Raw genomic sequence first — 127,616 nt, 5'->3', positions numbered from 1 at the left:
CTGATCATTTATGTATACATTTGTCTATATCTATCTCGATTCGTTTTGGCTGTTACAAACAACCGTTATGTGAACAAAATTAATATACCCTTGTGCACAAGTGCGCTCGGGTATAAAAATCGTTCACAGCTGCTGCACTCTAACTTTTAGCATATCCGTTATTTAACAAAACTAAAATATGAAAGTAAAAATCAACAAGTTAACTGAAAGACATTCATCGCCATTTTGACATTTGGCGTAAGATTTGCATAAATATGTATGTTTGTATGTAGTATCTAAAAGTAATAATAAGCGTTGACGATTTGCTAATTACTGAAATCCTTAAGATGCTGCATTTTGTGATTATCTGCAGAGTACTTTCACTCGTTTATATTTATTTTGAAAATTTTCATTACTTTCGTATGTAAGTATACGCAGTCAAATTAGTGAGTTCGTGTAACCTTATGGCTTGCATATTTTAAGGCGATTCTGCTGGCTACAAATAAGATTAAGTTCGTTGCTGGCGCTGCAGCTGCACAGTTCATAAAGGAAGTCATTAAATGAAAGTTTTCATTAACTTTGAAAGTGTTCATAATACGCGAATTCCGGTAACGGTAACAGCGAAGAAGGGTTGAGTGCTTGGAGCAAAGTGCAGCGGAAGCAGCAATTTTACGAAAAATTGTGAAAAATTAATTACTGACATACATACATAAAAATATATAACCACTCTCTTAACGAACGCTGAAATTGAGTTTCTTTTCAGGTAGATTTCTTTAAAAAAAATCGTACTTTCTAAATGTTGACGAAGACAAACTTTCTTTTGAACTAAAGAAAATTTTGTAATTTAGAAAGCCTCCGAAAATACAAAAATTGTGCTTGGCTTGTTTGAAACAAAAAATTTGGGTATTGTAGTAAAATATATACAGTAGCGTAGTTGAATTTTTTTGTTGAATTCATAAACGCCACCTCAAAAAACTAATTGTATTTTTTTATTTTGCAAACAAATTTTTTTTAGAGGTCGCGCTGATCGTTCTTTTATAAAAACGCTGATGTTCTCAATTTTTTTATTTTCGTGACATGTTAAAATGCAGCAAAAAATATTGTATATACATATAATTACTCTGGTATTAGTGGGGAGCATTCCCTTAATTACATACCTGTGTTCGGTAGTTAGAATGGGCCTAGCGCCCGAAAATATGCTTTCGAAAAGAGACTATTAAAATTAAAACGTTGACAGTGGGTTTCTGGGGTTGCTGATTACGAATCTGAAGTCAGTTTTTCAAAATTCAAAATGGCGGATCCAAAATGTCGATGAATAAAAAAAAAAATGATTGGAGTTTGAAAATCTGACATCAGATTCGTAATCAGCAACCGCAGAAACCTACTGGTAACGAGTTTCAACTCAAACAACAAAAAATTTGGTATTTTAAAAACTAAGTATAAGTAGAAAACAGATTTGAAAAAATCTAGCAACCCTGTTTGAAAACGAGTTTTTTTTTCTAACAGCTCATTGAGCCAACTACGCTCTTCTAAGATTCCTTCCCCCCTAGATCTTAGCTTTTATCATCCTAACGGACCACCTTAACGTCGGTAAATTAAAGCTAAAAAAATCATTAAACTTTCGCTAATGAAGTATTTCGATTAATGCAGTAGGACTATTTCAACAAAATGCAGTAGTATTTCAAAAAATTTTAATGCTGAGTGTAGGTGTCAACGAAAAATGCAAAAAGGCGGCTAGAATTTTTTTCGAAATTGCCTCCAAAAAATACTTTACGTTGCGGGGTGTATGGGGAACGTTTTTGTTTATATAAAATGAGTCGTAGTTGTAACCGCCATCTTAATCGTAATTGTAATCGCAATAATTACGACAATCGTAGTCGTAATGGTAATCGTAATCGTAACTTAATTATAACAGTAATTCTAACCGTTATGGTAACCTCAATCATAATCCTCGTCCTAATCGCAGTCGTAATAATTATCATTATCTTAGTCGTAATAGTAAACGTAATCCTAGTCGGAATCGTAATCATAGTCGAATAGTAATATTTGTCGTAATAGCAATCAGAATCGTTAATCGCAATTGTATTTGTATTAGTAGTGGTAATAGTGTTCATACCCGTAATCGTTGTCAAAAGTCACTAACTAGCAGCCAAAAATGAGGACTTGTAAATATATTTGATCATTCAACTCGCATATTCACCTTCAATAAAACGGCCACCAAGTAAATAAAAAAGCACTAAGTTCAGTTAGACCACACAATTTGCAAACCATTTAATTCACACACAATTGCTTTTAATTGTTGCAAATTCAATGACCCTTGCATCAACACTCCATTTCAGGTTTATCGCTCCCTCAATTGCTAGATGCCCGTAAGCAGCGCTGCTGAGCGCGGTTACAGATGAAGGGCGTAAAAAGGAGGCAAAACTAGTGCTCAGCCTCGCGGCAATTTGGCATTCCACTTGTCGAGCCGCTTCCGTTTGGAGAAGGTAACGGCAACTTTGTTACATAAATGCAACAAAGCGCCATTGTTGTGCTTTGCACCCGCCGCAGTTATTGTTGCCACGTTGTTGTTATTGTTATCACGAGGGAAGTGTTTGTTTGTACAAAGTGGTTATTGTTGTTTACACACAAACAAAAATGTAAACATACAAGTGCTGCATACAAATATCTACTGGAGAAGCAATAATATTGCCATTCGGCGGCCTGCTGCATTCGTGTTGACTTATGAAGGCGTTAAATGCTGTTGTGGCAACAATTTCGCTATTGCAGGCCATTGCACACAATTGCCGGCAAACATAAAAGTACAAACTCATACACTCGAGTAAATATGCACGAGTGTTGGAGCTTGTGGACCAGCATTGACACACCGACACTTCATAATTTATATAATATGTATGTACAATATTTGTGAACGCACATAAATATACGAATATATTTTTATTTGTTCATTGCTATCCCTGCAGAAAATCTGAGTAGCTTAGAATTAGCGTAGAACTAGACCTTTTGCCGGCAGTACTAGTTCTAGCCCAATACCAAAGCAATGCTTTCATGTGTCCAGTTTTACACGGCGATGTCATTGGCGGTGGCAATTGTCGCCCAGTGCATTACTTTGCAACTAGTTTTTAACCGGTTCCGTTTTGGACAGTGTTTTTTTTATAAGAAAACGTTTTGAAGATTCCATTTTCGGATATTTTTTTAGTTTTTTCTTTTCTTTTACAGTTTCCATTTTGTTACATATTTTATTAAAGAGAAAAAATTGTTGTAAGCTGCAGGCAACAATTTAAATTCATTTAATTTGAAAACTCACAACTGCCTCCACCGCGATTTGAACTCGCGAGGCCTTCTCGTTGAGCTACTTTCGTATTGTTCGAGTAGTGAGCATTTGCACATTTACACCAAAAGTTTCAATTGTCCCGCTCTGTATCCGTTTTGCACTAGTTCAGAGATGGTTCTGATATACATATCGAGCCCTAACCGCCAAAATAACGTAAGCGACATTTTTTTCAAAATTTTATTTTTGATGCAGAAATATTCCTAGAGCATCTAGATGCATTTCTGCATCAAAAAGAAAATTGTGAAAAAAATGTCGCTTACGTTATTTTGGCGGTTAGGGCTCGATATGTATTACGGAACAAACGCTTTGTCGGACTGTCTCTAAATTTTACTGCAGGGATGCCACTGTTGCTCCAACAAGAAAAAGGCGCGGAGCTGCCACAGCGACTTTTGCTGCCTTTAGAGAGGGCAAATGAAAAATTTCTTTTGCTTTGTTTGCGCTAATGCAAGCGGGACCGAAAGCAGCAACAATCGTTTTATAAAAACAAAAATTTATAGTGGCTCATTTTTCGTTTCTCAGGGAATTTCATTGCAGTTTTGATTGCCTTCGTTGTGGCCAATTGCACAAAATACGTGATTTCTTTTTACTATGTAGGAAATGTGCCTGAGACTTGATGTTGTCACGCAAAGGAGAGGAACCTACAGTTTTACGCCTACCCCCAACGGCGATTGTATTTTTATGAGAAGCTCTTTTTCATGGAAATATACACTCGAATGTTTGCCATTGCCTGCCGAGGGGCGGCTGCTTTTAGAAAACAACCATTTTTTTGTTTGGAAAAAAGGACCCAAGGAGCTTGAACCTTAAGCTCGTAGAGGCAGTGTATCAGAGCAGCTGTGGTTGAAATGACTTCACCTCATAATCCAGCATGCAGGACAAATATAGAGATAGTTAAATTTTTACTGGCGAGTGGAAGTTGGACGGTAGATTTTCGGGAGAACTGGTTTTTGCAGCAAGCGGTAGTCAGACCTTTGCTATAGCTCACGGCACGATCGCTGCTGGTCGGAAATGCTTAATCTCTCGCCCGATTGCCTCGATGATTTGGTTCGCCAAGCAAAGAGAAATTGTAAGAAGTTGCATGGCTGTTGTATTAACCTGTGAACTGCTCTGGCCAGTAACCGACCATGGATAGTCTGCAGCTGGCTAAGCGCCAAGGAGGTAGTATCAGCACATTATTTCCTTCAAGGGTACCCCGCTTTCTGAAGACAAAGGTTTGAACATTGTCCCGTATTTCATTAAAACGTACGAATAACTCTCTAGAGTGGACTGCGATTCTGCTAATAATTTTATGTGGATAATTGATACTGTGGAAAGAAATTTATTAAGTGGTAACACATTGGACAACATAAATAATGTCTAAGTAAACCTCGCTTGAAGAAGCCACCTAACCAAACCTTACCTAACCCTTCTAACTTACAATCCACTTTACTTTAAGAGGGCTTTCAGTTGATAATATTTTTGTGGAAAGTTGCCACCTGTTTGAACATTTTAATTTAGTTTTGTTGATTAGAAAAATTAAATATTCCAAAATGGGTATCATGACTATAGAGGCTTGCGAAACTTTACTGCCGAACAAACATTTTTTGAAACATTTTATTTAATTAAATTGATAAAATAAATGAAATATTACAATACATGTATCAAACTAAGAAGGATTAAGAAAGTTTACTATCGAAAGTATTTTTGGAGCGGGTTACCACATATTTGAAAAATTTAATTCAGCTGAATCGACAAAATAAGCTAAATATTACAATACGGATATCAAACGAAATTATTTGGGAAATCTTTAATTTCTAAATATCTCAACTAGCAAATACCCTGTGTGATTCGCGTCGCCTCCAAAGTGCTTTTGTTTTATTACTCAATTCCACAGTAGACAGATTTTTCAAATTAAAAAACGAATGAATCTAAAATGAGTCTTTCTTCCGTTATAAATATGCTTCTGAGATCGGTTAACCAAACTGACTCATTTCGGACTCTTTTGTTCTCATAAATTCTGTTTTGAGCAAAAGTAACAAAGTTGAGGTAGAAGTAAAAGTTTATTAATAATCAGAATTATTAAGAATATTTGTTTTTAGAACTCGGAAAAGCGTCATTTCAGACTCCAATACGACTCATAACTTGGACTCAGATTGGCGTGCGCGCTAAGAAGGGAAATATGTTCTTTTGACTCTTTTTTGAGCTCATAAAGAGGATTACAGCTCAGAATTCTGAGAATTTTTTGACTCTCAATTGAATAAGAATGTTTATAGGGATGCTTCATAAATCAAAAATTTTTTTGAAAATCTCACTTCTGCTCAAACTTCGTGCCGCAGCATAAACGATATATGTGGCATGCTTTGTGCGTTTTCATACATTTCATCTTATCTGCCAAAGCAAATACGTAACGCAAAGCGAAGCAAGCGTTTTATCTGGCATCAGCTTAAGAGAGAGAGATGCAGCGAAGAATGCCGAGTATTTGCCAATACGTACATATGTACATTAGGGTCTTTTTTTTGCGGCTATTAAGGGTTAAAATTTTCAGGAAGTTTTTTTTAGGTGTTTTCCACAAAATTTCGAAGTAAGAGTGAAAAAAACAATGGTCGCAAAAATAAAAACACCCTAATGTTCATACATATATTATTATGAAAAAATATAGCTATAGTAAAATCGATTAATACGCACGAATCTGTGTATTAAAAGCATGGAAAATGAGATTTTTTTCTCACAGTTTAATATGAAACCATTAAAGCCCAGCGCAAGTTCGACAACGGCGATATTTGTAATCAATCGGTTTGAGAGGGGTGAAATTTCCACGTCAGTTGTAGTAAAAGAACTATGACATGGCTGTCGCGGTAGTGCCTCTGTCAATTACTACACACTGAATTTAATGAACTTAACTCCACGGTTAATTAGTAAAATCCTTACTCAAATCGAACGTGGTTGGCGGAAAATTACAGCAACTCATTTCGCAATGCAGGACAGCAACGGAGTATGACAGAATGACAGTGTCTGCTATTTACACATATTTAACCAATTTATTTACATATTTCAACCGCATTAAAAAATTATAATAAAAAAAATTAAAAATGGCGCTTATATCCAGTGCTAGACATTTGTCTGAAATTATAGTCTTTAAATAGAGGAGGCACACAGGTGTTTTATGATGTCTCCGAACGTTCTTCTTCTTGACAGAATGACTTCTTTTATGGCAAACTTACATCCGCTTTACAGAAGCGTAAAATCTTTAAAATTGTTGCTACAAGAGCAGCCTTAAACGCCTTCGACAATAACAAAATTGATGGCAATGTCAACGAAAGCAGCTTCTCCCCAGATGATTTTGTGTGTGCTATGTCTAAGGCAGCTACGAGCAGCAAAAGAGAAAATAGGTATGGGACATAAAGATTTAAGGTGTGAAAGTGCAACGTCAAAGGTAAAAAAAATAACATCCCACAAGGTCTGAATGAAGAATGGCGAGATATAAGAGCAATGCGCGCTTCCTAAAAAGACAATTTACGCGCAAAGTTGCTGGTCTTTCATGGCGTTGTGAATGAATAAAATTCTTTCTTAAAAGTTTTACGAAAGTATGAATACAAAAAAAAAAAGTTGTGTGTGTCAGTGAAAGTTTATGCGTTCACACCTTCACCGCGTTAAGTAGTGAGGATGTCACTCTTGTATTAGTTATAAAGCCGTATTCCATTGATTAAATATTTGGTGTTGAGAAATTGTGGAAAATTGCAATTGGCAGTCGACGTAGGGACATGGCTGGTATATTTGGTACATACATACATATTTTAATTTGTAAGCGTTATAGACGTATGTATGTTTTTATATGATTTGAATATACATAAGAAAAGTTTAGTTCTGTAGTGGTAGGACCTCTTTAACTCCTTTAGTACAATAAATGAATAAGTCGCGAGAAACCATTTTGTATTACAATATAGTTGTTTTGGTTTAACGAAGTTATGATTGTTAGTTTTTAGAATCTCATACTGATGGCATATATAGAAAAAAATTTCGGTTGTCTTGATTTTGACTTGTGCAAAAAATGTGGACCAAAGCACACTCTTTGACCACTGACAAAAGTATTTACAGCACAAATGATAAATATTTCGTGGTGTTCACGACTTGTATTCATCCATAATTTCCCAACCTTTTTTTATAAATTTTGTTATAGGGTTTCAGTGAAACGATTTTTATACCTTTCATGAGCATGAAATGGTATTACAACTTTGGTCCGATGTTTGTAAGTACCAGAACAAAAAGAGATAGACCCATGAAAATGTATACTTATATGATCAGAACGTCGAGCTGAGTTGATTTAGCCATGTCCGTCTGTCCGTCTGTCCGTCTGTTTGTATGCAATCTAGTCTCTCAGTTTTCGAGATATCCGGATCAAATTTGGTAGGTGGGTGTATTTTTATAATGTATTAATCATTTGTCGGAACCGGAAGAATCGGACCACTATAACATATAGCTCCCATACAACTGATTGTTCAGATATGAGATTTTTCATTATAACTTCTCCATTTATGCAGCTACGAACATGAAATTTTGCAATACTTGCACCCATTATCAACAGAATACTTACAGTGAAAATTACAAAGATCGGGTCACTATAACCTATAGCTCCCATACAACTGATTGTTCAGATATACAATTTTGCGTTATAACTACTCCATTTATATAGCTAGGAACATGAAATTCCGCACTGTTTTCAATAATTATCAACAGAAAACTTACAGTGAAAATTAAAAAGATCGGGTAACTATAACCTATAGCTCCCATACAACTGATTGTTCAGATATGAGATTTTTCGTTATAATTCATCCATTTATGTAGCTAGAACCATGAAATTTCGCGCTGTTTTCACTCATTATCAACAGAAGACTTACAGCGAAAATAACAAAGATCGCGTCACTATAACCTGCAGCCCCCATACAACTGATTGTTCAGATATGAGGTCTTTTATCATAACTCCTCCATTTATGCAGCTAGGAACATGAAATTTCGCACCATTTTCCCTCATTATTAACAGAATACTTACAGTGAAAATAACAAGGATCGGATGACTACAACATATATCTTCCATACATCTGATTGTTCAGATATGGGATTTTACTGTAAAACTCCTTTATTTGAACAGCTAAAACCGATAAATTTCGTAAGATATTTTATAAATAATAATACAAAGTCTACTGAGAAAATCGTCAAAATCTATGCTGTATAAGCTTTATCTCCTATACCACTGATTGTTCAGATACCAGTTTTTGCGATATATCTCCTTTATGTACGAAACTAAACCCAATAAATTTTGTTACCGGTTTACATACCGATCACATAGCGGTGAAAATCACTTAGATTGGTGTCATATAAAGTATATCTTCCATACCTCTGATTGTTTAGATGCGATTTTTTATATAAGTATGTAACTCCTCTATCGATGTATGCAGATGTATTCAAAAGCAGTAATCTGTCAAAGTAAAATTTGCAGATGTTCATGAAAGGTATGAAGCCTTCGGCATAGCCGAAGACAGCGCTGCTCTTACTTGTTTCTATTAATTTTTGTATCATCATCTCTGGCAAACAGAATTCTCATGTTAGTTCGAAGGCTTCATGAAATTTTATAGTTCTAAGAATTGTTTGAGAGTAATATAAGCTTTTTTTACGTCCGGAAAAAAATCGTATTAGAGAGAAATTTGTTATAGAGGAGTTCGTTGTAGGGATGTCGCAGTGTATTTAAAAACAAAAAAAGATTTAATTCAGAAATACTCCATGTCCTTCAATAGCACGCCTAAAACTTTAAATGACTAAGGATACCACGCCTTGCCCAAAAACCTCTTAGAAGTCATCCTTAATCTATTTTTCAACGTGCAATAAACTAATGATGAAACCGCATACACTTTCATTTTAAAACTGCTAAATTTTTTTTTTAAGTGTAAGAACTTTTTGAGCGCGTAATAAGCCCACTCATTTAGTTGCCGCACAGCCTTTGACGTAAATTAGGTGAATTTGAATTCGTAGTGCAGCTAAAATGGATCGCATTACCTTTATCAGTAAGAGTGCCTACATATATACATATATTTAACATACATATGTACATACATACTTACGTACACATATGATTCGAGAGCACGAATACTTCTATGATTGCATGTATATGAACTATTTACTCACGTACCCAGTGGGAAAATTTAATGCATGCCGTTTTCATAACCGAAAATGAATTTTTTTCCTAGGGCGATATCCTAAGAAAAATATAGCATTAAATTTTGCATTACCTAGTATCGAGGAATGTATGTCATTTAATATGAATTTTTTAGAACATTTTGGATGCATTGGAATGCTGATTACATATTAAACAGAAATAAAATCTATAACTCACAAGAAATACATTACATTATTTATTTCCCGCTGGGCACGTACTATGAACATATGGACGTTACTTTGGAAAAACCTCGTATCTCAGAACTCACTACTACACTTCTTATCTCGTAAAATTGTTTCGAAAATAGGCCTTAAAATACTACGGTTCACTATATAATATCAATTAACTAAAGAGTATTCAATTTTTAATATTCAGTAAAAGATTTACTAAAAATGATTTTCTGTTATTAGTAGAGAGTTTTTTTTGTTAGAAAGTGTTGTTTGACAGTATTTTGAGATACGCCAATTTGCCAAAGTACCGCCGATATGTGAATATTTTGGGTGCGGGGATGATTTGTCAAAACAGGCCGTTAAAGCCTTGACAAGCACAACACAACCAGAATTGGGTTGAGCCGCATTCGAGTGTTCTTTGCCAGCGAAAACAAATGCAAATAGCGCACTAATTCGGTTAATGGCTTTCAAAACAAGCGATTGACTAACTTTGTTGTTATGAGGACTACACTTTTCAATTATGTGGAGCGCAAAATACAGAGGAAAACTTTTTAAGAACTTTTTTTTTTTTGGTTTAATTCATGAATTTGTTGCAATTTAATTTTTGCGGTTGTCATACTAACAACAACACGCTAGCTATGCAGTTATATATCAACATAAATACTACTTAAGAATAGTGAAGAAGGGCATTCAAAACACTTGTAAAAAAAAGACATATTTATAAATGAAAAGAATGTGAATGAACGAAAGATGTCAAAAGAGAACTCGCCAAGAGTTAAAGTTGCAGCAAAGAATGAGCTATCATGTCCTTTACAAGTTGTTTGCTAACAAAATATACAAGCTCCCATGCATACTTGCATGCAACTTTTCGCAATCTACTACACAATTTACAATCAAAAAAATACTCACATACATACACATACACTTGTTAGCCGAATATTGCTGCAAAAATCATGGAACCATGTGGTCCATTTGTGCGATATTGGAGTACTTACAAAATGTTTCTCGGCAATGCATATGGGAACCAGGTTGTGTCACTTCCTCGGACGTCGCAATGTTAAATGGATCACATTTTTATACCAATAAATTTTCGGAACCGGATAAATCCGACCACTATAACATAAAGCTCCCCTACCACTGATTGTTCAGATATAATTTTTTTTATATAACTCCTCTATCTATATATACAGCGAATATAAAAATTACGCTTAGCTCCCAACAACTAATTTCAAATGCAGAAAGCTTCGGCATAGCCCTAGACCGCGCACTTCCCTTACTTGTTTAAATGCATTTCGGTTAATCTTGGAGTACTCCTTGGCCCTAAGGGAGTACTCTTTACGCGCGTACATGGAGTGGTTGTGATTTTTGCAGGGATGCTCGTTTTCCTTCAGTTGCAATCACAATACATAAGTGTATGTTTGTTTGTTTGAATATAGCTGTTGAGAAATTGGATAGAATTGGCTCAAAGCGAACGCAGAATTGCTAGTGAAAGTTTCTGTGAAAAGCAAAAGACAAATCTTTGCAAAGTGCCGAAGTTTAGATAAAATTCACTTTCATGGCAGCAGTGCGTGTCACTAACATATTTACAGTTCATTCTATCAATTTTATTGCCAGCATTGTATTTCAACTTGATAAATGTCCGAGTGTCTAACTGCACGTACAATCACAAGCATTAACTTATGCAAATGGAAGAAAAATGCATTTTCGAGGATGTTAGTTCGAAGCCTCGAAGCCACTCGTGTACAATGCCACTTATAAATATTTAATTGGCTGTGTTGGAGAATTTTTTTGTCTTAATTTCATAGATAAAATTTTTGTATTCAAGGCACGAATAAACTTTTCGAGTATAAAAAATGCAAGGAATATTTAAAGAAATACAAAGTTTTGATATCACTTTGCATGTGGCACCGTAGTTATACAAATTTGTTTACCTAAATGCATGCAATGGCAAAGTTTGTCTGGTATTTTATTGAGCCGAAAATAATCGCTAATTATTGCGTTTTATTGATCAAGAGTTCATTAAAATCTTCGTTGCCTCATTGGACCTGCGCTACTTTCGCACCACTCCGTTCTGGACGTCATTGCTGGTTAAACTCTCACTTATTCAGAATCCTATGTTAGCGGCCGCCGTGGCCACACTACAAATTGGAGGAGAAATACAAAGCCTGAGTCAAATGTGTAAGCGCCAGATATGCTTCTTTAAGTCCAACATATGAAGTTGCTTTTCTACAACTCTTCTTACCCTTCTCTTCCTTTAGTCAACTCGGGCTGAAACCGCTCCTTTGAAAGAACTTTTTCGTAAGAATAAAAGCTTTTTTTTTGGCAAATTTTAGAAACCATATTTGACATTTCACTTATTGTAAATAATATACACAAATGGCAAATCTATTCAAAAATATTTTTTACCTAAAATTTTTTTCACACGTTAAGAAATTAGTAACATCAATATTTTAATAGGTGGTAACAATATAATTTTTGTATATTTTTAAATAAGTATACACAAATATTCATATTTTCATGACAACCTCTTTAAACAGAATAAAATAAATAAAAAAACAAACACCAAAAAATACACAACTAATATTCCAACGTAACTAGGGGTCAAATATATAATAAGACGTTTTGAGGTTATCTCTCTGACGTCAGAATTTGAAATTTCAACGATATAATAAATAAAAAACAAAAGTATTTCAAAAATTCTGTGAAATGTTGGATACTGTTATAGGTGTTAAATAAAAGAGAAAATTCTCTAGAATTGAAAAAGATTAAATTTTTGGCGCATAAGGCCAAGTCTTTAACAAATAATAAAAAAAAGAAAATTTGCAAATCTTCAAAAATATTTAAGGATAACTTTTTAAAGAAGACATTTTACATAAATATGCGCCTCTATACATTAAAAGATTTAATCTTTTTTAGTGCCACACAATTTTTATTTTTATTTTTTAGAAACCAATGATGTTATTAAAAAATGTTATTTTTAAATTTTTTGTATTAATCATATCATTGAAAGCTCAAAATCCTTTTAAAAAATTCTGACACCTTTTTTCGCGGGTATATTGAGTTTATTGTGTGTGAAATTAACTGCTGCACGCGGTCATACATTTTTAACCAACATAGCAATTAATTTAAAAATTTTTAGATGACACTCTATTCATAGTTAGTCAATATAATAACTTTTCTGAACCTCTGAACTTCTTTGCGCATTTAATTTTTTTAAGTTGCCTCACTATCCTGAAACAAAAGTGTATTTAAAATAGCAATTTGCTATTAAAATAATTATTAAAATTTTAAACATTCAAATTTTTAAAGAACAATGACAAAAAACAAAAATATGGCATATCCCCTGGCGATAACACTTTTTAGTTGATCTTAAATAAGAATAAGTTTCACATTCGTCGTTTGAGTAGATTTCCTTAAAGCACATAGTTACAACGAAATTATTGCGCGCCAAAAAATTTTGCACACGTGTGAATATGTAGTTGTGTGGCCATTAACGAGACATATATGAAATAAAACCGTCACGTGGAAAGGACACCGGTAAACTGTTTGCAAAGTTGCATTTCATTTGCCGGTTGCCTCTCTGAGTTGGATTGTGTTCGCTTGCAACAAGTTCGATGAGGACATAAGTGCGCTGACGTTATTTCTACATACATATGCACATACGTATGTATGCATTTCGGAACTTTTTCATTCCTCGTATAACACCCTACGTCCCTAAACGCTTAAATTACACAAAAAACGCCGAGACAAGTAAACTTAATTTTGGGTCTTAGATTACGGATCTATTTGCCACTTTTCTAGATCATGTAGTTTTTCCAAGATATTTTCATTTAAAAATTTGCATGGCGAATGAATGAATTAAAACTTTAACATGGAAAATGTTACTCATACGCTACGCAGATCTAGTAATAAGTAGCGTGTGCGTACTATTATTTCCTGCTCCTAATTCATCGGAAAAATTATTGCACATTTTAATTTGACCATTCAAAACCAGGGATGGAAAATTAATCATTATTTTTTACATTTCAACTAAAAAAAAAATCAACAAGTTGTAATCGTCGTAAAATAATTTTAACTATACTCACCTATTTGTAGTCGTACGTCCTACTGTAATTTACAATGACTTTTAATTTTCGAGTGTAATCAATAAAGATTAAAATAATAATTAATATTTGTGTGTTATTTTTTCGTAATTATTATTACTTGATTTTTATTTTCTCACTTAATGATAATTCCAAAAAATCAAAAGCTAAACCAGCTCGATTTCCGACGTATCCTTTTCAGAGGAAGTGATACCCTAATATAAGGAATAAGTCCCAAACTTTTCAGGCCAAACATTTCAGTAGGTTGCGTCTGTATTGCCTTTTAAATATTATAAATAATCATTATTTTTGAGTGAAAAAATAAAACTTAAAAGTAATGATTATCTCTGAGCGAAAAAAATCATAAAATAATCATTATTTGTGATGGAAAAAATAAAAATCAATAATAATTATTATTTTTAAGCGAAAAAAAGTAAAACTCATAAAATAATGATTAAATGCTGATTTAAATTATTTTACTCATTATCATTACCGTCCCTGTTCAAAAAATGTTTATTTATGCATAAATTTGAAATGTTTTAAATTTTTTACTTATTAAAATTTGATTTTTTTCCATAAAAATTAAAATATCTTTGAGCAAATCACCTGATATGGAAAAACGGTATACATACATATCCATAATGTACAGTAAACTACTAATTAAATTTCTGCTAATATTAAAATCATAAAGAAAATGACTTGAACGGAATATTTGACTTATCATTAAGCTTTTGCTGCATTCAGGAGGTAAATGATACTGTTGTGCCTGTGCCTCTTTTTTTAACTTCAAAGTTACTTTTGTTGCTAGCCTTTAAAAATCTCACAACGGCTTAAGGAAACGCTCATTTATAAGCTATGGTTAACAAGGAATAAAAAACAAAATAACAATACTACTGAACTACTACATATGCAGTTGTGTGAAATAAACTTGCACGTAAGCAAACGAGCGCCTTATGCCATTACATAATTACGAGCAAATTAATTAAATTTTCGTATTACCCCTTTTAATTGAAAATGCTGTACAATGCAACACTAAGATGAAAAATGTAATTGTAATTTAAGTAGCAAATAATAAATCAATGAGCATTTGCAGCATAGCAATTCCTTTGTTGTTGTTGTTGTTGGATGGCACAAGGTGGAATGCTGCGAAAGATGGAAAATGCACTTGACCGTGACTCTGGGCTTCCACCAATGCTTTAGCCAATGCAGAGAAGATAGCAGTGCCATAAATTATTCAAGAGTGAAACGATATTGCTGATCAGCGATGCCAGGAGATGCCAGGCCACTGGAAGCATGAAAATGATTTAGTTAGGAAGGAGTCAGTACACAAAATATACATAGGTTTGCAATTGTATGCATACGTTTTTTTTTTTGTATGTGTGTAGCAATGCAAGGAAATGTTTATATAAACGATACATCCAGGCACTGTACACATGCACATTCATATACATACATCGTACATATGTATGTCTACGAGCATACTTAAACACATTTAAGAGCAAAGTTTGCACTCGAGAAAATAGCACTGGCTAAGAAAGTGAAGTACAAATAAGTAGCTACTCGATGTTGCAAACTGTGTACTAAATTGTAGATATTGTAGTTGTGTTGTGTTGGCAATAACATTCAGGCGAAGAGTGCCTACGGACAGGCGCGATGGATGCAAACGTACACACGATGAATTCGAACCCCAGCCCTGTTGGAAAAATTTCCCAAAATTATTTTTTCAAATTTTCTAATTTTCTTCAAAATCTAAATTCATAAAAAACAAAATAGAATTTGAATCTTTTATACGCTATTGCATACCCAGCGGAGAAGCTGTATTTTAACCTGCCTCACTATGTCTATACATATCGTTGTAAAGTTCATACAACTCATCGTTCCATCGTCTGCAGTGTTCCGTCCGTAGTTCCTCCTCAGTATCTTTCCATCGAAAACTCCCAGAGCCGCCTCATCAGATGTTGTGATTGTCCATTCTTCTACGCCATATATTTACGTAGCAGTAATTCTCCATTGGGTTATCTGTGTTAAGTATACAGTACGTGAGTGGTACATTTGGCGGGATCGTTTTTCTTGCAGATAGGGAAGGGTACATTAAATTCCACTCGTCGGGCATGCGTTTATATAACCATATTCTTCGGCGTGTTGATCCAAGCATATTTTCAACTTTTTACCTTTTAAAAAATTATATTCAAATTATTAAAAAAAATAAATCAACAGCTACAAAATGGATATCAATCGAAATGGTTTTGAAAAGCTTTGTTTCTTAGCTAAACTATAGGAGGATTGCCAGCTGTTTAAAAAATTATATTAGGTAAGAAAAATATATATCACCATATGGGTACCAAATGAAAAGGGTTTCAGAAAGTAGTACTTTGAATACATTTTGAAGATGGTTGCCACCTGCTTGAAATTTTGAATTTAGGTTACTTATACACAAGTTATATGAAACATCAAAATAAAGATGTCAAACGAAGGAAATCTTTAGTTTGAACGCTAAGAATATTTTTGAGATGTTGAAAGAGGGTTGCCGCCTATTAAATTCAAATTATTTAACAAGTATAATGAATTATTAAAATATGGGTATCAGTTTGAAAAACTTTTATTTCTGAACCGTACTTAGCGGGGTTGCCACATGTTAAAAAAATCAAATTCCACTTAATTCAACAATTAATTAAAATATGTATCGCAATGTCAGGCGAAGGAGAGTTAACGAGGATTAAGCTTGAAAATACTTTTGAAAAGGGCTGCCACCTGTTTGAAAGGTCTAACTCAATTAACTAATACAAAAAATATAAAAATACTGTAGTCAAAGGAAAGAATGTTAAAAAAGCTTTAGTTTGACCATTTGGAATGTTTAAAGAGGGTTGCCACGTGTTTAAAAAGCCACATTCAAACTATACAGTAAGTTGGATAAATTATTAAAAGAAATTTTTTCATAGGTATAGGGTGATTTGAAATTAGATGAAAATAAAAACATGCACTATGCGAGACTGCTCTTTATTCAGAAACGGCTGCACGATTTTCATGAAATATGGCACTCAGATCTCCTATAAATCTGACTAACATTTGGAATATTTTTTTAATTTTTGAAATTAAATTTTGGACGTTTTAACGCTATGCGGGTTCACTGGTATCTTTTTATTAAGAGGAATACTTGCCAAATGTGACCCTTTACATTAATAAAAATTATATATAGAAGAAAACGGGTTGGACTTTAGTCAGTTCATATTCAGATTTCGCCTTTTCAATACACTTAGAACCTCTGGGCGATCACATTGATGTTCGAGACCTGAGAATGAAACTTGCTCGAAACATTCAATCCACACTTGGTTTATTTTTTCTCTGGTGAAGCTTATTTTTCTTTTTGCTGGGACACTTTGTCTCTGCGCGGAAACAGAAATTCAACACATGTATATATACATATATATAGTTGTAAATATGTATAAAGCAGCGAAATGAAATAAATTTGTGTAGTGTAATGCACTTTTGATAGTTACCACCAGAACTACATTATTCATGCCCAATGAATAATTGTACGTATGCATTTGAATGTATGCGAGATTTAGGAATAAATCATTGAAATTGAGAAACTTGATTCAAGTCTGATGGAATGCATTGAATATTGGTAAAATATACAGCAGTGCTAAGAGAATGAAAGAGCAACAGAAATGAAGTGAGAAGGCAATTGCTCAAAACAGAATGAAATCGAATTAACAACTGTTTCCATATACTTACATAAATACATAAAAATGATGGATAAGCTCAGCACTGGGGAGGGCGGTGTTAAAAAAGAAATTGATAGGACCAAGGAAAATTTGCAACGACCGCTTAGAGTCTCTCTCGTCATCAATGTGACAATATTACGTGCGGTAGTTGCTTAAAATCATATTTTGCCAAATACTTATATATATGTATGTATGTTTTTATAGCTGCAATGCCTACGTGGATATGTAAATACATAAATGCTTTTTAGGTATAGCAAAGGTAAATAAAAGAACAGCAAACATCCCTTTGCTGTTATTGTAGTGAAAACAAGGAAGATCAATGTGAGAACGTTTTTTCTGTTTAGCCTGCAGCTAGTTGAAATGTTGCTGCAATGAAAGTAACAATAGGGAGAATAGTAAAAATGCACTTATGTTTGTTTGTTTGTATTCTTACACATCCCCTTAGCTAACATTGTTTTTGGGACATTGGTAAAAGAAACTCAGTTCAGCTTATATTTTTGTTACGAGAATGATTTTGTTGTCCATTTCGTCTCAATATATTCCTTTAAACTATCTGCAACTACATATTTAATACATACATATCTACATTAGGCTGGGTAAATTTTGTATGGGGGAAAATAAAATGCATTTGATCCTACTGTAATGGTAATATTATGTTGTCTTAGGTGTCAGCCAGTAGCGGACCCAAGGGGGTTGTTTCAATACATAGACGCCATATCATACATACATATGCGCCATATTTAAACGCCCCCCGTGGGCCCGCCACTGACTGACACGTAGTTTAACCCCCAAAACCCCCCCAGCTGGATCCGCCACTGGTCTCAGCCAATAATAATTGACCGCGAATCGAAATAAATTCAGTCATAAAATTTAACGAAATTTATCGAATCATCAAGTTTATAGTTATCGAAATTTATTGAGTTATCCGTGCTTATTGAGTTATCGTAACGTATCGAATTATTCAATATGAGCAATGTTTATTCAGTTGTCGAAATTTATAGACACAGAGACGGATAGTAATCGAGCTATAAAAATTTATGGGATTTTTGAAATTTGTCAAGTTAAAGAAATTTATCAAGTTATCGATATTTATTGAATTATCATTATTTTTAAACTTAACAAAATTTATCGGGTTATCGTAATGCATCGAGTGCTTTCGACTTACAGAGTTATCGATAATTATTGATATACTGAAATTCGTCAATTTATCGAATCGAAGTTTATGGAATTTTCAAAATATATCGTTTTATCGAAATTTCTAGGTTATATAAGTTTATCGAGTTATCACCGATTATCGAATTTTATCGTGCTAACAGAGTGTAACGAAGGATCGAAATTTGTCGATAGCATTTTGAAAAATATAGAGCTGTCAAAATTAAAAATTTATTAAGGTATTCAAAGTTTATCGAGTTATCGATTTATATCGCGATATATACACTTTTGAGTTATCGAAATTTATCGAGCCCTCGAATTTCACAGCTATTGAAATTAGTCGCGTTATCGAATTTCATTGAGTTATCGGATTTTAGTGCTTTTGAAATTCATCTATATAACTGGAATGTATCGGCACAATTCCAAGTCCCGCCGAAGTTCTCCTAAGACTTTCAAAGATATAAAAAATTGTAGTCGCGGTTTAGTTCCAAAGCACAGGATTTTCCGGTTCCATTTAAGCTTAGCTACGTTCTAAGTTAGAATACCTCCCCAAGGCTCTTAAAAACTAGAAAAACGGTCGAGTTTCGACAGTAACTGGTACTCTAGTGATATAGCAAGAAGCGTTCACATAAAAAAAAAATATTTAAAAAGAACAAAAATGTTTAGTATTTTACTCTGACGTCATTTTTTTTAAGGACTTTGAAATTTTAAAGATATAGAATAACTATATAGGTACTAATGTAGAATCAAAAGCAAGTTTTTTGGGTTTCAAGGACGAATAGGTATTGAAAATGTGCTTTAATATATTGTATCTTTTTAAGTTAATAAAGTTTAAAAAAAAAATGTTGTAAATTTTCAAGGACAAAATTTGTAAAAGACATTTTCCATACCCATTCGTCCTTATGCATGAAAAATTTACTCTGTTATAATTCTACAAAATTGTTATCCTACATTGCACTCAATTTTTTACATAGTTTTTTGAAATAATGCTATTTTTTAAATATCAAAGTACTTTAAAAAAATCCTGACGTCAGAGAGAAAAACTAAGTATGCAGTTGTACTATAATTTACCCATAGTTTCGCGAATGTATTAATTTTTGTGTGTAAAATATACTATCGCACGGTGTTATAGCTTTCGAAATGGTTCCCAAATTTCCAAAAATTCGGAAAGAATAGCTAATATGAAAAGCAGATTAGTATATTTGGAACCAGCGACCTAAATTGCTGAACCATACAATATATTTTCACCATTACCAAAGGATTTGAGAAAAAATAAATTTTCGACCAGCCCTAATGTACACGCAATCAAATAAACAGAAAAAATTATGTAACCTGTAGAAGTTCGTTCTAATTTTAGGTCTACAAAATGACGCTTAACGGCCAAACACCCGTTTGGGGCGAGCTGAAGTGAGAAGGAGAAGAAGCTCGGGTGCGCTGGGGTCCCGCCTCTTTAAAACCCCACACAAGAAAAAAATAAATATGCCTCGGATGAGACCGCTTTCTTTTGACGACAAATCCGACAAAGAATAAAGGACCATAATTTGAGGGTATGCACCGTGAATATCCGGATCCTTAATGAGAAGGTGCCTCTGCCCGGCTGGTTGACGTCCTCGCGAAGACAAAGGCTGACATCATCGTCATCCAAGAAATGCTATGGACGGGCCAAGAAAAGGTAAGCGTGGAGCCTAGCGAAGGTCTAGTCACACTCCGCATCAAAGCGATACTCTTCAACATCTTGTTCATCTGCGTCCCATTTTGCTACGAAAGAGAAGGACGAAGTGTCCAGGGATCTCTTCTATGAGCGCTTGCAGTGAATATACAAAATCGTGCTTGGTTATTTCAATGCCAGGGTGGGCTAGAAAGGAATGTGCGCCCAACAATTCAAGGAAGGCTCAACGTTGAAACGCTGCAATCACAACAGACGGCCAAAGTATTCGCCACTAGACTCTCGCACCTGCTCACCGAGACATTTGCGAGCAGAAAAGCCACATTACCCACTAATTACATACCGCCTCCAAAAAAGTACATAGTAGGATTTCATCGAGCCAGAAAGAACAATTGATTCGATGGGGAGTTTCAAGAAGCTGGTACGAAAAAAGGTGCCGCCTACAGGGCCATGCTGCGATCGGGCGAAATGCGAGCTCATAGGGAACTGAAGAGGCAAGCGAGACATACATTCCCCAATAAGAAGAGAGAGACTGAAATACGTGGGTGCGAAGAGCTTGAAATGCTGGCCAACAGGAAAAACGTCCGAAAACTTTACCAGAGATTTAGGCAACCTATGGAAGTTTTCAAGACCAGGACGAACTCCTGTATCAACAACATTGGCGACCTAGTGTCCGATGCCTAGAACGTTCTTAAATTAGACTGTAGGGAATTCCTAGGTTTTGAAATGGCACAAAAAATGCAGAAACACGCGGACCTAATATTTGGTTGTAGATTATGGATATGTATACCGTTTTTTAGATCAGGTAATTTTCTCTAAATAGTTTAATTTTCATGAAAAAATTTAAAATTAATTTTAGTAACAATAATTAAATAATTTTTAAGTAAAAAACAAAACCGACATCAATTCTCATATACAAATTTAAGAGTACCGTTAATTTGTTCATGATCTAGTGATCGGATCTAAAGCAAATTAGTATGGGACCAACAAAAAAAATATTTGGACCAATTGGACCTCTTTTTAAGTCGGTTGAAAAATTAAAAATCTTTTGTAATTTTGTTTGATTTGTTTTAAGGCCTGTACTTTTGCCAATGAAAATCAGTGCATAAATAAACATTTTTGAATAGTCAACTGAAAATGCGCAATAATTGTTGGGTTTGAAATGCGAGCAGGAAATAATATTACTCATACACCGTTTTGCAAGTACTCGTATGAGTAACATTTTTCATGTTAAAGTTAGTTGGTTTTTAATTTTTATTGTGAAGGCAAAAAATTAGGCAAGCTAATACGTTCAAAAAGATTTCAAAAATTCCATGAACAAATTCCAAGGACAATTTAAAATTTATCTGCCTTCTAAAAACACATTTTTTTGCTCTAAAATGTATTATAAAACAAAAATTTACGCACAACTCTTAGGAGTAGATGTGTTAGTAAGGGAAGACTTTCCAAAAGCCTTTGCTAGCTTTAAGCTTTAGTTATACCAAGTTTTTCGAAGCTTAATGGTAATGGTGCACTTTCCGTTTTCCGTTTCCTTACAAGCAACAAAGCTTACAGTTACATTTCGCGAAATTCGCAAAAGATGTCGCTGAGCGGAATTGCTGCCTAAGTTATTTGTTGAACCGCCTGCCATTTATTAGCTGCCATTTTCAAGAAAAAAGAAATTATGTTAAAAAAGCTCAGTTGCGTCCTGGGACCTTTTGCCGCATAACCAAAAAAAAAAAATTAAATAAAGGCAACATTTACACATACAGCCACACAAAATGCGAACAAAAACAAGGAAGCTAAATACAATGAAAGAGAAAAACTAAAAGCTTTGGTTTGTACTCCTTTCCGTTGGCCACAGCTGTGACGGTTGCATCGCGCTTCTAAATCACGTGCGGTTCGCATTTTTTTGTAGCAACCACAATTTCTGAGTTTTATACAACAATTCGTGTGTGTGTTAATCTCATTTTTATACTTCGTCTATATGAATAAAAGTCAACTTTGAAGCTTAGCTAATATCAATTTTGTTCACTACTCGATTTCCTGCCTCGCATATTTCTCTCGCTTTATGCTATGAATCTTTTTCTTTTGTCTGTGTTGTCGGTTTCTTTGCCGGCATTGTCCCTTTGGCGCGTAATTAGTTCAGTGGGGCATGCTCTACACACACACACGCACACATAGCATACACATTAGCACGTACGCACAACTGCATGCTTTAACATGCATACGTATGAATATTGCACATTCCGCCATTTGCCAATTCTGCATTCCGCAGTCACACTGGAAGGCGCGCAGGCAGGAAGTCAATGCGGATTTCCATGCCGCTGCACGTGCCACACAAGCGCTGAGCTTTTCTTATTGCGCTCGACTTTGCCGCCGTCGTTGCTGTTGTTGCTTTTGCTGTGCTCGCGCATTACTGCGTCACACACACATGCCTTCGCGAGTTGTTGCCGCGAGTTTTTGTCACAGCGATTTCCTACGCTAACAATTTAAATGAATCTAAGTGATTTACGACTTGCGAGTCATTTTGCTACTTTTCTTCTTCTGCTGCTTTTGCATTTTATTTCACCCATTTTTACTGGTGGCTTATGCCCTATATTTTCACAATTTTTTTCTCACTCAGTTTCATCAAATAGTAATTTTCCAACTGCCTTCATTTGCAGCTGTGGTCTCCGCGGTGCTGCGGCTGAATCAGCTGCTCCCGTTCCCGCTGCGCTTTGGGGGAATTGCCTGGTTATTTAGCCTAGTTAACTCGCGCCCAACTTCATTCAACTATTCAACTTCACTTTTCCCCTTACTTTAACGAAATTTCTTTTGGCGCGCGAGGGAGTACCCTCCCTGCCGTTGCGGTTATTAGTTGGCCACCAATTGTTACGCCTCCACAGCGAGTTCTTAACCTGCGACCTACTAACCCGCTGTTCATTTTACTTTCGCTTTCACAATTGTTGCTGTAACAACTCTGAAAAACTTCATGACTGCCTTGTAATGCGTTGTTTTTGTACAACTTTTGCATTTTTAGTTTATGAAAGTCATGCCAAGCCAGTAATCAGCCACTCAGTGGTGTGCGAAGTAATCATTTCTTCCTGAGCGGCCCATGGCGTATACGTAACACAGAAAATGGGGGGGAAACATATGTACATACATACCAAGTATGTAGGTATGTATGTATGTCTCCACATTGATCACTTAATTGGCTTTGCAGCAATTAGTTTTCAAAGGAATTTAATTATGCGAATTGTAATATTTTAGCTTTAGTGTCACACACAGTGGATATTTATGCTGCTTCTCTTAATCCCCGCTATTTCTGATGCCTATCTGGCGAGAATTTATTTGCTGTTCCAAATTATTCTTATTCCTATGCGAGCTTTTATTTTTAATCGAACTGTATTGCAATAAATTCGATAGTTGTTGTCAGTGGCATTGCTGGCCACAAATTTGCCATCATCACTGATAAACGTTTTATAACTTTATTTGTCTGCTTTGTTTGTCAGCTGAATCAATTATTCGCATACGCACAACAGCTAATACTTGTGGATGTATGTAAATAAGTATACACACATACATATGTAAGTATTGGAATGCATACAATGATACATACCCTGCAGAAAAAATTATCACTTGATAAAAAATAACCCACTTGTAGTTAGCATTTTTGCGGGATTTATATAAAATATATAACCTGTAGTTAGTTTCAAAAAGCTAACTTGAAACTAGTTGACAAGTAATGGAGGAGTAACGAAGGAGATTTTTTTTCTTTAAACGCGTTTCTATTTAAATATCATGCACTTCGCACAAACTTTTTCGAATTGAGGACAAATAAAAGGAAGATCGAAGTTTCATATTATCATTTTGAAGTTATGCCTGATGGAGTTGGAATATGGGACCATCTACAGCAGAATATGTAAACAAATATGAAGTGGAATTAAATAAATAAAGTAAACAAAAATAAAAAATAAAAAAAGTAAAATAAATTTTTTTTTTTATTCATATTTTATGTCCAAAAGTGTTTAATTACAAGTTAGTTACATCAAATGCAGAGGTAATCGCCCTTGATTATTTCGCGGCCATCGCCATAGAAATATAGTCAGCCCTCGTCAAAGAAAATATACGGATAATAAGTGACTTTTAGCTCCTTCCTAATCAAGTTAAAGTTAGCTTATAGTTAGATCCATTTCCTACAGGGTATGTATGTATATATACATATGTATGTGAGTGAGTGTTCTATGCAGCATTTGATCAGTCATGCATATTTGATTTTGTATTTAGTTCAATATTTACTCAATAAATACTGAAACGAAATTGTGGCCTTTGATAGTTTCTCGGTTCTTAGGCTAATAATTTCGATAGTATTATTTATTGTATTGTCAGTGGACAAAATGTGAAAGTGTTTTTAGATAGAAATATTATTATTTGTAAATATATTAATAAAACAAGTTTCTAAACTTTAGTTTTATGTAATATTTTTGTCTAATACAAAATTAAGCGGCAAAATTTAAACTAATTTAAAATCTAATTAAATAGATAGATAAATTCCATGGAATAACTTCAAAACGTAAGAGATTTCAATAAAATGAATTCGCGATCCTTTGTTTACACCCGAAAGGCGCAAAAAGGCCATGCTTGTCTTCCGAAAAATTCTTAAATAAAGCAGAGCGTCTCGTATATGGGCATATCCGTGAAGTAGTCAACCAAAAACGAAAGAAATGCATTCAATTCAAATTCTCTCATCTTTGTATCAAAATTGGCATGGTAAAATATTTATTAATTTCATACTTTTTTTTACACTAATTTAAAAAAATCTTTATTGTCCCTTTTACTTCGTGAAATAAGGCTCTAAATAGCCTTACTATAAGACGAGGTCGGCCCCGTTTTTTTTTTTGGTTACATTCGACCAAATTTTATTGAACTGTGTTAATATTTGACAGCTCTTGAGATATGCGTACCGCAATTTAAACTTAAAAAAATATTGCTATGGTTCCAGCGATGAAGATCCCAATGTTATTCGTCGACCTAAACGAACGTTTATAAACAATTCCATGATAGCCTTGCGCAAACCTTTTTAAATACCGAAACCAGAGCCCTATTGCACCAACGATTTATATTAGCATTTTAGCAAATTATCAAACTTGCGCAAAGTTTTGTGTTTCACCAACACGATAAGGAAAAGTCACACAAATGAGTATTGATAAGTAAAAAAATCCCTCAAATTCATAGATAAGCGTTGCACCAAAATTTGAAATGCTTAGCGAAAAGATTTTAGCGGATAAGTCATAAGTTATGCAAATTATTAAAATTTATTAGCATTTCATTGCACCAAAAATTTGTATTTATCACTTGTAATTTTTCATTTTGCTAACTTTGGCATTATTTTGCTAAAAATAATTTTACCTATCATACCAGTGCAAGTAATAAAAGGCGTGTCATAAAAAAAAGCAAATCAGCTACAGTTTATTTATATATTGGTGCAGTAGAAAAATTGCGGCTATCTCGTAGCCAAATTGAAAAAATTTTATTAAAAATTGGAGTGAACCTATAATATATATAGTGAGCGAAATAATGGCATGGTTGAATACATGGGGTCCACAAATTAGCGCCATGTAGAGTAATCCATCGAAAGGCAAATGCTTGGATAAACAAATTGATGGCTGAAACTACTTGTTGGCCGGAATTGCCAATATGAAATTAATTTCATTTACATTATAGCACGTTACCGAATACTTTTCCAGCGCTGCTCCATCTTTGTTTAAGAGTGTTTTGAATGGAAGTAATTACTTAATTTACGTATTTTATTTGAGCGCTCATAGTGCCCCTCAAGAACCCTTACTATAGACATTTTTTCTAATCGTTCAACCAAATCAGGACTATGCATGCCTGATCCAGTATGGGCACGAGTAAATAAAACCATTGCCGAAATACCTTAACCAGCATCGGAGGTGGTCATTTAAATAAGGTTGGCCCAATTATAGTAGAAAATATTCGTATCGTGATCGGATCGTGATCGGTCTTTGAATCGCAGTGCTTTGTAATACGATTTGTGTAATGTGTGTTGCGGTTTCTTTAAACAATTGATTTTCTAAATAATAATAAAATGGTCCGGAATGAAGCTACACGTATTATTAGAAAGGCGAAACATTTGTACTTCAATAACAAATTAAATCATTCGCTACCCTCGAAAGATCTAAGACGCAATACGAAAAACCGTAATGTATAGGAAAAATTTTACCTTAGTGTACTATTGATCCTGAAACACTAAATAATTTCTATGACGGATTTTAATCTGGGGCATTCTTGTGTCGAAAAGGAATTTTAGTTTAAAGGTGTTAGTGAATTGAATGTGGTGAATGTTTCAGAAATTTATCATGATTGCATTACCATATAGTTATTATAAGTACCTTTACCCACATCATTCGTTTTAGTTTCCCATGTGCATCATTTCCCTCTAGATGGAAAAAGCTATTTACTATACCTGTTGCTAAAAAAACAATTGCACTTGATACCAGGGGCGCACCCAGGAATATATTTTAGGGGGGGTTTTATATTTCTGAAGATATATCACCGGAAAATACTGAAAATTTTCTTCAGATAATACGCTCTTTAAAATACATTTATGCAAGTTTTATGTACAGTATGTAATAAATAAATAAACGTTTTAAAATTCATAAACTGCACTTTATTTACAGATTAACAGAACTCAAATGCTTTTAACCGACTTCAAAAAAAGGGAGGTTATCATCTCGCCGGAATACATAACTTTGGACCACGTGAACCGTTTTCAATAATCCTTTTTTTATTAGAAAGATGGTACCTCAAGGTTCGTCCCGTAATTTGTTTTAGAGATCCGATGATTGGATCATGAAGAAATTAACGGTACCCCTAAATTTGAATATGAGAATTGAAGTCGGTTGTGTTCTTTCCTTAAAAACTACTTGTTTAATAAAAAGTTCTATAAACTCAAGATGCGCTCAACTTTCAAAAGTACCTAATAAAAAATTTTAAAAAAGAGTCAGTAAAAATAAATTTATTGATTCCATGAATTTTTGCACTTCTATGTTCATTTTTTCGATTTCTGGTTTTCGATAGAGATGGTGATTTTTCACGATTGCTAAATTTTTTTAATATTTCAAATACCGAAAAAATTAACTGAACTCTCAAGAAAAACGAAAAATTCATATAAAACGACGGACGAGAAATGGAAAAGAAATTTTCTTCTACCAAAATTTCTTAAATCAGTTTGCAGCTCTCAAGAAAAAAAATGCTCGTATATTTATTCCCTCATGAAAATTTACAGCAAAAGCAAAGCGCTTTTTCAAGCAACAGAAATTATAATAAATATTTCTTATAATTTCCTTGAGAGCTGGATTCTTAGCTTTAAGATACAGATTGTATTTGAGGTTATTAGCTTTAGGGGGGGTTTGAACCCCAAAACCCACCCCTTGTGTGCGCTAATGCTTGATACCAGTGATTACAGGCCAATCAGCACATTGCCTGCCTTTTGCAGGTGTCTGGAGCTATTATGGCAGCACAGATCTCAGCTTATGTTCAACAAAATAATTTACTATCCGCACGGCATCTGGTCTTCGAGTCCAACACAGCTGTTGCACTGCAATGTTAAACATACTCAATGATACCAGAGTACAGCGTGATCAAGGAAACAAAACTCGTATCTTCATTTTGGACTTCTGCATGTCTTTTGACATGGTAAACCATGATCTTCTGTTTCAGCTATCTTAAAGGGAGAACTCAAAGGGTAAACTCTCAGTGCAAAACAGTTATCTTAGGTGTTCCGCAAATGTCTACCGGAGCTCCACTCTTGTTTAGTCTTTCCGTTAACGATGTGTTTCTGTATGCCTGTATATGAATGTTCATGCGTACGCCGACGACATCAACTGTACTTGTTAAGTCGTATTTATTAGTCTAATCGAAGTCATGTGCTTTAAAATTGATTCTGATCTGTTCGCCATTTCTGTCTTGGTCACTGTTTACATTTAAATACCTCTTAATCGTATGTTTTACCGAGATAAGTAGTAATGTTGTACATGGCGAGGATATTCCGAGGCTTTGGATTGGTAACAAAGCTATTTTGTTTACTGATAAAATGAAAAATTTAGGCTTTCTTGTTAATTCCAGATTAAGCGGCGTCTTTGCTACTTTACGTAGATTGAAAATTTCTGCCCCATAATTGGACGTGAGCTATCAATTCAGCTTATTGAGCGTCAGCACATAAAATCGAGATGGCTTTTAATAGAGTTACACGCTACGTCACTCCACACAGCACAGCAATAAGATTCTGGCTGTTTATATACAAGTTGCTTGAGTGGAATGCATCTAAATACCTTTGTGACAAACTGATCCGGCCACAATATAGGTGCCAAACGAAAACGAATTTTATAGAGCTTAATTTCGAAGATATTTTTGAAGGCGATTGTCACCTGTTTGTAAATGAAATTGTGCATACAGATGGTTTATTTGGCACACACTCTACGGATTTCCCAAGAATGGTCTTAGACTGAAAATAATTCCAATAAATCAAGAGGGCGTGGCGCCTTGCATACAGATTTGAATTTCCATAATGCATAGATATGTATGTCTGGAAGTATTTGTGTAGGAGAATACTGGAACTTGGTATAGAGATATGTATGTGAAATCAAATTCATACTTACGGAGAAAAATGGGCGTTGTTGGAAAAGGGCGGTGGGACCTCCCATACTAACTGAAACCTTCAAATTGCATATCTCTTCAAGTGTTTGGGTTAGAGTACTCAAGCTTGAATGGAGATATGTACGTATGTGTGTGAAATCAATCTCATGGACATAGTTGAGCGTCATTGGACAAGGGGGAGTGGCAACTTCCATGTAAATTGATATTTTTAAGCTTCATATCTCTGGAGATGTTTATTGTAGGCAAGGCACATTAAACAGGTAGTATCAGTAGAGCAAAAACAACATTTGCGTGTATTTTGTTGTTGCTTCTGGTATCGAAAGTGTCAAAAACTGTTCTGAATTTTTTCTTCTAAATCAAAGCGTGCCATGTGAAATACAAAAAATTATAAAAAATAAAAAATTGAAATTGGAAAAAATAAAAATTGTTGCAACTTTCTTTCCTAGTAAATTTGTTTGCTTCTCGAAGCATTGATCCATCCTTTACAAGGGCCAGTAATCAGCGGTTGTGCTGCTGAGTTGGGCGAACGTTCCAAAAGCTGCTATTCAATCGCTTGTTTTGTATGGAAAAAGGTTTCACATGCAAATGGATTTTAACAATTCAGAATTTTTTTGAAAAAAAAATTAAAAATATTTGACATTTTCGAGACCAAATAATTTGAAAATAAATCAAATCAGCTGCTCTACTGATACTACCTGTTCAATGTACCTTGATTGTAGGGGATTGAAACTTGGCAACGAGATGTGTATACAAAATTAATACGAAAAAATTTAATTTAGAAATTAATGGAAAAAATTGGGCTACCTCCCGTATAAATTTACTAGTTTGTACTGCTATCTCTAGAAGTATTCCTGGTAGAGTACTAGGACTTGGAATTGGTATATATAAAATCATCTTCTTCCATATAAAGTTTGTTCGAAACCTTTTTATGTGCAGGTAAGGGCATAAAATGTATATAAATACACAAAACTTGTAAAACGTACCAATAGCGGATGCTCTGAGTTCACAATCTGAAATAGTAATGTGCAATATTCCTGCTGGAGTTGTAAAACTATCGATGGTATATATCACCATCGATAGATTTTAATAGTTTTGAAAAAACATCGATGGACTTCGATACTCACCAAAACAAATAAACTATCGATACTATCCACAACCAATTGGTTATTTCCATAAAAAAAGACAAGTATTTAAATTTACTTACTTACGTGTGTGTACTTACTTTTCCGAAAAATCATTTCAATCATCCTGTGTAAAAAATAATTGAGTCAATTAAATCCAGTACTTTTGTATCAGTATCATATAATTTCGTTTATTTATTTATTTGATTCCAGCTATTTATATTCCAAACACATTTCACAGTTATTCTGTTTTCTGTTTTCTATTTGTATATTTTCTTTTATATCGAATGTATTAAAATCAAAAATTATTATTTAGTCAACTTTAGAAATTAATTTGTTCTCTAAAGTAAACCGTGTATACTTTTTTCTATATATACATTTCTATAAACTAATTGATTGATAAAATTATTGTATGCATTCTTTGTTTTGCTTTGTTCTGCGTTTTGCGAGTAATTTCAGCAAATTTCAAACAAATATTGCTTTCGATAAAAAACCATTTCATTTACCAACAACATTACCCTTTTGACATTTTTTAGTTTTTATTCCATTTATGCATTTGTTACATATTTATGTATGTAAGTATATAACTACTTGTCGTTAATAGATAACTCCATAAAGACAAAGTTTCGCCACTTTATTAGTTTTTTCGTGTGCAAGTGATAATTTCGTACGTGCAATCACAATATGCCAAAAATTTTGATTTTCATTTTATTTTATAATATGCTTTGTAGACGCTAAAATCAGTTTACTGCTTCGGCATTGCAATGTTCTCGCTCACTGCGTTATTAGCTTACTACACTACAAAGTCTCACAAAGAAAAAAGTAAGATTATATTGTCCGGGAAAAGGGTGTAATAAAATATTTGATTTTTGTAATAAAATAAAAATGTCAATTAAATTAAAATCTCTTTGCATTTAACCATAGTAATTCTGGTTCATTGGCGGCTGAGTGGGATAGCTTTTAGCGCCGGACGAACTGGAGGATGATCCAGAAGAGCCCGCAGACGGATTCTCACTGAAAAGTCCGCCGAAGTTACGAGATCCCAAAATTTCACTGATAGGACTGCTGCCGCCACCGCCACCACCCCGGTTTGCGTTGCTGCCGCCTCCACTAAGCAAGCTGCCCAGAAAGTTGCTGGCACTGCTACCACCCGAACCACCACCACTTCCGCCACTGCTGCCGCCACCACTGAGCAAACTGCCGAGGAAGTTACTTGCACTGCTGCTGCCACTACCACCACCGCTAGCGGCGCCGCCGCCGCCTCCCAACACACTGCCCAGCAGACCGCCGAGAATGTTGCTACCCGATGAGCCACTACCTGAGCTGCCGCCGCCGCCATAACCACCGCTTGGCGCATAGCCGCCGCTTGGTTGGTAGCCACCCGCAGCGCCACCACCAGCTCCACCACCGCCACCACCGCTGCCGCCTCCTTGCAAGGTTTTGGCGATTTGACCTGCAATAATACCAGATACAGCTTGACTCACCGCTGGACTAGAGAAGAAATTGGAGAAGAAGCCACCGCCTTCCTTGTCTTTGGGTTTCTGCGGCGTACTACCACCACCATATCCGGGTGCATTTGGCACATAACCACCACCGCCGGCATTGGGATTGTAGCCGCCGCCAGGTTGGTAGCCACCAGGTTGATAACCACCTGGCTGATAGCCACCTGGCTGGTAGCCTCCAGCTGGTGGTTGGTATCCGCCGGGTTGTGGTTGGTAGCCGCCATAAGGATTGTAACCACCCGCAGGCGGGCTATTTGGTAGTGTGGGATAAAGACTATGACCACCAGAGCCACCGCCACCAAAACCACCACCAGCGTTGCCGCCGCTGCTGCCACCGACATTGTTGCCATCACTGAGATCCGGTATCGGAGCGCTTGGATTGTACGAGTTGTGCGTTGTGCCGGTGCTCACTATGCGCAAGCGCATTTTCAATTGTTTATTTACACACATTCATACATACATATATGTGGGTTTTGGTGAATGTGGAGATGTATGTAGGTGTGTGTGTGTAAGCGGTGGTGAATTCAAAGTGTTTCGTAAGATTCAATTCAATTTGTACATTTAAAAGTCGTTTAAGATAAGCGATTATAATTTTGTTTAAGCGGTTTTAACACAAAATATTCGCAGCAGCAGAGCGTAGTAGAGTTGAGTACAGATTTAGCCAAAAAAGCATTTGAACAGAAAAGAAAAACAAAACGAAGATTAGATACAAATAAGCACATAAAAGTAAACGAAAGTACAACACAAATATTAATATTATAAAACTAAGCATATACTACTTAATGAAATCTATTCAGAAAATGCGATGAGATTTGGAACAGAAAAAAATGTGGCTGATGTATAATTTTGTACGTTTGTGCACAATGCGCGAAAACAATTAACTTAATTCTAAATGCTGATCCATAGACAAGCGAAACATAAATGCGAAAAGTTTTATAAGAGTTTTATAAAGGTTTGCTGGCGCAAAACTGAAGAGCAAGTACTCTACCCACGATAACAGACTGAGACTGATTGAATTCGCCGGGGCCCGAAACATGGTAGGATGCTGTACTAGGTTCATATGGTTCAGAATCGAAAAACAAGAAACCAAATCGGACATGTTTTTATAGACGGAAGGCTCAATTCTAGTGTTTTAGACATACCTTCACTACGAGGGCCAAACATCGACTCGAACCATTATCCTGTGGCAGCCAAGATACGCACCCGCATCTCTGCAGCAAAAAATTTGCGCCTAACATTACAAGGAAAGCTCAACGTTGAAAATCTGCATTTAGAGTAGACGACCAATTTATGCGCCACTCGATCCTCATACTTGAAACGTATTTTCCGCAATAAGAAAACAGAGACCGAAATACGTGAGCAGAGAACTAGGCCACTTTCGGAAGGTTTTAAGACCCGGGCGAACACCTTAAGAACAACCATGGCGACCTAGTGACCCTACTCCAGAACGTGCCTAAATTATGAAATAAACACTTTTCCGCCCTATTAAACGGTTGAAGCGCTGAAAGTTGTGGAAAAGATAAATCCGAGCCCCCAGTCGATGAAAGCGAATTCGATTCAGATTAACACTTTCCTGACATCTGGAATGTAAGTGTGCTCTGCCCAATCCAGAAGAAAGGCGACCCGCGCCAACTACCGCGGGATCAGCTATCTAAGCATAGAAGCCTTAACAGTGTGGCTTTAGGCCTGCCAAATCCATACATAGTTGGTGTATTTGTCGATTCAAATCCGCTTGCGACAGCACTAAAAGGAGTTGCCTATATGCCGCGGCATCTGAATTTGGCATTCCCGCGAAACTACTACGGCTGTGTGAAATGACATTTAGCAATACCGCCAGCTTCATCAGAATTGGGAAAACTCTCTCCGAGCCGTTTGATACCAAACGAGGTTTCAGGCAAGGCGGCTCCGTTTCGTGTGATTTCTTGAATCTAATGTGGGAGAAAACAATGAGAGCTACAGAACTGAACCGCTCAGGAATAGTTTACTACAAGAGCATATAATTACTGGCGTTTTCCAATGGCACCGACACTATCGGTAACAGAAACCGCGAAGTCTGTTGATGATCTAAGACCACTGGCTTTGAACGCCGCAGTTGCTGTTTTAAGTCCCAGTGAACTCGATGAAGTAATCTGATGAGGAGTGAACTCCGAAATAGCAGTCTTTCCTCAACATTTTTCATAAAAAATGGTTTCAAGAAGTTGTTCTAAAAGTGCTACCGCGCTAATAAAAAAGTATCGTAAAAAACAATCATAGCTCTAGGTTCCCTATGTTTTTTTTTTCAAAACACTTTATACAGATTTTCCAAACCTCATCCCATTTTAGTTACAATTAAGTACTTTCTAACACAATTGACGAAAATAACTTTTAAAATTAAAAAAAATATATATATATGTATTCAATAAAGTGAACTTGTAACTCTTAAACGCAGTTTATTACAGTTTCTTCACATACACAAATGCATGCTTGCGTGTATGTTGTTTTATTTACTAATTAAAGCCTTTACGCTAATAAATCATACACTCTCCGTTAAATTACGATATATCTAAGTATAATTTCGTTGAATTTTCCTTAAACTATTCAATTCTTTTAATTGTTTTTTTTTAATTGTTGCAAATTCTAAATGCTAAACAACTCTGCAAGTTCACTAAATTTTATAAGTCTTTAGTTTGTGTATTTAATGCCTCAAATACAAGTTCTTTAACAACTAAATACTTTGAACAGAATGCGCATATTTACAATTATTTTTGTTATTATTTTTTTTTTTAGTAGTCCATTTTTGTTAGTATTTGTTATTGACAACAATTTTTGTTTGTTTGTTTTTGTTTTAGTATTAGAGTGAACACAATATTATGAATGGCATTAAATGCTAAATTCAATACTAAATGCCCATTGTTATTAGTTTTTTAGTTAAAATAATTGAATTATTTATATACTTGCTTACATATAATTGTGTCAATATATGCATGTGTGTGTGTGTGTGTGTGTAATTAGTAGCTCTGTTAGTTTTGAATTCGAATGGTCATGCGTAAAAAATGTTAGTAGCGTTTATGAAAATTATTTAATTAATTTGCTAATTAATTTGATTGCATTGGTTTTGAATAGTTGGCAGCTTTTGCTTCAGTTTCCCTTTCCGCTTCCGTTTTTTAATATTTAATTTTTTTTTGATTTTCTCCCTTAGAATTGAATGTGGTTTGTATGTTTGTATGTGAATGCGTATGCAAATAATTAACAACGGACGGAACTGTACAAATAAATTTAATGTTTCACTTAAACGGCTTTTGTTGAATGAAAACGAAAAAAATGTGCCTTGCGGGTGAAAAATATAAAATAAAATTTTATTTTAACTTGGATTACAAAAATATTTGAGATAAACATAACTACACAACAGAAGTATATTGTACTTATTAAGTAGCGTTTATGTATTTGATTTTATGCGTTTTTCATAGGCATGTTTATACATGTTTATATGTACGCATTTTACGGATATTTGCGTTCATTTTCTAAAATCGTACGAGATAAGTTTTTAAATGCTAGCCTTTTGCAAGGAAATGCTTTCTTTCCTTTGTCGAATATCTAATAATAGATGGATATTTATTTATGTACAAAGATATTTGTGTGTTTTTTTCTTTAATTTTTGATTTAGCTAGTTTTTGATTACAATTTTTTCGCGTTTTCAAAGAAATTTTTGGGACAGGTTTATTATTTTTGTTTTACTCAACTGCTGCTTGTTTTCATGCGTATACACTTTTTTTTTTTAGATTTTCGTCGAATTTCGTTGCTAAGCATCTGAAATAATTATCTCGGCTTTTTCGTATGCTACTCAATAATTTTTTTAAGCACATTCACGTACGCCAAAAAATATGCAAACTATGCGAAAGTAGTAAAAACTTTCAAGTGAAATTTGATAGATTTTGAAAAAAAACTTTCTAGTAAAGTAAAATTTAAATTTTTTATTTAAATTTTAAAAATTTGAAAAAACATAAATGTATATAAAGCGAATTTTTCACATTGCATATTTTTAGGCATACTTTCATTAAAAGTTTTTTTTTAGATATTTTTTTTTTAATTTTTAAATTTTTATTATTAATTTTTTTTAATACATACACACATTTGTGGCTATCCTTTTTAAACATCTTAACATTTTATGTAGCTTGATATCTTACATTGGTTCAACGTTTCTAGTGGGTCATCTGTGTTTTTTTTTCGTTTCTCTTGCATGCAATGCTTTGTAATTTTTTTCGGTAATTAATATCTCCTCATAATTTTTGGAATCTGGTTTTAAAAAATTGCTTCCGTTTTTTGATATTTTACACATTTGGCATATTTTTAATTCATTATTAGGTGTTGCTTTAAAGTTAACTGTACAAACTAGCTTATTATTGATTTCTTGTATTCTTTTATGTTTTTTTTTTAATTTATGCTTACAAAATTTTTTTTGTAGGTTTGTTTATTGAAAAAAAATTTTTACTTACTAGCGCATAGTTCGTTGTGCTGACAAAGTTTTAAGAAAAATCCATTAAATGAGCAATAATGTATGAATTTATTTCTGCAGGGTACACGGAAGGCTTCGTCAAAAAATAAATCACTTTTAAGATTTAATTTATAAACGTCTGTACTCAGTAATTATAACAGTTTTCAAACTATTTACATAAGTTTTGAAACTAAATTTTTATGAAACGTTTGCAAATCCACTTCTAAGAAACCTAATTTCGATTTAGAAATATCAACTTCTGTGCAAAATATACAAATGGCTGCAAAGTTTTCAAAATCAAGTTCTTATATCTTGATTACAGTTAATAAGGAAAGCTTATATACACATATACGTTTCGTAAGTTAATTTTGTGGCGATAACATATTTTTGATTGCGCAATGTAGGTTTTGGGATTCTTAGTTTACTGACCCAAGCAAGTAAAGCGCATAACTACAGTGGAGTTTTTATTGCGTTGTATAGCTTTTGGCGCTGGAAATTTCCATAGTGTTTCTGCACTTTTATTAAGTTAAATGAAAGTTTCAGAAAATAAGGATAAGTGTAACAAATTCAATTAAAAGTAGCAGGGAAACAAATATCACCAAAGCAACCCATTTAGTTTAATATATCGAGGAAGCTTTTCGGGAGTATTTGCCGCCCTACTCTTGGTCGAGTCATCATCATGCTTGGTGAACGCGATATACTAACTTCATTCGAAAGTTGATCGTGAATATGCCCAGTTTTCTCGTTAGTTTAGGTTCCTTGCCGTGTTCTATCTCTTAATAAGACTATATCGTCGATGTTTTTGCAAATCCGCCCATCGCCATCTTACGGCACTCAAATTTTATAGGAGAGCGATAAAACGGTTTATTCCTTGAAGGCATTGCCTCGATAGGCGGTATTTTCTCTAGCTAATATGTTACATAACTGTTGTTTTAACAACGATTTAACGATTTGTATGCATAAACCTCGATGCCTAGAGTTCAGGGTTACCAAATCTCATTTTTGCCACAACGGCGATTTAGGCGGTTTTGCAGCTGGTCGATGGGCGGTTTTGCTAAAACATCGACGATATACATTTTGGCTGGTATGTATACGAATATTCAGTAGTATTATCTCAGACATTAGAAGTGTGGTGTCGAATAGGTGTAGCAATCAGACTATTGGCTTCTTAGCCACACAATGTTATTTAAGGTGGCTCTTTCGCGTAATCGTCCGTCTTATGCTTCGCTATTTGGTGGCAAACCCAATGTAAAAAACTCAAAAAGTTGGTCTTTTCCTCGGTCACAGGGTTAGTGGGAACCTCAAGGTTCGAGTCTTTTACATATGTATGACTTTTTGACTTGTAAACAACATAGTCGAGAGATTTTTCAATTCCGCCATTATAAATCTTGAAAAAGTTTTGAATAATCGGTTTATAGATAGAAAAGGAAAGGATTCTCAGGGAGGCAATGTGTTAGTCAGACATATTTAATAGTACGATGACGTTGAGCACCGTTCTGGGCTGCAGGATTGGAGACTACCAAGTGCCGACTAGCAGGCGAGAGATGAATCTTAAGCCGTCATTGTGAGATTGGCAGTATTCTGTTTGAGTTTGAGAAATTTAATTTCTGAATGAAGATGTATATAATTTACGTAAAAATGGCATCAGGTCATAAAGATTTTTCTTTATATTTGTTGTTAGCTATCCGTTTTTCTGCCTCGTGCCAAATCTATTGACTACTGAGTCGCGTAGTATTTAGCACGATGGTCTTCTGCAATAATGACACAACTCAAAATGTCGTGCTTTTAACTCAAAAAGGGCCAAAATGATACAAATGTAACTAAAACACCAACATTGATACGAATGAAACCACTTTTGGGCATATTTATCATTTGAGGATTCAGAATGCAGTTAATTCTTGAAATAAATTTGTCCACCTAAAAATAAACGACTTTTATGGCAAGGAGAATTGTTCATAGAGAATTGAGGATGTATGAATGGCATTCTAACTGCCACTATCGATTTTAAAATTATTTTTATGAATTTTATTTATGCTATTCACTGCGGGTAATTGACGCTCCACTTTTCATCGACTCCTGCCGTAGAAAGCTATTTTTTCTTCCATTCCTTTTTATTCTCAATTTTTTTTTTCAAATCACCCTAGATTTTGAATAATTTGCCATGGATTTATCAAATCGTTTAGCCAACCTGCTGACGATTGTATCAGTGGTTAATGTAATAAATAATTTATTTGACCTTTGACCTACTTATGGTTGGCATAGCGCAAATTTAAGTATTATTAAGGCCACTGTAATCATTGTAATTGCCGGCGTACAGTAAGTGATCATTTAAACTATAAATGTAAGGGAAAGAGGCATAGCTGGTTCTGACTAGTCTTGCTACCTTAATTAGTGAAATTGTATTCATAATCGATGGAAAAATTACTGGCTTGGATAGAGCGTTCTATAATCACAAATCAATGCTGTGATGAAGGTGTGGCACATTGAAGTGATGCAAGAATCACATACGCCATTTTGATAAAATCAATTAAATTTAGTCAACTAAAAAATTGCGGAAACAACAACGAAAAAGATGGTTAAATTTTGATCTAAAAAAATTTTAATACTTAGTTTTGGAATCTCCATTGCAGTTATTGGCTTATTGCTTTAAACAAATCTAAATTTTTGATTTTTAACTTTTGCGTACAAATTCTTTACACAAAAAAAAAACTGAAATTTCAATTTTTCTTAAAACAAAGCGCTAACTGAATTTGATCAAAATTAAAATACAGCTATTTTCAAACCCATTAAACACTAAATAAACGTTGACCGTTACCAACAACACTACACGAACACTTCTGCCACATCGACGTCATGCAACATTACGTGCTGCGTTCGCAAGCCAAACGCTGCGATACCAGCGCCGTCAACAAAGCGTAACCGCATGCAACCAAAGTAAGCGTCTGCCAACTAACAGCTCCTCCTCGATGCGCTGCGCCCGACGGGTGCGGCTGTGTCTGGCGATTGTAGGGATTCTGGTTCTGATATTGCGGTGGTGGTTTGTTGTACATATTCGCATTTTGATAGCCTACATTGCTGTTGCCATAGTAGCCGCTAGGTGGCGCCAAACCGCCGCCGCTGCCGCCCAATATGCCATTACTGCCTCCCGGTGGGCCACCAGTGCCGCCTGGCATCGAATAGTACGGCTGTTGGCCGAATACGAAGCTCGGACTGTAGGGGTTCACCGGCTGCAGACTGCCTGGATAGCCGGGGTTCAGCACACTACCTGGATGATTAGGTTGGGGAAATTGTTGAAATGAGGGTGCTTGTGTGGGTGAGTTATAGGGGAAAATGGGCAGATTGGGCAGGACTGGCACCGACTGGGGCGCACCGAACACATAATGGGGATCAATGCCGCCGGTGCCGCCGCCGTTCGGTCGTAGCTTTTGCGCGCTGCCGGGCGAGTCATTGCCGCCATCATCGCGACCATTGTTGCCATAATTTGAATTCACATTGTTGCTATTTTTATTCGCATAGCCGTTAATGTTGTTAATACCGCCACCGGGTGATGAGTTGCTGCCAGTGGCGGACGATGATGAGCCGCCGCCATTGCTGCTGTAGTATGTGTGCGTGTTAAGCGTTGGATTGGATGAGGCGGATGAGAAGATGGCGTGCTCGGGACCAGGCTTGTAACTGGATCCTGAGCCGAGTGAAAGTGGAGTGTAGATGGTTAGAGGATGCAGAAGTTAGATGATTTTTTTATTTTTTTATTGACATTTTTGATGCGTTTGTTATGCCGACAGCCAAAGTGTTAGAAAGAGGAAGAGAATTAAGAAATATGCATTTGTTATTTCAGAGCAGTGGGAGAGAAAACGAGTAGGTTATATGTTGATAATTGTTAATTGATCTACATTAGATACCAACAAGAGAGTATATTTAAAACATGCGTGGATTTCAATTTTCATACTACGGTTTACGTACAAATAACAACAAGAAATGCAGTGCACAATTAAGGGTCTGTCAGCTACCACGACGACTTTTAGTTTACGTTTCAAGCTTAATGATTAATGATTTAAATGATTGGGTAGTGACTGAAGCAAACAATAATTAGCAAAACCAAAAGAGAACAAGGATGATTATAAATACGAGTATCTTTTTCAACAAAGCAACATAAAAAAGTTAAATTAAATTTGAATTTTTATTGCGAATGGTTTTGTTATTTAGACTGTGAATTGGAATTTGCGTCGTTATCATGATTTTCATGTATTTTGATGTGTGTGTGATGTATTTCCCATTTTTGCGATGTTATTTGCAAGCGTTGTGAGGCCAATTCGTGAACTTATTCAATTCTATTCACTTCAAGCGACAGTTTTGATCTTACTTGTGAGTGTTTTGCAAGAACTTTGTCGAAATCCTACTAAATTGCTAGTCAAGCTTATAATTTTAACGTAAAAATATAAATAAATAAATTTTGATTGATGCATTTTTTTGGGAATTAGAATTGTAATGTTCTATGCTCAAACACAAATTTAAATTTGTTCTCATAAGAGCTGTGGAGTCAATGTCAAAGAGTCTTAAAGACCTCCAAACTGTTGTATGCTTTTCTCAAAATATCTTTGAAAAATATAACCTACACTGGAGCATTTGGCAATAATTTACTACGTTGATTATATGGGTGGCTAAATGACGGAGGCTTGCTTCAGTGGGTTTAATCGTTGATGGGTGAAGAATGTATACACAAAGTTGCAGCGTTTAATTTTCAATAAACATTTTCAGATTAGTCAATAATTCTGTTCAATTTGGATGGTAAGCTTTAACTTGATTCCGCGTAGGCTGTTTTGGATCCTTTTTGCGCGCATCACACGTTTATTTATTTATTGCCGATGTCCTGCTAAAGAGATTTAGGGTTTCGTTGACAGTTCCCCCAGTTTGGTAATTCCCTTTCAGAGCGCTTCCTTTATCGTCCCGGGGTAGGTCCTACTCAAAGAAAGGGCTCAGGTCTTATTAGAATCGAGGCAGCAGCCATTCTAACTAGTTGATCGGCTTCTTATTTTCCTTCGACTCTTATGTTCCCATATAAGTTGGATAGCATTGTCCTCAGAAAAGGAAGTTAAGATTCCCTAGCCGACCCAGGGCCAATGAGGACTAGACCTCGAAGTATGAGAGAGCCACAAGTGCCGTCTGACTCTCATTTAGTATACGGATATTATCTCTTCGATAATTTTCTACAAAGGTTAATCTCTGCTCACAGGCTAATGAGATTAACTTCATCTTGAAAGATGCTTGGGAGGTACCCAAGGGAACTGGAGGCTTCAGTTTACGATCACATACGCCTGCTCCATAATAAATTTACGGGCTACAAGGTGCCAAGGCAGGATTTTGGCATAGATGTATGTACATGTGTGGCTTCCATCTTGGTATCTACTTAACGGGTCCAGGATGGTTTGATTACACTATTCAAAGGTAAGAATCCAACAATATTATCCAATACTATCTAACTATTAAAAAAGCTTTAGTAGTACTAAATCGAAAATCATTCACCGAACTCCATGTTGGAGTGACACCGCTAAGCCTTCAGGAAAGGGTTTCCTGTCTGTAATTCTTCGAATTTAAATTGTTTATATGACATTTGGGTTCGGCCAGAAACGATTAGAGTGGTGGCTGTGAGTGAGTGCCCTATAATGCCTCCCTCTAAATTATCACCTCTTTAAGAAACTCATTCAATACGAAGGTTAACTTTTGCATTGAGTTTTTCTAATTCCCAAAAAAATTAAACACCAATAATAGTCGAAACTAAATAGGTCTTACTGTTGCCTTACGAGTACTAAAACTAAAGTTTTAATCAAAAAAAAAAACGAAATCAAATTAAATTAAAAAATATAATCACCTGACGGATTAACTGGCGCCGACGACGACGAGCTGGAGCCAGATTTCCTCTGACATTTCGGATAGTTGCCGCAGTCCTTGCCTTCGCGCTGAGTGTAGCTGCACGAATCGCTGGTGATGACACACTCCTCGCTGGGCAGACAGCCAATGTCGTTGCAGCCACGTCCATATTCTGCAGTGGCGCAAATGGCGCAAATGGCGCGACGACAATGCGGACGGGGAGGCGTGCGTTTTTCGTTGTTGTTGTTGTTGTTGTTGTAGTGATTGTTGATTTGATAATGTTTTTGTAGGACAAAAAATAAAAATTCATACAATAAAGAAGTATAGAAAAGTAAATAAGTAAAAGCAAGAATACAATAGTAGGAGAACATAAGAATGGAGTAGGGGAAAAAAAACAACAAAAACAAAAGAGATAAGTATTTGAGTGTAAACGAAAGGAATGACGAATGAAATGGAATGAAAGACATTCATATTTGTGTGCCCGTGTTTACTGTTTGTGGCTTGGTGTGGGGGGTGGCGGGTGGGTGCTGTGTGAATGGGCTGATAATAAATAATGTTATGACATGTTGACAACACTGGCACGCGTGAAAATTACTCAAATATTTACAAAATGTTGCGGAAATTGATGAAAAAGTGAAAATGCGTGAAATATGCGCTCGCCATTGGTATGGGTGTGTACATGTGTGTCAGTGTGTGGTGTGTGCTTGGAGAATATGAATTGGTATTGTATTCGTGTGCGCGTGACCGGAAGTGTAATGGAAAATATGCTCGAGTGCTGAGTGAGGGGTTTGGTGTGAATTTTCCACTTGAATGTTTACATAAAGTAGAAAAGGTTTTGGGATTTCAGTCAGAAGTCGAAAGTTGTTGGTGATTTGAACATTTAAGTGAAGATGATGCTGGTGAGTTATGCAAAACTGTAAACTCCTTAAACGGTCATATGTAAAATTCGTTACTTTTTTTGTGGTTGGTGAAAGAGAACATAGAAACATTCCGGAACGAAGGAATGCAACGCGGAGGCAAGAAGCAAACAAACTCGTTTATGGAAATTTAAAAATTTAAAATGTCATGATTTTTTTTATTTATTTTATTTTATTTATCACTAATGCAATTTAAGTTGACATTACTTTGGACACTCTTAATTTTTTTTAATTAAAAAAAATTTGCTTAGATACCATTACCATATTTTTTCAGAACCGATTTCAAATAAGTGTGTGAAATTCAGAAACGATGTTTTGTTTTTTTTATTATACAACAATCTCTCAACACTTGATTTCTGCTTCTCTCTCTCGCGCTGCATTCAACAAAAACAAAAATCTCTTTGAAATTTGACGAAATCCAGTTAGACGGAAAAAAGTTTCAAATAACTGTGATGTAATGAAATAAGTAGTTACTCAACAATACTGAACTGAAACGAACACTTAGCGACTCATAAATAATTGTTCTTGTACATACTTGAAAAGGAGTTAACACTGCTGAAGATGCACAGCAGCAATATGGCGCTGGCAGCACTACCAGCGGTGCCCATACTCGGCCACATGCTCGCCTACGTATCCTCCAAGTCGTCGTCCTTTACTTCCTATTGCTGGCTGGTTTCGCCTCCGCTCTTCAAATGCTCGACCGCTTAACGCTCTGCTGCTTTTGTGCTGTCTTTGACTTATTACTGTGGCTTCAATATATTTTATAAGAAAAAAAAACACCGCTTGGCTGCTCCTTGCCTTCAGAAGAAACAATATTTGTTTTACACACTATCGAAACACACAAGAAAGCAATATTGCCGGCTTTTAGGCGTTAGAGATGCGGGAATTCTGCAAAAGAGAGAGAGAGATATAAGCACATTTGTGTAAAATTAGACGCAATGAAATATGAGCATCAACCAACAAAGAAATTGAAAAAAAAAAAAAACTATTTGAATGAAATTGTCTAAAGTTCTATAAAATATGTATGTATGTGGCAGTGTGTGGGGCAAAAAGCATTTCGGCAAATATAATGAAACTCTTGTCTGCGTTATTTGTTTGCCAAAACTACAGTTCTTTTTGTTGTTGGTGCATATGTCTCCAGTTTGATAAATATTTGTTGATGTCGAATGCGGATGATTTTCTTTGCTTGCTCATATTGGTATGACACTTTGATACGCTTTATTTACGATTGCGGCATTGCGACAGAGTAAATGAAAAAATAAAAAAAAAAACGGTGTTCATTCTCAAATTTCGAAAGCCTCTTTTTACAAGTTGTATTAATGCAGCAAATTTCAAATTGGACTTTGGTTGATTGCGTTTCAGCTTTGGTGGAAGGACGCAAATATTTAATATTGTATTTATAGCATTTACTTATATACATGCATTAGGGCGATTTTTTTTGCGATTATTGTTTTTTTTCACTCCTACCTCAAAATTTTGTGGAAAAAATGATGATGCGTTTCCTTTAGAATTGAATGCTCTATAAAAGTATCCATTGCGGGGTAATCCTAACTCCCACCGGCGAGGCAGTACTGGTCACTAAACCCAATTTTTGATGAAATTCTCGTTTTTTGTCCCTATCTCGAAAATAACAAGAGCTATAGCAAAAATATGAACGGCAAAAAATGTCATCGCAATGACACAGAGTTTAAACCATTAATTACTTTGCAACAATTTGATTTTAAGAGAAGTCTATTTTAATTTTATAAATTTACAGTTCGAAATGTGCTCGTGATAAATTGTGAATTAAATATTGTATATGTATATTTCTGTATATACATATATATGCGAGAAATATACAAATTTTATAAATGTTATACAATTTTATTTATAAAATTTGAAGTTACATATAGTGACAAACAAAAGTATTGGCACAGAGAATTTTTCGCAATGTATGCAAAGTTTTTTTGTTCTTATTTCTTTTCGCTATTTTTTTTTATAGAACCTAGTTCATACCTGCAATAAAACACATAAAAATAAAACCTCTAAACTTAGTTCAAAACCCAGGAAAATTGAACAACTTTGCATACTAATTTGGAACTTTCTCATCAGATTTTTTTAGAAAATTTCTAAGTATGTAATTTTATATCCAATTTTATTTTTGAAGAACTTAGTAGAAGTTTGAAGTTACTAAAACACCGCGCTGATTTTCGGACTCTGTTATTATTTTCTTCTATGCAAAAAAAAAAAACAAATTTTGAACGTACATACATACTTTGTATGAAAGTAACTGAGCGCAAAAATAGTCAAAAGCTAACGCGATTTTTAGCAACTTTAAACTTGCATTTAAATGGGCTATAAAAACTGCATACTCAGCATTTTTCTAAAAAAAATCTGATTAGAAATTTGCAAATTAGTAAGAAAATTTTTTGAAATTTTCTGACTTTAGCACAAAGTTAAGAGATTTTATTTTTATATTTTTTTTTGTTGTAGTGTGAACTATATCTTTGTAAGAAATTAGCGAAAAGGAATTAAAAGAAAAAACCTCTGCGTATATTGCGAATAATTCTCTGTGCCAATACTTTTGTTCGTCTCTGTATACATTACCGAAACTGGAGCATAAATGCTGCACTAAAATGCAATGATTTTTTTTTATAAAAAAAAAATTAAAATCCGCAATATATCCCATCATTTTACGGACATGTTTTTATATTACAAGAAAAACAAATTACTCGTATGATGCTTTTGTTTGTTGATAAGTGATTTTTTGCACTGAAATTCATTGCGTATTTGGTATTTTGTATCACTTGCCAAAAAAACCTAACGCTTTAAGTATCCCAGCGATGTTAATTATGCGTGAAAATAGTAGTAGTTAATTAAATTTGTCACAATGTCAGCATATATATGAAATTAAAATTTTACGCTAATACAATTTCATCAGCAATTTAAAGAGTAGTAGAGGCAGCAATTTGAAAAGCTTACAAATTACAAAGATTACAAACGCCTGAAGTTCAAAAAATTGTTCAAGAAAGTTGAAGAAATTAAGGAGATATAACTGAAAAACAACGGTTTCTAGTAAAAACGAAGCAAAATACATATAGCTCAATATCTACGTCAAATCGACCAATGATCGGAGTCGACCATTTCTTGATTTGGATAAATTATGGTCATAACTTTTTTTATTATCACATAACAAAGTTCTACCAAAGTGAAAAAATAAAATTTTCCAACGTTGAAAATTTAACAATTTCCTGAATAATGCAAGTTTATTTTTTGCATATCCAACAACTTACGGTTAAAAAAATGGTGCTGGGCTTGTTTGATGTTTGGAAATATGTGATAAAAAGAGTATATTTTATTCGAAATGAAAAAAAATACAAAACTTGAAAATTAAAAAAAATAATTAATTAAGTACAATTTTTTTAACATAAAAAAAAAGTTTTTCATAGTCCTTCACATTAAAAAATAAACACTTTGAAAATTTAAGCATCTTTTCAGATTTGGTATTGTACAAAAAAATAATTATAGCTTTCATCATATAATCTTTAAAAAAGGAATATAACTATTTTTGTAAGATTTTCAAAAAAATAAACTTGCAAAATCCGGGAAGTTGTTAAATTTAGTATTTTGCATAACTTTGGAAAATAAGTGCTGGCTTTTCCCTTTGGCAGAGCTTAGTTATATGATAAAGTAAAAGTTCTGACCAAAATTCATGGAAATCAAAAATGGTCGACTCCAACCATTGGTCGATTTGGCATGGATTGACCCATATCTAAATTTCTATTTGTATTAGTATTTCCTAGAATTATTCCAAATTGTTTGTCCCAGCCAGCACCGGGCGGATGGGCTTAATCGTTTGGAGGTTTAAACCTAGCATAGTTATTTGTTTCTACTTGCTCATAAAATTAAATACAGAAATATGAAGCTATGAATTAGAGCTCATCTTCCGTCGACAATCCCGGCTGGTTTTATTTCCCACAACTGTGAGAAAAAAATGTTAGCTCACACATTTCTTTGCCAGTTAGAAAAAATGGTTAGACAACAGCAGCTGTGCAACTGAATATACCCTGAAGACCCAAACGAGATTTGAGGCAATTTTCTTGGCTTATTTGCGACACACATTCGTCGTCGGCGTAGTTGCTGTTGCTACTTTAGCTGCTGCTGACAGAAAGCGGATGCAAACTCTTCTACAATTTCACTTAAATGTCATTTCGCCTTCAAGGCTTTTGAATTTTTTGGAGAATGTGTTTAGATATTTACTAGTTTTGTCTTTGTTTCCCGCAACGCCTCGCTGGGCTTGGCACTAACATAACAAATTTGTGGTTGCCAAAAAATGCGAACGGTACTGGAAGTATTTTGCTACTAAAGCAGTTAAATGTGGGATGCGAATTTGCATTTTGTTTATTTTTGGCTTGCATTTTTAGTGCAAATGCAACGCTTTCGTAGGAGTAGGCAAACTAGCGACATGAATTCTGTGGGTTCTTTCAATGGTCTAACTTGAACCACCATTGACTGTATCTGTGCATCTGTGCATCAAATGTTGTTTTTAAAGTTCAAAACTTCTGCAATAGGAAATCTGTAAAACTTTCTATCAAAGTGTGAAATTCGCACTCTCACCAAAGTAATTTCAAAATAACTTTACTATGCAGTGGAAATACTTTCTACAAATTAGCAGCATTACAAAAGCGAATTGGAACGATTTGTCAGTCGAGCAGAATTGAGCTACGGCAAACTCTTCAAGATACGAGCACTTAATTAAAAACATTGCGACATTTCTCTGCCGCTGTCCTTTCGCTTCCTTTCTTCGCTCGGTTAACAACGAAATTTTCGTTCCCCATTCAAGCGAGAGCAGTAAAAGAGTTACGAGTATTTGTCAGCGGCTCCCAGTAGCTACTCTCGACAATGACGAATACTCAACAAAAGCTGGGAATAATAGTTTTGTTTCGCCTCACACCTTACTTGCTAGCTCGCTTTGTTATTGCAGCTGCATTTCTAGTTGTCGTTCCTGGCTGCACTTTGATAACTTTAAAATTTGTCTTCAGTTTGGGCTATTTATCTTTGCCAAGTTTTTTTCATAACGACTTTTACTTCAGTACTAGCATGAGGTAGTAGGTAGAGATGCGAAGTGTTCGCTGTGCCACGGAAGTTCGAAGCAAGCAGTGTTCGTTACGATACTTATTTATGTATGTACGTGCTACTGGTGTAACGGGAGATACGAGTAATTTTGAAAGCTAAATCGAAAGGAGTTAGCTTTTTTGGACAAACGTGATTTGCAGATTATTGTTACATTAACCATGACTCTCAAACGAGTGCCTCGAAACTGACTGATAAAGCAAATTCGAATTTATGTAAATTGGTCCAAGGACGACGAGAGTACATTCCAGCCCTAGTTCGGATGAGGCATATGTGCTTTGGAGATAAACCCAACAGATCTCCTTGTTTCACAAAAGCGACGCTCCACCTGGATAAGCTTCAGAGACTCTACTAAGCGACGATGAATCATCGAAAGATCGTATGAAGCAGTGGTCAGTTTTTGGAAGATGATATGGTATGGCAGTAGAAGACGCAACGGCGATTGCTGATGATTTTCATATAAAAAGTTAGTGTAAAGTGAATCCCTTTATTCATATACGGCAAGTAGCCGTCCAAATTAGTTGATGCATTTTCCCCAAGGCTCTGTATTTTAATAAACAGTTCATGGTAGACTCTATAAAGTCCTAATGACTTATGTACAAGAAGTTTAGAGAAACGACCGACTGCATTAACTTTAAATATGAATTTTTGGCTTTTTGAGGGTAGGTGGAAAATATAGTAAACATAAGCCGTTTGCGCTGAAACTTGATATGTGCTCTAAGGAAATATGGCAGCAATGGGCTCTATGCCACGCCCTCCACCGTACGAAAATATCGAATTATATACTCTTACACAGCATGCAATTTTCTAAGACATGCGTCGAATTAGAAGACCTGACGAACGTGCACTCATATTTTTTTACTAAAAATCTTAGGAATGTACATATCCAAGTCAATTTTGTGATAAAAAAAAATACAAAAATAATCATAAATACTTTCGCGTTCAAAATTCAGCACACTTAAGGCATGGATTCGAGTTAAAAAAATAGTTGCTTTTATAGGTTCACAGCCAAAATCAACCAAACTGGTTAGCCGATATCGAGCTAATTCTGTTGGTTCTTTGGAAATTTATGTTTCGTTGAGAGAGGGGTGAGCAACTTTTACTTTTCCCTTTGTAAGCTAATAAGGTTTTTCCTATCAACTGTCACCATGACTAGGTCGATGAGAAGAACTAATGATCCGGTTATGCAACTGCAAATTAGATCGAAACTATTCTCTTAATTCCATTAAATCGCTATTTAGAATTTAGGGATATCTGCTTAAGTGTAATCTGAGGTTCTTACGCCTCACCTTAAGCATATCCTTTGTATATTCAGCGTGAGATTCAAAATGAGAATCTCCCGGATCCAATAGTGATCTGCTTAATCCAACACTCTACTTATAAAAAGATACCATTTTGTAGTCGAGAAAACGATAGTGTCTTCTCAAAAGTTTAGGTTTTTTTTTGTGATATATATAATGGATTTTTTTTAAGGACGTACAAACAAATTAAATAAGAGCAGCATATAAGAAATTTAAGCAGGATACGATAAAAGTTATGCTCTTCACATCTTACCTCCTTTCAACTTTAAATCTTTTATTCGATTACTCACTCAACCAAATGTTTCTTCTACGCAACTTAACATTCTATTTTCGTTATTTATCCTGCAAAGTAAAATTGAAATACAATAAATTGAACAAAGGTGACAAGGTGAATGCTAAAACTTCACATTTCATTGCACTCAATAAAAGTTTGCTGCAAGTAAATCAAGAGAATAATATGACCAAAAATATAAATTCATTGCAAAAATTTTGATATATTTATGTACAGTTTCGAAAATGTAAATAGGAACCCGACATTTGACAAATATCATGTAAGTCCGAGTTTCAAACTTTGTACAAAGATTAGGAATATTCGAAAAAATTTCACCAAAATATCGAGCTTTTTAATGAAACTTCTTAGAAACATTTTGATTGAAGTACCCAGGACTTACTGCTGATACATTTTTTTTGTTGAAGGTGTTGGTCTTTATCGCCATATAAAAAAAATTGTCGAACATACTTCGTAAAAATGCGTAACACCGCCAACAAAACAAAAAAAAAAAATGCCCAAAGTCAATGGTATTTTGCAGCCACTTAAAATTTGAGTTTTTTCCAAAAGTTCTGATTAAAAATTTCAACCTTTTTGATGTAATTTTGTTGAAATTGTCGAACTTTTTGTTGGATAGTGAGCTATGCTTTCCTAAACAAATTATACACTTTAAATAAACAAAAGAAAACGAAAACTTGTGAGAATGTCGCGTACCTATTTGTTTGCCCGCCACTGTACATATGGATGTACCTTATGAAATGTGGTCACCTGCTGTACTGCTATTGTGAACGTTAGCTCAATAAGTAGATATGTATGTATGTATTTGGTCATATGTAGTTGGTCATGTGAGCATTTTATTTCACATTTTACCGAAATTTATGATCTTCGTTGTACAAATCAATGTTTACATGAATACACGCATACACTAGCCCTAGTGTGCAAGATGTACATACATAATACAAATGTAAAACAGGTTCATTTGCATTTATACATACATATGTATGTATGTATGTATGCTTAACCGATGAAATATGCCAAGCTAAGAATTTTCCTGATTTCGTGCGAGTCTGCTTTTTGGTAAAATGGATATTGGAAGCAATTAAACACGAAAGAATGTTCAGCATGCATCATTGACACACATTCTTAGATATTCCAGAATGTAGGTATGTATGTAGGTGTACATTTCAAAATCAAAAGGGGACTTTTATGCCATCGGTGGGGGGGAGGCGAGTATGAAGCGCAAATCTATGGCATGTAGTAGCTTACCGGGAGAGAATTTGTCACATTTTCTGAAGGTGTTCATGCTAAAGTGCTTATAATGGCTGCCAATGGTGTCTTCACATACCTACACTACACTCCCTCCCATATAAATACATACCCACCAAACAATTTGTGTTGCCGGTAATAAGAAAACGTGTCGCCCTCGGAAACAAATTTATTGCCGGTAATATTGCCATCGAATCGATTTCCTATTACCGGTCGCTCTAAAACGTCCGCCGAAGGCAACTCGCCTGGGCGAGTCGTTTTCTTATTACCTGAAGGAGTCCCTTTCTTATCGCTTCAGGCGATATTTGGAATAATTTTATTCTTTTTAATACCTCATTTATTTTTTTGTATACCAAATTGCAACTTACAATCGGAATTAATTGATTTTCTCGCTGTGAGACTTCCTATTTTTTCAATCTTGTCCTTGGGCATAATTTAGACGCTTTTGGCCAATACTATTGACGCCATATTCATAAGTTTCGGAATTTTTGAGAACTTTTTTATTCAAAATTGACATGAACGAAGTGATGTTGCCGATTTGTCACCACAGCAATAAATCGGTGAGTCGCCAATTTGTTGCCATTGACGATTGTTGCCTATTTCTCATGTTTTGCATGGTGGGTACGTGCATATTTCTCAGCCTGCATGTGTATGTGTGTGTAGCTGTCCCAGCTATTCTACATATTTCAGCAGCGACTGCTTAATTGTGGCTGTTGTGTGCTACACCTGGTTACCGGTATGTCAATAAATTCGAAGTAATTAAAATATTTTCCTCGTATATCAAATTAAAATTGAGGGCGAATGGCAATAAATGAGGAAAATTCCTGCTGCTGTGCTTGACTGAGCAAGAGAGAGGCAATAAACCGAAAATACGAGCAAGGAGTGCTTGTCAGGAGGTGGAACGGTAAATGGTCAGCAGTAGCTGGTGGACTAATAACATTTTGGAATTCCGTAGCTGGTAGCTGAAGCGCTGAAAGTATTTGAATAGCAGCCCAATTTTTAGGGCGTAATGTGAAGTTAACAGACCGAAATATTCGCCTTTTGTAGCTTTAATACTTCTTAAGTTTCAGTTTTCAGTGATTAAGTTTCTGTTTACTTTCTGTAATTTGAAATTAAGCACTTTTCTTTAATCGTAAAAAATCGTTCATTCACAAAATTGCAAATATAGCCCCGCAACTGAACCAAAGTTCTGCTGCCAAATTACCATTGAAATCAAAGTCAAAATCATAAGTTCCGTCCTCTTGCGCATTAACACCGGCAATCAGGCAAAAATGGCACCCCAAACTTTATTCATTTTCTGCTGCTTTTATGCCAGCAGGAAGGAAGAAATTGCGCGTGCATAAAACTTTATTGCAATGCTCGAACTCGAACTGAAACTGGCAATTATTTGCCATGCAGCTAAAATGCTAAGGAAAACTTTCACATAGTGCGAATGAAATCATTTGTGCATTTGCATACAATTTTGGTCGAGGATGTGGTGAAAGCAATCAAATTGGTGACAATTTTGCTGAGGTGGTTTTGTAGAAATTCTTCACTGCTTTGGGATAATTTGAAATTTTGTGTAACTTTTAAGATTGCTTAAGCAAAATAGTTTTAAGTCGGCGAGTGTCTTTGACCTGGAAATTGCTTTCACAGGGAGTATTTTGGTATCAGGGTTTTGAGCATTAGAATAACTTAGATTATATATCAGGTTTCGGCCTGAAAGAAGCTATTACCGCATACTTCTCCAATATTCTTTTCTTTAGCTTGAATTCAGAATTTATTAAGCTATGAACCCAAACAAAATACTACCTAGAAGGGGAGGGCAATAAGCATAGAAGATTTTAGGGTTTGGTTGTCCAACATTCGCTGCATAGACTAAGGAGGCGCTTTTTTGGGTTAAGTGCAATGAGAGTTCATGATTTGGCCGTTAAAAGCTTTCTAAAGTTTACTAAACCATACTTCTTGTCTTAGCTCTCAAAATATAATGTGTGTCTTTGTCAGAAAGCTTTAGTTTCCATTGGTGTTAAGAAAAAGAAGTTGCTTATTTGGTAAAAAAATTTAAGTGACTTTAGAGAGTTTTACTTAGATTAAAAAGTATTAAGGCATCCTACAAAAATTGTGTATTATTATTGATAAAGCATCTTAAACTTATGCCTAGTCCAAAGTTAAAATATTGTTGAAGAATACAATAAAATTCTTTTTTCAAGCGAAAATGACCTAATTCGGGATAATTTTTTTTTTATTAAATGCCACAGAAATAAGTTTTTCTCGTTTCATTCATCCAAACTCATTACTAAAAAGTTAAGTCAACTAATATTTTTCCATTACACGCTCATACATTTCATACATCGTACATGCTTTGTGTGTACCTACATTGAATAACTTTTATTCACAGAAGCAAATTTTTCATTAAATTGCACTATTCTGCGCTTGCAATGTGTCCGGTTTGGGCTTATTGCTGCCTTTTTGCTTTACATTTGGCATCGACAACTAACGCATCGAAATTGCCAATCATCAAGTAATGAATGGTCAAGAGCAAATGGGTCCAAATTGCAATTTTGATTTTGAATGGCAACAAGAAAGCTGCCAACTTTTGTATGAATCCCCGTTAGCCGTTTTAGACTGACAGCTGTTGGCAATGGCAGCAGTAGATGATAAACGGATGACAACATGACAGCAGCGAAGTGACAAACAATTGCCAGCATTTGTAATAGAATAGCAGCTAATGCATAGCGTTTGTGAGTGAAATGTGTTATAAAGCAAGCGCAGGATATGAATTGGAATGGCTTTGATTACAAATTTTTTTGAACTTTCAATAGCTGCCACAATTTGGAAAATCATTCAGTGTGACAAACGTGTGCATGTACATATGTGTAAGGATTTGTGCCCAAAAGTGAAGTACAACAGCAATGGCAGCCAGAAATTGAATGATAGCAGCAGCGACGCGAGTCAATGTCATCCAAGCTAAAGTGAAAAAAAAATCGACTATGAACCAGTTGAGAAGTATTGTAGTCTCCTTTACTTCTACGCCTGCAAACGCATACATATGCATTAGGACTTTGTGACTTACGATTTTTTGCATGCATCAAGCTTTTTACAAACATTCTTCCTCATTGCAACTTCTTTCATTATTTTCACTGACTTGCGCAAACTACAATAAATAAACACGAAATTCCAACAAAACGGATTTGCATATCGGAGACGTTAACTTGGACGAAAAATGTGAAAGAAAAAAATGTATAAACCAAAGCAAAATGTAAGCCAAAATAAACGTTAACAAAGCCGATTTGGCAGCGGAGTGTGGCGAAGGCGAATGCGAATGCGCAAAGGCGAAGTGCAGCGCCAAACATGGCAGGGAGAAAAAAGTCTCGTAAAATACTCAAAGTACAAAGCGAAAAGCGGACATGGAGAACAATGTCAACGACATCGGCTTCAACGTCGACGGACAATAAGTGCACTGACATACATCAAACAGATGACAAAAATGTTGAACAATGGCCAGACAGGCGCTGCCATCTACACAAGTATTATAAATATATATATTTAATATAGATATACATACATACACACATACATACATATGTGCATATTTGTACATATCTTCTTTTTAATGTATGTAAATGCAGTAGGCATATGACTTATCTCTTCTAAAATCAAATATGTCTTTGGAGGAGAGGATGATGATAAACCAACATCAATAGCGTTTTTGTCAAAACTTGATGTAAAAAGTTAGGAGAAAAAATTTTTATTATCTATATAATTATGACCGCGATCAAAAATTACTTTCTAAAAAATTTTAATTTTCCATACAAATTATTTTGTTTTTTTTATATTAAAAAAAGGCCACATATGAAAATTTCATGTACATATGTACAGTGGCGCTCATCTAAATAGCACACTTTTATTTTTTTGCAATATTCACAATGTTTTACCTGACACATGTTTTCGTTAATGTTTTATAAAGATATAGCAGATTCTATAACATAAACCTTATATGTATGCTAAAGTTTAAAACTTTATATACACTGCAGGAAAATGTAGCAAATTTCTAACAAATTTCATCAAAATTTTAAACTTTTTTGTTTAGTTTTTGGAAACTTATTGGGTATTAAACTTTGTGTTTTATTCGATTTCAGTTTAAAACTTTATGTACACTGCAGGAAAATTTAGCAAGTTTCAAAAAAATGTCATCAAAATTTTAAATTTTTTTTTTTAGTTTTTGGAAACTTATTGCGTATTAAGCTTTGTGTTTTTTTTCGATTTTAGGTTTTCCGCCATTCCTCAATCTCTCATCGTAGGTATATTTAATTTTAGAAGTCATATGCCTAATGTACCTACATACATATGTATGTGTGAAAGCTCTGGTTACCGCGAAAATACTTCAAGCTCAAATATATATTGCAAGGAACAAGTGAGTAGAGTCTGTGGAAATAGCAAAAAAAAATAAATAAAAATTTAAGGTCTACTTTGAGGCGTATGATCGAGAACTGCTGGTCTTGTCAAACATTTGGAGCATGAAGTATTAAGATTAAAAGAAAATACAATGATTTACACCTACCAACGTGAAAAAAACAAGAAAAATAGTGCTCATATTTTTATTTAATGACAATTCCAATACTATACAAATATATGTACATATATACAGTCGCTTGAAAGAAAATTGGGACGCGAAACTTTAACAAGTTTTTTTTTTTGATTTTTCCTTTGTTTATTTAATGTCTATTTTCTCTTTTTCAAGAAATTACAGCTCAATGTCTAACAAATACCTTGTGCATATGTAAGTCTGAATTCCAAACTTTGTAGAGAAAATGCAAAAATTCGGTAAAGTTTCATCAAAACTTCAAACTTTTAAATAAGACTTTTCCAAAAAATTTTGGTATGCAGGTTTGTAGGCAAATAAATTTTAGTAGCTAGGAGGGTGTCATCAATATGTTAAAAAAATTTTTTTATATGAAGAAAAATGCACAATACCGTCAGCAAAAAAAAAAATCAAAAATCACCGTGTAACGAAGCACTTTGCTGCCCCGGTGCCTCTACTCTAGTGCTGGGGTATACTCGCCGTATCCAGGGCTCCATTACAATAAATGTAAATTGTTGGGCCTATTTTTTAACTAGTTTTTTAATTTTTTAACAGTTTTTAATTTTTTCTTTCTTTTCTACCTCTACTATACGTTTTAAACAGATACTAATTGAAGAAACACCAACCCTGGGAAAACATGTGGTAGTGAGTGAAGGAAGTGTAAATGAACTCCTCCAACAGACCGACATCCGCGTGTCAGACTTTTTAACAGTTTCTGGCCGCTTTTGTTTTTCTTTTGCACAACTTTGCTGCAATTTTTATAATCCCCAGCCGCCTACTTGTTTAAACAAGAACCCCTGTCGCCACCAAAATGTCACTGCCCTCTACTTGCACATATCAAGTAAAACCGAATAGCCAAGAGTATGGAGCTGGAAATGTTGAAAGAAAAACAGACAAAATACATATGTTTGTAGTAGTTACGAGCGAAGAGTAACATGGGTAACAATTTTTTGTATGTTATTATTAAGCTCATTGAAGTGGCATAAATTTGTAGCACCCGCAGCTCAACAATCCAGAATTTACTATTCTTATTCTTATGTACATAGATATATATTTGTACATATGTGTGCCCACTTGCCCGCTTATAGTTACAAGCCTATTTACATACATACATACATACATACATGCACAAATACTAACTAATATGTCTGACAACTGACTGGTGGTGGTACGTGGCATATGCCTTCGGAAAATTCCCAACAAGAATTCAAAATAACAATAAGCATACTTATGTACATACATACATACATGCAAACATACATACATTCACAGAGTAAAGCAGAGTCAAATTGAAAAATATGTGGTGGTGGCCACTCGAAGCACAGCGACTGAAGTGCGGCGCTGGCGCTGGCGCCTAAAAACGTGCTTGTAAGTATATATTTTTATGTTTGTGGGAAGTGCTCTTGCAGGTACACTCGTAAGTAGGTGCGCGTTCGCAAATAAACAAGCGGAATAACAAAAGAGTAATGTATGGAATGAATATGTTGAAAGCGAAGAAGGGGAAACAAGCGAACAAAAAAAAAAAAAGAAACAGAAGACAGGAACTCTGAAAGGCTTAACCGGAAGCTGTTGAATTTACGAGGAGGCGCACAGCAATGACATCTAATTTTTCACTCTGGTAAATCCTAAACACACAGGAGTCTACGAGAAAAGATTTAAAGTGAAAGAAGGATAGCAGAGCTTAAAGGCGAAAAATTGTTGGATGGAAATGCTGATTTAGTGTAAGTAGTTAAATTTGAAAAAAAAAAATGATCACACGTTTCCACTAAGTTATAGGCATTGGCTAAAGTTCCTTTCAATATATCGCACACCGTCTTCAAATATACACAGCGCTTTGGTTTACCTTTCAGCAAAGGTTTGTGCAAATTTTTGTTAGAATTTGTTAAAAAAAACCTAAGGTAAAGTCCCCCTTACCCATATGATTATCATGTGCTACGAAATAGTTTTTCATATTTTATGACAAACGTGTAATTTTGAGTTGTGCCCCTTTTGAAGATGATGTGCGAAATGTACGTAAAAGGTTGGTTAATTAATAATTATGACCCTGCAAAAAAATAACCGAATTAAAAATTAGAAATTAAGAAGTATGGAAAACTACCACTTATATCCCGACTCTCGAATTTGATTAAACTGACAAGGAAGCATCTCTGGGCATCAGCTTCTTCCGCCAAAGAATGTTTGGTGTTTCGGGCGTCATTTATGTTGAAAATAAAGTTTGTTGCACTTTAATGCAGAAAATTTGCTTTCAATTATGAAGAATATGAAAATCGTTAACCTCAGTTAATAAACTTGATCACAAAAATAAAATAATTATTTTTTCTGAAAAAGGCTTTTTAACTAATTAAAATTTCTGAACTCACCATACAAGAATCTTGCCGGATGCTAGCGGTATCCGGCCATATAGTCGGATAACCAAAAAATAGCAAGATAAGCCGTAATCTGGATATTCACCGGATACCCGGCACGCCCCTTAAAGAAAAAAATATTTGTGAAGAGCTGATGAGGGACAGCTATAAAAAATGAACCGAATGATTTACTACACTCCGACGAAGAAGAGTTGTTCTCGAGTCGAAATGTATGTAAAACAAAGTTGACAACAAAGATATGGAACTAGACGTCAAGAAATTTATTGCGATAGGTTCCGATGAATGTATTTTCCTGTTAAGGAGCCGCGGGGCCACCAAGAAAACGCTGCGGACGCGGGCTGCTTATCTCATAAATTGAATAACAGCATTTAAAAACTGGCTTAAACTGCATCAATGAAAAAAATAAATAAACCATATTTTATATTTGTTTTCAACTTTTAAGACTTTTGGAAAAAAATGATGCAGCTTCTTGAGAGACGATAGGTACCATACCATGATGCAAGGCTTAAGGTTGCCAAAGCAAGTGGAATCAATCGTCTATCTCATAATTGTATATAGTACCTACTCCAAAGTGTCTGCATATTCCACAGATGTCCTGAAAAGATTTAATCTTAGTAGGCTGTAGCCTGAGCTCAACATACCCTAGGAAGCAATAGTGAACAACAACAGCAAAAGAGCAAAAGCGAAGCTGGGGGCGGCACTAGCGCTTTGACAACAACAATGGAAACTGTAAATTGAGTCATAGGCTCAGATGCCATCAGCCAACGAAAAACTCAGACATTGTGACGAAGATATGTATACGTATATTCGACTAGAAATATTTCGTTAGCACTGAAAGGTCGAATAAAAACTTGTCGACTGGGTTTATTCCGCGTTGTAATTCTTGTCCTCCGAGAGGGCTTGACTGGTTTTTTTTTAATGAGTATGAGCTTTAATTACAGTCTAATTTGTTCACAGACTGTAATACACAGAAGCCACAAAAATGTTTGACTGATATTCGTAACAGATCATTTTTGCTTCTAGGTTTTTGAGAACTGAAAAAAAAATGTTGAGTTTCGGGATTCTTCAAGAGTATCAAGATGCTTTTGTTGGGCCGTTCATGATTTTTCGGAGATTTTTGGGACTTCGTTATAATATTTCAAAGTGAAAAGGTTGAAATTTAGCTATAATTGAAAATCTTTTTTTAACAGTTCCAGCTGCGGAGCCACGGAGTCAGTGTAGCGTGCTCTGTGTAAAATAACTTTCAACCAGTTTTTACAACATGCGAGTTAAGTTTTTTTTATTTCTTAACATTTCCCCATTCACTGCTAATCGCTTTCATTTTATATGTGTGTCACTTTTGCTGAAGTTTCCAGTTTTTGGAAAACTTTAAGAATACCCGGTAGTTTTTCGCCAAGCCAGTATAATTTGCTGCAAACTCAACCAACTTTCGAAAGTTTTGTTGTTTATTTTTTCGCTGCTTCAACTCTTGAACGCTAACAAGCGACTAACAAATATAAAACAACAACAAAGCATTGTTAGTGGCGGCAGTTGCAGTTGTAGTAAATGTTGCACGAACAAGTACATATAAGTCGAGTGTCAGAACAGCGAAAAGAAAATATGCAACTTAACAGGCAGTTAGAAGTGACAAAGCGGCATAGCACAGCGGCAGAAAATTGTAAGAACGAAGGAAACGAAGAAGAAGTGGCAGCGTTCAACGTCTCCTGATATTGCGGGTACTACGGGTCGTATGAGTATTCAGAATTAAGAAGACGAGGAACTGCTACATATTATTTTTTGCATTATTCGAAAAGGAATTGTAAAACGTGTTGCGGCAACGGTTTTTTAAGCACTCAGCGGTGATGTAAAAAAATTGCAAGTGCAATTACAAGTTGAAAAAGTACACATGCGTTTGTATTAATGTATATACCTACATACGAAGGCAAAGGTGTATGTGAGGGCGTTGTCTGCAGAAAGAGAAAACAAAAAAATTAAAAAATTTAAAGTGCAAAGCCTGTACTTATTTAGTGCTGGGAAAATACATACATGCTGTAAATGTAAAAATGATGTTCGACTAAAATTTGATAAGAAGTACAAATCAAAGAAACTAAGGCATAATGCCCGCCGATTTCGTGAGGGTAGAAAGTTCTAAATGCATTTTGTACTATCACCGACATTAGCATTTCAAGTTTTTTTTTTTACTTGGCTTACATTGCTTTGGAACACACACCATCTTATCTGCGAAGATTTTATAATAAAGCTTTCAAGGAAAATGTTTTATTAAAAAAAAATCCAAGTATTTATCATAAAGCGCTACTGGGCATACGTACGTGTAGCAGAGAATGTCACAGAAGAGGCACAGCTTCCGAAAACTTTTGCCCATACAATAACAACAAAAATGATAAGCGACAACTTCAGCAACCAAAAGGGTTCAGTTAGTCTAAACTTAATTTACGTTCCAGCAAAACACGGAGCTACCACAATACCCGATGGCCCCGAAACATACACAAAAGAGGTCATAGCAAGTCACGGGCAAAAAATACTACAGACACTGGATTCCCTCCGGTTTATCTGTTCACCACCTGAAGCTTCAAAAAAGCTCAGAGATGTTTATTCTGAGAGAGTTTTTTTTGGAATGAAGCTATTCGTTGCGGTTTTCTATAATTTATGACTGCCTAAACATTTCAGGAAGTCATGAAAGCATCATTAAATAATTTAAATTATTAAAGTACGCTAAATTAAAATTCTTATCTCTCTAAAATACCACTTACTATCGTTTTTGTCTCTAAAATCCATACTCCATGAATTCTTACAACTTTTTTTGTTTTGTTTTATTTGGTAAGGACCGGATTCCTTTCTCGAGATTTTAAAAATACTGATGAAAATCGAGATAACAGATGATGCTTGATCACCAGTATCGCTTCACTTCTTTTGTACCAGAGCATCAAAACTCACACTAATTAATACTTTGTCTTGTGATGTGGCTAATAGTTTACCCACATATTTTATTTAAATTTTTTTTTTTGCAACTGTAGCCATTGAATAGTCTCTCTGTAAAAAATTTAGTTAAACTTTAAAGCGAATTTTGTTTTTTGTTACTATGAACACTACCAGCAAAGCCACGACATGCAAGTGCATTACTCACTAAGAGGTCATTACAAGGCAAAGACCTTTAAGTGCCAAAAGCTATTTTTAATTCAAAATTTCTATATTTTACTCTTACATATTTACAACTAAAATAGACATGTGTACATATGTATAAGTGGATATCCTCTGTGTATGGACTCCCAATGAATGTTATTCTGCCTACTTTAATTTATTGTATCAACTGTACTCCCAATGTCAACACAATGGAGCAGCGCATGGCAAATGCAACATGGAGTCGTCGCCTTGTCTTCATTCCAAGTATTTAATGCGAACGAAGTTTAAAAGTTGAAGACAACAACAAATGGAAAAATAGAGTTTTAAAACGACCACAACAGTAACCAATGACGACAGCAATGCATGTGCGTATGTGTGTATGTTTGAACATTGCAATGCATTACGAAATTGCTGCACGGCACATGAATGTACTGGCGAACATTAATGTAAATTCAACCGAACTACGATTTCCCTTTTTTTCAGCGCATAGTTGTATACAATTGGCTGCACCGTTGAATTGATCCAATCTTCTTGATTGTCTTTCTTTCGAAAAATTTTGGAAAATTGCTTTCGGAATCGCTTTGGTATAACTAGGTTAGAAATAAATAGATTGAAGTACGGATGAAATGTAGCTTAATTGGTTGTAAGCTTACATACAAACACCGGCGATCAAAAATTGGTGCATGGTGATTTTTGTTAAATATTTTCAATATTTTTCAGATTAAAATTTATTTGTAATTTTTTTTTTAATATGGTTTATGCTTTATTAGCCAAAACCACATAAGTCAAGCTTTCAAACTTTATACAGAATTTAGAAAAATTTAACAAATTAATGCACCCATATTTGTAAAATTAAAAGAAATCGTTAAGATAACATAATTTTCACTTTGTATGCGTATTTACGTACTCGTAATTTTGTTTTCGCTATTTTTAAGAAAACACGCTGACCTAATTTCCATTTGCCATTAAATTTCTTTGAGTTATTTGGGATAAAGGGATTTCACTTTGACAGGCAATATTAAGGAAGCAGGAGTGGAAGGCACCGCGTATATTCTATTGAAGAAAGACAACATAGTAATGCGGGTTTCTGAAGTAGCAATAAAACCAGCGTCAACCGACTCGGCCGCCATCGCCGATGAAATGGAGCAAAAAACGTCAGCAAAGCGGGCGAAACAAAGTGGCTTTGTAAACTGTGAAAAGAAATAAAGGCTAAAGTGGTTGCTGAACGAGCCAAAAGTGGGATTGAAATGAGACTGAAGTGTGGTAAATAAGGGCTGTTAAGCAGTAGCATAAGTAGAAGCTTCAGTTTCGGCGTGCTACGTTTTCGCAACTGATAAGGTTGGCTTCATGAAAGTAAATTGAATTAAAATTACATAAATTAAATTTTTGCTGGAAAATGGCTTAGCTGATAAAAGATTTATCGAAATTACTCAAAGAAATCGAATTCATAAAATTCAAAGAATCCCATGATTTGACGATTGAGCATATATACTAGGGTGGTCCTTAAAAATATTAACACATAAATTGTGTATGGAATGCTCATTTATTTTGTTCTATGTCAAAAAATAAAATCTTAGACGAAAAGTTCAAAATTTTACAAAACTTGGTAGCGACCTTGGTTTGAAAAATTTTAATCTGATAAATTTTACATATTATTAAAAATTACTCATTTAAATTCATAGTCAGCGCCAAATGGATTCATCATACGATACTCAGCTCCATAGTAGTATATTCATTAGGGTGGCTCTTAAAAAATATCATTATATAAATTTTGTTTTGGGTACATTGTTTTACGTGTAAAATGAAGTCATAGTCAAAATTTCAAAATTTTACATAACAGTGGGAGCGATCTGAAAAATTTAAATCTGATAAATTTTATATATTATTGAAATTTATTCATATAAATTCATACAAAGGTGCCGCAAAATGGATTCATCATGCAATAGATACTAAGCTCCTAAGACGATCTTTTATGTAAGATTTTTCGGATTGATAAAATCTATGCAAATAATTAAATTGAAAAATTCTGAGAAATTCATACATAGACAAGAGTTGGTATTAGCTTTCTGAGCTCAAAACGGATTTTTTTTTAATTTTTTCTATACGTATATTAATTGTTTTGATAGCACCAAACTCGCTGAGTCGAATTTGCGCGATTTTTTATTTAAATTTTTTGAAACCCTGGTAGTGAACCCTGGCAGCAAACCCTAAGAGTTATCTTAACAATTTTCGTAGATGTCTTTAATTTTTACCTAAACAATTAATTACCTAAACAAAATAAAGGAGTGCCACAAAAAATATGTATAAGTAGGTTTACATTTTAAGTACCACCCTTATATGTACATTGTATAATCGTACAACTTATGCGGGTACGTATGCCTTTACGGTTTTTAATAAAATTTCTTTGTGTGTAACGAAACCAAAAATTCAATTACGTCCTCTGACGGAATACACTAAATGCAATATCTGGAATGAAAATAGATTCAATGATCAAAACGCAAAATATTTATGCTCGTATATACATATAAGCTCTGAGTCAAATAAGTATTAAAAAAATATTTAACTTTGTATGTACGTGGCGTTACGAGTGATTACATTTTTATGTTGCCCTTTTCCTCGCCCTTTAATTTCCGCTGAAATACCTACTCGTTTTTGATTTTTCTTGCTTCACATTTTTTTTTGTTTGTTTGCGGCAATAAATTTTTTTAATATTGCGTACAATCTTAGCAGCAACCAAGCGTACAAGCAAAATAACATTTATAATGAAAATTCCGTGCGCAGAGCAGAGAAAGTAAAATGTGCGGAGAGACAATGCAAAGAGCAACGCACCAGAAATATTAAGAAATTTTATTACATTAAAAATTGCTTTTAGTCCATGGAGAACATCGTGTTTGTTGTGATTTAATGTTTTGCAAAAAGAAAATTCATTCAACTTTTGTTTTAGGCAAATGTATCCTTGGTAGGCAAACTGCGAGAAAGAGGGCCATTAAAAAAAGCTATAAAACATAATTTTGGTTTATAATTTTTGTGCGAAAGCCAATACTTGACTGAAATGAATTATGGGTATTTTTTGGGGAAACAAAAGATTAAAACGGCTGGGGGATGGGGGTCCGTTTTTTATGCCGTGCCAGCAAATATTTTCAACGCTATCCCTGATGCAATGGTCCTGCAGTGTCTCTTTTGCTTTAAAGCTGTAGAGGAATTTTTAAAATATATTTGTAACAAGTAATTTAAAAACAAAAGTTTTAAAGACAATATTTTATTAGTGTTTAGCAAGAAGAAAACTCGATCACCGCAACACCTAACGACTAAATATATTGCGGAATTATTTCATTCCATTTAAGTAATACATGTTGTATATATCAAATAAATCGGACTGTAAATGCGGATTTTTCAAATACATATCTCGACTTCTGAGCCACCTATAGGAGCAAAATTTTCGTGGAGTTTTTCCCTTTCATGTAAATATTATACGTTCTAAATATGAACCCTATCATAACATAAATACGGATTTTTCAATTATCTCGACACATGCGCCACCTATTGTTGATAAGAATAACTTGCGGCAATATTATTCGTGACACTTATGTCGAACAAATAGTCAAACGTTATCTCGATGGTACCGAATGGGAGCCATCAACCCCCTGTCTTATAGCTTAGACCTTGCACCATCCGACTACCATTTGGTCCCGTGCAAGCAGAAAGCATTTAAAACTGGAAAAAGTCATAGCTACCGAAGGGCAATACTTTCAATAAAATAAATTATTCAGATTTTGCACAATAGGTTTCATACCCATATTTTTAGGTGGTGGATTTTGTCTTATAAGATTGAGGCAGGGTTTTTGCCAGTCCATCAGCCCTGTCGTTTCCATCTCCTCCGTTTTGCCCTGACACCAGCAGTTTGTTACAGGCCATTACGGAACACAGAAACGTCCAGTACCTCAATCATTTTAGTTCCATCTGTAAGATACACATAAATGTGCTTCGATTGAATTGAAGTGCTTTCTTTTAATGGACCTTCGAGTATTTCTCTTATCGAGTTAAAACATCTTCTCTAAATGATGACGGTTGAGGGCCAATAAATAAATTAAAGTGAGGTACATAATCTGGCCAACGAAAAAATATACAAACACACAAAAATGGATAAACAAATATTGCAGCGTACTTTTGGGTGCACTATTTACTAACTGAGCAGACCCTTCTTTCACTTCTAAGGTGAATTACTTTTTAAATTGATTGTGATTCTACGTTGTTGTTTTGTTTGGCTTAATATAAAACAATTTTTTTAAGAGGAGTTAGTTTCTTTGAGTATCCTATTACAGCCCGCTTCACACTTATAAAGGAACAACATATTTATTCAGGCAGGTTCTGCAGTTAACTTCCTAGTGAATTTCAACCCCACTCAATGTGAATTGAATTTGGTTGAAATTCACTCGGAGTGAATTGTAGAACTTGCCTGATAGACAAGTTTTACCAAATTTTCTTTTTGCCACTTTATTTTAGTTATTTTTTGAGCAACATCTTCAATAAAAAAAAATAAATTGCTAAAAATCAACGGTATATAGTAGTATATATTCTGATTTTCAAAGTCCAACCAATAATATTTACATACTCATATAAAATCGACTTAAAAAATTAAATATTTTTTGCTTTGGTATTATTGAACTCGATTCAATGGAATGTGGGTGAACGCTGTGCCTTGTATTTTTTATTATTTCCTTGGCATAGACTTCATATTTAAGAAGCAAGCATGAACAAATAAAATCTTAATTAAGCTGCTTGAATTGAAATCAGTTCGAGCAAAGACAACAGCAATACAGGGAGAGCGATAGCTGTGGGAGACGAAATCGGCAGGCGGATGAGATTGCTGACAGAGTCAAGCTGTGCAAATCTGCCTTGCTGTTTTATTGCAAATAAAGCTAATTATGATTGCTAAAAATACAATGCTACATAAAATACGTTCCACTAAACCAATACAAGCTTGAAGAAGGCTGCAGCGACTGCAATTAAAATGGCAAAAATAAAAGCGAAAAGTAAAGCAGCTTAGACAGTGAAGGGAAGAACTGTATATATGCAAACAAAAAAATTGTGCTGGTGTAAATTACTGCGACTAGAGAATGGGTAGATTTTCTCTGAACACTTATCACAATTTGCTTTATGTTTATGCAGTGCGCGTGATTCTGAAGCATTAGCTAACGCAAAGAATTTTTGCAAACTCGCTGTAATTCCCTCAGTTACATAATTAATTTTTCCTTTTTTATTTCTAAAAACTTACGAAAACATTTTTTTAATTTTCTCTTAGTCGTAAATATCATAAAATGAAAATCACTGCACTGCGCCATAACGCACGCATGTAAACATTCTCACACATACCAACATACGGAACGGAGTTGTTCTGCGAGCGATTTATTTACGCGCCAAAATCGTGCGTTGCAAACAATTTTTTTTTTGTCTGCCATAGAAGCTCGTTTGTTTCACATTGCTACCGAAGTACTCTTCCAACAGTGTTTTTTTATATATATACATATACAGGCTGCAGACTGCTGTGTGTATGCCATTGCGGCAATGGTGTTCGTGAGCTTGTACAAGTATTTTAATGAATTTTAAATAAGTTTGGCAGCACAGCTGTTGGCACACCACACCACTGCGAGCTACGAGAAAGCTTCAGTTCTGTTTATTGTTTTTTTTTGGTGAGGGCTGATGGGGAGCAACATTGAGCCAATTCTTTTCCGCAAGCTGGCGATTAGTTGTGCCAATTTATGGTACTTCATTGTGTGGGTGCTATAAAAGCTTTCGAGATTTATTGCCACATATGTACATTTTTGAGAATTAATTTTTCAAAAATCAGCGCACAGTATACATACATATACTCGAGCAATTGTTCCTTGCAAATTGGTTACTCATACGCCATGGATGCTGGAGTTTGCGTTAATTTCTAGGCTGTGATCAAAGGTACAAACAAAATAAAGAAAACAAGAATATTCGTGTGCCAAATGCTCAAAATAGATCGCCCGTTGATCAATAGAATGTTGGAGTTAAGTATGCATGAGTTGACGCTTTCCAATAATTGTGCGATATTTATTTATATCGAGCTCAACTTTATGAGAATTAAAGGATGAGTCTTCGATGCTAGCACACAAGTAGACCCGGCGAACTTCGTCCAAAATAAATTTTTTGTATAGACAAATTTTTGATACTTTTTCATCAACAATTCACTTTCACGATTTCCAATGGCACATTTATCTGCTAAGATTATGGTTTCTGGTCGTCTGAAGGCATATTTCCGTTGCCGTATTATATAATCTAACAAAAGCGTTAGGTCTGTGAAGAAGTTCTTGAAAGTTTCCAATGATATGGCATTTCATAGCACGGTTAATCGCAAATAAACTTGAAGAACTGTATCCTCTTCACTCCCTGACGGCAATAATGACGCCGATCGATGGGAAATCTATTCCTGAATCTATATAGTATATTTGGTGACAATTTCAAATTGGTTGCATATTGTTAGTTCACAGAGATCCAATGTATATAGACCTATTTCAGACGAAATACCTTAAGTGTCTTATCAAGGAGCGTAATGGTTCTGTTGATTGATTTAATGGTGGTAATTTGAGTTTGGCCCCTGGACAACTCAATCGTCCTCTCTGCGTATGAAACTTTAATGCATAGTAATATTGGCCGAGGGCTTTCTAAAAATATTATTTTGGACCATTTAGGCGATAAACAATTCAGAGTTATACTTAGGTGTCCTTTTATAGGTCCCCAATGAAAAATAATTTCCTCATTTTCCTTTTCAATATTTAAAAGATCTTGGGTAAAATGGTTTTCACATATTTCACTATATCCCTGGCTCTAGTCTCTAATATTTTTTAGCTTACTTTGTACTTTATTGTCATTAAACGCTGTGATATTGTAGAGAGATCAAGTAATGTTTTTCATGTTTTTCGCATGTTTCGTTTATTCTAAATACACTAACACACTGAACCAAAAACTCACCTACAGCCTGCTAGAAAAAACGGTTAGAAGAAGAGTTATGTTACCTATGGAACTGTACGATGGTTTCGGCATACAAAATTTACAAAGAAATTTTCAGAGCTCGTTCGCTTTCAGGGAAATTATTTCAGCATTATAATATACAACGAGATTATTTTTAGTGGAATGCTTGCTAAGATTTCACAGTAGATTTTGGTAGATTTATTTCGGCTCCTGTGATTGCCAGAACTTTTTAAAGTCTACTTAGAAATAGTCCACATTTCATTCCGCATACGTTATTGCTATTGGTTTAATTTAGATTTCCTTTTCTCTCATTCTGTCACTGTTTATGAAGATCTCAACGAGAAAATTTTCTTAGGGAGCAAAGGACTAAAGACACCAACACAATGGCACCGAAACAACCCCCTTTTTTAAATATAAATGGCCAGTTGCGTTGTTCAAAAATTAATTTCTCTTTACAAAGTTGTTAAATATGTAAATTATACAGCCTCAAATTAGGGGGGAAAATCAGCAGCAGCATAAAAGCAAACAAATATTTCAAAAGCCATTGATTTTCCTCATGAAGTTGTTTGGTCTACTTGTTCTTGGTTGCCCCTTGCCATCATTTGCCCACCTCCCGTGCAAAATAGCCAATGCTTTAAAAACTCTACAAATTACTTGCTGTATTACCAGCAGCGTTCTCGTCGCGCTATCGTCACCGTCGTTATTGACTTTCTGGTTATAGTTCATTCTTGCTTTTTCTTGTCGTTTATATTGCCAACGTCTGCCTCCTCTTTTCCTCCTTCCCGTCTTACTGTACGGCTGTCTGTTGCTTCTGCTTCTGCTTCTGCTTGTGATTGAGCCACTTCGCTAAGCTTGTTAAAAAGGCGCAATTGCTTGATTTTGCTGTGAGTTCCGGCCGTTGTTGCTTTCTGTTTGGTGCTAAAGGAAATGATGTTATTGACCTTACGGGTTTTCATTTTGAAGCGCACTTAAGTAAAGTGGCATTTTATAACCAGCGGCTGGAAGGAAAGCTTACCGGTTACCGGTGGTTGGTAGCTATTGGGACATTTAAGATTGGCGGCGAGTTATTGTCACCAGCTGTCAACGTGCCGAGAGGTAATGAATTTATATCGTAATCTTGATGTTAAAAGCAATAGTGAGGAAATAACAACGAGGAAGGAGTTGTGCCATTTTTAGTGGAGGAAAATTAGTAAAGTGTAATTTTAAGCAAAGAATTCTCCGAAGAAAAAGAGTAATCGGCCCTTTTGAGAGCCAGCCTCAAATGCTGTGGTGCGTTTTTGTTTCAAGATAAATTGAGGGTTTTAAGTGTTGTGCCCGAGTGAAAATTTCCGTAAAACTCTTGAAATTACAAAAACTTACTGCAAGTCTCAAATTTACCACAAAAAACACCAACCGATTTCAGCAAAAAACTCCAAAGGGTATCAAAAACATTAGGAAAAAATCTCGAAAATTCTCGAAAAAATGCAAAAAAAAATTACGAATATCTATCTAATTTTTTATTAAATTATTCTCTTGTCGAACTTTTGAAAACAGCAGCGTAGTATTTTTTTACTATCTATGTTGTTATATTTTGGCAGTAACTGAGACTCTTTATTAGATTAAAAGTGCAATTTTCAAATAAATAAATAAGTATTTGCCGCAGAATATTTCACCTTGGAAGATGAAAAAACAATTTGAAAATCCCCCGAAATTTAGAACAAAAAATGAAAATATATAAATTTTTGAACAAAGCTAAGGGCCTCTTTGCTATATTTTTTTTTATTTAGGCAATATTTGTATTGCAAAGAGACTTTGATTCAACCTTTTTTTTACCGTTTGATTATTTCATGTTTGACTGCGTAATCATGGAAATATTTCAATCAAACACTGATTCAATTTAATTCTTTAAGTGCTTCATGATATTCCTTTCAGCAATTTCTCTTACAAAAGCCTTGCTTCCTTTGTTAAACATCAGTCGAACATATATTTTAAAATTAAATTTCCGACCAGCGTTTCATACGCATCCTTCGCTCGCTTAACGCATTATTTACCAGCGCTTGTTTACAAAAGCGCCAGCACAATACCCTAGCCAAACATTTAAAAGCACACATTCACAAAATTGCACATGTCTTGTGTGTGCAAATGGCTGGGGGAGAGTGCGTGTGTGTGCGTGTATGTGTGTCGCTTCCTCCTACAAACAAGCATGTTTCCTTTAACGCTTCAACTCATTCCCACAATGGACGTTTTGTTTATTGTGTATACATTGCAGATTAAAGAGCTGGTGGTGTTGTTGTTGTTGTTGTTAGTGTTGTCATTGCCATTGTCATTGGTTTAGTGTATGTATGTGTGTGTGTCGTGTGTATGTGAGTATGTGAAGAGGCAATGCGAGACAAATTTCTGGTTCCGTTTCATGTAGGACTATATATACAGTTAAGTGATAACTAGTTCTACAATGACTTTAAATGAGTGGTTTAAAACCAGTGAAATGTTTCTGAATAAATAAATAAATAAATTTTTAAGTACTGCGCACTGCAATACTTCCATTTTCATTTATACCGTAATAGTTTAGCATGGAGGTTTTGAAATGGAAATTTTGATGACTGGCATAACTATTTGAAATACATAAATGATCATCATTTTACTATGGTTTGTGGATCCACCCCAAATCGGCCTAGTTGGCCTGTAGAGGATTTTTTCTTTGGTTTAATGTGGGGTCTGAATTGTAAGTGAATAGAATGGCTATACGGTTGATAATCCATACGACTGTCCGTAGTCTGCGTTTTTTACGGATGACCATACTCTGGATCACACTGAATCGTTACTCTCAAGTATTTTTCAGGGTGGGCTCCGCTCAATGTTTTAGTTGAAGCAGCAGCAGCAGCGAAATTATCTGGCGGTACACTTAATAAGAAAAGTTAGTTACCCTTACAGATATCCAAGCAAAAATCATTTTTAATAGCCACTTCCTCCGAGACCATCAGGGAATATTTTGACACTCTTCAAATTTATTCAGCAAGAACTCACCACTCCTTTTGATCGCAATTAAGTGGCTCAGATAAAAGTTTCCGGCTTAATAAATATGGGTTCCCAAATTACAGAAGCTGTTCTTGACGGATAATCTTTGGAAGGCGTATATCTATATATAAAAATCATGGACTGACTTCTGCAGACACAGCTTAAATGAGGAGGAGGAGAAATCAACACCTGCATTGCACGACCTTTGCTAGACGAAGAAATCAAACGCTTGGCAAAAGCTTTTTTGAAGAACTTGATGTTATCTGTGGATTTATTTGGTTTAAGGTAATCTAGGTATATTAATGAAATTTCCAGAGTCGTTTAAGTTAAAAATTACAGCCGTGTTATGACACAAACTTCACCGGTCGTGCACCATTTCGGAACCATTGCGTTTACTAATAGGACACTTAACGATACATACATATTTATGTGAAACAGTGATGATTTTCCTCCTTGCTTTGTGAAGTTTGTAAATAAAATCGTGTTTAAGCATACGGGAAAACATGTAACTCATACACAATTTAAAATAGTATGCACATACGAACATATGCATGTATGTATGAGTTAAGGTATGAATATACACTCATACATATGTACGTGTATAAAGATGCGCTTGCTTGTTTCCGCCAGATAGTTGTGATCAACTGCCAATTGCACCACCACCACCTCTTCGTAATTTTTTCACACACAATTCAAACTCGTATTTTCATTTTATATCAGATACCCATACTAAGATAAGCACTTTATGCGCTTCACGGATCAATGAACACAAGTAAATTACTTTTTGCACGTTCGTGAAAATTAATTTGTCTTTCATTATTTATTGCATTTCGATATTGTCCTTCACTTGTTATTTTACGTACAACGGGCATACATACTTGCATTCATATTTGTCATATATATGTAAATTGCTTGGACTTTGAATGGCGCTGCAGAACATTTGCATAGCCACGCAGGGAACGCCATTTTCACACAGAATTTTCATTCCAGCTCCATTAATTGTAAAAAAAAAATAATAATTCAGTTTTTGTTATTTCATTAATAACTATGATCTTCATGATGAAAGCAGAGCTGTATTGTAGATACAGGCAAGTATGTATGCAGGTTAGGGTGGTCCAAAATTTCATGTAAAAAAGTAAAGTCGGAATTTTTATGCTCTCACCCCCTGTATTTTTGTAAACCGAAAAAAATATCCCCCTATTTTTTATTTTGAAACTAATAGTATTTAGAGCGTATTTTTATTGGAAGTCTCCTGAAGAGAATCAGAGTTATCCGATCGAAAAATATAGATTTTCGAGAATTCTATAGTATAACTACGAAAAGTTGCTTTTCGCCATGTGAAATATGTACATGGAAAACTTTGATTTTTTTGAGCGACCTCTAAATATTTTTTGATTGCAAAAAATAAAATAGGGATACATATATTTTTTCGTTCTAGAACCATCCTAGAAGTTGAGAGCATTAAAATTCCGACTTTACTTATTTTTTTGAGACCACCCTAATGTAGGTGATACAAATACACATTTACTTATGTGTAAACTTAAATGTTGGGAAATGAGTTATTTTTATTAAATCTCAAATTATGTTTACATTTGAATATTTTCTTTGCCTCTCTTTAATGTCATGCGTGCACGCACGCACACACCCATTCACATCAAAATATCCACCTAACCACACAAATACCGACCCAAGCCATTTACTAACATTGCTGTGCCTTTTTCATGTCTTGTTTGCCTAAAATTATACCACATAAAATTTAATCACACTCTGTTGACTCAGCCTTTTCTGTGTTACTGCCATTTTATGTTTGGCTACTTTTTTTTATCACTCCTTCCACTGTGCGGCGTAGTGGCCACATTTATTTATTCATTGCCGTGAGGTAAACCATTTTTATGAAATAGTTTTTACTAATTTTATTATTGTTTGTTTGTGGTTGTTAGAAAGTGACGTTACAAGGGAAAAGGCTATGGGGCTTCAGAAGGCAGAATTTATGTTTGTCCAGAAATATGAATGTTGATGCGGAATACCCTTTGCGTTTGCCTTAAATGAAGCGATTTATTAAATCCGATTCTGAACCATTAAACACTTATTCTTTGAAATTTTTATCATATTTATATGCATGTGCAATGGCACAGTGTCTTGTGATTACACCCGGTATGCACATTTATGGCACATCTGTTGAGTTTGAAAAGGGTTGCCGTATTTTTTCCAGTTTAGCTTTCGTACTTTGTATTACCTTAAAACCAAGATTTAGTAGCTAGCTAGCTCAGCATGGAAGACGCTTAACAGCGTGTGAAAGGACAAGCGATATTCTCTAATATGATTTACACAGTTTTTGAGAAACAAAAACGTAGCGATGCTATGTAACCTCTAAAATAGGTCAAACCCGCATTTTTCGCTTTTTTTGGGATAGAGCAATTTGAGCTCAGCGACCAAAAATCTATTAGAATAGACTGTGTTTTAATTTGTTTACTGTCACTTAACCTGAAGCTGGGGTTCATAAAGAACTTCAAGTCAAAAGAGCGACTAAGGCTCTAATATATAACACCCTCATATACGGGAGCGCTCCAGCAACAAAGTGCAATATAAAATATGATGATGTAAATACTCTAACTACGCTCAGTAGTAGCTAGTTAAAAATATTGATATCCACATTAAAATTTAATGTAACTATTTAAATTGTCCGTCACGTTAAACAGGCATGAATTTACGTATCTATACATAACTAAATGTGCCTTTAAGTGCATCCAATTGCGCATTGTAACCGCGAACAATGCATATCACTTATACATATTTGCTCTACGTTGTTTGCACAATCCCTGCGCCTTTCACTCCTTGACTCCTAACCACACTGACTTTTCTTCTTACTCATATAATTATCACTAAGTATACACGGCTTTCACATACATATTTTACGCGATTGTACGAAACTATTCATTAAAAGAATTATGCAACATGAAGCCGCATGCACTCGCTTTCTCTTGAGTATAATTAACATTAAGAGCTTTAGATAAGATTAGCGACGGTAGTTGAGTCTTCTGGAATACAAGTATGTACATATTTAAACTAATTCTCTAAATGTAACCGCCAGCGTAGTTGTGCATTTACATAGATAAACACAATGTTCGCAACTTGTAATGTTGCTGCGTACTTCATACGGAGCCTAAAAGTGTACATAAGCCGGGGATGCCTCAAAGTGCAGCTTATTAAATGCTGCCTTAGCACTTTTCACTTGCAGTTGTACATAAATACACACATATGTGCATCTACATATATACTTATATAGCTATTAATATGCATTCGTAAGACATATCTTTCAAAAGCATATCTTTCTAAAGCTTCCCTTTTCAGGCAAATCTGAATGCTTTCGACGCAATCACCAGCAGCAGCCACATACATATGTATGTATGAGAGCAACACAAAGCGAGCAACCATCCACGCTGTTGATTCTACACAATTTGCACCGCTCTCTAGAACCTAGCTTGGTTGCGGAAGCGTTTGTTTGCTCTGCGCCGGCAGTAAAAATGTGTACATATGTATGTATATGCGCCTATGCATATGCAATAAATTGTTGTAAATTAATTTATTCAACTTGTAAATGAATTGCTTTTTGCAGAAAATGGTTAAAGGACATACATACATACATGCATATGAAGTTGTAAGAGGCATGTGAATGTGTAAAGGCTCTGTTATGCATACTTGGCATTGCTTGAGAGTTGTCACATAAGGAATCTGTTAAATGAGCTTCGCGTGTAAGAGATTACCCAACGCACAGCATTACATACGTAAAAGTCTGTTGGTTTTTGATTTCTACGTAAAAATGGTATAGCAGTGCATGCAATGCCAAGTATGCATAACAGAGCCTTAAAGGTATGTAACCTCACACACACACAAAAGAGCAACATGGTGATGTAATAAATATGCAAATTGACACAAGTCTATGGGTGGCGTCGGTTAGCGATGGCCAATGGGTAGAGCAATAAAACTAAGTAAAGTATTTTATGTTAAAGCAGCTGTTGCTTCAGACAATATCTGGACAAAGAATACTTTAATTGCCCATATACATATGTATGTGTAGAGGGTGACCCATATAGTTGTTGTTTTTAAACATACATATATTATTTGAGAGCAAGTCAGTATCAGTTTTCTCGAAAAATCATCTTTTCTAATGGAATCGGAAAAGTCGCATGCGATCGTTGAGAAGCCAAGGCATCCCCAGAAAGTGAGAAGCGCAATTTCGGTCAACCCTCTCTCCGTTGACCGAAAGACAGAGGCGCGATGAAAAAATTTTTGTTGCCGGAAATTGAAGCCTTGAACTTGGGCGATCTCTGGTTTCCGCTAGATGGCATGTTAATCATGTTATCAGCCGTCTCGGTGATTTGATACCGCTAGACGTTTTTTTTTTGTCGGATGCCATGGAGTACCGGGAGTTGATTCAGACGATTCAGACCATTAAGATGAATAACGAGTAAGCCATTCGTCACCATGGCCTTGAACCGAATGCGCTATTGCGAAGCCAGCCGAGGTAGCCACATGCATGAAATTGTGTTCGATAAATAATGGGAATATTTGCGCTTTTGAATAAATCAATAATATCTATACCGAAAAAGATTTTTTAAATTTTTTAAAAATTTTTTTGAATAAACCATTATATTGACCATCCTGTTTATGTATAATTTTTGCTTTAATGTTGCAATGTTATTAAAATAAAGCACACTTGATTTTCATTGCGTACGTTTACCACAGACATAGACATTTTTATGACGTGTTTTTTCTGTCAAATACTCTGTTTTATTTATGTACATACATTCGCGTATCTTTATATGACTATCTTGATGGCAAGTCTTTTATTCTTTCACACACTTTTAATTGTTATGTCTAAAATTTAATTATAGCAAACAAAAACAATTAACATCGGAACATGAAATATTGACACAGCCGTTTTGTTTACAGATTTGTGGATGCAATGATAGCGATTCGATTCGTTGCCCTTTAGAGGAGCTATTTGAGTTAAATTATTTATATAGATACACACATACTTACATTTGTGCATTCTACATACTTACTATGCACTTATTTATGTATTTATGTATATTAATTTATGTTCTGGAAATGATTTTGGCAAACTTTTAACACTTTCCTTATGATGAACTTTTAATTAAATTTTTGTACTGCCACTTACCGGCAAATGTCTGCTGAATGAATATTTCTCGGAAGTTTTGCAGCGATGCAGCTGAAAATAGAATAAAAAAAGAATAAATTACCAATTTAATGCAATGCAGTACAAGCTACAAAATTTGTAATAAATATGAATCAGAAACATGAACCTGAGCCGAAAATGAAAGCAATGGCCTTAGATTTTAATTAGTAGTACGCAAAATATCTAGTCGTTGAACAGAAGATTGGAAATTTTCGGCGAATGCAAAAAAAGTAATAGACTAAAGTAATAGTTAGCTTTATGACAATTTAACCAATCTAAGGTGCGCTTTGGGTAGCGTAGTAAGCTATTGGTGCAGAGTCACTGATTACGGCAGAAAGAGAGGGAGGTTTGAGAATGCAGTTTAAGTCTGCAGCTTCTGTTCACCAGGGAAGGCCGCTTCTTACGGGTGCCTGCCGAGGAGCAAGCGGCTGGATTTCTAAATTTTTTCTTAAAATTGGAACCAGCAAAAAAAAAATAGATGCTGCCTACAGTACAACGCTGCGATTAGGCGAATTCGAGCTATGTGGGATCGATCGAGCTCGAAATGCCTGGCGACGGACAGTATCGACTTACAGAGGTTGTAAAGACAAGTGCGAATTCCTGTGAAAACAACAATGGCAGCCAAGTAACCGATGGCCTAGAAATACCTAACTGTATTGAAGTCCATTGGGAAGGTGAACCCGAGAACCAGACGAAGATGATGGACGACTATGACTAAATTGGAATAGAAGAAGCGCAGCTTGAAAAGCAACAGATCTGCTGGATCTGATGGCCTAGAGTGGTGTCAGTGTTGGAAGAAAGTGCTAGATTAAAAAGTCTCGAAGTCAACTACGTAGCTGATAAGATTCTTGGCATGCCAAGTAGTACGTTTTAAGGATTTTTCTGTGAAAAATTGCACTAGTAGAATTCAATGGACGTTGGAAGTCGGTGTGGTTTGAATCGTACTTTTGCATAAAAATTTGAATGCGCTTTTCATGGACTTGCTTGTCTTTCAGAGTTGTGAACATTTCCATACATACTTTCATGCACTTTTCAATGATTTTCTGGAGACTCTGGTTATTGTTTTCAAAATACTCTATAGTCTCTCTTCCGTTAATCTTCCACAGACTGGACGCCTAACAATGACCGATTCCCTTAAAATATGTTTATTTGAAGTTTATTATGTATGCAGTACTTTTGTTTAGGAGTGAAAAAAATTATGTTGATTTGTGAACTTTCCCCGGCCGCTACATTAGGAGGCAGATATACTAGATATTTATCGGTTTTAAGAAAAATTGGCTTTTATACGGTTTTTGTATGGCTGGAGGGCGAGCAGTAGGCTAATTTTGATAATCAGCGTTATCATGAGTTTCCTTTATTACCGAACCGGTTCACTTTTCACTTTTGGTTTCCATGGTTTTACTATGGGCAGATGAAAATTTTTCGGGTGATTTTTTTGAGGAGAAACTCAGGATAAGGCAGAATATTTCAGGCTCAATTTTTTCAGGTTAAAAGTAAGTTAGGCAGACTCAATTTCATTAAAATCGGATAACACTTAGCATTTCCGCCCCCTGGTAGGCATTTCAAGAGGGGAGACGAGGAATTGATAGGCCTGTTGCAGAATGTCGTGGTGTGCTTTTTTCCACTAACTTCCTTCAATTGAGTCAAAAAAATAAGCAGATTTCTCGTGTTATTTAACAAAAACCACGCAAAAACTAAATATTCAAAATATACTGTAGTTTCTAAGGATTTTCACAGCTATTTGAAAACACTTCTTTGTCTGTTGATCGGACTAGAAATGGCACCAGTCTTTCTGTAACATCTCAAATCGCATTTACCCATTTTTACATATTTTTTGACCCTCTAACCCACCGCTTTCACTGCGAACGTGTTTCAGCTCCACTATTTATTGTAACAAATTTCTGTTGGTGCGTCACAATCTTATAATCTAACCTCATATTGCCCAACAAAGTTTATGGCGTTGCCGGTCTAATGGCACTTTCACCACAAAGCAGTTAAAACTCAGCCACCCAGCGGCGAAATCCATTCGCTATCATCCCACCCAATTCATAAATTTCACTATAATATTTGTTGGCAAAGTCAACCAGCTTCCTGCCCAGCCCCTTTGCTGCAGCGCTCATTCTCGTTTCTATTAAATTGCCGCAACGTTCTGCTCGACAATACAGCCGAGTTGTTGATGTTTGCACTGTTCTACTCCACTTTGTAATCCGCTGGGGGTTGTTGCTCGTTCGCCGCACTCGAGCACACAAGTCATGTTGTTGGCATGCCACGTCACCGCTCCACCTCACCTCACCGCACCTCACCTCGTCTCACACCCAGCCTCACCTCGGCTAAATGTTGGCAGCCAACAGCGCTTAACAAATACAAATACAAATACAATAATAATTTGCAGGCGACTAAAACAATGGTCAATTGGTGGCGCTTCGCCACTCGTGCTGGTGTCCTCATTATTCTAGCACTTGCTTTACAGTCCGCTTGGGAGAAAATAGTTTTTGTCGCCACTTTTTCCATATTTCTGTCTATGTTGCTATTGCTGTTTGCTTGATCCTAGTTTTAATGGCTTGTTTTTTTTTGTTTTTTTTTTTTTTCAAGCAGAAAAAGGCTAGCGAGACAGAGAGTGCGAAATGAAAGAAATGAATAGCTATGACGGCAGAAATGAATTTATTGTTTTTATCGCCGCGCAATTTCCACTCGCTTCTTCTCTTTCCCAAACTGTCTCACTTAGAAGTGATGTCACCTTTGCCAAGGGCGCACAAGCGGTCAGCAACACGACGAACTATGAAATGCCAATGTGGCCAGACGGAAGAGGCGAGGTTAAACCAAAGGCCATTTGCTGGCTTGGAATGGTTGAGCTGGAATTGTGAATCGATATATTTTAAAGAGACGTGGAAGGGAGCTGGGGTGCCGTTTCATGGGAAGATTTTGCAAATTGAAAATTCTAAGCACTAATCCGTTTATTCAACGCTTGAAATTAAAAAGGGTGTATGTCCGCTTTGGTAAGTTTAAAGCACAATTTTTTGCGCTTTTAAAAAATGGTCTTAAAATCTTTGTATTTAAAAATTGAATATAAGTAAATATCACATGGAAAGTAAAACTGAAATGCAATGTGGATTATTTAAAAGTTTAACACATAAATTGACTGTGACAGGTGGAGACAACCCTTTGCCTTGGAAAGGACTAAAAATATGGATGACAAAAGGAAGATACCGACTATTAATTGGTAAAAAATTAACAACAACAACAACTGCACACTGAAAGAAGTAAAAGTGTACGTACTTCCCATTTATGCCATTTTTACTGTTAAATTTTCTTTGACTAATTTTAAAAATAAAATAGTTTTTAGTTAGTTTCCGTTTTTTTTTGTATATTTACTTAGTTCTTTTCTTCCGTGTAAGTATGTATTTAAATATCCAAAAATGTATGTCCAGTTTTTATATGGCTGGAAATTTATGTCCATTTTCTAAAAACCAAAAATGTTTGCATGGTTGGTCAATTATACAAAGTCTTTAAGTTTATGTCTAATTTTGAAATGACCAAAATCAAAAATGTATGACCATATTTAATGTAGTTCAACATTTATGCCCGGTATTGTGAGCGATGAAAAATTTATGTCCAGTTTTTAAATGTTCAAAAAATTATGTTCAGTCATTAAATAAAAAATGATATCCCCATTTTCATTTGGCTGAAAATTTATGTTTAAGGGTATATCCAGTTTTTAAATAAACAAAAATTGGTCAGAAAAACATGGTGCAAATTTTTTATTTACGGCCGAAAGTTTAGGTCTAAATATTTGTGTTCTATTTTTAAATAACCAAAAATTAAATGTTTATGTCCATTTTATGAATTACCAAAAATGGTTTAAGATGGCAAAAATGTGTTAATATTTGCACGGCCAAAAATTTTTTCCATTGATTCGCGGCTGAAAGTTAATACATAAAAGTTTATGTCCAGTTTTTAAATTACCAAAAATTGGATGTATAAATTTTTTGTGTGTTATTAATTAAAAAATTATATGACCAGACTTTAAGTAATCAAATTTCCATCGAAATCGCAATATTTTTGGCTATCATAATGGCTACGATTTATTGTTCGCATTATAATTATCTTTCGCATACTTTAGCCGCAGGATGTAAGTTAGTAGCGACTGGAAGCTTAACGATCAAGCGCAAAAAAACTCCAAGCAACGAAACCACTAAATATTTTACGCCAAAAACATCTCGCCGTGCTTCAATGAATTACATCAAATTTTTTACCTGCCACCCACTTTTTGCACACACTGTGCCATTGACATCGCTCAGTCAACCGTTAACCACAGTGAAAGTTTTAATTATTTTGAATGCGAACAATTTGCCATGCAATTTGACTTTGTATAATAAATGCCACAGCAACAATAAAAACAAACACAACAAAACAATAACAACAATTAATGCAACAACAGCTGCATGAAACAATAGAGGCGCCAATGAAAAACAACAAATCAAACAGCGATGAAGATAACAATTTTGCTTGGGTTTTGTTGTCAGCCAGCAGTTGTTGTTGTTGTTGTTGTTGTTGTTTGTATGCGAATAATTTCCAGTGGAAAGTTTCGTCTTGCAATGCGGTTGTTACACCACAACTTTGCACTGCACTGTGTCCAACTCCCATGCTACTGACATTGTTGGCAACGTGCAACATGCTACGTGCCATCGCCACTCGGTCATCGATGGTGGCAATTGCAATGCAATGGAAATCAGGAGGCCGAAGGGGCACGAATGAGAGTCAAGCGCGGATATTGGCAATGTGCAACGGACTGGCTTAACGGAGGCAGTACGAACCGAGTCACCCCCCCCAGCATAGTTGAAACTCAGCAAAGGAATAAAGAGAATTTAGTTAGTTGCATGGAACACACGAGTGCGTGTGCGTGTGCCTTTGTTTGTGTTTTCGCTTGTTTTTTGTCTCAGCGATCTGGGTTATTGGAACAGGAAGGTGAACCCGGCAAATATGCAAAGCAAAGCGGGCAATCATCGGTTTTGTAGTAGATATTGAATATCGCTTCAATTTGACTCTGAATATTCATTTGTCGGTGCTGATACTTATTTGCATACCGGTTTCAATTTCAAAACTTTGAAAGCGCAACTTTTTAAATACAAAAGCATTGCTTTTATTTCCCTACCATCGGAAGTGTAATATTTGAATGCTAAATGAATTCCTGTCCGTTTTTTTTGCTTTCCACTTGAAATATTTCATTTTTTTAATAAATTATTTGTAAGTGTGGGTGGCAAAAAATCGGCAAAAAGAGAGCGCAAAAAAAACATCCACTACCAGTACAATTCAATAAAATATTTTGGAAAGTAAAATGTATGTAAAATTGTGTCGAAAACATTAAACAAACAGCTTTGGGCGCTTTGATAGATTTCGTTTTCGCTTTCCATTTAATATGAGTCACCGGCATCTGCACCTACTGTCACATGCGGCTGCTGTTGTTGACACTTTTTTGACAAACCCCTGCATTCATTTAGCGAATATAAGAAGCGCGATTCAATTGTTGGATAAGCAATAAGTGTGGGATAAGTGAAGTTGGAGATTTGCTGGTAGTCGAATTTTGAGTGTCAAAAACTTTCGCTGAGCTGAGTTACTTCACCAACTTAAGCTCAATACGGTGGTGAAAATTACGATAGAGATTGCGTTGAAAATAAAGGTAGGTTCTTTCATTTATATTATAATTGCGTTATTTTCGCTTACGTTGAACTGCGGTGAGGAATACACAGAAATGTTTTTTTTTTTTAAAGTAACTTTGCACAGTTCTCGACATTTATTTTCCGTTTATTTTCCACAGCGTATAGTCCAAGAGCTGACAACGGTTTTGGTTACACCATATATAACCAGGCTAGAACTTTCATGATGAGTCCCCTATGACGGCCCATTAAACTAGCTGAAAGTCTGGCGGATCTCCAGGGGTGGCTTTGGTGCCACCAGGATTTTTAAGGATGGNTTTTTTTTTTTTAAAGTAACTTTGCACAGTTCTCGACATTTATTTTCCGTTTATTTTCCACAGCGTATAGTCCAAGAGCTGACAACGGTTTTGGTTACACCATATATAACCAGGCTAGAACTTTCATGATGAGTCCCCTATGACGGCCCATTAAACTAGCTGAAAGTCTGGCGGATNAGGCTAGAACTTTCATGATGAGTCCGCTATGACGGCCCATTAAACTAGCTGAAAGTCTGGCGGCCCTCCAGGGGTGGCTTTGGCGCCACCAGGATTTTTAAGGATGCAAAAAAAACACATCAATTACACTATTTTAACCAGTCTGGTATTTTGGGATATCAGTGTTGGTACTTCTTTGAAACCGAAAAAAAACTGGCCAGACTGGTAGGGCGGTGCAAAGTGGGTGCCAGACGCGGCTAAAGTGGCGATTAAAAGTGGACTATTTACACTATAATAACCAGGCTAAATTTTATAAATTATCATAGGTTGAATCCTCAGGAGGCTATATGTTTGAAGCCAGACGAAATTTTGGGTGCAAATGCCCTGCCAGATCCAAAAATCCGTTACTATGCAGACGTTCAAATCAACTTGTTTCTTACTAATTTTTAATATACTTTGTTGACGAAATGGAAAAGTATCGTAAAAATACTATAAAAAAGAATTTTCAAAATAGCAGGCGTTCAAATAAACGCGTTTCTCGTTGCTCAAAGTGCTCCAAAATCGTTCAGAACATATAGTTTTGTTATACAGCGATTTTATTCAGAATACGCAATTTGTTTCAATAGAGGAACGCCAGTTTGTTAGCAACTTTTGGAGTCCTGGTGGCGCCAAAGCCAGCCCTGGAGAGCCGCCAGACTTTCAGCTAGTTTAATGGGCCGTCATAGCGGACTCATCATGAAAGTTCTAGCCTGGTTATAAATAGTGTAAGAAAAACGTTGCCAGCTCTTGGACTAGTATTAATATTATCGGGGCAGGAGTTTCTTGGTTGGTGTAATTACAAATCTTTAGTGCCACCCAGAGTTAAATAAAGTTCCGAAGATTTGAAAAATATCAATAGTTCTGTTCCTACTGAAATTTGAATCTCAATTATTATCGGCCTATAAGCCGTACTTCGTGTGTGACTAAAATATTTTAGCTGCTACTCATCTCATACATTTACTTAGTTATTACGAAACCTCACTTAAAGCAAGAAATCAATACACCTATTCAGGAGGCAAATAATCAGAGACAGCTTTTTATAGTGTGGCGATACAGATAGAAAAGGTTCTACATCAAGGATAATATACAATGGAGCCTACTCTTCTATTAGCCCTAAACAAAACATCTACGCTACTGGAAGGCCTTTAGCCTATCGGCCTCGATTATCCTTATAGTCCATTTCTGCTGGAAATCCCAATTGAAGGAGCTTACTCTTTGACTTTAAATAGCAAAGAAGGGACATTTTTAACACAGAAGTTTTTAGCCAAGAATCCAATGTACATCCCTATGGAAAAAATATTGCCCGACAAGGAAAAAAAAATTACTGTTTTTTAAATTTTTGCTAAACGTAGATTCCCCAAAGAGCCCCATTTGAAATTATTGAAACGAATATATGTAACATCAAAAGCAAATCACGAAAATTTGGTTAAGAATTACAGTGCACACTTTCTTCTTTTGTGTCTAGTAGTTTTTTTGAGATTATTCGAAAAAAATAATAATAAAGAAAGAAACCAATGCAGGTATTTAAAGCACAGAAAAAAACAAAATTGTTAGAAAGACTAAGTTCTCTTTGACGTACGTCAAAGGTCAAGTAGAGGTTGGAACTTGTATGACTGCCCTTTGATAGCTCGGTTATATAGCTTAAGAAATAATAGATATGTTTAAAAACATTTTTATCAAAGTTGACAAATATGACATTTGACCGGTTTTATTACACAAAAATACTCCCACGGCCACAGGCAAAAATATTGGCTACATTTTGTCATTTTGTTTGCCACATATACATACGTTTTATCGGTGAACTTGCATAACATTCGCATTCGTAAAAGCTCCGCATTGATTATTGCGAATGCGAATGTTAAAACTAATGCGGAAGCTCCGCGGCTGCAAATGCGAATGCGAATATTCGATTGATTGAATTTATATTGCAAGAAAGCCCTCGTTCAATAGAAATGAGAAAGATGTTGTGAAACGTATATTTAAACATGACATCTTAGTGCTACATACTTATAGTATGTATGTATGTATGTATAGTGTATGTATCTAAGTATATTCGTCATTTATCACCAAAAATAATTGAACTATTTCACGAGAACAAGCATTCGAGATCAAAGCATCTCTTTGTTTAGACATGCGTACATATTCGCTTATCTCCGAATGCTCTGTCTAAAAAAAATGTGAGTTTAAGAAGAAGCAACTGGAATGTTCATAGAGCGGTGTTTACGATGAGCCAGCGTAAGAGCCTCATAACTGAGAATTTATTTAAGCAATAAACCTGACTGCTTACTCATCATCTCTGCATGCATCGATCATTTACATACATATGTATGAGTACGTATAAGAGTTAGCAGAAAATATAACTGTTGGCTTTGCGCTCCGCGCTCAGTTAACAAAGCTATCGCTTTTGTAAATATTATTCGGAAATGTTTATAAATTTAATTTTTTTGTTTTGGTTTTTAATAGAAAGTTGCCCAGCTCCACTTATTGTAATGTATGTACATATTTTAATTATTGTTTTTTCTACAAAAGAATAGTAGCTTTGTGCTAATTTTACAAAAAATTTACAATTTCATTTCTCCAATAAGGCTATTTACTGTGCAACCGGTAGACCTTGAAATTGCAAAATGCAAACACGTCCGTATTTATAAATAAACTTCTTCATACATACATATAAACGTATGTACGAATGTACTTATATACGAATAATAAACGCGTGATCAACTCCAACTAATGACGTTAACTCACCGCTGCCTTTAATTTAATAACCAGTTTCGGTAGATGTTCGAATAGCGTCATTATCCGACTTGTGAGTCCCAACTGAATATTGGTATGTGTGCATGTACATGTGTGAATTTATACATTAGGGTGGTCCATAAAGAGTAAAGTCGGAATTTTAATGCGCTCACGCCTTAGGATTGTTCTAAATCGAAAAAAATATACCCCAGTTTTTTTATTGTAAAATCAAAAAATTATTTAAAGGTCGCTCAAGGCGCTTAAAATAACTTTTTGTAGAAATGGTATAGAAATCTTGAAAATCAATATTTTCGATCGGAATACTGAGGTTCTCTTCAGGAGACTTTCAAAAGTAATACACAATTGTTTATTTAACAATTTTTTAATACTTTTTTGGTGGTTTTTGGCGGAGCTATAAATTATAGTTACTATGAAGAAATAGTTAAATAGACAACTGAGTATTATTATTGGAAATCTCGTGCAGAGAAACATATTGATTTTTAAGAATTCTATACCATTTCTACGAAAAGTTGTTCTTTGCCCATATAAAATACATGGAAAACTTTGAGCGCTTTGAGCGACCCCAAGGGTATATTTTTTCGATATAGAAGAACCTTAGGGGGTGAAAGCGAACAAATTCCGAATTTACTTTTTCCACATGCATTTTTGGACCACCTTAATGTACATGTATGTATTAATGCAAACTTATTTTTTTATTTTTTTTATTTTTTAGAAACTTAATTATATGTATGTATGCATTAACATACGGTATACTTATGTACGTATAGTATGTGCAACTTTAGTTTAGTCACTAGTATCAAACTTGTGACTCCAAGGTATTTTAATAACTTTGTTTATTGGGTGGCATCTACTTATTAAATGTTCAATATGTAATATAAAAATCCAAGTAAAATACTATAGTATTCGTAAGCCCCTTTATTATTTTGTTTTTAGTAAGATTAGTAGCTAATCCGCATGATTTACGATTTAGGCTTGGTAAGGCGATATTTTTATTCATTTAAGTAACAAGAACGAATCTGTCTTTTTCCGGCTTAGAAGTCCAAATGCTTCGATAAGTGCCACTGCCAATCGTTTGAAATAAACTAAGTATGTACTTCATTTAGTTTAAGCTCTTTTAAAAATCACATAATCTGTCTAATCTCATTCATCACAAGCATATTTCTGGAGGCTCAGAAGTCAAACAACAATCACCATAAATTTGCCTTCCATCAAAATGATTTGTACTCGTAAGTATGATTTAGTGCACGTTGTTCATTTTCCGCCAGAAGTAATGATTAGTTGGATTAATTTTATTGTTACACTAATGACGACAGCATTGATCTCCATAAAAAAGACATAAGTAGCATTAAAGTACGCACACACAGCGGCAGTAGACAGCAGACAGCCATTTGCAACGAATCAGATATATATCACAAAAGCTGCTGGTACGAACTTCCTTCCACCCACCGCTGCTGCCTTCCTATCACAAAGTGTGTGTGTGCCATTTGCTACTGATGCTCCCATCCACACAACGAACGCTGAGGGCAGACGCAGAATTACAAAAGAATGGAGCTGAACGAATTTGTGATGAGAGCGATTATGATTGAGTGATAAGCGGGTCGCACAGTCGCGGATCTTTTGTGCCTACTGATGACGCTAAATTACACACTGTGCTTTCTTTTAATGCGCTTATTTTTCGATTTGAAAATGATATTTATGTAAATGACGATCTGGAATGAAGCGCTTACATGTCGAGAAATAGATTTAAAAATGTACGGGCTATAGTACTGCGCATGTATAAGGCTTACATACATATATGCATTTTAATAGACATATGCACATGCATATATACATAAATTTATACACTCAGCGCCGGTATATGTACTTAAGTACCTACATATGTACATACGTACGTACTAATATGATGAAGCCTAAATGATGGAAAAGGTTCCTGCTGTCACTTGAGTGAAGCTGCGGAGCAGAATGAAAATAAGGGTGAAAGGGAATTTTTTTTTTTGAATTCAATTCAAATGCAAATACAAAGCGAAGTGTCTGTGAAAATGAAATTTTAATGCGCATCGAAATTTTGAGCGCTTTTCATTCACGCTCCCCATTTTGGTAGAACACCCATGTTAGCGAGTATGTACATTTGTAAATTCTTTTGCTTTATGCATTGGCTTAGTGCAGATCAAAGCGACGACATCAATAATAAATAATATTTACGGTATAAATGGGGATTCTTCAAAGTATTAAATTTGTATGAAATTGTAAATTAAATATTAAATATGGCTCATTTTAAAATGTTGCAATATTATTCGGTGTTATTAAGACTTGAAGGAAAGAAATTCGGAGCTATGCTTATGCAAATACATATGTACATACCGTAACTCACTGGAATATTCATGGTTTAGTTTTTTCACCATATTCAAAATGTCTTGCATTTGAAATCTTTTTCGTTAACTTTTATTTAAAGTATACATAACTTATTCTATAATAAAAACCATACAAATTAATGTTTCAAAAGTGTTCATAAATACATAAAAATTGCAAAGTATTTAGTCAGAGTTTTTAGAATTAGTTGTAGCGATAACGCCCTATCTTAGAAAACTTTTCAAGAACTGCCTTTGTCAGAATTTGGCTGAAGAATGCCCTATCTCAGAATTTAATTGAAGAAGGCCGCATCTCACAATTATGTTCAAAAATGCTTTATCCCAGCTGCCGAATTCTGAGATAGGGCGTTCTTCAACCAAATTCTGATAGAAGGTGTTTTTCACTAAAATTCTGAATTAGGACGTTCTTAAATCAAATTCTGAAGTAGTGTGCTCTTGAAAAGTTTTCTGAGATAGGGCGTTTTCTGCCGAGATAGGTCGATCTTCCACTCAGGTTTCGATATCTAGTTAAAATTAAATAAGTATCAAAGAAATTTAGTTATCTTTTGACTTTTATTATTTTGAAAAAGAAATATCGATTTATTTTTTTTTAGTTAAAATAACAAAAGGTTTCAAAAAATCTCCGCAAAAAAACCGCACCCGCGGACATCTCGAAAACTCCAAATCATAACGCAAATAAAGAGCAAAAATTACTAGATAACATATTTCGATCGTCCGAATGATGGTTTCTTTGCCATAAAAAATAAAACGCATTTCTCGCTTAAAATACCTAGTAATAGGACTCCTGTTTTTTAATTATGAAAAAATAATTTTCTACCACGAGGGGGAATTCTATGCAACGTCGAAATATCGGTACTATTTTTTTTCTCAAAATCTTAATCTTTACAATTTCAACTTTGAGTTGAGATTGCTCTTTTTTGGCATTCCCTTTTGTTTACAATATATGTTTGTTAGCTTCGATGAGATCTCGGTTCAATTTTGTAAACGTTTTATTTTTGCCATTAAGAGCGCGAAACTTCACTCTAAGCTAATGTTGTGAGCCAAGAATGATAGAATACAATCGTGGTTGTGAGCCATCCCTTATAAAGCTTTACCTCTTTTCCAATGACAGCCAAGAACTACATCCGCGTTATTTTGTTTGCTCATTCAGTATTTATTTAGCTCAACGCTAAAACTAACTAATATAAGCTTGTATTTTCAAAATTCCCAATTCTCTATGGGCGAACCCTGTAAATACTTCCGCTCCAATTCTCCTCTGATATCCTACAAATAAATTAAAAGTTGCACTAAATTCTCAGCAAATGCCATCTAAAATTTTACCTAGCCAAGCAATTGTACAAAGTGAGACCTTCACCCAGTCACACCCAGCCTAGTAGCTGACTTCATTCGATCCACTTCACCCAGCTTCCCTTTGCTTGGTTTCACATTATAATTTGGCATCCAATGTCGTACGCTGCTCAATTCATTTGAACAGCTGATATCGATCGGTAAAAAAATTGCCACCACCAGCATACACCGTTATACTCATACTTATTTTTTCCAGCATTTACCAACGAGTGTACAGCATCCGTTTGCCGCCTTCGGAAGGTTAATGAGGTCTCGCCGCTAAATGGGGCGCGGCTGTGTGGCGGCGTAGCGGCGCGACGTTGAAAAAACGGAATGTCAATGTCGGTGTCTGGTGAAAATGACACTTTTCAACTATATTTATTCATTGCTGTTAAATGTTCAGTTGGAAATGGAAATGCGCACGGAAATGGCTGCAAATGTGCGCTCTGCTTGTGGCCAACTTTATCGTTTGCCAATCTTGTAAATGAGCGAATGTTTTTTTATACTTTTTTTTTTATCGGTAAAATGAAAATAAATTTATATTTAATGTCTTTTTGTGCGATAGCATGTAAGATTTGCTGTGTTTGTGTAGGAGTATGTACCGTAAATTTTCTGTAAACATATTTACTCATACACGTTTTTATTTGGCTCAACAGATGTGACCAAATGGTTGGCATAAAAAACATTAAGGAAAAAACATAGCCGCATTGGTATTTCGGAGGGTAGCCTATGAGATTGGTTGGAAGTGTTGCTCCGAGGAAGGACCCAAGTTCGAGTAGCAGTCGTCTCTCGGCAAGCAATGGTTAATTTACGAGTGTATTTCTGCAATGAAAAAGCTTGCAACAAAAAGCAATCAACCATTCCCAGATGAGGTTAATTGCAGGCCCCTCCGTTTGTGAGGCCACACATCAGAAAAGCCGGAGAAGAAGCTTGGCCTTAAACCTTGCAAAATGTGCGAAATACATATTTCATGTGCTGAGAGCCAAATGCGAAAATACGTATATATAAAAAGAAGCGAGATTTGGTTGCAATGCCTTTCTTTTTTGTTTTCAATCTCACTAACCATATTTAAGGATAATTCTTTTCAGAGAAGTCAACATGAAAGAAGGCATGATTTTGAGAGCAGTTTCCGGAAAGCTCGTGATTGTTACATGTACGCATGTATGTACTTGTTAAATAGCAAAAAAAAAACGCTTGCATTCGCAGCAGCTGATAATTTTTGCTATAAACAATGTTCGGTTGATACACAAACGGTTTTGACCCAATCGAGAGGTTATCAACGAACTGTGGATTATGGATTACAAATTTTGGATTTTAGTACTCAATATGTGAAAAGTGAGCGGCTTGTTATTTTAAGCGAATAATGAATTACTCGCAATGTAATTAGATTTCTACTTACATAAATCGGATTTAGCGACGATAACAAAATAGTAAAAAACATATTATATGAGATGAGGAGAGTCGAGATAATAAAATCCGAAAAGCTTATACTATGTTAACACATTGCCGTCAAGCTAAAAAGCTATTTCGAGATGAATAACATTTCCGTATTTGAAATTTCGCAAAAACAACTTTCATTAAATATATAAAAATAAATTGCAGCTATTTCCTCATTTCTTTCTCTCTAAACGACTTCTAGATATGTATATGTAGATATATAAATACATACATACGAATGATAAAATAAAGATTACGTCTGACGTCAAACGAAACAGTACGAATAGCAGACTAAAAATAACTGTCAAAATCCCATACAAATGATAAACAAAATTGCGACCATTCATGTAAAATTGTAAAATAATCAATACTTATTAGTTTATTATGAGAAATATTAGAAGGAAAAATTAAATAAGTGTACCAGGGACATATCGATGGCTGAGTGAAAGATCGACCTATCTCTGCCGCCGATTCAAAAACACCCTATCTCAGCACAATTTCAACGTATTTTCAAATTTTTTTTTGTGAATACTCACTACAAAGAAAAACCGTTTAATATTCGATTAATCGATTATTTCACAATAATAGCAATTGATTGCAATTATTTTTTTTGATTGTGATTAATCATACGATTAAATAATCGATTATTTTATTTTTTCGCCATCTCTATTGAGCACCACATTTGTAAAAATCAAATTTTTTCATTGAAATGTTAATTGTTTGCTCTTTGTGGTAAATCGCTTTCGCTTTGCTTATGACGTCACATCACAGCAGCTAGCTATCAAACTCAAAACAAAAAAGATAGCGGATCGTTCAGGGCGCAATCTTTCTTTCTATCATTATTGATACGTAGGCACATTTGTATTCTCTGTCAACGGGAGTCCCCTCCGCTCCCATTTCAATCTTGATTCAAATAAAGTCAATGATGGCTCAAATGAAAGCTAAGATAATTTAAAATACTATCTCGCCAAGTCTTTTACTAGTACATGGGTCGTTCTTAAAAAACATGACCAATTGGTGTCCCCAGACTTTACTATTTTATATTTTGTTTCTTCAAAAAGAAAATAGAAAAATATCTGCATTTTTATAAATTATTATCGATTCTACGTAACTATATTATAAAAAAAAAAATAATTAATTATCTGAAAATAACTTAAAAAATATTTTCAATGTCAAAGGTTTAGCAAAAACCTGTGTCCCGAGCCAATTTATAAAAATTTAATAGTTATTTTCAGTTGAAATAAAATTGAAAAAAAATAATATTTACAATTTTTGTTATTCAGTTTGTGTATATTAATACCATATATAGAAAAGAATGATGAAAAATAATTTTTTTGTATAATTTTTATGAAGAAAATTTGTGTCCCCAGGTTTTGGTCCCCTCTGTTACGTCCACTCATTTTATTGAAAAATGTTTGTTAAACGTTATGACGCGTATATTTCTCTTATGCTTCTCCATCATAACTTAGCTAAAATCAACAAAATGTGTTTTGAACTGTTCAGTCTTGTTTAGTGCGTTGTTGAGTAAGGAACCCAATTGTATGCCGGGTACGTACCCTTATTCAGTGTCAACTCTGTTACTGTTGAAAAACGGTGAGTAAAGTGATTTTTTATTTATTTTATAATTTTTTTATAAATATTTTATGTACATTAATTAAGTGGACAAATAAATTCTCCAAAATTCGAATAAAAAGCTAAAATATGGTATTTTTGAGTTAATTTGTCCCCTCTGTTACCGGTCCACTCTGTGACTTATTAACTCCAAAAACTCCAAAAATTAAAAAAAATACTGCTGGTTATGGATTCCTATTGTTGATACCATCCGTAACCACATGAGGCCAATTATAAACATATTTGGCCAACTTAATTTTTAAAAATTACAAAATTCAGAATGGTCATGTTTTTTAAGAACGACCCACATATACCTACATACGTATGTATACCTATGTATACACAAGTATATTTTTTGCGTGTTTCTTTTCGTTGATAACTTAATTGTCGAATATTGCGTCAAGCTCAATGGCCAGTATTCGCGCATGAACTTGAAATGCCAACACGTGTCTGGGATTTTAATCACATTAATTTCTAAATCTATTGCTGATCTAGTTAGTGGCGAAATTGAAAACAGATAATTGCTAAAAATTGCATGCCTGTGTAGCTGATTCAGTGATTTTTAGTGTATAACGAATTTCGCGTCTAAAAAAAATAAAAGCAAAAATACACACACACATACTGACAAACAAAAGCTAAGGTATGCTCATAAAAACTCATTAAAAATCGCTAGAAATTCGCTCCATAAATATTTATAAAGCGTACAAATATTTACTTGCTTATTTTTCAACTTTGTTTATTTTCCGCTGAATCACCTGTGTTTTTCATTGGAATCAGATTACGTACTTATACATACACATATTATTTTTATTAAATTCCTTCAACTAATTCATAGGAAATGCAATAGATTATTTTGTAATTATTTTGCTTAATGTTTATTAATGAGAAGATATTTATTGTTTTCCATCTCCACATTGTACGTACGTATCATATAATGTGTACATATACATTTTATATATTCAAAGATTCGATTTAAGCATTTCTCGAAAACTGGGTGACTAGATTGTGTTCAAACTGAAAACTGAATACTTTTTTGTGCCAAGAACCAAAAGTTATGATGACATTTTATGTTCATTACGGTGGCCCTTAAAAATATCAACATCTAAATTTTATATGCTCTACGTACAAATAAAATAAATCCACGAAAATTTAAAAACTTTTTAAAAATATTTAGGGGTTGCTACAAAGGTTTGAAAATATGTTGACATATTATTGAAACTTATTCATATAAATTCATAAATTCGTTGAGTTATAGCTGGTAAAAGTAAAATTTTTGTTGATTTTTAGCGATTAAAAAAAATACCAAATAAATTTTTTGAAACCCACTAAACATTTTTTTTTTAATTTTGAAATTTTTGTATATGCTTGTCTATATTTTGTATGTAGAAAAAAATAAAGGAAATTAAGGACCACCCCAATATACTTGAACGGTAGAAATATACTTTGCCACAATTATCATGATTTTCGATAAATTTTCTGGCTAGGCATTAAGACAGTATTAATTTTGTTCAAAGGTAAAAAAAAATTGTTTTTACAAAGCACTATGATTGGCTTATGATTTCTCAGATTTTTGTAAAACAACGTCTTAACCCCTAACACATTATAATTTTTAGTTTTGTAAAGAAAGCTTGAATTAAGTTTTTTTTTAATATTCGTATGAAATTATTTCAATTTTATTCCAATAATGTTATTGAGCTTTGTACCACGATTTGTTTGTTAGGAAGAATGGAAAAATTTCAATTGAAAACTTAAAAGGTCTAAATGTTTAATCTTTTCTACTAAAAAGTAAGAAAGAGCAACCGGTTTAGCAAAAAAATTGGAAATAGCCTTTTGTTTTTTATCTTTATTGAGTTCTCTACTCCAAACGATAAAAAGTTCACTACTGGGAGACCTATCAAGTTTACCTACAAAAATATCTGTTTTCTCCGACATCGCAATATCTGTTCAACACACATCTTTAAAATGTCCTTAATCGTAGTTTTAGTCGAACTTAAAAAATAAAATAAAAAAATTACTCAATCAAATTTGCAATTGTATCTCCATAAATAAGTAGGACTTTCGCTGCTCATTGTTTACTACATTACGGCTTTATGCAAAATAAATTTGTCTTAGTTTAATGTATTAAACAAAATATAGCAACAAGAAACCATTGAATTTAACAAATGTAAAAAATTATTTTTGGCCAGAAAAACTGCCATTTAGACCACAGTTCATCGCAATTTAATGTCATAGAGCGTTTATTATTTGCTATCTATCTTCTACTAATTACTTTAATTTACATAAATTAGCTTTGAATTAGAAACCTGTGTTCTAAAATTATAGAGTTGCTCATTCTAACAAAAACATTTGGGATTTCGCTGACAGTATTAACTAAACGAAAAAGGTTGAATTATTTCTTAATAAAGGCACGTAACTTTTCAAATAATGAACGTAATTAAATATTTCAGGTATTTTTTTCGACAAAATAAAAAAAAACTATTAAATCAGTCATTCTTATGTAAAGCTGATTTTATATGAACTTTTATAATACAAATTATTTAGGAAAAATAAATAAATTAGTAGTCAAAATTGTACTTAGAATTTGAAATCTTAGGACATCATAAATTTAGGAGACTCATATGAAGCGAATAACACACTGTGAGGCTCTTTTGATTTTCATTCATCTAGGTATATCTATGCAATAATTTTAGTAGTCGTATATACCTAATCTTCTTTAGAGAGGTTTCTAAGAAATGCCCCTTAGCCTACCTTGGATGACAACTACCTATATACAATTTTTTTTCGAAACGTATTGCTACCTCCTGTGCCTTACTCGAAGAGAAAATGTGAGTTTTTCTAAATACATTTGCCGAAAAGTGTAGCATACAGCCAACACTTCCTCCTGAAAGCACGCACATTCTCATGCAAATCTTTCCAAATGACTAACCTGTACACACTGTATGCCATTACAAATTTTATCCGGCGGTAGTTTGCTGCTTTTATCCCGCATAAGTGCAACCAAATACACAATAACTGAGGGAACCCGAATTCCCTTAAAAGCTTGCAAACATTTGTATATGGTGGTACATAAGTAAATTTATAAGTACTACTTGCAGGTACAATGGAATTCTTACTTACTCATAGACATACATACATACATACATTCATGCGTACATTTATTTCTACGTCCCTGGCAGGCTATAGGCAGTCGAGTCATCACATTTATCGAAACACAATGCGAACATTGCCTTTTTCCGAAATATTTCGAACAGCAAACATTGACGGTCCAATGTGTACAGACAGTCAGCCAAGCCAGTAGACCAAAACCAATTGAAACAGCAACATTGGCAACAACAGAAAGTGTACTTTTAACAACAAACATCCGAATCAGCACTGCTGAGATTTTGATGGCCTCAGCTTATCGAAAAGACCAAAAAAGGAAAAGCAAAATCAAATTTTTGTTGCTGTTTTTTTTTTCATACAAATACCCGCTGAGCTGGACATTTGCAGCATCTATTTGCCAACTGGATATTCGATGCGCATCCTCAGTGTGCCTAAATATCCTTACAGTGTGTGCACTCAGTATGTGTCCATTGTGCGTACGAAATTTTTGCTGAGCTCTGCGACGCGTGCTTAGCCATTAGAAAATATTGAAGTTGATAAAAGCTTTTTTATAGCTTGAATAATATGGTTTTGTTAGCTTTATGAATTTTTATTGCTTTAGGTAATACCTACAGAAAGTATGAATTTGAAATGACTTTTGATTGCGGAATACATACATAAGAAAGCTAATGCTGTACATGCATACATACGCGAGTATGTAGGATTGTGAAAAAATCAAAAAAAAAAAAAATCGTTTTACTGGATATCTAAGCGGTCATAAACTCTTCTCAGTGATACTTACGACTCGAAAACCTAGGGCGGTACATGTCCTTATAAAAAAGGAACCACTAATTTGGGCGCCTTTTGGACTCTTAAAGTTTTTTTGGAGATTAATTTTCCTAAAAATCATCTTGCGATAAAGAATAAAATTGTCGTCTAAAACTCAAAAGAAATTACCAAATAATTTTGTAATTGCTAGTTGTAAAAAGCCTTTAATAATCGAAAATCGCTTAAATTGATATAATGAAACGATAAAGTGAATACATTAAAATTTGACTGACATTGAATTTTTCATTTTTAATTCACAATTTCATAGAATAGGAATTGGCTCTCAGGATTGGTTACTGGCGCACTCGTTGGCAACACTTTCATCAAATCCTCTTAGATATTTTTATAGATATGCCAACTCGGATCAGAGGCCTGAAGTTGATTCTGTGCTGGAAAATGGAATTCGTGGATTGCTCGCGCAGAGCAGCCTTAGGGCTTAGGCAGTTCGTGTGCAAAATTCCTTGTGCCCTGTCCTTCTGGGAGCTGTGTTTTTTTCTTGCTGTAGTGCTATGTAATTGAACTGTGAACTTTTCTGCTAATTTACCAAATCCCAGACCTATGCAGATGTACCTGCATCATTATAGACCCAATGTTCTCAGTTGCTTGCAGGAAAGCGCAGCCAATGCTAATCTAAATGATTTATACTTCTATGAGAAGATGCGTTATTGACTGTGCATGTATGGTGCACTGGAGCAGACTCTCAATCCATAGCATTGGAAATCTAGACATTAATATGTTTTTAATGCTGCAATCACTTTTGTAAAGGTTTTCTTGCAAAAACTCATTTTTGGTACTCACAAAATTAATTAACTATTGTATTTCTTCTTATACTTTTTCGTTTCGCCAACAGATTATAATAAAAATTAGTAAGAAAACGCTTGCGTAGCAATGAATTTTTGGATCTCGGAGGGCGTTTCAAACCAAAATTTCATCTGGCTTCAAACATATAGCCTCCTGAGGATTCATTCTATAATAATTCATAAAATTTTGCCTGGTTATTATAATCTAAATAGTCTTCTTTTAATCGCCACTTTACCGCGTCTGGCACTCATTTTCCACCGCCCTACCAGTTTGGCAATTTTTTTTCGGTTTCGGAGAAGTACCAACTCGGATATCCCAAAATGCGAGACTGGTTAAAATAGTGTAATTGATTTTTTTTCCCATCCTTCAACATTCTGGTGGCGCTAGTGCCACCCCTGGAGGGCCGCCAGACTTTCAGTTAGTTTAATGCTTATACGACCACCCTAGTTCCACAATGCAAGTCTCAGATGGATTATATTAAAAAATATAAGAAATTGGTTTTGCTCTTGGTGTTGGGCCGGGAGGAGTACCGGGTTATGAAACATGTAAACATTTGGCTCAGACCAGGTATTCCTCGGCTCTCAAAAAGTTAAAGCACATCCACCTTCAAAAATTGAATGAAAAATTTGACTATAAATTACTGCTAGGTATCGATGGGCTTAATGTAAGCACAACCCATGTCTACATTCACTCGCAGTAGGTCTAGCTAAGAATTTACTTTCATTAATCAGATGGGGTTGCAGACACTTCCGGATGTTTGCTATGTATGTACCGATACATTTCCATGTATTTTGTTGTATTTTCTATTAACAAAATTTTGTAATAAACTAAACTGGAAATACATATGCAACCAGTAAGTCCTATTGTAGCTTTCTTAAAATAAAAATTAATTAATAACCATGCCTGACTGAAAAAAAACAAAGCATATCGACTAAGACATAAATGGTTTAGCTTGAAAATGGATTTGACGTAATATTTCAAGGAAGCTAATAAAAAATTGATAACGAAGTTATATGACTTCATAATCTATGCAAATTTATACCATATCTACAGTATATATGTATTTAGTATTTATCACCATAGCCAGTAGCCACCCTTTAGGTCTTCCTATTCAAATATTTTCATGAAAAGCGTATTGACGGCAAGTTGAAGTGCTTTACAAAGATTAGTTAAACCCCACTTTCATGCGATTATTTCCAAAACCCGACTACTTGCCAACACCTTCACTCTGATTGCCACATATTCCCCCTTTCACTCCATTAAAGTCCTGTATATTGTGAAAGTATACTTTTGCGAATATCAATTGCGTTCTCGATCGAGAGAAAAAAAAATTGTGGTCTTTATGCAACAAAATTTACCTCAAAATTCCAACACACAACTACCGTTAGCAATATCTCATTGCAGCTCAATGCTGCTCACAACTCATCCAACCACACATCCTTCAGCCATTATTTGTGTCCTTGTGTGGTCACAACACACAGTCACAGACAAAAGCATGTGTATATGTAAATATCTGCCTGCGTGGCTGTGTGCGTTTCTGTTCATAACTGTGTATGTACGTATGCGTGTTTGCATTATTGTCCTTTTCACTGCTTCATTTTAATGTAATACAGTGCAAGTCAACCGCAGTAACTGCCTTATATGCTCCCATACCTCCTTTCACATATCTATTTACTTTATTCATACACATATATTTACAATCTCGACAATGTGTCCTTCAACCTTTTATTGTCTTTCCATGTCACTTCCGTAAGCTGCGTTGCACTTTGGCCGGCAGCATAGTAGAGCGTACATAGCTTTGCGAGCATTCGCTGCTGCACTTTTCTCAGCTTGCATTACTTACCGCAAACTAAAATACATTTTGCTTTGTTTATTTTAGCTTTTTGTTTTTATTTTATATACAGATTTTTACTCTGCTGTTGAGTGGAATGGCAGTTTGCTGCCGTTCTTTTTCTTCTTCGTTTCCTTCTTCTGCCTTTTCGACTAGTTTATCTCATTTTCTAGTGTTATTCATCTGCCTGATAATGCGGTGTGTATTGACGTTGTTGTTGTTGTTGTTAGGTTGTTGTGATGCATGCAGCATTTTCGTCCTTCGAAAACACAAGTTGACATCGTTTATAAATGTAGACGCAGACGTTGGTAGTAAATGCCAAAATTGTTCTATGGCAAGTCCACTAAAGGACATAGTATATGTCATTGTAAAGCGAATATATTGTATGTATGTATATCGACAAATATAGTACAAGGAGTACCCCCTATATTAACATACATACATACATATATGTAAAAGGAAGAGGAGGTTACTAAAACCACGGTTTTTTCTTAAACTGATAATTTGAAAATTTGGTAAGCCTACTTTGAATTACGAAAATATTGAAATCTTGTGGGTATTAAAACTATCAATTAATTTTTTCAGATTTAGACTTTGGGAACCTCAAACTTTTTTGTTGATTTTAAGTAAAGTCAATTGAAAAATCTAATTCAGCTAGCTTATCTTACAGCTAGTTTTTTGAGTTGTATTTTTGTTTTAAGTGAAAGGATGCTGTGAATGACCTCTGGCATGGCTGAAGAAGTTAAGTACGTCTTCACGAAACGAAAGCGACTTGGTATAAAGCTAATGACCCCGTATTGGTTGCTTGATCCGAAATCGCAAATTCTCCTGTCCAAAGTAAATTATGGGCCTGCCTTTCCATTCCTAAACTATGGATGGACTTGTGGCCTACAACCATGGGGGTGAGAAGAGAAATCAAGCATCGCAATCTTGCAACGATTTGAGTTCAAAGTTATAAGACTAAGTAATCACAAATGGACCCAGGTTTGTAGCAAATGCTTGAATATAAAATGATTTAAAGATCCGAATTAATCAAGAATAAATTATTTGTTCTCAAGCAGAGATACTTAACTACAGCATCCCAATACATTAAGTCAGATCACTTTTCAATACAACGTATGTATGTACGCACGAATTAACTCTTTTTCTTCAATGGTTTTTCTAGAATGCTTCTCTATTGTAGTCGGCAACATTTTTCTGCTAAAGGGGTTTTTTTGCGTGAAAATATCACTAACACTAATGCTTTCTTGCAGATACCTGCTATTCTACTATTTCATTTTAACCAGTTTGTTTAAGCGTAAATAACGGCATTATTTGCAATGACCTCATTTGCTGTAATCACCGCTGCCTTGAGGTGTAAATGAAGAACTGTTGATAATGCTGTCTTTTGTGTGTTTCTCCATCAGCTGAGGTACTTCTATACATACATACGTATCTTAAACGTTGTTTAATTTGCATGTGAGTAAAAAAGATGTACTCGCATGCACGTATTTCTTTCGCTTAATTTTCGCCATGATAAACACATACTCTGGAATACTTCCTAAATAATTATAAACTGCTCTGCACTTGTTTGAGGCTCAACTAATTTTTGACAGCTCACTTTCATTTTGAGCGAACAAGTTCCATATCATTCGAGGTAAACATGCATTTTTTGCTAATAAGCGCACTGCGCTACGGCTGAAGTATGCATTAAGCTTGGCAAGTGGCAATATCAATGTACTTATACAATAATTACTTTGTTTTTGTATAATAATGCGCTTTTAAACGCTTTTAATTATTGTATGTATATGGATGTTTGTTTGTATAGATTTACATACCCTACAGCCATATATGTAAGACGTCTGCCTCTATTTCTACATAGTACACATACATACATATGTACAATGGGTAGGTTCAGAAGGCGCAGCAGTTGAGCGTACCGTTGCTAAAAAAAAATCAGTGATCGGTATGCGTTGTTCGAAATCAAAGAAGAACAATTTTTTGTCATTAATCTTCTTGTTTGGCGCTGGAACCGTCTAAGTGCCAAGTTCTTCACCACCCGGGTTTTTATCCTCTACTACCGTATACGTTTTTCATTGTTTTGCAAAACATTTATTTATTTTTTTAATTTTCTTGGTGAATTATTTCTTCAATGGGAGTTTTATAATTTACTCCGAAACTGCGAAATGTAAAGTTGTCATTTTGTGTACATTCTCTTCTTTCTTTCTATTGGCAATACATATTTATTCCTGATCTTTTTTTGCTGACGGTGGTTTGCGTTTTTTTCCATACAAAGTATGTTATAAAATACACAACACCGTCGGCAAAAAACATTATTTGAAATCAACGGAAATTTTTAGCGACTTCAAACTTGGCTTCAAATCGTGATTCCAAATTTTAGTCGCTGCTGATGGTGTTTGCCGTTAAAATAAATCTGTAATGAGTAAATGTAGATGAAATGCCCGATATCGAAGAAAAAGTTAGCTGTCGGCAAAAAAAAAAACCAAATACTCGATATATTCCGAGTTACAGGCCGATGTATTCAGAGTTCTCTTAACTTGTCTTTAGATCACTAAAAATGTGAGAGATCTAGCAACAGTGTGATACTATGTTACTCTTTATGGATTGATACTATTTAGAAGAGATATGCATCTGAGTATAACGCGAACTAGTGGTAAAACCCGTCCGAGCTTTTTCAAGTAGAATTAGAAAACTAGAAACTTTTTTTCACAGTTGCTACTGTAATAGTTGCTATCAATAAAGTTGGGATTATTGTTAAGTTTATGGGATGTCCTTATCTGATTGTATGTAAATCTAATCTTATAATAAAAGTATAAAAAAAGGGTTAATGACCTTAACTTAACCTAATGGTTAATTAACCTAAGGGTTAAGAGTTCATTTGCATGTATAACATCAATTACTCACCCAAGAAAAATATCCGTGAAAATGACTTAAATCTTGCTTGACTGCTTTATAAGTCTGCTTATATTTTAGCACTGGTCCTCAGTTTTATTGCGATTTCTGTTATTTAGAAAATATTGAGTAAGTTTTTTTTTAATTTATGTAAATACTTGATTTGTTTTTAATTTCAGGAGCAACAATTTAGTATGAAAATTTTGAAATTTTTTTAAAACTTGCTACTGTCTAGCGGTGCCGCGTTCGATAATTAGCTCAGAGTTAGTGAACAATGCAATGATATTTAAAATTATTTAAATTTTAATAAAAAAATTTGCCTTAAATTTAAAATTTGGGTATTCTAAAGTTGTTAAGATAAAAAATATGTGCTTATCTGCCTGTACTTATTTTTTAACCGCACGGAAAACGTTTATTTTTTTTTTGCTACTTGGAATAATTTTTTTCGCGTCTTCATCGCCAAATTTCTAATATAACGCTTTTGTGCTAATGCTTGGTATGCTTTTTGTATCGTATGCACATATTTACAGATGTTTATACTTATGTATGAACGTGTGTTTTTATAAGTATAGTCAGTCGTTCCTCGAATGCATACCACCCACTTAACGCCAATTGAATGTGAGAGTTGCGGCACTATTCGTAATTGAAGCCAATAAAGGTGTTCAACGGAAGCTTATACAAGTCATGGCAATAACAACAGTAACAGCAAGCAACTATGTATGTACAGTATCGGTCATATCTATAGCACGCCATTTCAAAGTGATATTGTGTGCCACTTATGTTTATTTATTTTTAAGAATTTTCAATTAAAATCTTGTTCATTCTCGGACAAACCCCATATATACCCAAGTTCAACAATTTGTAGAAAACTACAAAAAAGTGTAAAAAATTGTCACCTAAATTTCAAACTTTTTTCACGGTAGTGATAGAATTTTTTTGAGGACACAGTTTTTAGCCCCTGCAATTTTAGTCTGATAATGTGCAAATTTCAAGAGGCTACGAATTACCGTTAATTTTTAAGATTTTTTTTTGTCGCATTGGAAGAAAAATACCGAAAACCGCAACATCCTTGGCGAAAAAATTCTAAAAAATCAGCGGTAACTTTTAGCCACTTGAAACTTGCACATTATCAGACTAAAATTGATTGGGCTATAAAACTGGGTATTCAGAAAAATTCAAACACTTCCGAGAAAAAAGTTTGAAATTTAGGTGAAAATTTGTTGCACTTTTTTGTAGTTTTCTATAAGTTTTTAAACTTGGGTTTATATGGGTTTTGTTAGATAAAGAACTGTATTTTAATTGAAAATTCTTAAAAATAAATAAATAAACATAAGTGGCACACAATATCACTTTGAAATGGCGTGCTATAGATATGACCGATACTGTATGTATGTACATATGTACATTAGGTAGTGACGCGGCAATAGCGATGGTACTTAAAGCTACACTTGCAGCACATAAAACGTTTACAAGCCGCAATCAACTGAAAACAATGAAAAAAAAATAAAAATAAATAAAATCATTTGCGAAGTAATTATTTTCGAACTCTCAGTAAATGAACGCAAATAAGCGCAAATTATGTGCCATCTCAACACTTAAATTCGGTTGAACGAAGAAATAATTAGTCGGTATATTATACGCAGCATTCTCAGCTCGCATTCGAGCTCTTGCGACTCATTCACTTTTAGCGAAAAATAGAAAAAAATACACTTCAAACGAAATAAATTTATTATCACTTGTTTTTGTTGCTTATTTTACGCATTTTTGCACTACACTTTGTGTTTCTATTTTCTTTGACTTGCCTCGTTCGTTGCCAGTTTTATATGTACTTAATTCAAAAAAGAATATTTCATATTTTTCTTGTTTTTTTGATTTAGTATTTTTTTTATTTTTTTCAAATTTACATTGCCACACACTTACTTACGCACACTTGGCATATAAACACTTATTTAATAAATAAATAAAACGCTTACGTCTTCTACGTCTGACGCAGATTTCAACAAATTAGCCCAGCAAAAAGTTTAATGTGAAAACACCGTTCACTTTGATTGTCCGCGCCAAGTACGTTTCACGGCAACGAGCGCTCTGAAAATGCCAAATCAAACAACAGTGCGCCCCAACAGCCACCAACTGACTCTGCTGCTACTGTCTGTGATTTGCGAATCGCGTACTCATTCACTTCGGCAAACGAGAAGTTCGTTTCCCGCATACATTATTGGGCCAGTTTTTTCTCTGAGAGTTTGCAGTGCTGCCAGATTTTTCAGTTTTCATATGTACTAAGAAGCACTCGCACTATGATTATGTTGAATTTTACTGTACAATTTACTAAAACTGCCGCAATCTCAAAACCGGAATTTTTCAAGAGACGCGTTTAAAGTTTTCAATTTACTACCAAAATAGGCACGTATGTATGTATATTGTCTTGCCATACGGAAACTACAAAATATTTAAGCACAAATTTCTATACAAGGTAAATATTACAGGCGAATAGAACTTCTAACAGAGAGCGGCTAGTAAAAGAATGTAAACTAACATGCTGGCTATCCAAGGCATTTACATTTCTACTAAGTATTTGCATTAGCAGGGGATGTTATTGAGTTTTGCATTAGTTTTTCCTCCTTATGACTAATTTTCAGGGTCAGGGTATTTTGTTTAGGCTTTTTAACATAGTCACAGAATAACTGTGGCTATGATTTAACAGCAATATGTTCCATAAATATGTTTCTTACATACAAGTAGCTACATACTACTTATGCTGGGTTTTAGCAGAAGCGGCGTAATGTTGACCGTAAGTTTACAAAAACAACATTTTTGACTTTATACTCGTATCAAAAATTAATTAATTATTATTTATGAAATCATCATTTTAAAATTTAATTTCACATTTGCAAAATTTGCCCTTAAAATATTGACTGTTGTCGTTAAAAGCCGACGTATTAATTACAAAAGTTGCATCAAGTATCTTTTTTGGCAAGCCAAATGCATTACAAATGTAGACGTCTGATTTACGGTACAGCATTGCGACAGATACAGATGTACATGTATAAAAAAATTGCATCCTCGGTAACGCCTCATTTTAATATATTACTGCAGTGAATGTCAATTTCTTATGCCTTGAAAGGTAGCCAATTGCCAAGAATACATAAAAACATTTAAAATAAGACATTTGCTGTAGAATTGTTATTTTTTTCAGAGAGACACTTGAAGCATCTATGTACATATGTATGTGTGGCGGCGAAGTGCACTATCAGTAAACAAACTTTAGTTGTTACAAATTTTTTTCTAGCATATGTCCAATTTGCATCATTAATAAAAATATTCAATTACAGTCTTTATCTAAATGTGTTTATAAGCAAATACATATAAATTTTTGTAATTATGTACATAGATATTAGTGTTGCCGTTGAGAGTTCTTAGAAAGTCGCAAAAAGGTAAAGTAAAAGAATAAATCTGTTAAATTTAAAAAAAAAATAGCGGGACAAGCATTTCACAAAACAGGGTTGCAAACATACACATAAATCTAGAAGAGTTGCATTTCCCCTATTAGTTATAAGTGACACTTTTTTTGTAGAAGGAAATATTAGCATGGTTCTGTTAACATTTCCTAAAAAATCTCTGAAAAGGTGCAAAAGTCGCACAGAGTTATGCAAAAGGGTAAGAAACTCAAAATTTTCAAAAAGTTGGGTCAAAGGGTATTGGCGCTTGAAAAGGGTCAAATTGCCCCTTATAGTTGCACAACGGCAGCACTGTCTTTATGAAATTTTTTGTGTATATTTGGTAGGTATGAGAATCGGATGTAAAGTATATTTCATACCGCTAGGTGCAGGGGGCGTGGCACCTCCCATACAAACCGAATATTTCATACTGCATATATCTGGAAGTGTTCATGGTAGAGTACTATAACTTGGTATGGAGATATATCAAACCAATCGCATACTCACGGAGACAAATTATGGTTATCGTAAAAGGGGGCGGGGCACCACCCATACAAATCGAATTTTTCATTTTGCTTAACTTTGGAAGTGTTCATGGTAGAGTACTCGAACCTGGTTTGGAGATATATGAAAACAATCACATACTCATGGAGAAAAATTGTGGTTATTGGAAAAGGAGGCGTGGCACAAACCATACAAACCGAGTTTTTCATACTGCATACCTCTGGCAGTGCTCACGATAGAGTACTGGAATTTGGCGATTAGGGTGTCCCTATCCTAAAAAAATTTTCTCTATTTTTTTCTTTTAGATCTTTTGGTATTTTGGTATGAAAAATCTAATATATAAAAATATCGTGTCACGGTGTTTGTGGTCGAACTCATCCGAAACGGCTTGACCGATTTGAATGAAATTGTTTGTGTATATTTGGTAGGTATGATAATAGGGTGTAAAGTATGTTTCATACCGCTAAGTGAAGGGGGCGTGGCACCTCCCATACAAACCAAATTTTTCACACTTTATATCTCTGCAAGTGTTCATGGTAGAGTACTGGAACTTGGTATGCACAAGACATATAAAATCAATAGCATAGTCATGAAGAAAAATTTGGGCTATTGGAAAAACGGGCGTGGCACCTCCCATGCAAACCGAATATTTCACACTGCATATCTCTGGCAGTGTTCATGGTAGAGTACTTGAACATGGTATGGAAATATGAGAAATCACTCCCATCCTCTTAGAAAAAATTGCGGCTATTTTATAAGGGGGGTGTGGTGCCTTTCAAACGGTACTGAAGCTATTACGTATCTTTGTATGCATATACAATTTTGCTAGGTTATTTAATATGGTAATGGAAATATGCCTTCCGACAACCACGAAGCCGTAATATTAGAAGATAAACGCGTCACTGAAAATCATGGAAGTGAACTGTTGGTGAAAATGTTGTACCAAAATGTTTCAATACAAAAAATTTATTTTGGGCGGGACGAAGTTCGCCGGGTCTGCTAGTATTTCTTATAAATTTTACTTTGGTTTTTAATAAGGGGCACATTTACCACACAGTAATTTTTCATAAAAATTTTTCTCCAGTTTCCTCTAGCAAGCTTTGGGATAATCTTAGAAGAAATAGAAATGATACTCTTCGCAAGAAAGTTTAAAGCCTTTCGAAACTGAGTAACACCAAACTGTCTCTCGAAGACTTTACGACATCCCTTGAGGTGATCTTCTACATTAAACTGCTGAGCAATGCAGAAGCAGGAACGCAGAGTCCTTGCGTGCATTGATGTTACACAGCACTAAATAGTTGAAGTAAGTATTGCATAACGTCGCTTTGATATCGTTGACGGTATAGAGGAAACCGACATATCGTAAGCCATTAGAAAAGATACAGCGTATGGCAGCGCTCTGCATAATCGGAGCGCTGAGGTCAAGCCCATCGGCTGGTCTAGAAATTAGGCTTATATAGTAAGTTACATAATCTTGCAGCGAAAACAGGGTATTGTTTATATTTCTTATGAAAAACAGTTTCGAATATCTTATTGCAGAAAAATTTTGTGCCTCGATGACCTAAAAAAAAATCCGCAGTCATTGGTTTTTGGACAGGCAAATTCACAAAATGCTGGAATTTACTGCAGCTGATTTTCGTATAGGCATACTAAAAATACATATACATATGTACATTTTTACATACTATTTAACGATGTCACCAGAAAAATTGCTTGTTATAAAATAAACAGCTTAGTCACTTTTCTTTCAATCCTTATTTTAAGAAGCGTCTGAGTTTGTCTGACCTGTTAAAGGACTACAAAATCAAACAAGTGCATCAGTGGATGGCTGCTACTTGTTTATTTTTGAGAACAAGAAAATTATGTTTTGAATTTTTGATAAACTCTACGGACAACCATTGGTTGCTTAAGTCAGCAAAACTGTGAGATAATTTGAATAATTACTGAAGTAATCAGCTGTCTTGTACTATATTATGAACTGGGTCAAAGGAGTACGAAACACTTTAAATTCGCCTGTAAGTAAGTAGATATTAAAGCTTGTAAGAACAAAATACAAATATCACTTCTTATGCTGAAGTTGTTCAGTCTATGTAGTCATGCAAGCATCTATATTAATTTTCCCTCCTCAAGCGCTATTTATTCATACACAACATCCTATTTTCCGCTGACTTACCCTATCTAAGTAATTTATTTGTCTCTTGAATAAGCTCTTTACTCTAATACAAAACACAAATAATCATAAAAACAACATAAACATTGACACTATCACCCTATTCAAACAACGGTAAAATCACGGACGAAAAGGCTGACCACAACAAATCTCTGATGGGTCATATGGGAATTTATGAAAGTAAATCTATGTTCATTCCAATATATAAGCGCTTTGGGGACACGAGCACACAAACACAAAACAGGACAAATTGTGAAAGCTTACGCAGATACGAGTATGATTAAATAGTCGACCGACCGACCGGTAGACCAAAAGGCGGCATAAACTAATAAATGACCGGCAAACGAAAAGACAATGCCGTAAGCCAAATGAAATGCCACTTGGATGTGAGTGAGCTGATAGTGAGATTATAAATACCGTTGGGACAGTTTGGGCGTGTGTCCGTCATAAAACGCAAAAATGTTGCTTTGTGCATATGAAAGCATAGTTACTACTATAGTTGTGTATGTATTAGTATGATGAATGTAGTTTGTTGGTCTTGTGTTATGCACATATATGCAACGTTAGCAAAAAGAAATGTGTCCAAAGTGATGAATTCTAGGAATACAGTCGGTTTAATTTCATAATGTATTCAGAACGGCTTGCATTTTATGGAATTACTTTTGATAGACCGGGGCTTTATACAAATAGACCCGCTGTAGTCATATTTTTTAAGTAGCTTAAAGCTAACCTGTTCCTGTCACAAGCTAATCCTATGGAACCACCGATTTGGTATTACGTTTCAGGAGTGATGCTTAACTAAGTTATCTCAGTTTATTGAAAGAAACGATGCCTCTGTCCTTAAAGAGTCGTAGCTCAGAGAACTGCCACATATGTGCAGTGAAATTTTTCACAATTACCGTACTGTTTAGGCGACTAATATCAGCTAGTGCCTGTCGGCAACCTAGACCCGCTGGGTGTTGCAGACATAGCCAAAGGTGACAAGTAGCGCTGGAGGTGAATAGTGACCGACCAAAAATTCGCTTATAAATATTGGCGATATTTAGATTTTTATTGCGTCGAAGACAGTTACCAAGGGAATGATAAAGTAAGAGTTGAAGTCTCTACTTAATTTTAAGGGCTGAAGTAAATTGGGAAATCTCGCGATGTATTTTTTTTTTCTTTTTGACTTGCCTAACTGAATATTTTGGAGTAATCAAGCACTTTTATGGATTACACCGTGCGACAAAAATAAAAAAAATTAAACCAAACGCAATAATCAATATACACACAAAACTATGGGCCAGATATAGTGAAATTGCGTTTCTAATTTTTTCTCTGACGTGAGGATATTTTTAAAAGGGCTTCCAAATTTTAAAAATAGGATTGATTAAAAAAAAATCTGTGCGATGTGGAATATATTAATATTGAAAGAGAAGAATCGGTAGAATTAAAAAAAATAAATAAATTTTTTGGTTCACAAGGACGAATAGGTATTGAAAATTCCCTTTTTATTAATTTAATTTTTTAAGGTAATAAAGTTAGAAAGGCGAAATTCGATGATGTGGTCGTGTTATACACGATCTCACTACTTTTTTCAAAAATACATATTTAAAATTTTCAAAGATATTCAAGGATGAAATGTGAAGAGGACATTTTCAGTCCCTACCCATATTGTTATTCTACATCAAGATAATACATACATGGGTCTCTAAATTTTATCTTCTGGAGAAGCTAACGGCGTGGTAACAAAGTTGCATTAAACACCCGAGATACGCACCGGAAACAGGCGCCGTACTTTCGATAACTAAAACCCCACAAAAATCAATTCGCTTAATTTGATGCAATAAACTCGCTACAACATAGTAATTGCCTTTCAACGCCATTTAGGCTTCTTCATTTTAAATAAATCGCATAATGGAGACATGCGGTTCAAATGCGCACAGGCCAAAACTCGAGACAACTCAGCGAAAAATCAACTAAAAATACCAGTTGCAGGAAACAGCAAAATGTGTCAGCTGCAGCTGTGCTGATGTTCGGTGGTGGTGGTGGTAGTGCGGTTGTGGCAAGCCACTTTTGTAGTGTAGCAGGCTTTTTGCGTAAAGTCGCAGTGCATATTTGATATCAACTGACGTTGACGTTGACGCTGACGCTGGCGCTGGTGCACAGTTTCACTGCAGCTTGCCTTCTACGTTCGTATGCATGTATGTATGTATATCTGTTTTCTAGTATTTGCACTCAATTCAGTTTATTTCTTTTGTATAGAAGTTTATAGTTTTATTTGTTCTGGTTGAAAATTTTGGTATGCGGCCCGTAAAGTGTGTCACATCCGCTTTTGGTGGAGCTTTTCTATATACACGTATGCCATGATGCTTTTGAATGCAAAGCGCAAGTGTTCACTTCCTCTAGCTGAACTAATTACATTTTTAATTAAGTTTTTAATACTTTGAAACCTGACGTACAAGCATTCAGAAATAAAAAGAGAAATGCGCTTAAAATTAATTTCATACAAAAAAAAAATAATTCTTCGCAATTTTATGTATACTTTTAGCGGAAATGCTTAAAGAAACTGATGCTGATAAAGGGAAAATACAATTGGTAGATATAGCAATTAACTCGAAATCAATAGCAGGATTGAATACTCCGTAGAAATGTCACCTAAGCACATACATACATATATACTATAAGCCTAGACCATACATATGTATGCAAGTAAATATATTTCTGTCAAGATTTTCTTACAAAATTCATAGCATAAAACGGCGCTGCTAGCTTTTGCTCCAACACATTTCATTACTCCCGTGGCGGAAAATAACTGACTAACTGGCTAACTTTGCCGCCATTGTATTTATGTTCATATTACTTTTGTTGTTATTTTCATGCTCTCCTTCTATATTTTTGTGTTTCTCTCCCTCACGGCTTTGTTACTTCTGCTTAACACTACATACTATTACTGTGTAACTTCATTGTCTGCAATAGAGTAGGTAAGTCGCCGCTGGAGGTCATTGAATTTTCAAGTTCTCTGTTTACAAGCAACAGCAGTCACGTAGTTTCCTGTTTTGATTGCCTGCCTTCAATTCACCGGCGTGCAACTGCAGATTAAAACTATTTATTTTTTTTTGTTTTTTTTTTTGTACTCTTTGCTGTATTTGCTTACAACTATGTATTTTAGTTTAATACTCGGTCGTGCAAGGCTAAGCAGCGCAAAATGTGTAAAAAATGTTAGATACATGTAAACACTTCAGAAACCAGCTCTTTACGAGAACAAAGGCAGAACAAATAAGTAAAGAAGTAGAACATATTGAAGCAACTGTAAGTGAGTTTGGTTAAGAAAATTAAAAGCTCAAAGAATTTATCGCGCTATTTAGATTTCCTGTCACTCATGTGAAGAGCTTACATTTGCACATGTGTGTACACTGTACATACGTGGATAAATAAGTCTTTAAGCTTTGTAAAATGGATCTTAGTGCAATAAATTTTAATTTTGAATAAAAATACATCGGTTCTTAGGAAAATAAGCTTTTCTTTAAACCTCGGACGAGTATTTATTTATGAAATACTATTCATAACCGCAGGCATTAAAAAATGTTCATCATCCGCCAAGGTGTCTATCAGAATCCTTATATTAAGAAATGAAAAACTATAGTTAGCTTTTTTATTTTGTAGATATGAAAAGTAATATTCACTGCTTTAGCAGGAAAGGAAGCCAAAGTTTGTCGGGCTTATTATTATTATTTTTTTTTTTTGAGCAGGAGAGATGTGCTTTTAAGCCTACCAAAAATGAATCGATATGTCCCTAAAGAAATTCCAAAATTTCCAACAAATTTCAAAAAATGTGGCGAGCATTCCGAAAAGTCCCGAAAAAATCTAAAAATTGCAAAGCATTTCATTAATTGATGCATTTCAATTGATTAATTCATTTCCGCATAAAACGTATCAGGCAAACTTGCCTTTTTGACTTTAATTAAATACCATAAAATAATTTAAATTTGTTACTCAAAATAATAATAGTAGATAACATTTTTTAAAAACGGAGAAATTGTATTCTAAAATGAAAATTTTTGATTAACAAATTCAAAAAGCGATTCCTCCAGATCTCTCCATAATTTGCGTAAACCATCACGGACTCGATAGAAAATTGTGCCTAACTTTATCAGATATTTATCCTTAATTAAAGTGCCATAAGGGCTGAATGGATTCTTTCTCTTGTTCATCGTTTTTTTAGCTTTTACAAAAAATAGTTTCGCGATCGGCGAATACTTGATTATCTAGTATTCCCAAAAGAACCAATATATTTGAAAATTTTATCGGGAAGGCTATGACAACTATCGCCTAGGTGGAGATCATTTCAAGGAGGTGGAATGCGGGTGGAATATCCACGAGTATCTCCTATGTCACTTTCTGTTACATGTAGATATGACAGTTGGTTAATTCTTTGGTAACCGAGTAGGATGGATTTAGAGCTAATCGCTTTGCTCGAAGTGCATATATTTTTTTAGACTTTTCAAGGTTGGTATCGAATACGGGTTAGTTGGATGGCTTTTAAAAATAGTATTAAAAAAAATAAAAAAATTGAATTGATATCTTATAAAAAAAGTAAATTTATTATTTTAAAAATTCGGTAGCAACACTATTTGGAAATACGCTGGAATGAAGAGCACATATATTGAGCGTATATAAAATATGCTTATTGAAATTAATGATTATGAACTAATGATCTAGAAAATACCTTTGATTTTAAACTCATATTGCGTTCTTTTAATCAAATTTTGTAGAATCGAAAATAAGTGTAGTTAGTATTTAAGCAAGTCATTGCTTAAGAACATGAATACCGTACCTTTATTTTATAAACAAAAAATTAAATAAATGTGGGATTCAAACTAGGTGGCAAACCTATTAAAAAATATTTCTGGTTTAGGGATTTTTAAAATACCTTTCATTCTATACCCACATTATGACGTTTTATTAAATTTCCAACTAATTTCGAATAGGTGGCAACTTTTAGCGAGTATTCTCGAAGGCAATACCTATCTAGATAATCTTATAAGCCAAAACATTATCTGTGTACAACGTTTCATTAAAATCGTTAGAGCCATTTCCGAGATATATATACATACATACATACAAGAATTACACGTTTAATGTAATAAGATAATAAAAAAAACGATACGATAATCTCTTCGTTATAAAATTATTAATTAAAAAATTCAATAACCGATTCTTCCGGATCAATCTCTAAACCTGTTCAAACTATCACTCGCTAATTTTATGTTATAACAAAAAAAAACTATCATCCTACTCTGGTCATTAAAGAACCAAACACTCCCGAAAGTAGCCCCACCTGCACTACTAATTGCTTTTTTTGCTTTGCAATACTTGCCTCTCATTATAATGACACTTCGAACGCCCCTAATTACGCAACTGTGTAATTTAAAAGCAAGCAAAGCCTCGTTTCACCTTTTCATGCGGGTCACTGCGCGCAAATTGGCAGTAAAAGCAGCATCAGCAGTGTCGGCAGACTTAAATAAAACAGTCAGAAAAAAAAACTACCATAAAGTTCTCTTAAGTTTCTTGGCCAAGCGTTTGTGAAAGTTTTGACATGGAACGGAAATTATGACATGCGCTGGGTCATTAGTTGTTTAACGGTTTCCGCGTTTCTTATTGCCAAAAATGCATATTTAATTGAAGAGATTGGCATAAAGTTCGGTTAAGCCTAAAGGCAGCACAAAAACTTATGAAATTAATGAATTGGTGCACAAAAGTTTGATAATTAAATGTGAAGTATGCTTTCTGCGTTTAATATATGTACAACTAACTGTGCTGCTGTTTTTCGAAATTTAAGTTTTTGTAATGATTAGTCAGCTCTTTCTGGATATTTTGCAAATTGCAATGAGTTTTTAACTTCCCAGGAGCAGCTGGCAAAAAGAAAATGCGTTAGTTTCTATAATAAGTTATTGCAAATAGTCAGCGCTTTCAAATTACTGTTACAAAAAGATTTATTATTATGTAATACTAAAAGTATTTAAGTTCATAAATCCATTGTTTTCGATGTCAACACCTTATCACTATCGTGAGCAATGAATATAAGATATTTAGCTATCACTATCACCAACGTTGAAAGATTATCGGATCTTACGCTTATAATTATTTTCTGATGAGCAATAATTTGTAAAAATATATACGTGCCAATCCTTGTCAAATCGACCAATGGTTGGAATCTATCATTTTTGATACGGATTAATTTTGGTCAGAACTTTACTTTTATCCTGTAACGAAGTTCTGCCAAGGGGTGATAGTCGGTGCTATAAAGAAGCAAATATATTTAAAAAAAAATTCGATATATAAAGAAATTACTGAATTTTGAACTTACGTAAAGTATCGTAAAAAAATATAAATTTTTGGCTACATTTTTTATGAAATACTAGTACCTGATCCTCAATTGTGGTGGAATTTTCAAGAAAGTGTAACTTAAGGATGTGAATTTTTAAATTTTGAAAAAAAAAATTGCCGACGACCTCTATGATGTAGTGGTAAAAGTGCTAACTGCCATTCGGAAGAGCGCGGGTTCAAGCCCAGGTTCCACCTAAATAACTGAAAGGAAAAAGTTTTTTTCTAAAAGCGGCTGCCCCTCGGCAAAACTGTAGGCCCCTTTACTTTGTGTGACGCTACAAAATGGAGGATAAGCCCGATCAAACACTAACATATTGCGTAAGCGCCAAACTATAAATACTTTAAGAAAATGCATTAAAAAAATTTAAATTTTTTCGACCACCACAAGTGCTTATAAACAAATTTTTTTTTAAAACCAAACTATTTTTCATCGTGCCTTTCGTGCTCGATTATGACGTATGTATGTATGTAGAAGCGCTCCTCAAATTGCTGACTCTTTATGTACCGAACACATTTCCAAATTTATCACTCATACGCACCGTATACCACCCGCACACGTTTAATGTGGCTTATTTGCATATACGGTCACGGTTTTTTGCTTACAACTAATGGCTGTTCAAGCACACAAATTTTTATATATGTATACACATTTATATATTTAAAATACATGTTTATGACGCTTTTTATTTTTTATTTTATTTTCATTGCTTTAACGTAAAGTAACTACTAACTCCTCTTGTTTACTTTTGCCATAAAATTTAATTCCCTTGAAAGGTGCAAAGTTAAAGCGAATGTCATTGGGTCAATAACATCATCACATTACGTGAGCAGACAGCTGAGCAACATACATACATACATACATACATACATATGTACATAAGTACGTTCGAGTATGCACAGCAGACATAACAACGAGCATATTTAGTGCCACTCAATAGAGGAAACAAAAGACTCGGTCAACAGCTACACAACCAGACAGCTATCAAAGCCGGCAAAGAATGACAACAATGGCGGCCAACAAGAAGAATTGCAAACGGAAATTCATGAAAGTAATACTTTATGGGAGTTAAGAAATCGAAAGCAATTTGATGACATGAAAAGTTAGAAGGCAATGACTTTTTGATGAATTGTATGCTTTTTTACAGATTTGAAGCGAAATAAGCTATTACTTCTTAACAAAATAATACATATATTATTTGAGAAAATGCAGTCTACTTCAAGCCAAACTAGTAGCAATAATAATAATACCTAATATTAGTTTGGCGTTTACGCTTTTGCTAAATGTTTAGCCGAGCTCTCCGCCAATTTGAGGTTGAAGTTGCTACAAAAATCGAGGGACCTACAGTTTTACGTCGCCTCGGAATGGCAAATGGATTTTATGAAAAGCCTTTTCATGGCTGAAATATTTACACTCAGAGGAAACAAATTTTTCTAATTTACATATTTGTTGCCCGGGCTAGTGAACGAACCCAGGTCCTACGTTGTGATAGATTGCATTTTCCTTGAAAAGACGTTTATCCTTATTCTGAAGACCCACAGTCAGTTAGTATGAACGAACTCAAGCTGAATTTCTACTACTCCAAATATTCTCCACAATTTTTTAGAAATATATTTACTTCCCGTTAACCTTTCTTTATTCCACGCACACCCTTCGATTCTTTTGCTCTATATTCCATTGCTATTTCGCATATTCTTTTATCAGTTCACCTCTACATGCACTCGAATAAATCCCGTAGTGACTTTTTAGGCGCCAATGCGCCTTTGAACGCAATTCAGAGTTGAATCGAAGCTTCGAGTAGCCAACGCAAGTGTTTTCCGGTTTGTGCTTTTGCTGATTTTGATGCTCTCGCTCGCTTTGCTTTTGCAGCACAAAGTAAATTTTTACCTTAAAGTTACGGAAGGTGAACATGCGGTTTGTTGCATGTGGCATGTGCCAGACAATAAGCAGACATAAATGTGTTACGCCAGTGAAGAGGTACTTCTATGAGCTTTTGTTTTCTGACCGTGTAAAGCCAATTGTCTGCCAAAAGTGAGTTGCTGGCTTAACTTCAGTTGAATTCTGTTTCACGTATTTTCACTTTCTCGTGCACTCAAGCAAATATGGTTCATTACAGCAATTTCAATAAAAATATTTCTTATTAATTTAAATTTACGTCACTTAATTTTGCAATTTTCTTAATTCCAGAATAATTATGAGAGCCGCGTAAACTTTTCGGTGCCTCAAGGCTCAATTTTTTCGCTTAATTTGCCATTTAGCTACAAAGGCGATTAAAATTTTACGATGACGAAATTTATTTCAGCAAGTAGTTATTACGTTGAGTAAATATTTAAAGAAATAATAACTTTTTTATCATTCCTGCCTGTTCTTAAGTATAATTGCCTCCTATAATCCCATTCCTATAGCTTCAAAATTTAAGCTTCTCATTCCCGCCATTGAGGGAAGTTATAAAAACCTCAAATAAATATACCCAGATCCCTCGTCACCCCAAATACAGTTCCGCCTTTCAACTTCAACAAATTTGCGGTGATTATATCTGCTTCCGTCCACCTACAACTATGCAAAACTTCACGCCTACATCTCGGCAAACTTTCTACCCAGGCTGCCGCGTGTAACCAATCGTCGTCATCTTCAAAATTGCTGATTCATTTGCATAACTTAACTGCAGCGCTGCAAATTTATCTCAGCGATAAGAAATTTCTCTTAATCATTGGCAATCATCTGCACCAACAACATTGCAGATTTACCAATGGGCGGGCGCGGTGGGCATTCAAAAAGTTCTATTGCTTTCTTGGCCCGCAGCTATTAAGAAGAGTGCGGAAATGATTTAACGCGCCGCATTGAAGTTTTCCTTCCATTGTGCAGTGATAACTGTGTTGTGCCGTTATTCCGGCGGAGTTCGGTAAAGTTTTGTGTGTGCGCAATTTCTTCCTTTTGCATCGAAAACAGAGCGAAGCAGTGAATGAATGAAGTTTGCATTTCTTTCGTTGGCTTTTGTGCAGCGGATGCAAATTATGATTACTTTAATTTCTTTGGTGATTTTCATTAAAAATTTTGTGCTGAAATGTAAACTGTAATGGTGTGCGTGAAAAAGGATTATTAAAAATATAAACATTAAATTGCATTTGCTACTCCAATGTGAATAATTGTATAATAATCTGTAAGTTTTTAATTTTAAAATAGTTCATAAGAGCCAAGGAGCGAAATGTATGTATGTATGATCGTAAAATCATTACCGTTATCTAGCATAAATATTGACTATGTTAAATTGCAAAGAATCGCTTTGAGACTTTGATATCTCTATATATTTGCACTAAGCAGTTCTGGGATAAAAAGAGGAATGCAAGTGAGGATTTATATTAAGAGAATGGATAAGTAAGTAACACTTATACTTATTTACACCAAAATAATGCTGCCGTCTGCTTATAGGCCATGTCTTGCGTGAACAACTGCGTTGAAACGAAATTGATTTTGCATTTACTTGAAACCTACATATTTACCCCTGAGAGAAAATTACAATCTCCGCTCTGACATTCTATATTGAATAACTTTTTTTATACATTCAACTTTTTTTTATGAATCACTGCAATTCTTGTAATAAAATGGCATTACGTCACTTCATAACTTAGATCTATCAATAGCCATTTGTAGATTTTTTTTTTTAAATACAGTGAGTACATACATACATATTTAATGGTCAATATTATTTTAACTTTTATGCAACAGCTAACAGCTAAAGCCACTTGTTTTGTGACACAATTTTAATTTTTCATATTCACCGTATCCTTTGAACCAGAATCGCTCCTTCTTCATTTTTAGCAGTACACTTAGTATTTCTTGCAGGGCTATTTAGTATCGATCCAACGTATTTGTAAATTACTTGCCAATGCTGATGCAATACAACAAATATTTGTGCATTTTAATTAAAAACCAATGTATATTAATTCACTACCTTTGAGTCTCATCAAAAAGGCCTGTCGTAAAGAGAAAATACAGAGAAAGCAATTTTAATTTAATCAGAGAGTAAGGCAGGTATCGGAATACATTGGATTGCATAATTAAACGGGAACGAAAAATGTACAATAGAAGTGGTCACTCGTATTTGGTAGTTTGAAATAAAGGAGCCGCGGGAAAAAACCTTGGCACTACAAAAATTGAAAATCACAAAATTCTTGTACCTAAATACATCGCACAATATGCCATGCAGAACAAGCTAGATGGAGCAAATTATTTTCGTATCGTTTTGGGGTATATTTAAGATGCTAATTTCTGGCATGCTATCTGTTTATTCAGTTTCGTTTTTGTGCGTAAGTTATAGCGAATTTTGCAAAATTTTTGGTTTCTGAAATTCGGAATGCTATATTTTCCACCACGATGGGAAACATTTATTTATACAAACGAGTATGGAAGCTTCGAACTCGGGCAAATGGGAAAAACATAGTGTAGTATACTTTGGTTTACGCCCACTGCACTTTGTGTTGCTTTATACTGAGTAGGCACTTGGAAAATAAGGTACTCTCTCGTCACAACATCGGTGTAGATAGATTTCTCCTGTAGAGCTCTGAAAGAAATATGGACCCTTGCGCTTTATCGACGGTAAATATCGCAGGCTATGGGACGATGAGTGAATAATTTTAGGGTCCTTGGTCTTGATAGTATTTGAAAGGGTACGCCTTCTCGGCGTAGGAGTGACTAAGTGTCCAATTGGCGTCACTTTTTAAATACTCGCATGAAGAATTTTGTAGAATTAAAAAATTATCTTTTTTAACTACAAAATGCATTTTCACCCTCAAAATACCCCGTAATTCCACCTACCATATCTACAGCGCACCAAATATTTCAGTATTTCAGTGTTATTTGAGTTTTGAATTCTAATAAAACTAAAAGCAGCAATAAGCGCAAACAATGTAAATTTTACTCTTTACTGCGGCCATTTTGACAATAAGCCCAATGGTAACACTTGCTGCCGCCATTGTTGGCAAACTGCAACTTTCCACGTGCCACCAGCAGTCGGTCAACCAGCAGGCGGCAACTGCAATGCGCAGGAAATTGTGAAGCAAGAATCGAAAGTTGGGCGTGCGGATATTGGCAATGTGCGCCACAGCTGAGCTTAGCTGCAAAGGGGTTGTGAAGTCGAGTAAAATAGTTGAGTTTTAAAATAAATTCAATGAAGTATATACATATGTATGTACATACATATAGCTACATTTATATGCTACTGCCGCTATGCTATTTCATATGCCCAGGTAAGTGTACCTATCTGTGTTTAAACTCTTTTCACATTGCTTTTGTTTTTGCTCGTTGCATTCACTGAGTTTGCCTTGCATGGCTATCTAGGTTATGGGAGCAGGAAGGTGAACTTGTCAAATATGCAAAGTGAGCAATCGATTGTGGATATTGGATATTGACTGGCTTCGTTTCGGTTGGCAATTGAGTTGGGTGTGCGCTGATATTTGCCCAAAGGCCTTTATGTGGTTACTTTTACGCGGTACTGTTTATTTTAATTGGTAGTGCATTCGCGTGAGTAGTTGCTTATTGCGCAACTTTGAGTGTGGTTTAATTTATTTTGAATTTTTTTTTTTTTATGAAAACATAGTTCGCCACTAAATGTGCTTACAGATTTTTAAATTTTTTTCTTCAATAAAGTTTTTTTGCCTTTATTTACTTCAACTATAATTGACACTTCAGCTTAGCTTGTATTTCACATTTATTGCATTTCATAAATGGACAGCGTTATTCATCTGTGCTTAACTCAGCACCAAAAGTAAAGTTGCATAAGCTTTCAGCATGCTTGCCACAGCGAATGCAACCACAATTCTTTTTTAATTAATTTGTCGTAATTGCATGGAAACTCGCAGATAGAATAACGAATATTCAATTAAATTATCGAAATTCTTCAATTACATTGCGCTCAAGTGTTGGCGTTGATCTGGCGAATATTGAAAATAATTGTATTTTAAATTAATAAAAATATTTCCAAGTCTATTAATTAAATTCAATAAATTCTGGAGATGCCTAAATTGAGTAGAAATTAGCAATTATTTATGGTTTCACTAGTGAGAAAGAAATATCATAATTTAGTTTATAAATAGCGGGTATATTAATTCTAACAAAAATCGTCAGTATGCAGTTAGTTTACTTGCCTTAGTTATCCACCGATGCGTGCGGAGTCAAAGGATATTTTCACTACTTGGACTAATTTTTGGTATGGTTTTGTCGATAGGCAGCACATTTAATTCCGAGTGGATTCTGCAAAAGATGATAGTACGCTTGAATAGCTGTCCTTTCTGGTAACCTAAAGCCCTCATTTGCCATTAGCAGCTGATTTTTCGATAAAAGAATCTGTGGTAAATCTAGCAGAGCGTCCGGATCCTATCTAGCATAATAAATTTTGAAATAAAATTCCGGATGCAAATTTCCACAATATCCTGAACAGCCCTATTATATGCACTTAATTATGCTTTGATATTATTTTTGTATATTTTACCACGACCGAACATAACAATTATGGATGAAAATTGTCATTGAAAAATTCACCATGAAGGAAATGTTCTAAAACTAGGAGATAGCTACCAATTGATTTCTTTTTTCACCGAGAAAAAAATTTTAAAATAAATTATTATTTGTAATTTTTATGCAAAATTAAAGAAAAAATAACAATTATTTTTCACCTTTATTTTATAGATGCAAAAAAAACAATTCTTTTTTTTATTTTTATCTCAATAATCTACAAATAACAGTTAATTTTGATTTTTATATTATATGTCCTAGATAACAGTTATTTTATAAATAAAAGTCATCAAAAAAATCAGTTACAGACTTTTATTTTTTAAGTAATACGTATAAAAGTCATTATCATTTTTCGCAGTTAAGAATGTGTTGGGGAACCAAATTTTACTACGACTTATAAAAATGACTTTTATAAGTATCATTTAAAACAAAAAGTCAGTGATTGGTTTATAACGATGACTTTTATAAATAAAAGTTTTCAATAACTGTTATTTAAGATATATAATTTAAAAATTAAAAATAACTGTTATTTGTAGATTACTTAGAGAAAAATCAAAAATAATTGTTATTTTGGATTTATAAAATAAAAATCAGAAAAAGCTGATATGTAAGGAGTTATTAAATAAAAGTCAAACAATAATTATTAAAGGGCGAATTTTTTAATAAAAGTTGTAACTGTTACGGTCCCCGATATTTCAACATATCTTAATTTTTTATTTACTAACTAATATACGTAGGCAATTAAATTCCGCGTTTTATTGAACAAAACAGCTACGAAAGGTAGATTAGCTTCAATTCAGTTTGGAACGAAAACGTCGTTAATAACACACAAGTTGCGACTAGTATACTAGTAAGTAATGAGTTTTGCAATGCAGCATTTTTTTACGAAAATCAACTCGTAAAACAAGTTAGTGCAAATACGGGTATAATGAGCCGTGGTTTGAATTATAATCAGTGTTTTGTAGCAAATAAAAAAAAACTTCCTTTGGGGTATGAATTTAAAATCTTAGTCTCGTGGAGTTATATATTTACATACTGTTGTAAATATGAGTATCTTCAAAATAACTGTTATCGCAAAACGTAAAGCATGGAAATTATTTGGTCGCAACACTTTTACCAAAGTGAGAATTTCCGTTATTTTTAAAATTATACCCCAGAGAGTAAATCAGTTTGACGACTGCGACCACTTTATCACCGCATGCAATTTGCCATTTGCACCTTCACAAATGCATTATCTGAAGTGTTTATTTGTATGGAGAATTTGCGCACATTGTCAACTGGCTTTGCACGACTGACTGCAGTGTAGAGTGGAAAGAACAAAAAAATAAGAAATAAAAAATAAACAGGAAATAAACGAAGGCAGTGAACCGATGACTGGCAGTCAAAACAGGAAACGACGTGAGCCAGTCATATTGGTAAACAGAAAACTTGAGGATGCAATGAACTCTAATCGGACATCGACGGGACAGGCATGGATGCGCAGCGATACAAAGGTGATGTGTAGCTTAGTACGTAGCGTATGTAGCTCTAAAAAAAGTTAGATAACTATACTTGTATTTTTAATGAATGTGCATGAACATACATGCATTCGTTGGCTGTATATACTGAGTCGATATATCTGATATCTAGGTAATTGGAAATTAATAAACACAAACTTCGTTTTAATTGCTTTTAAGTATTGATATTGTAATCAGTTTAAAATAGACGCTTTCTTTTGAAAGGGCTATGTATTAAGCTTAATTAATCAAATCGACCCACACATACATATTTCAGCATGCTTACATTTAGTTGACTTAAGGCTAAAATCTATTTGCTTGATTAATTTTTAATGAATATTCATTTACTCAAAGAAAATGGATTATTCAGATAAGTAGCTTAAGTATTTATGGTGTATAAATCTGTAGTTGATATACATATATGTATGTATGTTTATGCGGCTCTTAAATTAAATGACATAACGTAAAACTTACATATAAGAACAATGACTATAATATTTAATTTAAGAAAATATAAAATTTTCTACCAATTAGTAATGGTTAGAAAATCCACTTTTATTTAAACTTAATCTCTTACAAGGCCATTTTGCACATTTCCTTCTTTGTATAGAACTCTTGTTTAAGAAGACTTCTGATGAAATTTTATGAAAAACAATTCCCTACATTATTTTAACCCTCCAACCACATCTCAAATTAGTTATTTGAAGGCGTTTCAAAAACAGTGCTTTAACAATTTTGTTTACATTTGTGAACTTAATATTACTCGAATATATAGGTTCATCGGCTAAGGACTGCATTTTAAACTTGTTTTTACTTTTATCAAACAAATAAATTAAAATTGGCTAAAAAATGTAACTCTGGAAAGAGATTGGCAAAACAATTAAAGGTTTTAATATATGGGTCTTCATTTCGATATCGAGTTAAAGTTATTATTTAGATTTTTTAGATGTGTGTATATTAGGATGGGTTGAATAAAAAAAATTTTGTTATTATTTCCCGGCTACCATTAAAGTGCGGCGTGCCTACCATAAAAGTGTTACGGCTTCATTCATAAAAAATAAAATCGAAAAATTATATGAAACTGTCAATTCATAAAAAAAAAGCTTTTGAAACCTATTTTATTTTTTATAAATAAAGCCATAAAATATTTATTTACTTTTTTATTTTTATTTCCCGGCTTCCAATATCGCAATAGAACGTTTAAAAAGTGTATTGGGCCCCAAATTTCTCTTTTTTGGTTCAAAGTATCTTCCGACTGATAAATTTAAATGTTATTAAGCTCTTTGGCTCATTTTAAGACGTTACTATGCCGAAATCCTGTAACTACATATACATAGGTTTTCATACTTAGTTAGTGGAGGGGCTGTATGTATAATAACTCTTTTCTCTACGGAGACCAGCCCGATCTAATGTACACATGCACATAAACATATTCATCTGTTTGTATGTTTGATTTCAAATAAACTTTTTTGGCAATAACTACTCTCTTCTTCACCACACAATGTTTACCCAAAATGGTTGCAATTTTCTTCCAAAAACTTCCGTCAGCTGTTATTTCTTTTGGTTTAGGCTCTTAAGCCTAGGAATTTGTTGAAATTTATTGCGGTTCATTTTGTTATGCTTTGTTGTTGCACTTAACGCTGACAATGCACATTTGACACAAAGAGTATGTATGTATTTCGGTTGCCAAAACTTGTTGCGGCAACTAAAAATTTTCTGTTTGTGCATAAAGGCTTGTCTTTTACTTGTATAAGGAGCGTAAAGTTTGCTAAGAAAATTTCATATGAAACTGGGTCAAAAATGCAAAACACGAGTTAGCAATAATAATGGTGACATAATGAAAGTTGATTTAAGTTATAATGAAATAAGAAATAGTTACTTGGATTTATTACATTTAATAGAAATTTTGTACAGAAGTGAAAAGGTGAATTTATTCCAATTTTGTATGTTTGTTTTAAATTAAAGTATTTCCAAACCTCTGTGGACCATGTGCTAATCGTCTGATAGATTAACAAAATGCTGCAATATTTCACAATTTAAATCCATTAACTTCAACTCTAAAGGTTCCTTATTTTGTAACTTAACTCAAACTCACCTAAAAGGTTAACTCTGTTTTAGTTAACTTACAAAATTTTGTGAAAATTCTCAAAATTATGCTTGCCATGCACAACTGATCTATAGCAAAGCTGTAAATTTTCATTTTTTTTAAGCATCAAAGAAATTATCTCTTTTATGACAACAGCCAATAACTGCAAATAGTTTACAACCTGCTAATCCTCCTCATTTTCACCATTTTCATACTTACGAGTATATAAAATACTGATCAAATTTTCTTTTTTTATATTCCTCGACTTTCTACGACCGCATTTATAACCTTCTATTTCTTTTTTTACAATTCCCAGCAAAATTTATAACAACTGCTTGCAGCGAATGCAGCATGGCTTGTAGTATCTATTTTATAAAATGCGGAAGCACATAGTAAAAGGCATTGAAGCGGAAGCGCGAAGAAAGTAGGTAGTGAAGTGAACTCGGTTCAGTTCATTTATGTGTGCAAATCTGCGGTAAAAAGGTGCAAACGTGCGCTGGTACGTGCGGTATGGGTGCTCAACAGCGCGAATTTATAGTAAGGAATATATACTACGTAACAATGGCAAGCGATAAAGTGAAACAGAGCGAGTAGAACTAGTAAAGCTAAGCCATTGATTGGTCAAATAAAGAACTTTGTTCACCAAGTAAGGTATGTGGTTTTTTTTTGTGAAAATTAAGGTATAATGTCAAACTAATTTTATACTTAGTTAAAGTTATGGTAAATTAATATTTATTTATTCAATGAACAGCAAGCTAGACAGTTTTTTATAAAAAAAGACGCATTGTTAACCCTTGGTTTGCTTGCCTTCTTTTTCATTGTAATACAAATTTTTTCACAAATATATATAGTTTATAAATATTTGTTTATTTTTTTAAATGCATTTTATGTAAAAATATTCTTCATTTTAAATGAGAATACCGCCGATTCCTTCTTCATTTCACGAAAGAGGGAGTGAAAAGTTTAAAAAGCATATAAACGTCTCGCATATGTAGGTTATCAAAGCAGGGTTAAGTGCAACGTTTGCTGCATTGATGCATTTTGCGACTGGAAAGCTTAAGTTGTTATCTACCTTAGAAATTAGATTTTAAAATTTTTTATTATACGGGAGGCTTAACAATATCTACAAAATCCATGGGTGATGTGCCTAAGTTTATTATAGAAAACGAAGGCTTTTTTCTCTATTTTGAACTGAAATTTCTATTACACGCGATGTTGCAGCAGGCAGAAAAGTTTCCATAGTAGAGAGCTGGAGTGCCATCGGAGAGATATTTGGTTCGAATCAACCGGAAAAGGGTAAACATTTTAAAATTATTTTTTATTCAATTTCGTCTCAATGATACCTAAAATTTGTCGGCAATATTGGACAAGAAAAAGTAGACGGCCTATTAGCGATTAGTTATGATCGTTTCTGGCTTGGTGTATGACGCTAAATAATAGTTTTTTTTTTTTTAATTTGGAACTTTGATGTGCCAACTATAGGTCCAGAACTTTCTTTTATATGATTTTTTACATAGCTTAGAATTTTGCATCCTGAAATGAAGTTTGCTAGTACTTATGTACGAGTAGACACATATACTTCAAATTCAGGACAGCAAACCCATCTGTATACTCTGACGGGATTTCTCGAATTTCGTAAAACTCTCCGCCATAAGTAACACTGCATATCTTTTAATTTACAAGAGAGTCTGCAGGTCCGCTTTGATACATACATATAATGTAAAAGTCCCCATAATTTCGTTTATGATAGTTTGCCCGATTGCTTCATGTTTAATGTTGGCATATTGCCTGAGAAGAAATCGACGTTTTTATTAAAATGAATCAACACCGAACTCCCCGAAAAAAATTGGTCAATCGCCGATTCTACGCATAAACTTTAATTCTCCACAACTAGTAACATGCTTTATAAAAAATGTACCGAATACCTTACACTCTGAATTAAAGCCTCAAAATATCTTAATCTACTAGAGCAAAATACATACATACATTTGTATTTATGAAGAAATTTGCCAACTTGACAAAAAATTTGCTGCTTAAGTAAAGTGATTGTGTGGCTCCAAGTGAATTGCCCTTACTAAAACAATGCTTACATAAATCTAAAGGGATATCTATGTAATACGAGTATCATAAAAAATACGTCTGACAAAGAAGTAAAAGAATATTGATAGACAACTACAAAAAAGGCAAGCAAAAGTACTTGTAAATGGGAAGAAAATAAAACGCTTCATTTAACAGCTACCAGCAGAATATAAAGTACAAATATATTTGTGAATTTTTACACAAACACTCACATAAAACGTAGAAAATATTGACATAAAAATATCCTCTTTTTATATGGATGTTTACTTAAGTACGACAAAACCAAGCTATATGTACAGCAGTAAGTTGGATTTTAATTTTAAAAGTAGTAAACATATAAATAAAAAAAATAAGAGAATAGCAGCAGCAAGTGAACCGCATTTATATGAAAATTTATACCCGCAATCTAATCAACATTTTTCAAGTATGTAGTAACCGAAGCAAATATAATAAAATAGGAGTATTTTTTCGAATAGTGTATGCATCGAGAAAAACAATACAACATTAATTTCGTTATGGAGGCATTTTGAAGTGATTGGGTTCATTATAAAGGCGCCAAAATGCTGACAGTGACTAATTCGAATTATCATCGCATAAGAGTATCGAACAAAATAGTTGTTCCCACTGTACAATAAGATATTTTCGGCTAATCCAGTGCAAAGTTAATCGCAATCTTAGCCGATAGTCTAATATCAAATTAAAATTCAAAGTCAGCAGGCTTACTCATCGAAGATTTTGCGAACTCAACCTTCGTGTGACTACATTTGACAGGACTGAAAACTTGCGTAGGCGGCCAAAAGTTTACACTCATAGAAACCATGAATTTTGTATGAACAATCATTTAAACATACATATGTATGTATATGAAAAACACGGTTACGCTAACTGTTATACTTACGGGTAAATTTCTACATATCGAGCCCTAACCGCCAAAAGGACGTGAGCGAAATTTTTTCCAAAATTTTCTGTTCGATGCAGAAATTTTCTTAGAGTTTCTGGATACATTTCCGCGTCAAAAATAAAGGTTTTGAAAAAGTGTCGGCTAGGTCGTTTTTGCTGTTAGAGCTCGTATGAATTTATTTAAAAAGTTATTCACTAAAGCTGCGTTATGCAAGCCTTAGACTTCTTGACTTGACTTACCTAGAAACTTGGAAACGATTCGTAAGTATAAGTCAGTGCATCTACGTCACACACTACCATCTTGTTTGCCAAACAAAAGCTCGCCTGTGTAATTCCTGTCACATATGGAAGTACTTACAAAAAAAAAACATATTTCGACACGAATAAATAAAAAAGAATGTGTGTTGAGTAAAAATGATTTTCCATACATATCATATGTTGACCAATAGGCGGATATCCGGATATATGTATTCTAATATCCATTCTTTTTCCATTTGGATACGCATTAATTTTTCAATCCGGACATCCATTAATTTTGTTATTATTGGTTTTGATATTGAATGGATACCCGGATATTCGCATTTTTTAATCAGATACTCGAACATACGAACCATCCGGAAACTCAAAAAAAAAAAAAAAAATCGGAGGTAACTCCAAGCCCTAGTGACTACATACAGTATTGGACATATCTATAGCACCCCCCTTTCAAAGCGATATTGTTTGCCACTTATGTTTAATTATTTGTTTTTAAGAATTTTCAATTAAAATACTGTTCATTTCCCAACAAAACCCATATAAACCAATGTTTTAAACTTTTTAAAAGACCGCAAAAAAGTGCAACAAACTTTCTCTTAAATTTCAAACTTTTTTCTCAGAAGCTCTATAATTTTTTTGAGTACACAGTTTTTTAGCGCATTCAATTTTGTCCAATAATGTCTAAGTTCCAAGTCGCTAAAGATTACCGTTGATTTTTTAGAATTTT

General features: G+C 34.5%; 1 protein-coding gene across 6 annotated transcripts; it reads right to left on the bottom strand.

The window, feature by feature from the left end:
• Nucleotides 1-30,227: 30,227 nt before the first annotated feature.
• On the bottom strand, nt 30,228-103,234 carry Mnr (Membrane-bound Notch regulator). 6 transcript variants are annotated; one of them, XR_001848827.1, is made up of 7 exons: nt 103,062-103,233; nt 101,101-101,196; nt 75,975-76,025; nt 43,344-43,696; nt 41,893-42,063; nt 30,873-31,965; nt 30,228-30,832 (listed from the first exon to the last, which is right to left on the bottom strand). XR_001848827.1 is itself a non-coding variant. In XM_017627881.1 (6 exons), exons 4-6 carry the CDS (start codon nt 43,426-43,428, stop codon nt 30,968-30,970), a joined length of 1,254 nt encoding a protein of 417 aa, XP_017483370.1. In that variant the 5' UTR covers nt 43,429-43,696; nt 75,975-76,025; nt 101,101-101,196; nt 103,062-103,233; the 3' UTR covers nt 30,228-30,967. The 6 variants fall into 6 exon arrangements, 5 of the variants coding, with proteins under 5 accessions (XP_017483370.1, XP_017483378.1, XP_017483385.1 ...); XM_017627881.1 differs by having other exon boundaries at nt 30,228-31,965; XM_017627889.1 differs by lacking the exon at nt 75,975-76,025 and having other exon boundaries at nt 30,228-31,965; nt 103,062-103,234.
• Nucleotides 103,235-127,616: the final 24,382 nt, after the last annotated feature.

This window comes from Rhagoletis zephyria, unplaced genomic scaffold (assembly GCF_001687245.7).
Source record: "Rhagoletis zephyria isolate East Lansing unplaced genomic scaffold, Rhagoletis_zephyria_1.1 Rzeph_scaffold_00073, whole genome shotgun sequence".
NCBI lineage: Eukaryota > Metazoa > Arthropoda > Insecta > Diptera > Tephritidae > Rhagoletis > Rhagoletis zephyria.
This window is presented reverse-complemented; position numbering and strand designations above follow the sequence as displayed.

Excerpts from the sequence above, each read along its gene's own strand:
- Mnr (XM_017627889.1), bottom strand. The coding sequence starts at position 43,428 with ATGTGGCCGAGTATGGGCACCGCTGGTAGTGCTGCCAGCGCCATATTG. Across the intron at positions 42,064-43,343 it reads CAGTGTTAACTCCTTTTCAA|AATATGGACGTGGCTGCAAC; the intron begins GTATGTACAAGA and ends GCGCCACTGCAG. Across the intron at positions 31,966-41,892 it reads GGCGCCAGTTAATCCGTCAG|TGAGCACCGGCACAACGCAC; the intron begins GTGATTATATTT and ends GCTTGCGCATAG.